The sequence below is a fragment of the Asterias amurensis genome, chromosome 8 (genome assembly GCF_032118995.1).
Source record: "Asterias amurensis chromosome 8, ASM3211899v1".
Classification (NCBI taxonomy): Eukaryota; Metazoa; Echinodermata; class Asteroidea; order Forcipulatida; family Asteriidae; genus Asterias; species Asterias amurensis.
In genome coordinates this window covers 2,034,835-2,154,426 of record NC_092655.1, presented here as the reverse complement: position 1 = coordinate 2,154,426, position 119,592 = coordinate 2,034,835, and the positions used below count along the sequence as shown (strand labels likewise).

Here is a 119,592-nt window from a genome sequence, read left to right as displayed (position 1 = left end):
TTGGAGTGTCGCTTGCCGATAAATATTTTATATGTAGCGATTGGTATTGAGCAGAACTTCGGGAAAGCCAGCATTCGCCAGTATTCTCACCGCGAGTGAATATACTATCGTACTTGGATGTGAGGGACAGGACATCCCCCACCCCTATCAAGACAGAGAGTCACAAAGTAATGCTAAAGGGACATGTACCTTGTAAATATTGTAGAAGCTGATAATATGTGAATAGATTTGTAGGATTTGTAGATTTTTAATAAATTTTACGACCTCGCCACCAACTTCCGGCCGTTTAAAAAAAACTTTTTTTTATATCCGATTTGTAAATATTTGTAAGAGAAGCGTCGCCATAGTTTCTTGTGTGTGTGTGTGTGTGTGTGTCGAGGGGCCCGGTGTAATCCTAAAGGTCTATACTTGGGTGGAGTCCTGAATATATGACAGTTACCGGTAAGCTAATTCTGGTAAGCATAATTCGTTTGTGCTTAGCTACTTTTTAGATTTTCTATATGCATTTGGTTCTTAGTAGTGAGTCATCCCACTACAAGGATGTTCATATCTTTGTTAGATTTTGTTTTACTTCCCATTTCTTTGACTTTAAACGTTTTACCCATTGTGACCTAAAGATAAAACAATTTAAAAATAGAAGGAAATTCCCTTAGGATGAAACGTTGTAAAGTAAGCTCTGCCAAATCGGCAAAGTGTATTGCACGCTCACAAAAAAACCTACTAATACAAGCACCAACTTCAAAATAAACATGGAAAGGGACCAAAATTGGAGCACACAAAAATCAATGGTAGTATTAATAACAACTGATTAATATAAAGGGGGGATTTAGACTTCAACAAAAAAATCATTGAGCTTGTATGATATACAGCATAAAATTATGTTTATATAAAGACATGGATAATTCTTTACTTTGTCAAACTGGTGGGATACAGCTTATTTTTTTTTTGCCTTTTATTTTTCGGTGTAAATGATAACTTAAAATCGGTTCTTTGTTTTCTACTGCATAAGTTGGAAATTTGATGGTGATTTAAAGGAACACGTTGCCTTGGATCGGTCGAGTTGGTCTTTGAAAAACGTTTGTAACCGTTTGTTATAAAATGCATATGGGTAGAAAGATGTTGTAAAAGTAGAATACAATGATCCACACAAACATGCCTCGAAATTGCGTGGTTTTCCTTTTACCTCGTCGACTAACACGTCGGCCATTTATGGGGGTCAAAATTTTGACTCCCATAAATGGCCGACGGTGATAGTTCGCACAGTAGAAAGAAAACCACGCAATTTCGAGGCAAACTTGTGTGGATCATTGTATGCTACTTTTAAAACATCTTTTCAACCATATGCATTATATAAAAAACGGTTAAAAACGCTTTTGTTTTGACCAACTCGTCCGATCCAAGGCAACGTGTTCCTTTAACAAGGAGGAAAAACTCTATGGTGGTTTATAAAGGTCCATATTTATAAAGCTATGAGTACTACAAAATAACCAACCAAATAATTGGTGGGTCTGAACTAAAGAATATTCAAAAATATATTTCTTGCCAAAACGAAATTAGAAAAATAAAAACATAGTCATTACAGCACTCTTTACAATGTGTAACCACAAAATAATGACAGGGAGCAGCCATTTGGTTATGCAAGAAACCAGTATAACATAACTAAATATTTGAATGACAAAAAAAGGAAGTAACACAATAGTATGGTTCTTTGAAGAACTTGTGTGACCTCAAGTTCCAAATGTTAAGGGTTCGTAGAACCACAATATACTTAAATATATTATTTCTGCTTACTCTTAAGAAGTTTTGATAAAGAAGTGACCAGTTTTAAAGCATAGTGGATGTACAACTCTGAGAGGTTTGCAGAAGAACCACAAACTATTTGTTGATCCTATGTATGTATCTGATATTTGTAAAATATTTTATCTCTGAAAGGAACTGTGGTATAGCAACTCAATGATATCATCACCAAATACAAATCACTTGAGCTGCCAAAATGCTATACTTTGAACCACTCTTTCAAGACTAAACTATTTTAATATTTCTAAGTATACCTCTCCAGACGTCAAAGTGTACACATATTAGTGCAAGCAAACCACCTGGCGATGCTAATAAATATTCCGTGAAAAATATATTTTTTATTTTTATCACAGTCCTTGAGGGATTTAAGCAGGTTAACACTGCGATAATAACACAGTGTACCATCCTTATATACATCAACTGGTCAAATGTGGGTCTCGACACGTTCGAGTATTTGGATCTCGGGTTAAAAATGTGACTTTATACAAAAATTGCACCAAAATAGTCTCAGATACAATTTTGTAATAAATACACAACTGTTGTCGTGTACTAGTGCACCTTGGAAGTAGTAGAAATTAAACACTTAAGATTCCAATAAATTTGTAGAAGTCAATTGGCACATTCTTTTTGACACTTTGATGGTACTCATTTTACAATACAATTGCTACAAAATTAAACTGATATTAAAACAAAAATAAAATAATAGTAGTTATCATCAGAATTTGGTGGGAAAATTAAAGTGCATAACAATCATCTGTGTAACGTCAAACAAAAATTCAAATAATTTCATTTGTGGGTTAAATGTTAAGCTCTGATAAATGTAAGTAGCTTTCGTTGAAGACTTAACTAAGCACTATTTGCCTTGGTGACCTTTTCGTTGTCTGTAAGTAGATTTGAGACTGGTTCCCTCAGAGTAGAGATCTAGTAACCCAGTCTCGTTTATTATTAAGTTAACACCTCAATTACCTTTACAAAACTCATTGCATTTAGTATACCTCTCGTTTAGCAAAAGGCTTTCTTGAAACATTATATAAGACTTCTATGGCAATTTCATTTATAAAAAAAAAAAACCACCCACAAATCTAGGGACTCTAAAAATCTGTTCATATATTAATTTGTTGATGCATTTTTTTTCAAAAATATGGAATGCAGCTTTGAGAAAATGAGTTATAGCAACTGGGAAATTGCATCTCACGATTTTTGTTGCACGTGACGTCAAATGAGGCAATTACAACGAGTACAAAACCTGCTGTACAATGAGGCCATGGTGGTGTTGGAAAGGACGGGTGGGGTCAAAAGGTCAAGGGGGTCTACCTTGTGTACTAGCTGGCTACTGTCATGGTGAATATGAGATAAATACTGAATTGAATTAGCGTGATGACTATTAGGAATGTGCCGAAGGATTTGATACCGCCGCTCCCTCGCTTGACGACGTGTAGAGGAACTAAAACCCTGGAGACAAAGAAGGGAAGAAGAAAAAAAAAAAAAGATTTGTAAAGAACTTTTAGCTCTATAAACCAAAATAAAATGTACGTCTTACACGATTTTTCAAGCAAGGTAAGTTTGTCTCTTTATCAAAAAAGAGTAAATTACAAAATTACAATGGTTATGTAGAGTTTTTTCTTTTTTTTTTTAATTTGAGGCATTCAGCTGATCGGAGGAAAAGTTGCATACGTGAATAAAGTGTCTGACGTTAACACTACTCTTGTCCAGAGCTGTGATTTGAGAGAGTTGCAACATGGAGGGACCAGTTTTTCCAAATGTACTCTATTATAGTTTTCTTTTACAGGTAGAGAGTAGCATCAGGAGGTAAGAACTGCTGAAACTGATAAAGACGACCAACTCGCATGGAAGCACTCTTTGCAATACCTGAGATGTACCTCTCCCAACTGGCATTAGTGACAGGCTGAAACTCCATCCCATCTGTGACAACAGTACTCCCTAAGGGGATGTATAGTTGTCCTATACAGGTAGGAGGAAAATAAGCTACCCAGACACCATCACCAGAGACACTAATCTCAGTCCAAACGAGACCCAACAACTCATGAGGGACAAAGCAACCTGGCACCACTTCATCAATGCTGCTTCTACTATTCCGTCTAAGAGCGAAGGATGATGATGATGTCTCCACACCCCTATATTCCCACACGCCTATGTGCCCAACAACTCATGAGGGACAAAGCAACCTGGCACAACTTCATCAAAGCTGCTCCTACTATTCCATCCAAGGATGAAGGAGGAGGAGGATGATGATACAGGTAGAGAGTAGCATCACAAGGTAAGAACTTTCAAGCTCAAATTCACAAGGGGTTATTTCAAAGGATTCTATCCACATAAGTTAAACTCATTCAAAATCTACTGACGAAGAGAATTTGAAATGCTCAAAAACTTATTGTCAAGTTTTTTGAGGTTCCGTGGCTTCAGATATTGTGCAGAGTACTTACCCTTTTATAAAAACAAAAATAAATGCAGATATAACAAGGAACTCCAAAAATGTAACTGCAGGTGACTGTTTTCTGAAATGACAAAAGTGATAATTAAGAAGTTATTATAATGATTATTATTGTTCTATAATTCTGGTAACGAAACCATGCATGTAAACTTGGTTACTTAATGACTGCAAGCCCGAGGAAACCTGTCAACAGGTAGGGTGCCTTATTGCTATGTGAACCAGAAACCCTGGGTTTAACCCCCACTCTTCCATGAAAAGGGTTCTCAGTTCTTGTATGCGTACTACCAGTCAAGGTACATGTGGGCCTACAGTTTGAATGTCCCATGCAAAGGACAATTATGGTTGCGTATCAAGAATGAGACTCAAACCACACCCAGCTGATCAGATACACCACAGCTTGAGTCTGGTAGTCTTTGGATTGATTAAGTTAACAACTTGAGAAAGTATGCGTTCAACGTTTTAAAACCGGGCAACCCCAAAACCATGGATGTCAACTAAAATTGACTTGTGCCCAAATTAATTGCTTTATTTAGGGGGAAAATAAAAAAAGTTGGGGTACTTGATAGAAGATGCAACAAGAAAAGGAAATGAAAATTATATTTATAAGAATCTTGTGCTAGCAAACACATTCCATTATGCTACAGTGCCTGAATTTAAACACTGTGTGTTGAACATGCAAGGGTATGTGCATGGACCAAAAAGGGTCAACAATTTATGCAATTAGGGGTGTGCTCTGCTTTGTGAAGCCGACCAGAAGCAAATTTACCCTGAAACATTCACTGACCGAAACAATTTTCTATAGCTCCTTAAAAACATGCCATTAATTGTGCATAACACTTCAGGGTTAGTTGTGGAGAGAAATTGGGAGGTCAAGGGTTAGCTTTGATTTGAGGTGCATCATGCTCTTGCTCCCTTGGGAGAATACAGCCCTGAGCTGCCTATAAGGCGCATGTGGCTTTTTCATAGTCAATATCAACCTCTACCCTCGTAGGTACCCATTTATACCCCTGGGTAAAGGAGGCAATTATAGTAAATTGAGTGTCACGACTGGGATTCGAACCCACACTCCAGTGACTGCTCCAGAACTTGAATTTGATGCTCTTAACCACTCGGCCATGACACTCTACAAGAGAAATGGTTCAGGTAGTCCTATAAAACAAGACACAGGGTGAAGGGGGCAAGCTGATAGTGCAGGGAAAAACAAATTAACAATTGTGAAGCATTCTCATCTAAACGTGCCAAAAAGCATCAATCATGACTAAGTAGCTCAACAAACCTTAGAAAAGTGGATAATCTGAACAAAGAGTGAGAGACATATGGAAGAAGGCGATGAAAAAACAAGAACAAGATCAACATGTTGTAGAACATGACAGTGGCTTTGTGAAGTTTTTACACAAACAAGTGAAGATGTTAAGGACAATGGATATCCCTGCCATGCAAAAATTACAATGATTATTTCTGTAGCCAATATATTTGAAAAACGCAAAACTCTGTCCTCAGACTATACGTAGAGTTTCTGTAACACATGGTTTAAGGGAATAATATTAATAAAGTACAGTTGTAAAGTGCATCGTCTGTCATAAATGACACTCTTGGCTCCAAATTGTCAAATCTAGAGGGGATGCTTAATATAAATGAACAGACTCTGAGATGCAGCCGTTTTGAAATTGCCATAAATTATGACAAAACAGCATTCATTAAACACAATCAAGTGTTAAAAGGAAGGACCATTTTTTGTATTTGGATAAGTACATTCATTCCAACACGACAGCTTTTGTTATATACATGTAGGCCATATCCAAAATGGCGGCTACAGCTGTTGCTAAGGGTGTTGCTAAGGATGTCCAAAGACGTGAACATTAATTTTCAACGCAAAACCATACTCACTTAAAAATTGTACCGCCGTCTCCATGCTGTACGTGCAAGCTGAGATCATTTTTAATGTTTCTTCCTAGAATGTCTTTTCCATCCACAGATCGTAGTTTTTTATTCACAGCTTGATCAGGGTTAACATGGGGCCTCATCACCCCTTCCCCCTCCTTAATATGAGCTCTAAGGCTCTTAACAGAGTCAACGTTTTGTTGTCCCTCCTGCGGGGGCGCTCTAATCCCATTAAGATGTCCGTGTCGTTTGTGCATCCCACGCATACCATCAATGTCTTCCCCTTGGGCGGCGAAGACCCGTTCCTGGTACGCTGCTCCGTCACCATCCCTGACATCGCTACTGTCGTCCGCCTGGTTCTTGTGGGGGATCTTCTCCAGGGAGTTACCGTCAGCGCCGACCTCCCGCTCACCATTCGCCTTATTGTAGTCCCCCTCCTTCCCGAACTGATCGAAGCGTTCATTGACGGCACCGACGTTGCTGTTGCCGGGGACCGCCACAATACCATTCCCGTGCTCGTTACTGTTCGGCGATCGATGAACTTGATAGTTGCCCTCTGAGATTTCTAACTCGGTCAGCTCTTTGATCTCTTCAGTCATCCAGATTCCATGAAGTTCATCTTAATAAATACAACAATAACAATTATTTTAAAAAGCTATGTTATTATATGGCTTCTGACTGGCACCCTGATATGGCTTCTGACTGAACAAGGATATTGACTAATAGGTAGACCACTAACACAGAGCCGGTAAGTTAATCCCAAGGTCATTGGTTCAAATCCCAGTCCAGTCAATTTTTTATTTGTTTAAACTCAAACTGTGTACCCAGTCAGTTTTCCATGTGGTTTATTGAATTAGTACAAGCTGTTTGCCCCTGCTGTGGTCTCTTCAATGGTTAGTAAAAAGGTACATATAATTTAATAGGGAGTCGCCAACATAGGGCTAGATAGCTCAGTTGCTAGAGCGTTGGCACGTTAATCCACAGGACGTTGGTACAAATCCAGCTCTAGTCAAGTGTTCTTGGTTCAAATATTTAATAAATAGAATAAATATTAAGATTAAACTAATCAGAAATCTATCACAGCAAATTTGACATCTTAAATCATTTCAATAAATAAGTGGATAAAAGCTGGTATCATCTTTGTTTTTTAATTGTTAAGAAGCTGACAAATAAAAACCACCACTATTTGGGAGTAAGACCCCACCCCCAGCTCTTAGAAAACTATAATAACTGGACCTAACTGAATCTGTCAAACAAAAGTTAAACCAAAGAAACTTCACCTTTTGATTCCTGATTCTTGAAGTCCAACCATCCTTGTGGTCTGGCCTCTCTCAATACAAGCTGTGCTGTGTATGGGAATGGTTCCTTGACTCCTCGCTGGAAGAGAACCAGCGTCCACAGGCCAGGCTCTAATGGGCCACAGTTGAGGGTGTTCATGTAGCGCAGGGTATCTGACTAATGGGGGAACAAGAATCAAATAAAGAAGGGAAGAAAAAAAATGAGTAGTCTATTCCATAGTCCATGGTCCATTTTTCCCAAATGGCACTACTCGCTCTTTCTCAGCTCCCTGGGGAGTACACAACCTGAGCCACCATACGCTCAGAAGACTTTTGTAAGACGTAATATCAACCTCTTTTCATACAGGTACTGCCTTTTTTTTACAGCTCAACAGGAGTGTGCGTGCTCAGACCTACGTGCGCAATACGGAGCATGTACACGCACGCTCAGTGGCGCCAAAAAAGGACCGTAACGTCTCCTGCCACCAGCGTATCAAAAGTTTCCCATTATAGTGAACTGTCTTGCTCAAGGACACAAGTGTCATGACCATGACTAAACCACAAGACCAATGACTAAACCATCAGAACTAAAATTAGATGAAGTAAACCACTCAGCCAATAATTCTCAGGCCTGATACTTTACGGAGGCAACAAAGGCAATTGCCTCCAAGCCCCCTGGTCATTGCCTTGGTGCCCTTGTTATGCTGCAGTAGAAATTTACAAAGGGTGTCCTTTACCAATGAGAAAATGCCCTGGTGTCCTAGCCCTTTCATAAAGAAGAATACAGGCTTGAATGTCAATTGTTATTACCACCCTCACCTTCTGTGTTGATGTCTGAGGAGGCTTCCATGATATAATGACCTCCACCAGGCACTTGATCTCCCCCTGAGGGTCCACCAGGCTGGCGTTGAAGTGAAGCTTCTTGCCGTCAGGCTTGGTGGGGAAGGAAGCATAGGAGAAACTATCCGGGGAGCGACCTTCAAAACTGTCGTCTGTAAAAACAAAAAACAAAAAACATAAAATAAAAATAGTTCTGTGTGAACACAATTAATTAATACTGAGGATTTGTTGTCTACTTGATTAGATTTGATTCTTAATTAACTAATTCTTGTCCATTTGATGCTTGATATGACGCATCACCAGAAAAGGTTTGGATACTATGTTCTTTCTTTTTATTTGGCGAGTACTTCATACTCACTTCATGAAATTCTGAGGGCTTAAAATCCTGAGAAACTCATGCCTAGTTTTTAAATGTATTCGCAAACTTTTCACAACCTGACCCCCCTCCCCCCCAAAAAAAAAACCCCAAAACTAAAAACAACATGCCACAAAGTTTCTCCACCTGTTCATATTGCCTTTTCAACTCCCCCCCCCCCCCCCTCCTTCAACTGCCCAGTAAAGTTACGTTGCCAGCAACCTCTTATGCTAGTCATTTCCTGTTTGACCTAGATGGAAAGCTTAGCACTTCCTTTCTTTGTAAATAGCTACGTCAGTAACAGGTTGAAAGAACTAGGGCTCGGTGGATGGAGGGAATGGACAAAGATAACATGAAGATTGGCATAGACCTTGACTTTGTGACCAGCCACAAACAAGCCACAGACGGTCTCAAAGCTCCATGACCGTGTGTGCATTGCCATCTATGCCATTTTGGTTTTCATTCGGTTTTCTTTCTTCTTTGTTACCCCACTCCCCCTCGCTCTCTCTCTATGTTGTTTTGTGTGATACAGGAATGAGATGTGCAAATTTAAAAAATGTCTGAAATGGCCGACTTCCTGTATGTTCTAGACCCGTACCCTCACATGATTTGCATCATCAAAAATACATATCTGTACGCTTTCCACAAATAAAGTTGATAAAAAAAATGTGGGTTTTTTGTTTTGTTTTTTAATCAGGAAAAAACTCTGGAAAGCTAAAGATATGAGATCACATTCAGAAAAAAACCCAGTAGGCCCTACATGGTTTCTAGAGAGGAATCATCTGTTCTAACCACTTAACAATTAAATCTAATTATTTTTGTAAAATCAGCCAAAAATTGGACCTAGTTATCTTTCAGATTTTTTTTCTCGAAAGTCTGAAATAATGAAGGTGCTTGAATATTAGCAGGGAACCAGTGGGTCCTTACCAGGCAATCCTTCCACCTCGTTGCAAGCTGGTGCTCCTAAGATGTTCTCATTGATGTTGATATGTGAGGCCATGAAGAGGGTAGCTGAGCCCGCCTCCTCCACTGGAAGACGGATTCCACCCTTCACCTGGGTCTTCCTGCATGACAAATCAACAATGAGAATGAACTGGTTATGAACTTAATAATACACAATGATTCTTACATTTCTAGCCCCTAATGGTTGAGTAGTGTTCAAAATATCTATCATAGTTCCCCAGTCTACATGTGGCACAGTTGGCTTGTGCGTAAAGCGCTCGCCTCTCACCAAGGTGACCCAGGCTCGATTCCCGGTCGGGGCCATATGGAGTTGAGTTGTGGGTTGGTTCTCTGCTGTGCCATGAGGTTTTCCAGACTATCCGGTTTTTCTCCCTCAGGAAAAAATCGAACACTTTCGAACTTGGCTGTGCTCAGTGGTCATAATGGGTTGATGTGGCTGGCAGCCAGAGGCGCCCTTGCATGCCTGCTTTTCGAACACGTTGTAGCCAAGTCCTTCGCAATTCAGCTCTAACTGCGAGTAAGGACGATTAGCCCCCCAAATTATTATTACATCAACCCATCATTACATGGAATCCATCAAAATCTGCACAAGACTGGATATTATTATTTGTACACATTTCTGCTAATGAAACCAAGAGACTAACACTGTGAAGCCTGGTTCATACTTCCTGCCAGTACAAAGCAAATTTTGACTTCACATGGCTGTTTTCGCAGCTAATGTTTTGCAGGAGTTGAGCCTAAGTCAATTGTTGCGAATTATTCATTGCAAATTTGTGACGTCAACATTTATATCGCATTCTCAGGAAATATGAACCGGGCTTAGACCATGGACCTAATGATATAATGTGAAGATATAATGATGAATAAATCTTAGTTTTAGATGTTGGAGAAAAGAAAAACAGCAAGCAGGTCAGGCCTGAACCCCAATCCACATTTTTATTTATTTAAAGGATGTTTCTTCTTACCCTGATCCTTCTGGTTTGGTCGTCAGATACAGCCCTTTGATGTGTCCACGGCTAAAACACTGAGTTCGACTTTGTGGCACCTGAAGAAACAGAATTATTGTAAACTCCATGAGTCAATAAACAGTAGGACAAGTTCTTTTAAGAACAAGCTATCCAATCTATTGCAAAAACAAAGTATATACAAAATACTACACCACTATATTACAGCTTTGGCTAAATCAGTGCGTCTGGCTTAGTTGAAGAATAGGCAGACATGGGTGATCTAGCCATAGCTATAGACGATGTGACCTCCGACATCACACAAAAACCATTACATGATTCTCGCGCATACCGCCGGGCAAAACCTTGGTGTTTTGGCAGCCAGCTAGAAAGTGTATGCAATCTTACAATGACTACACATCGTTTTGCCTCGCAAACGTATACAGTGTTTTTTCAACAGAGGGCGATTGAATGTAAACATAGGTCACATCGTCTATAGCCAGAAGTCGCAGTTTAGGACATGACCTGAGTCTCAGTTCATACATTTGTTTGCTTTCAAAAACACATAAAAAACCTAAACCATTCATCACACTTTAAGCTGGAGCAGATTGTCTAAACTAACACGGAAAAAACTCTCATAAATCCTCTGTGTACCAAAACAATTACTGATAAATTACAAAATGGCGTCTGGGAAATTGATTCTCATTTTACACTCATAAAAGAAACTAATTACGATTTACTCATTTTTCACACTTTCAGTTGCTAAAGAAGATTTTCCGAATACTCCCCATCTTAATAATGATGCTACAAAGAGAAGGGTGGATCACACTCAAGATGAGGAATACAGTGTGATGTCAGTCTTTGGGGGATTCAGGCGCCTCCATGTACTCTACGACTCCTCGCAGAGAACTCTCACCTACTACACTATCGATCTACGTGTGGATTGGCACTACTAGCGCCTCATACATCAACCTCATGTTATTATTAAAGTTTCTGTACAATTTCTCTCTTTTGCAGAGCTTAAAGGCACTGGACACTATTGGTAATTACTCAAAATAACTACTATCATAAAAACTTTCTTGATTACAAGTAATGGGGAGAGGTTGATGGTATAAAACATTGTGAGAAACAGCTCCCTCTGAAGTGACGTAGTTTTTGAGAGAGAGAAGTAATTTTCCACGAGTTTGATTCTGAGACCTCAGATTTAGAATTTGAGGTCTCGAAATCAAGCATCAGAAAGCACACTTCTAAGACAAGGGTGTTTTTTTCCCTCATTTTTATCTCGCAAGTTCGACGACCGATTGAGCTCAAATTTTCACAGGTTTGTTATTTTATGCATAAGTTGAGATACACCGACTGTGAAGACTAGTCTTTGACAATTACTAATAGTGTCCACTGTCTCTAAAGGCAAGGTATACTTTTGGTAAGTACAGAATACTAACAGAACCTCGGGCTCTGAGTTTGACTTGGTCTATTTGTTTCCCTCCCTAGAGTCAATGGCAATACTTGGTAAAGAGCACGGGAGAGTTGTTGATGTTATAAAACCTCACTAAGGATGACCCCCCTTTGAAGTAATATAGTATCAGAGAAGGAGGTATACTTCACCTAAGAAATTAAACCTGAGAAAGGCTCTGGGCCATGTTTAAACACCCTTTTTAGCGTTAATATCACATGGTTAAACGTGGCTACATGATCTCCTCTCAACCCCCCAACCAATCAGAATGAATAAACTGTACCAAGTTTTTATTTAACGAATAAATAAATAAATTAATTAATATGAGAATAACTTACAAAGGAAGCTCTTAACACTCTTCTCTCTGAAGATTTTAGCTCCACCTATTCAAAGAAAACACCAACAAAAACATTAAGATTTAAGACAAATAGTAAAACAAAAATGAAAAACAAAACATTTCTCAATTAACTTGATTTAAAAAGATAAGCCTTCGGTTTTTGTTAATTTGGGATAAAAGAAACCGATGATTTTACTTGTTCTGGCAATTTGTTCCATAGGTGTGACGCAGCATGAGAGAAAGAGCGATCTCCCCATGAATGATTGAACATGGACTCCATAAGGAGGTTAGAACTGTAAGACCGGAGTTTGCGAGGAGGATCATACGGTTTAAGAAGAGTATGACAAATAAACCCTGAAACCTAACACCTGAACACACGAGGGAATCTTACTCCAAGGAATAGTGCAGCCAAGATTTCTCATGGGGGATGACACCATGTGATTTGAGTCAACAGGCAAAGAGGAATTTATGGTGTTATTTTAAATTGAGACCCCCTAAAACTCAATGCGACAATTTTATCAACAGAGCATATGTATTATCACGTATACAGGTATTTGGAAGGGGGTGGGCGGCACACACGCTTTTCAGGTGGATGGGGGCAGGACCCATGTTTCTTAATGGTGGGGGTCATGTTGTAATTATTTTCTTCAGATGGTCAATATTTAAAGGGGTTCAATTGTTTTGTTTTTGAGAAGATTAGGGAGATGGGGGCACCGAACAAATTTTGAATGGGCACATCAGGCACCCTAGCAGAGAACGATTTCACAAAGAGCTAAGATTGATCTTAACTGCAAATCAATTGTAGTTGCTTAGTAAAGTGTGGTGTCACAATACAAATCACTATGGTAATCCTGACAAATTTGTCTTGCGATGAATTTTATTGCTTTATGTAATTGGCCCCTGGTCCCCAATGGGTATGCTTGTGCTTTTGCCGTCCCTTTAACACATTTGTAATGAACTCCCAGACAGTGAGGTAATATGTGTACATACATGTACGCAAGTACACATCCTTCCGACTGCCACAATTTTCGTGGAATCGCTGGAGGGTAAACTCAACATGAATTTATTCATTAGAAAAATGTATTAAAAAAATCAATGCAAAATGTCACATCAGGGGCTGGGCTGTTGCTGTTTGCAAATGCAGCGTGACAGTTTAACATAAAATTAATTACACATTCTATAATTTGCCCTGGAGTTCCTCCGGATGTATGTTTCTTAAACAGTATTGCAAACAAGCTGAATTCTTGAGAGGTCAAGTCAAAATGTCATAAAAGCCTGTAAGCACAAGAACTCGCTTAGCACAGGATAATATTGCTTAGCAGAACTAGTTTACCAGTCCAAATTTAAAATCATATGCCAGAATACCGCGTTGTCCGTTTTCCCCTTGGTTTTTGTCAATGGTATGTATACTTCAATGGATGTATTGTTTTGTATTAAGTTGACCACTAAGTATAGTGGTCTTTGGTTAGGTATCAAGATTCTAGCCCCCTCCCATTGATCAGCTGTTAGCAGAGGCCTGATACTTCACATAGGCGATTGCCTCCATGCCCCCTGGTCATTGCCTTGGTGCCCTTGAAATGCTCAAGCAGAAGTTTACCATTCCCTCATACAAGTAGGGTGCCCTTTACCAAGGAGTACATTCCTTGGTGCCCTCGCCCTTTCGAAAACGAAGCATACATGCCTGAATTGGCACGGGTGCCTTTGGGTTTTACAGTAGTGATTGAAATAAATATGTAAGATTTGATTAAATTCTGCAAACGGGCTGCAAAGACCAGACTGCATCTTTGAACCTGCATGGTGCACTTTTTCTTTACCTTTACCCAAAACAGAGAAATTGTGTCAAAGAATTGGTTGGTTTGAGGTTTAAAAAGCCAATTTAACCACCAGCTTATTCTATTTGCCACGAAATCGAATGCTACTGAAAAGTGTCATTTGATTTCGTTTTAAGACTAGTCAAATGTACTTTTACGTTATTCGATTTAACAAAATAATCATTCAATTTAACAATTTGAGGTGTGTGTCACGAAAAAGAATGACGATACGCTAAATTGAACAGAGTGCTAAAGGAATTTGACTCGACTCAAAATGAAATTACACGGCCGAATTCTGAATTTGAAACACAGTAACAACTGGAGAGGCAAAACAGTTTTAATTCGAACGCATGAAAATGAAAATGACTGCTCTTTTGCTGAATTTGACCGAGAAAACCTATATTATTATTATAATTATTAGAGTACATTGCCCCGGATAAAGTGACAACTAAATGCAGTTTAAGAGCAGGTAAATGTACACCGGGCTAAATTTGTATGATAAAAATGACACAAATAAAAATAACAAACAGGGAACAAAAACCTCAGCTTTTGGCTGGAAGTGTCAGCTTTTTGCAGATTAAGTTTAAAAATAACAATTGACAAAGGGAGGGGAGATAACAAGATGCCCTATCCAATAGTAGATGCCATAGTGGATGGCATTTAAGGTAAGTCTTGTTGCAGGAGACATTTAATCTTAGATTTCTCATGAGACAACCAAAGCTGTTCCCCACAAGGATCCGTTTTAAGCCTTTTGCTCAGATTAAAGAACACAACGGACTGGAATATAGGAAACCAAACGATAAGAAATTTGTTTGTACAGGGCACACCACAGGGTTCATGGGGGGGGGGGGGGGGAGGGGGTGTTAAAGGGAGATGAAAAATTGCTCTCATCACAGAAAGCTCTTTTCAAATATGAGCAGTAGAATGTGTCCATTTAGGTTGTGGTGGGGTTGGGGTAGGGATTGGTTTGGGGCTTGGGGTGCTTTTAATACACAAGAAATAACATCGAATATAGCTAGAGGAGAAGGGGGTATACGTAGCTTTCATCAGGTGAATTGATTAAACCCAACAAGAAGAGGATAAATGACATGGATCTGGAGCCTTTTAATAACAGACACGTTCATGTTAAGTAAATATGACCAGGCTATGTACACGACTGCTTCACCAGTATGAATTTCTGCTTTTAATCAGCTGGACAGCAACAACTTCCCCCCCCATCCCTTCTCTCTGAATTTGAGATGAGATCTAGGTATCAAATTGATTCACAACGCAAGGTGTATCCACATTCAACTCTGGTGAAATCTATACAAGAAAGATTCTCGCAAATACAATCCACTAATACGGACTGGCCAATCAAAATCCCTCCATCCAATCAATGTTATAATCAGACCGAACTTTACGATTCTTAAAAAAAAATCCGGTCAAATTTCATAAAACTGTCAAGCTGAAAATGTTGGAGATAAAATGACTTCTGGTTAGCACCCTGAACAAAGATATTGACGAAATAGGGAGATCACCAACATTAGGTCTAGATAGCTCAGTTGGTAAAGCACTAGCACATTAATCCGGAGGTCGCTGGTTCACATCCTGCTCTAGTCAATATCTCTTTTATTCATACAAAAAAAATTAATTTGTTTGATTCACCGTCAACAACCCAAGCACTGCGTTTTCATGCGCTCCTCTCAGTGAGATACTTTTTTTAAATTTTGTAGCGCTTTTTTAAATGCCTTGAATCTTTATTCAGTCAATTTTTCTTTGTTAAACCCCAAATCAAATTTTTCTGTTAGGCAAAAACTACTATTTATAACAGCAGCAATTTAATTTATTAAATGAATTTTCTAAGAAACAATTTAAGCAACAAATACTCACGTAATTTTGTTTACGTTTCAATTTTCTAAGCAACAATTTAATGATTCTATATCCCAAGCTAATTATCCACGAAAAAGTCTCCAACATACTCACCACAGAGAAGTCAATCCAGTAGCGCATATCCTTAGCGATGCGGTTCTTGGTGTTGTAGACCGGAGAGCAGCACGGATCCATCGGAAGGACTTGCGGAAAGATCCGTAACTTGAGAAGTTCCTCAACCTCTACCTCTTTGTGGTACAGGGTACCATACTCCGACTCTAAAGCCAGGCTCACTAGCTGCCTGTTGGATTTAGGAATATTAATAATAATAATAATAATAATAATAATAACAATAATAACAGTAAAGACTTGTAATGCGCACATTTCCACCCTTTTGGGTGTCTTCTGGGTGTTCAAGGCGCAGTAAAACAAAACAAAAACGGAAAAAAAACAGACACAACAAAAGTAGTTCTTAAAAACCTGTGACATAAGATAAGTTTTGAAAAGAGATTTGAATTTTGTGGCACAAAGACAAGATGTAAGATTAAGTGGTAGAGAATTCCAGAAGAAAAAGATCTGTCCCCCCTGGTGTGTCGAGACTTGGGTCATTGAGGAGAAGCATGGAACTTGATCGAATTGTCGAACGGAGTGTAAACTTGAGTATTAATTTACTTATGAAGATACGATAGAGGATTTAGTGTATTTACTTTTCCGCAACTGTACTTGGAAAAAACTTAGAACATTTAATTGAATACATACAAGGGTTGACCTACATGTACATATGGTGTGGGCTCTAGTGGACTTTTCAGGCATAATTAGTAACAATTTTTCTGATTTATCCGAGGGCAAGAAAGGGGCAAATTGACTAAATTAGGATGAATGTCATGCCTAAATATGGAGAATTTAATCAAAAATGTAATCAACAATATTTGAGAAATATCTGCAAGTCACAGAGTGCTTTGGTTGAGTATGGATCTTCCAACCTTGCATTTTTTTTTTAATGAAATGTAGTCGTCATGATCAACCCTGGCCTGTGGCTGTACATTGAATCATGATCTCTAACCTAGTTCTTGCATGAGCGTGCATGCTTTCCATAGATTTGAGAGTTCATAATTTCTATGTTCACCCACAGGCATACTTTGATTATGACTAACAGCCCCTTCTATCACATTTTGGGATTTTCCTCAGTTTTTCCATTTCAAAACAAGTGCTTAAAGGGAAGGTACACGTTTGGTAATTACTCAAAACAAATATTAACTTAAAAACTGAATCTGTAACGAGCATTAGAGAGCTGTTGATGGTATAATACATTGTGATAAACGGCTCACTCTGAAGTAGCATAGATTTTGAGAAAGAGGTAATTTCTCAATAAAATAATAAAAACCTTCTAGCTAGAAGTCTTTTATTCCTATCTGAAAGCACTCAAATTCGTCCAACAAGGGAGTTTTTTTCTGTCATCATTTTCTCGCAACTCTGATGACCAATTGAGCTTACAGTTTCACAGGCTTGTTATTTTATGCTCATGTTGGGTTACACCAACTGAGAAGACTGGTCTTTGACAATTACTAAAGGTGAACCTTCCCTTTAAAATCCATTGTGGTTTAAACTGTTCATCTTCGGTAAATTTCATTCAAATTTTCCAATCACAAAAAGTAGTCCAATAAAGATCAAAGACAACATTTTCTTTAACCAAATTTTAATCTATAACATTTTCTTAAATTGAAACAAAATTCTCTCTTGTTTTCAAAGCCTGAAGGCCAACTGGTTTCAACACTCCACACACACTGACGTTTCTATATCGCAGATCAATACGAAAGTAAACGTGACAGTGAATATTAAAGAAAACAAATTTACTCAGTTCTACTAAAATAACAGAAATCCAACAGTGACTCACACCAGACCTACCTAAGAAATCCTTCAGAGATGTACTTCTTGCGGAGATCACTGTAGTACTTTCCAGAACTTAGCTCCAGGGCGTAGAGGCGGACAGGATTGGTTACGGCACCGTCAAACTTCCGGGCAAAGAAGAGATTATGAGCGAGATGTCCGATCGTGTCGATGTCCTCGACTTCAAATGTTCCTGGACCCTGTTTCAATGTGGAAGATTGAGGTTAAGATACGTTGAAGGAAGCACACAATGATAATACATTTCAGTAAATGTCAGTAAATGAAACTGAAGTCGATAAGAATTGTAGAATAAATCAGAAATCTAGAATCAAGACAATGTTATTTAACAGCCCTGAGAATGTGAACATTTTATCAGGCCTGATAATTCATGGAAGCAACAACGAAGGTGATTGCCTCAACATGTGCCCCCTGTTCATTGCCTCGGTGCCCTTTAAATGCTACAGAAGAAATCTAGAATTTCCTCATAGGGTGCCCTTTACCAAGGAGAAAATTCCTGACAAATCTGGAAGAAAAAAAATTAAATATAAGTCGTGTCTGTTTACACTTGAGGTGAGCAAAGAAAAGTTGACACTGTTCTCCCACAAATTTAATAAAGTTTACCCAGTCAGTTTCCTTTGTGGCATATTACTAGTTTCTGTTTTGGTGAAATCCAATCTTTCTCATTGACAATCTCGACAATATTTCCCTCAGAAGCAAAAATGAGAAAATTCAATGAATAATAGTTTCAAAGAACCTATTTTGGGCGTCAATGCTAACAACAAAACTGTCGTGACAATTATAAGAATAATAAAATGGTGTGGATTTATACACAATATAGTTTATAATAACTTATCAGTTTTGGTTTCACACATTACATTTCCTGCTTTAATCAGTGATTTCTGCCTGGTTTCCCTTTCCATTATTAGAGATATTTTGGTTGCGATGTGGAAATAAATATTTTAGGCTACACCATACATTTTGGGTCAAATTGTTTGGTATTTTTACTTATACTATCACTGCACATAAAGTTTTTAAGGCAAAGTATACCTTAAGTTTTTGGAATCACTCTATGTTTTAATCCTACAGTATACAAATGTAGATACAATCAAACTTATCGGTGAAAATTTAAGAATGTGGTCACATTTTTGATAAAGCTTTTTGACCACCATCTTATGATTTGAAGATGATTCAAACATCAGAACTTCATCAGAAGTTCATAGCGAGATATTGAAACATGACACAAACCTTTCCCCTATAGACGGTGCAAGTCTTGTTTTTTGTTTTTTATGCAAGTCGCCTGACACTCAAGGCCTGTGTATTCAAACTTCAGGGACCAAGATGGTCCCAACCATATTAAGTTTATAATGTACCTGATTATGTTTCTTTAAATGCTTTAGTTTCACATAGTTTATTATGATTAAATCTGAATCCTTGTTTTGAAAATAAAATTTAGCCATAAAATATAAAGGGGAAAATAGTTTAACTTATCAACAAATAAACCTAAGTCATCCAACAGCCTCCTCCTTTCTTCACTTTCATCCGCCAGGCGATTATAAATCCCCCTGAAAAAAAGCTCCAAATCAGAAGCAATTGTTGACAGCAATCTTTCCATGACGAACCATATTAAAAATTCTGCCGTGCAGCCATCCATACCAGCATCAACCAGATGAGACAATTATTAGATGAACCAACCACCAACATATTGGTCCACGCCTTTGTTGTATCCAGATTAGATTCCTACAATAGTCTTCTTTACGGTCGGCCAGTTTCCGAGTTCAATAAACTGCAAAATTGTTCCACATCGCCGCTTGATACGGTCTCCAAGAATTAAGGACATTACCCCTACTCTCCTCTGTCTCAACTGGCTACCAATCGTACTGTGTTCAAGCTAATGTTGCTTACTATCAAGTCTCAACATTGACAACACTGACAAACTCCAACACACACACATCCAGCCAGCAACCAACTCACATGCTTCACAAGAACAGCTACGATCTTTCCCCCCCGCCCCCACAAAAAAAAGAAGTGCATCCCTCCAGTCATACACAAGCTCCACCACCACCAGTAGTCTCCTTAAGTCGAGCAGAGTACACTGTTTGAAACGTTGAGACCAAACTGGCTCTTTTCAGAGCCACCACTCCTACAAAAGAGATTTAACCCATGGTTGTACCCGCAAGTGAACTACTAATATTTATATTTGTAGTTACTCTTATTCTCTACACCATGCAAAGCTTCAAACACCATTTAAGTGTCAACATGGCCTAGCTCCTGAACATATCTCCTAACTTTATTGGGGTGTCGTGGCTGAGCGGATATGAGTGCTGAACTCTGTTCAGCAGAGTGTGGGTTCGAGTCCCGGTCGTGACACTTGTGTCCCTGAGCAAGACACTTAACTATAATTGCTTCTCTCTACCCAGGGGTAAAGATGGTTCTTGTGTTTGATTTAGCCGAGTAGCGCATATTTGTTGCACAGGCTGTATACTCCCCAGGGAGCTGAGATGATTAAAGGAATTATATAAATGGCCCAGTGACCAGGGGCAATAATGTTGGAAGCGCTTTGAGACGCCCTTCGGATGTGTTAAGTGCTATATAAAAATCCATTATTATTAAATGTTACTATAAAATCATTTGAAACCAAAATGGCTGCTAAAGTTGTGAAAACTCTCTCAATACACAACTCCGAGTCTAATGTGACAGATCACAAACAAATTTTGGGAGAACCATTTTTCTGAATCAGGAAAATCATCAGAAATCCTTGCCTCAGTTTTCACTTATCATTTCCCCATCCCAGAGACCATTCTCCCTAGCAGGCCCTCATGTGCTGGTTTAACTGGGTCATGCACAAATCTAGAAGGAACCTTCTGTTAGATTCACATGGATTTTACGGTGGGCGGAGGGAGGAGTAAACATACCTGTCCACAAAAGTCAATATCTTCAGTATGGCGGCAGAACCCACGGTCGTCCTTACGAGCAAATGATTTCAAATGATGAAGGTTGTTGTGGATGTAAGTGTCCCTGCACACACACAAAAAAGGAAAAATTTTAAAAGCAGAAGTTGTTAGTCTCGGTTTATTAAAAAATGCAAAATAACAATTAAAGCTTTTGGAAACCTTTTAGTCACAAAACAAATTTCATACAACTAATCGAAATGGGTGCTTTAAATTTGAGTGAAAAGTTCCATAATTTTTAGCAGTACTGATTGTTAGGTTTCACCAATGGACGAAAGATACCTTCGGGATAATGACACATTATTACCCTCTGAAGGCCTACAGGTCGCCAACCTACAGACCGAATTTCCTTAACAACTCTGTTTTAGAGTGGGAGTGAAAAAAACTCTTTCAAAAACCAATGTGGTACTATCCCTTTAATTTCTAATCCAACTTATATCACAATATCGCAAGAACAACTTCTCAGTTGAAATTACGCTTGTCCGCAGTCACAACAAGAAAAATCTACAATAAGGAGCCAACCTTGAAATGTCAACAGTTCTTTCTAAAAACATTGCACAGGAAAAACAAACCCTTCAAGAACAACTTCTACACTCATGTAGTGTTTGGCAAAAGGTTCACTAACACGTAATGCAGCGACAAAGAAAACACAAACAGTGGATTTGAAGAGGGGGAGGGAGGGCATAGGGTGGGGGGGGGGGGTCTGCTTACTTGTACTGAGATATCTTAAGCATGGAAGCCATGAATGATTCATCAGGAATGATGCTTGTCATACAAAAGAACTGAATGCTGTCCATCTTATCACCGCGGTTGTGTCCGACGACTAGCTCGACGAAATCCCTGTAGCATAAAATGTTTTTAGTTTAATAATTGGGAACACACAATATGGTTAAAGGTAGGGTCATAGATTGGAAATACCAAAAAAATTAATGTCCATAAAAAAAATACAATTGGGGACAACCAATATTGTTAAAGATAGGGGTCATAGATTGGTGAATTCTCAAAAAATTAATGTCCATAAAAAAAATGACTTGGTGAGAAGCACTGAATCTGTCTTTAGTAAAGCCCTTTTGGAGAAAGATTTTGTTCTGAATAATATGGTTTGGATAATTTTTCACCTCAAAACAGTTAAATATGAGAATGATTCATACCAATGCAGAGAAGGCAATGAAGAAGTTTTAGGTGTGGGAAAATAGGGAAAACCCACAAAATTGGGGAAGGACTGAAAACCGAACCCACATCCAAATCTTTGGTCTGTGGTTTCAACCAGAAGTGAAAAAGCACGTCAGAAACCACTTAGCCAACCTAAACGCCTGAAGTGACTGGGTGCCTTTTGTGAAAAGGAAAATAAGAGTATCAATCATTATTCAAATTAAACATGGTGTAATGGCCAAGTGGTTTAGAGCATCAAATTCAAATTCTATTACGTCATCATTACACACTTCAGTGACCACATGAGATTGCACCACGTACCAGTAGCTTCAGTGTACTACAATGTTAAGTAATCGGAATGTGGGTTCGAATCCCGTTCATGACACTTATGACCTTGCACAAAATACTTTACTATAATTGCTTCTCTTCACCCAGGGGTATAAATGAGTGCCTGCAAGGGTGTCTCAAAGTAAATCCCTTCGACTATTAGCCTCAAAGAATTTCGGTCATACCTTGAAAAGACGCCCCACTGCGAGGTACTATGCATGTCGGTCCAAGATGGCCGCCTTCCGCGCATGGAGACATTGTAAACATGGCCGCCACATCCGTACCACACGGTGAAATCTGTCGGCTTGTCAGATCGATCGTTCCAATTCCCGTTCTGTCTCATAAAGTTAAAACCTAACAACACAAAAATGAAGAAAAGTACCCTTGAATTCAGAGTGCACTAGAAGGCACTTGATAGGAGAGTGCAGACCTCCGCCACGCGGATTATCAAATGAGGCAAAATCATGGAATTTTCATGAATTGGTGATGAGCCCTGAAATACTCCACAGGTTGGAGCTAATGTTGCCATGTGCATGCTGTGTCTCTCAAAAAACCATAACTAACAAACAGAATCAAGTGATCATTGTCCACTGATTAATCTTTACACAACCAAAGAAATATGGAGAATTCATCCATATCTTTTGAGATATGCTGCGCACAGACGGACAGACAAACAGACAAACAAACACAGACAAACCCTTGATTAATCTCTTTAGCAACTCATTTTAAGGCACCAATATACAAATGTACATCTTACAGCTTCGGTTGAAATATGAAAATCTGCACTTGCACAAGAGACTTACTCCAAAAAAATCTCATTATTTCAAGGCTATTTATACAGGTAGAGAAACATTATCACTTCATTTGTTCGTATGAAGAATATCAGGGTTACATCATCTAAATAGGAAGATCCGTATAAGCCAGCTGATTAGCAAACCTGGCCAATTATAAGTTATCACATAAGCGCGAGTGGATTAAGAAAAAATATAGCGCTTCTGCGTCCCATATCCAACGAGGCTGAAGGTCGAGTTGGATATGGGACGCAGACTCGCTATATTTTCTGTATTTCCACGAGCGCGGCTTGATAACGTATTTATCTTCAAGCAAACTTGGCGCGTGACATCGAACACACAAGACGCATGGTAGTGATATTAGCCGTGCAATATAGGTTTTTATATCACCAGTCCATTCTGTAAATCTGATTAAAGGATTAGCGCGTACTTTAAGATATTGTCACTTACAGCAACAGAACAACCTGTGCATACTTGTAATCATTCAACAAGCCCTCAAATCTTAACAACTCGACTGAAATGGAAAAAGCCAAACTCAAGCAGAGTGGCTGATATTATTTTAGTCCCCCAGAGAAGATATACAAAATTATCTTCAAGTACGCGCTAATCCTCCAATCAGATTGGCAGAATGGAGTGGCGATAAAAACCTATATTGCACGGCTAATATCACTACCATGCGTCTTGTGTGTTCTATGTCACGCGCCAAGTTTTCTTGAAGATAAATACGTTATCACACGCGCGCTCGTGGAAATACAGAAAATATAGCGCGTCTGCATCCCATATCCAACTCGGCCTTCGGCCTCGTTGGATATGGGACGCAGAAGCGCTATATTTTTCCGTATTCCACTTGCGCTTGTGTGATAACTTATAATATCTGGGTGATATGAATGCATATAACTGTATAAATCAATACTCATATAAGATTAATGCCTTGACTTCGATATAAGGGTGACTCTACTGACACTCATAATAATAATAATAATAATAGTCGATATTTATATAGTCTTTATACACCTGACGGGCGTCTCAAAGCAATGAAACATACACTATTTCCTGCAAGGTATGTGGGACTAGGTTTTTGAATTATGAGATCTACTCCTTTTACATAGCACCACGTAATGGTTTACTAGGCGCTGTTGCGCAATATGCCGCCACTCCAGCCAGGAACACCGGGGCGAACCCCTTCTCTTTTCGATAAGTGCACTTGGTTCTTTTACGTGCGTCACACAACACACCAGACCAACTTCTTAATGTCCCATCCGAGGGACGAAGCAATGGCTAAGTGTCTTGCTTAAGGACACAAGTGTCACGGCTGGGGATTTGAACCCACACTCTGCTGGTCAGAATTTTTCAGAGTTTGAATACTGCACAGAGTTAATGGAGGGTTTGGGAGGAAGGCTCGGTGAGGAATTTATTTGTGTGTGGCTAGGTCTAGACTTAATGCATAAGTTTTTTTGCAATTTTCTCCTTTCTTATACTATATTTTGTTATCAACAGATCAAATCAGTGACATACAACTGAGGGTGAGGACATAGTCGGACTCATTTCTATTAAGGAGAATCAGTGCATGTAATTAGCCTTTCGAAGTGAAGGGGACATGACCAAAAAGATAACACCGAGCACAAGATGGGGAACTGAGCCCAAACTCATGTCTCTGCTTCCTATGAAATTCTGTGCTTACAGTTGGGACCTCGAGCTCTATGTATTGTTAGAATGTTAGAATGTACAATGTATGAAATACAAATGGCCGCCATTTCAGTATGCAATTGTTTGTTTGTATAGCATAAGTAGCAATAGTCACTGTCTGCTCTGATCTATTGTTGCAACAAAAGAGTTGCTTGCTAAAATGGCATCCTGTGCACATTTGACATATCAGCTCGAGTTCCCCATCTTGCCCATGATCTTTTGAAGTGACAAAGAAGGTACATGCAGTATGGTTGCTATGAAATAACTGTGACTGTCAGCCATTACAAAACCAAAATGGCTGATAGAAATCCAAAGCCACTCACAGTCACAATCCTTTGTCTTGTACCCCGAATACAAATAAGGCTTTACAATGTATGCATAACACTTAGTAACCCGACTATTGCTCTGGTTGCAGGAGGGTAATCCCCGCTTCTAAATGTCAAAGAATTTAGAGTGGAATTAAAGAAAACAGATGCATCGATTTCCTGATGTCAGGAATGAAAGATTCTTGTAGAAGTGTCAGACTGCTGGCGCTTTACACTTTACACCAGGCAACCTTTAAACTACCCAGAGAATTTGCAGGAAAAGTACAGACGGCCGCACCTTCACATTCATTGTGAATGGTACATTGGTTTCTAACAAGCCTGTAGTCTACTGTAAACATCTGCATTAAATGTAGCAGATTGCCCTTGTCAGTCACAGCAAACCTTAACTTGTTAAACTACTGACAGTGATGTTGGGGTACAGTCGAGGGAAGAATGAATTAGCATAGAAGTTTCCTGCTAAGCTGGAATGTGAGACTTTGGAACGCTAGGTGGAGGCAGACTTACCAAGTCAATTTCCCTTGTTTACATAGATTTTTCATTACCAAGAACAATGGATCTTAACTGGTAACTCTGCTGCCACCAAGCGGATTCGAACCATTGACCTTTGCCTTGCTAGGGCAGATGTCTTAAGAATGTGGGTTCAAATCCCACTTGAATAATATGCCTGTAGACTCAAAAGAGTATAGAGTATACAGTGCTTTTAAAATACACATTGGTGTTAGGGCCTTGTCACACAAGGCCTGCTGCACGACCACTTCAGTAGCACATGAGTAACTTTACGAGCAATGTCTTATAATTACCATCACTAAGAAAAATTTGTACAAGTTGTAATGTGGATGGCTTTTTTCATGGCGATTGCCTGGAAATGGTTGCCTGGAAATTGCCTTGTGTGACATGACCCTAAGAGCCAACCCCCCCCCCCCCCCAACCCCAATAATAAGAATTTCACTGTCACTTCCCAACCAACATCGATCATTCTGTTGTCTCTTTAAAGCATGTAAGCTACACGCTCAACTAGACACTTCTCATCACTAAAATCTCAAGTGACTCTGGCCATGGAACGGATAGCGCTCTCCCCCGCTGACAGAAGAACCCTGCCAATGAGCGGGGAAACAAAATATGTACGGTCTGTGACCGCTATGATCCGTCCAAGGAAATGAAGATGCCATTACCTCGTGCTGATGCCAACATGGCTGCTACATCATCCACATCTCTGATAGGAAGATCTGATCCGCTCAGGTTAATGACGAAATCCCATGCGCCCATCCTAAGCAGCTCTTCAAATCCCTACGGATCAACGGAGCGGAGAAAGAGAGATAAAAAGAAAGAGGTTTAAGTTTATTTCTACCTTCAGCATGGTGTCAACATTCAGTAGATGATCTACACTATGGAGGTTTATTTCTACCTCTATGTGTACAACAACCTCTAAAAAAAAAAGTGCAATAAACTCAACTTATGTTTCCAACTGTAGATTAAAGGAACGTTACAGAATTGGTAAGAAACAAAAATCGTGAAGTTCACAGATTTACATAAAACTAACACGGTCTAATGATGATGATAGTAGAAAACATCCCTTGAAATATTTCTGTCTGAAATGTCATATTTAATGATAAATAAATAATCTCATTTCGCATTTGAAGTTTATCTCTCAGTGAGCTTTGTTTATCATTTTTGTTTTGGCATCGCTGCAGTGCAAAATTTTAAATCGGTTTTTCACTTATCTCTCGTGACCCAGATGGCCAATCGATCTCACACTTCTACAGGTTTGTCAGTTTATGTATAAGGTGGATTACATACACTGCCAGCAAATTTGTTGCTAGCAAAACCAACTCTGTCATGTTCCGTTAATAATGCGCTCTATCACACCCCTAAGGGCCATATCAAAGCACACAATATTTTTTCCTGCAAGGTATGTGGAGCTACGATTTGAGGTAATGTTATAATTATTTCAGCCACTCATCGAGTATGTTATCAAAGTCTTGCAATAAGCAAATATTACCAAACAAACTCCTGCAGGAATCTGTGTAAAGAGATAGTTATGACACTGTGCGGAGAGGTGTTTGTCTGTAAAAGTGCAATGTAATTAGTCACACATTCATGTCACACGTTGTCTGGATGCTGTTGATAATATCATTCGTGTTTAAAGGCGCTGGACACATTTGTTAATAACTTAAAATATATATTAGCATGTGTCATAAAGATATTTGTACTTGGGCAGTTGCAGATTTGTCTTTTGAAAAAAATGAATTACAAGCAATGGCAGCCATTTTGAAAATTGCGTGTTTTTCTCCTTGTATTTTTTTTTCATCTAAGGACAAATCTACAGCAACCCTATAGCCAAATGTCTTGCTCCAAACTGTGTCCCAAAATGCCATGTTTTTACCATCAAAGGTACCCCCTTCCATATTCCCCCATATATCTGCCCCATCTACATTATACAGCCTACCAACTTACAATGTTGTCTTATATGTATACCTTGCTATTTAAAAACAAGAGAAACCGCAATAACACATGGTAACAAAACCTGTATCATAACATGTACACGCTGCTTTCTGTATAAACATCATCCATGCAAGGGTTCAACTCTCCTTGGTTTACTTTTACAATACGAACGCCCTTAATGATAACAAACAATAAACTCCTCCATGTCCACATGATAGCATCAGTCTTCAATGTCACCATCAGGGCCTATTTTCATACTTGCTAAGCACAAAAAACTCTTGCTTAGTAAATATAGGTTACCGGCCAAAATACCATACATTTACCATTGCTGTGACTGGTAGCCTGATCATTTCTTGCTTAGCAAAGAAATCTGCTGAACAGCTTTATGAAATTGGGCTGCCGACACTTCATCAGGGTCTAAGATGAGCAAGACTTTGTTATTCAAGAACGATTCCTTGCTACCTCCTTCCTAAATCCAACCTCCCCCCTACCAGAAACAAATCCATAAAGCCCATCAATCAATTCAACAGAGCTTAGTCTTGGCACAGGCTTTCCTCTAGTTTTCTCTCTCATGATACGAAACAGACTACTCGCTCCAAGACCATGAATCCTACCTAAGACACCACAATGAAACCTTAGACAAAACATCCTCTTAGATATGGAAGGGAAAAATCCCCTGCTGAATTCTCAAGATGTTATTTTTAGCATCAACAACACTCTCGGACTACAAAGCCTACACAAACACTTTCCTTTTTCTCCTAGTCTTTCCCTTTCAATGATCTTGTTTTAACTTTCCACTTTCACACATAAAAACACACTCAGCGCGTATCAGTGTTACACTGAAATAATGTTATTTCAAACCAATGTTGTTTAAAGTGTGGGTATCATTTTAGCCATTGGAACAGTTGATCCCATCCAAGCCGAAGGCTTACAAACTTATGTTCCAACATCCCTTGGTTACCACATCATTATGTTCCAACACACCTATTCATGTATGTTCCAACAACCCTATGTCCCAACACATAATCCAACACCCTTATTTTCCAACACCCCTATATGTTACAACACCCCTATGTTCCAACACCTGTATATTTCAATATCCCTATTCCAACACCTCGTTTCGACTCCTATGTTCCACCACCCATATGTCCCAACACGTAATCCAATACCCTTATTTTCCAACACCCCTATATGTTCCAAAACCCCTATGTTCCAACACTCTTATGTTCCAATAATGTTCCAACACCCTTATGTTCCAATAATGTTCCAACATCCCGATATGTTCCAGCACCCCTATGTTCCAACACCCTTATGTTCCAATAATGTTCCAGCACCCCTATGTCCAAACACCCGTATAATTCCAATATCCCAATATTACAACAACCCTGTGTTCCAACACCCTTATGTTCCAACACCCTATGTTCCACCAACGTATATTCCAATATCCAAATGTTCCAACACCCCTATGTTCTAAAACCCCTATGTTCCAACACTATTCAACACCTCCAAGTTCTGACAGCTCTAGTGCATTTTCCTAATCCTAAACCAAATCCAAATCCCTATCCTAATCTAAATCCAAATCGTAATGGTAATGCTAATTCTAATCCTAACGCAAACTCTAACCCTAACCCTAGTGTGTAGATGACAAGTTTTTCTTTCTTCTTTTCAGGAACACATCTAGGGTTGTCAGGAAAGAGGTGTATCAGAATATAGAGGCAATCACCAGCCTAAATCCCATAGGAACCTTGCAAGGAATTTTAAAAAAAAATTGTAAAAATTTGGTTGATAACGTAGTTAAAGACTTTCCAACTCAAACAAAACAAATCATCAGCGGAGCTATTTGAAAAACGCATCACGGACAAAACAGGCATCTTATTCCAACCCTTGTTGTCTTAAGGACGTTGAAGATGTCAGTAGCCCGGATGATGTGAGTTGTGCTGTCATGGTCCGGTTGAGATCGGCCTACTTTCAAGTAGTCAGGCTTGGGCTTCTACTGCATGTTAAACATCAGTTGTTTGTCTGTTTTTATAGATTTAACAAGGGTTCAAAAACGTCTGATGTTGTACGAATATAGTTTTTTTTTTTTTTTACCACAAGCAGATTTGTTGTTATTCGTTCACTTCCGCTTGATGAGAGAGTTAAAGATATCAACTGTCAAACGTTATGACTTGTCGATTTGATTTTTCCAGCAAGCGTGCATTTATACAAGAATGCATTTATACATTATCTAAGTAGTGTTTTTCTCTTTAAACATTTTGAGAAGTAATTTCTTTTCCAACAAGAACAATAATACTTTTAAAAACAACAACTAGAATGCCTCTTCAAAATACTCCCACTCACTTCAAGATGTTCACAGAACAAATAAAGCAACTTTCTCAGCGCTTTGTCATTTTCAGTACCGAATTGCAGTAAATTAAATTATTTGTGAAACTCATGTGCAGACAAACCATTCTCTCAACGACCTGTAATTTTCTTACAGCAAGTCCTGAGAAGCAATTGATAATCTACTGTCATCAACTTGACAGAAAATCTGAGGGAAAAAAAATGGCAGACATGACAACAAAGCAGTCATGTTACAAACAGCAGCCCCCCCCCCCTTTTCTTCAGCCCCTTCACTAAAGAGCATGCTGTTTAGCAAGGGTCCCTTGATAAATTGTAGCATGGTTGCAAAGTTTTACAAAATGAACCTCGTGTGAAAATGGAAAAAAATGTACTGTTCAAGTCCTCTTACAAAAATCTTGTCAATCTAACCATGATTAAATTTAGCAAGGGATGCCTGTTTACAACCATGTTAAAATTTAGACAGGGTAAATTGCTGGCGTGTGAATAGCACTTTACTCTGCAAAAGTATCTCACCGGTGTTATTCAAGATAATGCATGTGGGACTCATGGCGTTTTACAACATTGCAAACAATTAATCAATGTTGCTCAACAAACAAGGTAAAGTTTGTACAAGCTCCAGTCCATGTAACCGATCTGTTGGTTTCCAACTCAGTAGATTCACCTGACAAGACAGGCCGCCCTAGAGCGTGTTTCAATATTCCCCCAAACCCTTAGAAAACCATCGTTTAGCAACACTTCACCACAAGGAGTACCAACCCTTCCTCATCTCTCAATGATTTATGCATATTCACAGCACCACTCTGCAGAAGAGTAAAGTATATTTACTCGGGGGCCAAACACTAAAAGGAAATTTTCATTTCAACCCCACGAGTTGAGAGGGAGAGAGTGATGGCTTATACTTACAGCTGCTGGCGATTCTTACACACCTGGTGAAAAACAAATCTGCCCAAGACTTTCCAACGTAGATGATTAAACACGCTATTGTCTCCGGGCCACGGGAACGGACGTGAAAACAATGATGAGCTTGCGTCACTTTTGGCAAGTATCATTTTGCCAAGAGCCCATTACTAGCGACGGTGAAAATAGGGTTTTTCGGTGTTGTTTTCATTCCATGTTTGTAGATATCAATTTATGGTATAGAGTAAAAGTCCCCCGGAGCATTGCAGAGATAATCTAAGTGAAAGCTTTGGGGAAACATCTATCTCTGTATCCTACATTTGGGGCATTTCCATCAACGTAACAAAGCATGTAATTACAGCAATGCATGCGTTTACTGGAACCGTAAATTGGGTCAAATACACATGCCCGCCATTTCAGTAAGCAAGCACTGATCAACTGTTGCATCACAAGAGTTGCTTGCTTAAATGGCGTCCAGTGCACAATTAACCAGACTTCCCAAGCTCATGCCTTCGGCACTCTATACTCTGTGTTGGTAACACGCCAATTTGCTTTCAATGTGAAAACTTAATGTAATAACACATTGTATGGGGGTCTGTGAAGGTTCCTTGAAAACTGTTGCATTGTTCTCTTCCAGCGAAAAGCTAAGAGTTTCCCCGCAATACAGTACCGAGTAAGTTGCACAACAAATCCTATAAAGTATTTTCACAGTTAATAAAATAACAACAGAGCCACAGTGAGGTGCCTGCTCGATTTATTTATATAGTTCATTGAACCAGAACCCCTATGCCGTAGTGTCAAATGCGGGCCATAACATCAGACAAGATTCAAGCTGACATACTACTGGGGTATCATGCTGGCTGGTCTACAAATAGTGTCAGATTCTCAGAGATTGCAATATCACCTTTCCTGTCTTGGGAGTGTAATGTTAAATAGGGCAGGGTTGAACCTTGGAACAAGAAAAGCTAGGACTGCATTTCTTTTTTAAGAGACAAACATGAATTTTAGGGTGAGGGGAAAATGTGGTTTAAGGAAAATCTTGATAATCAAACCTTGAACAAAATTGCCCTTTTTTGCTCCTCTTTCTTGTCTGTTCCATTTACAGTAACGTTCAGCCCATTTTGACTCTGTATGTTATGTGCTTTAGAATGGCTTTATGGTTTCTATTGTTTTTATTATTTCAAGCTGATTTTTGGCAGTGTGTGTTTTCAGGAACTTTCAAAAGGAAAAAAAAAATTCAACCCCTCTTTAAATTTGAGATAACACTACACCCTATGTACATTGCACACACAGTGTTGGGGTATTTTTCCATAATATAACTTGTTCATGAATGATTCCTTTATTAGATCATATTTCAAGTATGAAAGTCGAAGAGTGAAAATTTACAGTACAGTGATAAAAGTCACCCAGCGTATTTTAAGCTTTCCAGCATATAAAGCACAGAGGACTGTTTGAGGACTTAAATCAATCAACGCATTAGCTGCGGCTTATACAGAAAGATAATGGTATAAAATAAAGATAACTATCTTTCCCTTAAACTTGTTTATAGTATCCCTTTAACTCTGTCCGATGATGGATTCTATAACTTGGTGTCTCTCCACCTGATCCATTTCCCTGAGGATTCTTCAGCGTGTTCCAGTACAGCTCTCAGACTCGAACACCACGTAAGAGATGTGTACTCCTCTTCTTTATACTTCCCTAGCAAAGAAATCTTTGAAGTGGGTTTTCAAGAAGGCATTAATGTGTGTCTTGTGTCTGCCATCGTCATGGTAATGGTTCATTGCTTTTCCTGCAAAATACTGAGCTGTATTCCCACGACATGCTGAAGAGGGGACGGGATGAACTAGTTTACGTCACGTACGTGGGTTATCAACCCTTGACGTCCCAGCATGGGTTCTGATTTCAGAATTTGGAAGGGGGGGGGGGGGTAGTAGAACAGAGGTTAGACGTCCAAGACTGAGTTCTTATTTCAGACTTTGGGGGGGGGGTTCAGAATGTGGGGTTTATAGACAGAAGTATAATTCAGATTGACATTTCTATTTCAATGGGGTTGCCCCTGTTTTTACTTTGTTGGTTTAATTGTCTGGATACATGTAGCGCTCACCACAATAATCGTACTGTTGTATTAGTGTTTGGGATACGGTGCTGTGATTATTTATTGCTGCATGTGGTACTGGGGTGATGGGGATCAGTGGGTGATACCAAGTAACACATGAAATATTCCACAAAGGGAGTCTGTTGTTTAAACAAGAGTTCCATTTTCTTTTTGAATTGAGGTTAAAAAAAACAAAAAAAGTATGGCTTGCCAACCATTTACAAATCCAACAATCAATAAAAAAAAATGACAATGCGCCAACCCAACGCTTGTTGCATACAGAGTCGTAAAATAAGCTCTCAAGAAAAATGTAGGGCAGGCCGTATGCGCATCTAAAAGCGTACATCAATTGATTTCCAGGACACATGCACGCACACCTACACGCACAGACACCATGTTGTGGGACAGGTATTTGAATGGAAACATCATATTGATATGGTCTATTTAACAGGGTTCCGGTTGTACGTTTTAAGAATACCCAAGGGGTTTATCACCCTATGGTATGCACATTTGCCAGGTTGGAACAGGGGTAAAGCAATCCAAGTGTGAACGGGCCGGTCCTTATTCCCCAGGTTGCCCCCAGGGAATAGAGTAGTGTGAAAAGGGCTTGAGATACGTTAGAGCTGAGACGTTCAACTACAGAACACAAGCAGCAAGATCAGAATAAATATATATGCGCAGATTCAGTCGAGAGGAAAGCATGAAATCACGTCAGTTACCCGTAGCTGCCAATTCAAGTCCGGGAAATTAAGTCCGAACAGCTTGTAATGCTGGCAAGCATGATGTGTTTGGCGTTACTACTCCCCGGGGGGAGGGCAAACCTAAATCCCCCTTCACAGGAAAGTCTCTCCATCTTAATCCATTGTGGGCTAAAATGAGATTCATCGAGGGGATAATCAGCCGGGGCCAATGTGTCACCATTCTTTTGTTAAGACCAACCAGGCCGCAGGGAATATCATTGTAATTTGTAATGCATATTTTTTATCCACGCTCAATGCAAAAGATGCTTTGATTTTAAATTGGAAAGTAATCTCCACCACACTGCAGCTCTAATGGTATTTTGTTTTGCAATGCGAGAAGTTAGGAGTGACGTACTAAGGGCAGTAGATCTTGAAGGAGATTGGTTCAATATTCAAAAGCCCCCCACACGCTGAGCTCAGAATTCTTTTTATTTTTTTTCATTCTTTTTTTACACCTTCCCTACCTTAAGTTTCTCTCTCTCAGTCTACTTGAGGGAATGAGTCAATTGAATTACCAAAAATTCAAAAAGTGCCCCATGTGGTCGATGTAGAAATGTCCTGAAGGGATTTCTTCTCGGAAGAAATGTGTCAAGACATACAGTAATTTGAAATGATGGATTGATTGCGAATACCAGGAAGAACACAAATACAGGTCATTTCCTACTGAAGTACTGGATTATTTTACGATGATGGGCTCTTGAAGAGATGCAAAAATCTCACAGACTCTGGAAGAGCAAGTTTGTTACAGAAATCAAAACCAGCAAATATCACAAAATAAGACCAGCGTCAAGTTGTTATAGGTTTTTTTTTTTTTTTAAAACTGTGTTACTGAGGGTATAGCACTTTTAAAAACAGCAATAAAAGAATTTTTTAAAAGAGTTTGTACGCCTCATTGTCCATGTTTATTTGGTCCTTGTCCCTGACATGCCCGAGGGCTACAAACTAAATATTTTTGACGAGGTAATAATAAAGGGGGAACTAAGAACAATTTGTGAGAGCTGGATTTGAATCTGCAACCTTTGGGTTTACATGCCAGTTAGCTAGCCCCTGACCTAGCTAACCCTCATGTACGCTGGCAGTCTCCCAAACTTGTCAATATTTTGTTCAGAGGTGCCTGCCTGAAGCCGCACAATCGTTAACTGCCGTGTATCCAGGGATCACACCCAAGTTTACGATACAACCTGGGAAGCAGCAGCCAGGGGATCACCTTTAATAGGGGATATGACTTTTTAATGTAAACGGACGATAAGGTAAAAGTCTTTCAAGTTCAACAAAGGGAGTTCAAATAACATACAGATGCCTCACTAGCTAGCGACACAGTTTTAACTGGCCAAAAAATTACGATTCAAAATTTACCTAATTACTAATTTTCCTTTTCTCCTTGAGTTCAAAGAAATACTTACAAGTAAAAAAAAAAAAAAACAGGAAACCCCCCAATAAGTCATGTTACCAAACAAAATTGACCTAATTGGCTAACCAGCAACCAGATCAAATATATCCCGCGCACGACAGAGTTCCAAACCTCAGTTGGCAATTTTGCAAGAATAACTTTCCTGTAATACCGGTGACACTGCCTTGCGTGAATGTTACAGGTAATATTCAGCTGACGTGGCAGACATGAGTGTGATGAATGTGTGTTTTTATCATGTGTTCCAGTAAACACTGTTCTTCTCAATTTACATCAAAACAGATTACAATATAAACGTTCACAGGGCACATATGATATGTGTTCCTTGTACACTACAGGCATGCATGCTTCATTTTCGAAGGGGCAAGGACACCAAGGAATTTTCTCCTTGGTAAAGGGTCTTTATTGGTTACTACTGGGACTTTTCAAGGGCACGAAGACGGGAGGGGGAACATGGAGACAATCGCCATCGTTGCCTCCAGAAAGTATCAGGACTGCACGCTGACATGAATACTTTCTCAACATAGAAAGGGGAAACAGTTCTTGCATTCGTAACATCCCTTTTTAGTGAACCATCGTTATATATTTGGTTTGCGGTAACACCATGTGTGTATCTACTTGCCAGGTAGAAAAAAATACAATGAGAAAAATGAAAAGCTAAATTGATTTATGTTGTTAAAGAAGTAGTGGAGTTACTCCAGTTACGGAATAATGAAAATGTTGAATGTCTGTCGAGTACACAGTAGTTCAACAGAAGAAAACAAGAATGGATTGCCACTAGGAAGGTTGTGGTACTTACTTCAAGTTCAGCTCTGACAATGTCGTAAGAACCCCACGAGGCGACAAACGAACGTTCTTTAGGGATGACACGGATATTCTGAGCAGTGAATCCCAGTCTGTTTGCCTTTTCAATCAGCGCCTGGAAATAATGACAAGACGTTAACAAGAATTTATCCCCTGGGACAAATCTTGAAGATATTCTTTTAAAAGGTGTTATACAGGATTGCAGGAGGCCCAATTTCTTGGCACTGCTTAGCGAGGAATTGTGCGCTTACACCCGGCGATAGAAATGAATGTAGTCATCAAAAATAAATGATTTATTCGAATTGATGAGAACAGTTAAGGGGAAGAGAGCAATCACAGCTGATTCTGACCATACTCGCAACACCTTTTATCCCTGTGCAATAATTGAATTGAATGATTCTAAGTGTTTTTCTGGGATAGTGCTACTTTTTACTGATGTTTTCAAAAGTAAAGTCCTTTTGTTTAAATATTTTTTAATTGTGTAGCCTACATGTGGTTTTAGTGCATATTTTATTTTTGTATTTTTGACCTTTTTAGACTCGCAAATTCAAAGTGAATTTCACTGAACAATGACAATAATAATGTTGAACATTTCTAGCGAGCCATATCTGTCAATGACACTCTTGGTGCAAAAAAAACCAAGAACTCTGTTAATACACAAGATAACCAAAAGCTCAAAGGTTATAGTTTCCGAAATAGATACGTTTTGAGATGAGTTTTTAATTGGGAACAAGTATCTGCTTTTCTGAGTTGTAGTGTATACAAAATAAATAAATAAAAAAACAGATTAAGACTTAGACTAAAAGGACGATGAAGATATTTCGTCAAATCAAACACGCTGCAAGCCGAGGCAATTAAAATTCCACTTTTCAGAGTGTATGCATGAGAGAAATTACCAATGCAACACCCCTCGATTTATTATTCCATCAAATTGTGGCATATCCCTTCATGTCCCCGGAGCCCTAAAGACTTCACAGGGACCTCTATGAATCATGATTTATACATCACAAACCTTGCATCAGCACAATACCTCAATCAGAAAGCTGGTTGCATGATTGCTAAACTTAAGTAACCAGGCCCAATTTCATAGAGCTGCTAAGCACCAAAATTTGCTTAGCATGACATTTCTTCCTTCATAAAAACAGGATTATCGACTAAATTTCAATTTGTTGCATATTGCTTGTTACTGGTATTCAGCTGTTGTTTGCTTATCCTGAAAATCACGTGGAAATTTGGCTGGTTATCCTGTTTTTATCAAGGAAGAAATTTCATGTGTAGCAAATTTGTGTGCTTAGCAGCTCTATGAAATTGGGCCCTGGTCAACGCTTCGGATTGGAGTGACACCATTCAAATGCCTAGCCTGATACTTCACAAAGGCAACGAAGGCGATCGCCTCCATGCCCGTTGGTCATTGCCTTGGTGCCCTTAAAATACGCAATTTTGATCCTCTGAGCGCTTAGAGACTTTCTTTTGGAGGTGTTGGGCGCTATATAAATGCAGTTGTTACTATTATTATTAAAATACTCCAGTCGAAATTTACAATTTTGTCATAGGGTGGACCTTTACCAAGGAGAAAATGCCTTAGTGCCCTCCCCCTTTCAAAAGACGAAGCATACAGGCCTGAAATGCATTCCACATATTTACTAGTGATGGGGCATAGCTTGTGACAGACCTGTTTGCTTCGTTTTTGAAAGGGCAAGGGCACCAAGACACTCTCTCCTTGGTAAAGGGCACCCTACAAAAAAGGTTTTTCAATATTTCTACTGGAGCAATTCAAGGGCATCAAGGCAATGACCAGGGGGCATGAAGGCAATTGCCTTCGTTGCAGCCGTGAAGTATCAGCAAGCCTGACACCATTCAATTGCATCTTTACTAGCATAGGGGCATGCTATAAAGCTTGTGATATGACACATCTAATGTTTGACTGTCATATCTTGTGATATGATATAGGGGCTGTAGTACAAACAGCTAAACCCCCAGACAATTTGACACCATAGGGTGAAAGGACGTGTCTGAACTCAGCAGTATTAACTGTGGCTGTTGGCTGCAGAGGTAACCAGACCATGGTATTTGAACCATAGAAAAATGTAGGACAATTTTTTTTTAGTCAAAGGGCTGACCTACATATACATCAGCTTTGATAGAGTTTGTAAGGTTGTTTTAAAAACGATCTTGCGAATTTTATTATGTCCACAACAAAAGTTAGACTGAAGTACACAGAAAAACCATGCCTGAATAATGTTGAAGAATTAGCGCTTTCAGCAACTCAGTCACGAGCAACTGACATAAAACTAAGACACTTAACACTTATCAGAGCAGAAAATAAATACGCCCAGCTCATGTTGGTGCATAGAGAAAAGAAGAAGATAACATGGCGGCCAGACTGCGGGGCAGTATGTGACGAGAGAGGGCGCTATTATGTGTATATGTAAAACTCTTAGCAAATCAAAGCTGTCGGTTAGGGAAAATGCGATATAGTGGCTCTACGGGTAAGTGAGTGAAATAGACCCCATCAATTGAGACGAAGGTAACCTTGACTATAGGCCTACTGCATGAGAAAGATGAAGACCCTTACCCACGGAACGAGAGAATGTTGGAAGGGAGGGTGGAGCAGTTATGTTACTATAACTCTTTCATTGTCTGTGTTTTCATTTTGCATTTTGAACCTAAAATAACCAGTTTTTTGTAGTGTTTTTTTATAAAAAAATTTATTCTGTAAGTAAAAAAAGAAAACCTGAAATTTTCTGAAATTCAAGCCCTGTTTTGTTCTTGTGTCAAATTCAAAACAAGCTGCATATGTCATGGGGGAATGAACGACCGTCAGTAACTTGGTGGTAAAAACATGGGGGCTAGGCAAGTGCTTTTTGACTTGGCAACGAAGTTGAGTAACACTGCGCTGGCAGTAGATCTGTTTTTAATGGATTCAGCTCTGTGGCAGCTCCCCCCTACTTCAACTAAATTAAGAAACATGCCGGATGTTGCTGCCTTCCCCAGCTCAATATAAATGTAATAACTTCCTCCTGCACCGATTGGTTGAATCAATATTCAATTATGCAAATTACCTCTCTGACATCATCAGCTCGATAGTCAACATGGATGACATAATAGAAGTAGGGTCTGTAAACTGCCTTCAGAAGCTGTCCCTGCAAAATACACAATAAATGTTTGAAGTTAAACATTGGAATGTCAGTGAGCGATAATTTTCAGTGGCAAATCTTAACGTCACCTAATTCAATTTCGCACGGAATTGAAAGATCCTAAGGACAGTCATTCAATTTCACTTAAGCAAGTGTTGTCTTCCGTCATTGTATTAAAGAAAGATAATCATTGAATTTAACAAGCCACTCAAAAAGCATTTAAACTCACTTTAGCTTTTTGCAGCGTGTGTTTGGTCATTCAAATTCGTTTACGTGCAGGCATATGTCGGAATTGTGCAGCTGATTTTACGGTTTGCTGATAAATAACTACCTTGGCAGCTCCTTTAAACTTTAAAGGGTATAAAAATGGTTACATTTCATTGGAATCACTGCCCTGATGTTCGACTAAAAATTTAAGAATCTACGAAGAAAATGTCAAATTAAGAATAAAACCTGTACTGCAAAAAACGGCACATAAAACCATTGTTAATGGCACAATTTGCTCCTATGTAATGTTTAATTGACTTAACTAAATTTTTGCTTTGCTATGGAAACCATTATTTCACACATGACATGAGATAAATTTCGCTTAACAGCGATTAATGTCATGTAATGTTCTTTGTCTGATTTTCCTTTACTGTGTGAGAATTTCCACTCATGTGCCTTGAGCACCATAATTTAGTTAATTTTTGGCGTCTTACAAATACTCTTTATTATTATAAATAGTACCGCCTTTTTCATTAATAAAAATTCACTATTTGATATAGGTGTGGTATAGCATTATGTTTGTCTTCAGAAGTCACAGCGTTGCTCGTCTTTCGTACAAAACATGACACCAAGTCGCAGGTTTTGATGACATGTCCCACAGCGGAAAAATCAATGACCGTGTGGACGCTTGAAAAGGAGCACAACCAAATTGATATGAGGTTCTCGAAATTGTCCGATGTGTATATATACACATCGAAAAAGAAAGAAATATGACAAATCTAATTAAAGGAACACATTGCCTTGGATCAGTCGAGTTGGCCTTTGAAAAGCAATTGTAACCTTTTGTTATCAAATGCATGATTAGAAAGATATTTTTAAAGTAGAATATAATGATCCACACACATATGCCCTGAAATTGCGTGGTTTTTCTTTTACTTTGCGAACTAACATGGTCGGCCATTTATGGGAGTCAAAACTCCCATAAATGGCCGACCGTGTTTGTCGACAAGGTAAAAGGAAAACCACGCAATTTCGAGTGATACTTGTGTGGATCATTATACTCTACTTTTAAAATATCTTTCTAATCATATGCATTTTATAACAAACGGTTAAATACGCTTTTTCAAAGACCAACTAGACTGATCCAAGGCAATGTGTTCCTTTAAATTAAAACAGAAATAGAGAAATTAAGAAATCTATGTTTACATTTGTTTCTGTAGAGCTTGTTTTTTTAAACGTTCATCTTGCAAAATCGCTTGTCGTAAAAATACAACAAAAACAACAATTTGGTAGAAACTTCTAGAATGCAGATTTTGAACGGCTAAAAGAACAAGTTAAACGTTTAATTGAATAATTGCTGTATAAATTAGCATGACTCAAAGTGACATCGAATGATATTTCTGAAGCAGATCAATGAGCAGGATTTCTTTACATAATATGTGGAAAAACAGTGGCTGATTTTTCTTCAAGAGGCTGACTTAACAAAAAATCTGAATTCAGATAAAAGTCTGATATTTCTCGTTCATATTAACTGTTGGTTATTCTGAATGGCACCCTAAGGGAGCGTCTCAAAAGTCGGGCACGTTCCTAGCGCATATGCCCGCAGGATCGCAACATCATGACAAAGTATCCGCGGAACGTTCCAAAAGACCGGTCCTGTGGAATGGACAAAAGCGGTGGGGAACGTTCCTACCGTTCCGACTTTTGAGACGCTCCCTAACTGTCATAAAGGTTGTCATTTCCAGTGATGCATACAGCGAGAGTAAGCTAGCGGTAGTCATTGTGAAATCAACCCACACTGAGGTGAACAACCCCCTTTATACAAAAAAAGTGTACCATAAAAAAATCTGTTCTCAACTTGTTATCAACGAACAAATTTAACCATTTTTTTCCCCGCCAGGCCTGATACCTCACAGAGATGATGAAGGGGACTACCTCCTTGCCCCCTGGTCATTGCCTTGGTGCCCTTGAAATGCTACAGTAGAAATTACAAATTCATCATGGTGCCTTTTACCAAGAAGCGAATGCCTTGGTGCCCTTAAAATGCAACAGTAGAAATTTACAATTTCTTCATAGGGAGTTCTTTACCAAGGAGAAAATGCCCTTGCCCTTTCAAAAAGGAAGCATACAGGCCTGTTTGCTCTTCAGCAAAGCATCAAATTGTTTAATATTTAACAGTTCTGCCCTGGGGTTCTCAGTATTAACAAGGTTTTTGCTCATGAAATGTCAGGGATTGAACTGTCAAAAAGGGAAAGAAAATAAATCTAGATAAGCCGAATTAAGGAACTTAAAGTCAAACAATGATTATTCAACAGATCTTTAAAAAAAAAAAAAATAAATAAATGCTGCCTTAAGGTTTTGGTATTAACAAGTTTTTTGCGCAGGAAAGACAAAAAACTGTCGAAAAGGGAAAGAAAAAAAATAAAGATAAGCCGAATTAACAAACTGAAAGCCGAACAATGGTTATTTAACAGTTATACTAAAATATGCTGCTCTAGGATTCTGGTATTAGCAAGGTTTTTACTCAGGAAATGCAAAGGATTGAACTGTCAAAAAATCCAATAAAATAAAGATGAGCTGAACCAACGAACTGAAAGCCGAACAATGATTACCTCACTCTTTTATTCATTAGCCTGGAACAAACAAACCTTGGACAAATACCCTGTCAATCCATGCAATTTCCGCAAACAGTTCTCCTCTGAACAAATTAATTATTCAAACATCAGCTTTTCAGGTGCAACAGATGTTTGGGAAGTTAGACAAACAATCCACATTGATGAGACAAACTCGTAATTCTGTTGTCTTGGAAAGACAAGAGTTTCTTTTTCGTTTTATTTGTGAGTGGCAGATTCGGGTCAAATTCGTGTTTTGTTTCGAATAGTGCAGCTCTTGCTCTGTTTTTGAAGTCCAAAGTTCAGCTTTTCTGCTCAATGGAAATGTCTTTAACAATCAAAAACGTGAGTTTCAGATCACATGATATGCCCAGGTTGGGAAAACAATCATTGCCCCCCCCCCCCTTAAAAAAAACCTAAAACCAAAAACGCAAAAAAACAATCAACCCAAAATTTAGTAAATCTCTCACGTATCTATATTAAATTATATTATACTATTTAATAAATGATGCGCCTCCGAGAAAGACTCGACTACAGGGTAGAAATTTGAGGCCATTAACCATTCTTGAAACTGTCCGCAAGATGTAAAACTATCATCTGGAGATTAACTAAGCGAAGATGGAATGTATTGGTTTCATGTACTTATTGCGTGTTTATATCAATTCATCGTTCATACATGTCATACCAGGAAGCTCGTACCACAAAGTGACCTATCTTGTGACGGCTGATTTCTTAAACCAAAATAATAAGAACAAATTTGTTTACATGCTGAGCATTGTGCATGGTTTCCACTATCTTCTTCTGACTCAACGGATTTAGCCCAAATTTTGTTATTTCGTATAAAATATTTTTGAATTTCTAAATATTTTAACATGCTGCTGATTTTCATAATTGTGTACAGCGCTTTGAGGCGTTGCATAAGGTTCTTTATAAATGTTCATTTGTTATTGTTATTATAATAAATTGTTTTTCTGTCATTTTTAAATTATCAATTTTTATAAGTCCCCTATTTTAAACACAATTCAGCCTTTGGCTGTGATGTTTGAATATTTTTAATGAACCAATAATAATATTAATATGGTATGATTGGTCACACAAAACTTGCACACTATCTCAGATTTATTTTTGTACACCTCTACCAATGCTATATTACTACTTTTAAAGGCAGTGGACACAATTGGTAAATACTCAAAATAATTATTAGCATAAAACCTTTCTTGGTAACGAGTAATGGGGAGAGGTTGATGGTCTAAACATTGAAGTAATGTAGTTTTCGAGAAAGAAGTTATTTTCCACAAATTTGATTTCGAGACCTCAGAATTTGAGGTCTTGAAATCAAGCATCTGAAAGCACACAACTTCATGTAACAAGGGTTTTTATTTTCTCTCATTACTATCTCCCAACTTCAACAACCGATTAAGCTCAAATTTTGACAGGTTTGTTACTTTATGCATATGTTGAGATACACCAAGTGAGAAGAATGGTCTTTGATAATTACCAATAGCGTCCAGTGTCTTTAAAATTCAATACATGGACACTGACAATAAATGGGAAATGTTGAGAGGGGTTTTTCAAAATAAACCAACCCCTTTCCTAATTGATGTGGTCAGAATAGTTTTTCTTCTGAAAGTGTCCTTTTTCTGAACCTATGACTAATAACAACTGACAGGAAAACAGGAACCATAAAATATTGACACACATTTTGACAGTTTCGACCTGAAGCACCTGTTTCCAGAGGCTATTAAATGAATGAAATGTTTGAACTTTTGGCGTGGTTTTGTCTTGACATTTTCTTACAATTTTGGAATTGCTTGTGCCCTTCAAGCTTCCTTCCTTCCTAACGTCTTCCTACAAACCTCTCAAGGCATAACCCCTACTAGGGAGGAGACACAATCCCTCCCACACTTCCTTGAAAGAAAGAAGCATCCTTGAAAGAAAGTGGCTAGTGCACGATACAAATTTTGAACAATAAATGCATGATCTGGTTATTTCTCACAAAACCATGGATGGGCCTTGCAAAAGACCAGATCTGAAATTATGAAACAATATTTGATGCAGTTTCACATGTTTTTTGTTTTTAAATTCTTTTTATTAAAGACAGAGGACACTATTGGTACTTACTCAAACAAGTTATTAGCGTAAAACCTTTCTTGGTGACAAGTAATGGGGAGAGAATACCATCTAAATCTAGACCATCGAGAATGCCCCGTAGCTAGAGGCAGTTTGAATCCAATATTTTTTAGCAGCGGGTACCGCAGCAATTTCATAGACGTTAAATTTGCAACGTGAATGGCAAAAGATTGATCCAATTTGTCATATGGGCAAATACACAGCGTGCAATCCGTTGTTAATTTCAAGCCATGTAACATCAAACTGATATTGTGGCCGACGTTTATTTACTTTTAATGCCATCCCACCATTTCCAAGAATCACCAGATATTGGCTCGGTTTGTCATATTTGTTCAAAAACTTTCTCCAGATTTTGTGAGCACAATATGCTTTGTGAGTTTTCCATTAGACGACGGTGTCAGGTTTGTGTGTACTTTAATCACATTGAACAATCACAACTGATGACAAATACGATAAGTACGTGGACCATTACAAGGAATGTTGAAAGAGACACACGTTCTCTAATTGCATACGTAGTCAAAGTATAGAACACCAAGTTTGTCAAGATAGAGGAAAGTGCCAGGCACAGCAAGATTTCGTACAGTTTAATTAATCTTAATAATGATTATAAAAAGTGCTCAAAAGAAAACAAAACACAACATGCCTTGAACAGAAATGTCTTAAGAAGCGTCTTGACATGTGAGATGGTGCTAGCTTGTTTGATAAAGAAGGAGATAATGTCTATAAACAAAATTAATTTTTTTTTTTCAAATCTTCAACTGCCAGAAATTGATATGAATGTCATTATTGTAACTAACATTTGTTAGGCTGTCAAATGTCACTCAGTGTATGTATTGATAACAGTAACCTGGTCTACACCAAGTGTTTATGAAGCAATATTCAATGCTTTTATAGCTACTTGGGGAGAAGTCTAACAAATCAGCGGCTGTTTTAATTGGAATTTTGCCAGCGAGTGTAGACCGCTGCTAAAAGGGTTACCACAACTCCCAGTATATCTTCATGTCATACAAAAGTCTACATGTCTCGCATTTCTTACATGACAGCGATTATTTAATGATCTGTGACCAGTTATTAAAAGAAGTCATTAGATGAGCAATGCAAACAAACTGCCTACTATCACAGTGACCCTTTAACCGCTATGACAAGACTACTGAAAGGAAGAAAGCAAGACAGAAGGAGTGGGGGGATGGGATGAGGGCATCATTCAGCGAGCTGGTTATTATTGATCATACAATGTGTCAATGGTTTGGGGGGAACGAACCTCTTCGTTTATTTATGCGCCTTGGTGTCAAGTCAAACTCCCCATAAATCAAGAATCAGGGATTGCGGATGGAATTTTGGTGGTGAAAGATACACAGCTGATGGATGGAAAATTAATATCTGGTGATTACCCTGTCTCAATGTTATTGAATGCTATTACTCAAATTAGTACATCATAGTCTGCACCAACTACATGCTTACTAGTCTGGCAGAAAGAGACAGATTTCTGGTCGTGAAGAGGCCATGATACATGTAAGTGTTCACCAATCCAAAGGGCAAAGCATCTTTGGTAATATATCTAACTCAAGGACACAAGTGCTACACACAGGACTCATACACATATTCTGCTGATCAGAAACACCATGGATAACTGCTTGAAACTGCTTGGGTACGGCATGGGGAGTCAATAATAGAAATTAAAACAGAAATAAAAAAATAAAAAATAACAATTGACCTGTGTCAGGCGATGGGTTTGTATCATTTTCTACAGGGCCAAAAGTGCTTCTTGTCGAGCCGTGTAATGGTTTATATGCCAACTAGTTGTCGTGGCCGAGCTGTTTAGATCACCGAATTCAAACTCTGGTGTTTCTGATCAGCAGAGTGTGGGTTTGAATCCCAAGCCGTGACACTTGTGTCCTTAAGCAAGACACTTAACCATTGCTTCATCCTTCGGATGGAATGTAAAGCCGTTGGTCCCATGTGTTGTCTAACGCATGTAAAATAACCCAGTGCACTTATCGCAAAGAGAAGGGGTTCGCCCCGGTGTTCCTGGCTGTGGCTGCTGTATGCGCCGTAGCACCTTGTAAACCATTAATTAACTAATTAATTGGGTCTCAAAATTCATCACTGCAATAATCTTTCTGAACGTTTGTATATACTCAGCGCCTTGAGTACCTTGTTTGGTAGATACACGTACGTGCGCTATATAAGACTTTGTTTTGTTCGTTCGTTCGTTCGTTCGTTCGTTCGTAGTTCTAGAAATACCTCAACAGATGAGACTTATTTTTATGGATGAGTCTTCAATAAGTAACATAGAAAAATGAACAAAGATGATTGAAGAGAAATTTTGAAGGATGAGATATCTGGGATGGGTGAAGGTTACAGATGTCTTATTAATACATGATAATTATTCCATCTGTGTGTGTTAAGGAATGCCATTACCGGTAGTTTGAGGACTATTTTTTACATACATAAGGAAACTCCATGAAGTATGGCGGTATGGCAGCAATGGCTTCTTCAACGTCTAGGAGGCTGATGGAAAGGGTGATGGGCTGCGTCATATTGTATGGTTGAGTTTGTCTGTGATACATACTTCATTACAAGTCAGGAGTCCACTACAACACAGTACTCCAGAAACATCAAGGATCTCATCCACAGATTGATCACTTGCCAGTAGTGCAAGAAAAGTTTGGTAGAAAAACTGAATCGTCTTCCCCTTCTTTTTGTGATAAGTGTAATTGGGTTCAGTTACTTGCAATACACAGGACTTACATGTAAGACTTTATCTCCTATCCAGAGGACGAAGCAATCATGGTTAAGTATCTCGCTTAAGGACACAAAGTGTCAAGACTGGGACTCAAACCCACACTCCGCTGATCAGAAACACTAGAACTTGAGTCCATGTCATGCGCTACAACGCACAACAAAAATCCCCAAATCATACTCAACTTCCCATTCAAAACTCAACAACGAATGTTCACTTTCTTTCCAAAGCTTCGCTGTAGGCTTTCGTCATAACTGCAAATCCAAGCAATTGAACAGTTCCAGTCCGACCTAAATGATTTCACCCAAGGCAGGTATGGTTACATTCTGACAGGAACTCTTTTGTGATTGAGCGTTCATGACGTCCCATTGTCCAGTCATGTGCCAGTGATCTCTCAAATGAAAAGGCTTTTGATAGTGACTTTCCCCAGGTCGAAACACTTAAATATAGAGAAGCCACAGTTAGGATTACTGGAAGTCTTTTGTTATGGTCCATTCACGAAAATAAAAAGCCCATTGTGTATGTTTTTGACTGATCCTCAACTTGGCTATTAACTTGAGGACCTCCACAGACCATAAAACAACAATGAAGCTATAGTTGAGCTTTTAAAAGGGAATCAAGCACGATTAAATTTTCTTCCATTGTTAAGGCTAGTCGACCTTAAATGCACATGATGCCATTTGAGTAAAGCATGCTAGAGATCAAAAGAAAGCGTGTAATGCTTTTTTTGGAAAGGCCAAGGGCACCTAGGCATTTTGTCCTTGGTGGTAAAGGGCACCCAATGAGGAAATTGTAAATTTCTACTAGAGCACTTCAAGGGCACCAAGGCAATTATCGGGGGCATAGAGGCAATAGCCTTTGTTGCCTCCAGGAAGTATAAGGCCTGAGAAGGTCTCTCATCGACCCATCTTCTGGGGCAACCTGTTCATGCATTTTCCACTGAGGCTTCATCGTTCTACCTCCAAGATGCCAGCTTGATGATGTCAATGCATAAGGTGAAAATACTCATTAAACAACAGAATAGGTAAGGTTCATTTTAATTTGCAACCACATACGGTTGAATTCATTATTAAAAAAATACTAAAACTTACAAAATACATCACAAAAACTTTAAATCATTAAAGTATGTATTTACAAGATAAAGGTACAAAAAGTAAAAGAAAAATATCAAAGAATGACCAGTAAAAATATTACAATATATAGTAAGAGAGATTAACAGCAATATATTTAAAAATACTAGAAAAAAAAGAACATTCTTAAAACATGAACTTAATTTGTATAACAGAATAAAACAGACATGCTGTTATGTAGGGAAAAAACATTCAAATGTATGTGAACATTCTGTGTATAATTCACACTGCATACAGCAAGAATACCAACAGCTTAGGGTTGTGTTTTCGAAATGCGCGAGCCTGTTGGTGTTTTATTCTTAGGAATATCAAGTTACAGTATCTTGCACGCTTCAAGTCCACAGTATAAACACACTCATGAGACTAAGCAAAGAAAAAACCACACCATTAAGATGGGGATCAGTGACAGTGTTAATCAATACTATGACTATAGAATGTCTCTCGAGATGTCATCGGTACCCTGCTCCTAACGCAATTAAGTTGGGTTCACTTTATGTATGGTCCCTTAATATAAGGGGTGCGATAACTGGGGGGGGGGGGAGTTTCTCATTTTCAGTACTGTTATAGAGATTGAGGACAAAATGAAAAGAAGAAGAAGAAAAAAAAATGGTCTCCATGAGGGGAAATCTAAAGACTTTATATCCCACAGGAAATTCTGTAAACAAAGTCTGTGGAAAGACGTTACGGAATTAAAATCAAGTACAAAGGAAGACAAATCACAAGAAGTCTCCACAAAGATGTATTTTTGGTAATGTGTACCACATACACCCTCACATGTTGGAGCGAGGTTTGACCCAAAATATTGTGTGCCCTCAATCACCACCCCCTCCAAGAATTTCTCATAAGCAGTGAAAATGGTGCATATGAAGACACCAACATTTATCTGAGTTTCAAAGGCCAATACTCCACTTCCTTGAAACCAATGTTTTTGAGTACTGGTGCCCATTCATTCATTATCAGTAACGCCATTCACCTCTTGCACATGATGGTTGAGACTTTGCAACCCATTTCCACACCTTTAAAAAAGCCCCTGATCTAAGTTTTCAAATCATCATCCAGCATCCCCCCTCCACACCTTTAAAAAAGCCCCGATCTAAGTTTTCAAATCATCATCCAGCGTCCCCCCCCCCCCCCCACCCCAAAGTTTCTGACCCAGATTTATGTCCTTTGGTGCCTGGGAGAGGGATACCGAAAGGACGATCAGGTACTGATAGAGGAACGTGAGAGTGTGGGAATGTAGACCATGTCTCTCTGATACCCCAATGAGATTGATTGATGCTGTAGCAAACACACAGGGTATCTATGACAGGTGTCACTGTAAAGGCCAAATCACACTGCAGTGATAACGAAAACGATAACGTACACGACGCAAAAAGAACGCATTCTATTGGTTGAATTGCTCCCGGAGAACACGTGCACACTCATTCAATCAATCGAGGGCATGTATTGTTAACGACGCAAAAAGAACGCATTCTATTGGTTGAATTGCTCCCGGAGAACCTGTGCACACTCGTTCAATCAATTGAGGGCGTGTATTGTTAACGTTCTCGTTTTCATTATCACTATCGAGGCCAGTGTGACCGCGCCTTAATGGTCACCCAGGGGTGTGCTACTTATATAGATCAGCAATCAAGGGTCTGCTTTAGGTTTAGAACTGAATCTCCCGAGCTTCAAGGATGGCTGGGGCAAAGCAAAAAGGGATGTAACATGGGTGGAGGAAGCGGAAGGGTGACACGCCCTGTTTTATTTTGCAAAGTGTCTCCCAAGAAGTGGGGACACCTAGACTCTGAAGACGTGACCTGCATTTGTAAGACAGAGCCACGAACTTTGGAGCACCTCCTGAGATGCCCCCTACTGGAGCAAGAATGCAAAACTAAGGACCTTGCAGAGTACAATGATATTGTTAGGAACTGTGTTCAGTTCTGGCTGAAACACAGTATCTAGTGTGTGGACACGATAAGAAGAAGCTGGTATTTTGGGCTTCGGTTGGCAAATGAATCACAAAATCAATAAGGATATACAGACTCGAATTTGGACATGATGTCAAAACCCAAAAGGAGATTCACCTTGTACTTAAAAACAGTTTGAGCGTAAACAAAATTCAATACTGCTGTGAACTTGCAACGCAAACCAAAACCAGTGCCGGCAAATTGAAGACAGCTTGTTGTAAGGCTGGCTGCTTTGAGACCCAATCCCTACCAACCCAGACCAATCTGATAAATGTTGTTAAATGAAGCCTCAGCCTCTGACATTTGTCAAAAGATTTCCCTCCGAAACTCATTTGTGAAGCTTAAAGTGGAGAGAGCCGAGCCCTGCGGCGATAGCAGGCCCCTCACTTAACGGGTTTCTTAGACCGATTCCTCCAGGGCTACAATTATCTTAATAACTCGTTTTGGGAAGCGACCCGCGGACAGTTTTTAAAGAGATATTGACAACTTTAATAAGTATCCCTTCATTTAATTAATCAACCTGATCAGTCAGCGGGATTCAAGTTGGCGGGGCATGCACAATTAAGATCGTTTATTTCAGAGATAAGCATCGGATTGTTTTCAAAACGTTTCAGGCCCTCGGTCCTCAAGTCTTCCAGAAAAACAACTCAAATAAAAACCCAACCTGAGAAAGTAATAACTATGGGTTCTCAATACATTTGAAATAAATCTGTACTATTTAAGATAAAAAAACTCTCAAATATGTAACCTGTACTTTAACTATAATATTGGTTGGTTTAGAACTGGACATCCAAACCAGCTATGGTTAGAACGAGGCCAGGCTATTCAAGAAATCTGGCTGCTGAGTATATACCCACATGAATACTGTGTAATTTTTAAGAGAATACAAAATAGGTAAAACTTCGTCAGGGGACATGATGTTTAAAATATCTATATGTCAAAGCAACAAGACTGTATCTCTGCTTGTGTTGACGCTATGTGCAATTATAAAGACTGACCCACAGTGGTAAAGGCACTTTAAGTCTTTTCAGGCTGTTAAGTCCTATTTTTTTCTGATTTTTCTGAGGGTCCACAAATCAGAAATTAGACGTTAAGTATGAAAAATATCAAGCCTGCAATTTCCAGATTTCTCTTTAATCATGTCATGCTAGTGCATGCCATCCCACAGCGATTTCACGTCCTATTTCCGGTGATGTGCATGTCCCATACAATACAGCCTTATCTCTCAATACATAAGGGGCTTCGATTTGACGCCAGTCGTGTTTAATCACCGAAATTCCATGCACATAATTACGTCTGCACCACCCTCCCTTCCCTTGTACCGTACCTAATCAATGAAGTGACCCTAGAACAGAGATGTGTCGCTGGCAGGCAAATGTCTGATTAAAGCTTTCAATTGTTTGGAATACACCGTGTAGAATGTAACACTAATGGTTATTAAGTTCCCTCAACGAGTGTAATGGCAGTATACCAGGGGTGGATTTCACAAAGAACTTAGGTTAGGGCTAGTCCTAGGAGATATTAAAAAATTAAGGCTAGTCCTTATTACTCGTCCTAACTCGAGATAAGACTAGTCTTAAATCTTTGTGAAATCCACTCCAGAAATTATGTAAAGAGTTAGGAAACAAAACTGTCAGCGGTCCAAGAAAGCTACGAGTAGTAAACCTGCCGTTGCTAGCTATAAAATATTACCCTTTAGTTGGACTGTCCCTACATGAGATTTAAAGGCAATCTGGCACAAAATAAGTATCAGAGGTTACCGAATGATAGATCCAATTATACAATAAAAATAAAACAACTGTGCTGGTTTTTGTTGATCCTTTAGTTTTGTTCTAGTCCCCCTTTTGCTACCAGGTACAAAGCAGTCCAGATAACTGCAATACAAACTCTGTATCAGTCAAACACAACATCCTGATGCACAGCTCATCATTTCCCATTGACAGACTAACTTACATTTCACCGACCTGACGACCTTTGACTTATTGTATTGACTTTCCATATTGTTTTTCTTGTCTTTTTTTTTTTTTTTTTTTTTTTTTTCAACTTTCTGTTTCAAGAGACACAGTGTTGGGTGTCACCTCTACAAATAGAGACAACAGATGGTTTTTAGAAAATTCTTTCTTTGACAAAAATAACCGTGAACGAAATTACTAGTGACCTGTCACTCAAGTTTTAACATGCGGATTGCAAAAGTGTATTAATGTTTGGAAAACTTTGTGGGAGGTTTGGATCAAGTATTTAATCAAATACAAGTAGCTTAGCGCAGGGAGGTTTATTTCCTTCACCCTAGAAGTTTGAGGGTGGAACTTTATGTATAATGCAAAAATGCATGCATTGTGCCTGATGCATAGTGTTCAATTCGTAAAAAATGGAAAAACAAATTAAAATGTTGTTATCAGTATATTAAACACATATTTGTGTTATGGTCAAGTAATACCAAATGTCATGATGGTAGGTCTATTTAAAAAAAAAAGTAAAGTATTGACAATACTTCAGTTGACTTATTTAATATTATTATTATTACTTTTTCTTTTCTTTTTCAATTAAAAAATCGGGAGGGGATGGAGGGGGGGGGATTTGAGAGAACTTACCACTGCATCTGGATTATTGTGAGCCAGTATTAGGAAGCCTATCTTGACAGGAATCAGACTTATTTTGGAATCACCTAGAGCTGCAAAAAAAAAACATAAAAAAGAAACTTCAAATTTATTTAACAGTTTTCCATTCTTATGCAAACAATACAATAAAACTAACTTGTACAAATTTAGTTCAAAAAGTAGTAATGTTATTGAGATACTGCCGAAAACATGGAGCGCAGAAAGAATAATCTGAAAATGTTACACATCTTGAAATAATCTTGAATCTCTCTCTCTAAAACCACATTCCTTGAAAGGGAAATGTTTCTCAAAATTGTATACATTATCGCCCTTGCGGTGCTTCCAACAAAGTATGGTTGAATGTAGGATTTGAAACTTTGCATGGTGGAAATACGATATAGAAAGGTTTGCGGTAACACCATGTAATGACAATCTCTAATGAGTTGGGGTGGTTCTGAAAAGAACCGTTGGGTTAACTCGACGTTTCGTTCAGTATGCTCTGATTGTCTTTCTCCAGTCATTACATGGTGTTACTGCAAACCTTTCTACATGGTTGTATGGTCATTTATTTTGGGAAAAATTACAGTGTACCAAAGGTATACCCTCCCTTTAAAGAGTCTGGCATCAAGAATGGATTGCCTTGCTTATAGCTCTATGCTTAAAGTTACAGCCATTAATGCACCTTGACGGTGTACAATGCCAGTACCTTCAACATTCCCACAGAAAGCCCTTAGTCAGAGACTCTGGCTAAAAACGGGCTCTCAAGTAAATCCTATAGCAATTGAAAAATCTGTTTGGGCCCCAAAGCTCTGTCGTGGGAGGCTTTTAGACAAAAGCCTCTTTTATTAGGTTGTTTGAGAAGGCTTGGTGGAGGATACAAAACTCAATTAGCCCGTCCTTGATTTCTAATAAATGAGAAATTTGTATTACAGTAATGTCATGGTCAATATTTGTGCAGTGTGTAGGATGTCTTAATGAGACTTGGTGGGTAATGGGATACTGGTTTGTTTAATGGCAGCTTGATTCGATCAGGCAATGTTACCATCTGCCTGTGGATTCAGAGGCAGACTTGTGTCTGGTGTGGAGTTAGGACCAAATATTATATAGAGTGCCGAGTTCTGGAACTACGGCTGAGATGTGAAACGGCACTGGACGCCATTTTAGCAAGCAGCTCTTCTGATGCAACAGTAGATCAGTGAAGACAATGACCGAATGTTATCAATGGGTGCATTCGTTTAGCTTCCCTGGGTCGACCCCAGTCTGCCCCGGTACGTTCGAATAGCTTTGACGGGGCTCACCTGGGTCAGTCCCCAGTGCCCTGTTTGTGGAGTGGGTCCCTTGGGGGGTGACCTGAGGTGCATGCCGTCACCATGAGAGGGCGAGTGTGATCGTTCGATTAGCTCTTGTCAGGGGCTCACCCGAGTGAGCACTGCGGGGTCGACCCAGGGAAGCTTAGTGAACGCACCCAATAATATAACAAAACATGTGCTTGCTAAAATGGCGCCATTGGGTTTTTCATGATCCAATAGACCGGCTGGAATGTGAAATGTGCACTGGGGAAACACAGTGCTGTTGATCTGTCAGTGCAAGCAGTTACTCGCATTACACTTTTATCACATATATCCCAAAAGCTGACTGTCAGAATTGTTTAGTGTGTTACTGATGTGTAGCAGGCTTCAACATTAAATCATGAAATGCATTCAAAAACCACATTATCAGGAAAGATTTCTGTCCAAACCTCTTACTTGTCAAATTTGTTGTAATAAAGAAGGTCTGCAAATCCTCTTACAAGTGACACCCTAGAAGGTCATGAGTATCACTTCTTAACTATTAACTAACAGTTTTTCATACAATCTTTGATACGTAGAATTAGTTGTCAGCAAGTCTCCCCACTTCACGAATGAAAAAAAATCATCCCACAGTCACAAACACCGCTCAAACAATGTCTGCCTTGCAGGGAGAAGCTTTAAAGCCATTGGGCCCTTTCGGTACAGACAAAAAAATAAAAGTTCACAGATTTACAAATAATTTACAGGGTTTACAGAGGGTAATGGTGAAAGACTTCTCTTGAAATATTAGTCCATGAAATGCTTTACTTTTTAAGAAAACAGTAAAACAATATAAATTCTCGTTAGCGAGAATTACGGATTTATTTAAAACACATGTCATGACACGGCGAAACGCGCGGAAACAAGAGTGGGTTTTCCCGTTATTTTCTCCAGACTCCGATGACCGATTGAGCCTAAATTTTCACAGGTTTGTTGTTTTATATATTAGTTGTGATACACGAAGTGTGGGACTTGGACAATACTGTTTACCGAAAGTGTCCAACGGCTTTAAAGCGTCTGTATTAGAATGTTGAGTGAAATGCATGACTTGAATTCTTGATCATACATTATGCATGCTATCTAATGGAGTATAACCAAGGTGGCCTACTTAAGTCAAGTCGCCAATCATAGATTGTCTCATCTTGTATTTTTCGAAATTTCAAGTGTGGAAACAAACACAGCAGCTTTTCATTCTTAAGAGATTTGCACTTTAAAAGTTTACGGTCAAAAACTGTTAATGATGACTGATATAATAATAATATAATATTGAAGTATTATATAGCGCACACATCTATCAAAAAGGGTACTCAAGACACTTAGTATACATTTTTACAGAAAGATAGGTTATTGGAGTGATGAATTATGAGACCCAATAATGTAGCACCTTATAAGGGTTTAGCAGCTACAGCCAGGAACACCGGGGTGAACCCCGACTAGTTGTAAAGAGATCTGAACTTCAAAATTTATGGATAAACAACAAAATATTGACCAGTTGTTGTGAGGAGATCTATGTTTTTATGCTACATGTAGTTAACTGTGCTGATTTTGATATATTGGAAATAAGATATTTGACTGCCCTTGCTTGTCCCCAAATTGTACAGTATGGCGCCACCACTGCTGCTAAGAAACAGTTATCCAACCATAACCCTACATGCCTGATACTTCACGGAGGCAGCGAAGGCGATTGCCTCCATGCCCCCTGGTCATTGCCTTGATGCCTTTGAAATGCTCCAGTAGATATTTACAATTTCCTCATAGGGTGCCCTTCACCAGAGTAAGGACAAGAGAAAATGCCTTGGTGCCCTTGCCCTTTCAAAAACTAAGCACACATGCCTAACCCTAGCATGCCTAGCAGCATCTAGACACAGTCAAACACTACAGTGTGACACAACAGACCGAAGCTGATCACTCTACAATATGATGCACTTAATAAAGCAGAAGGAATAACTTTCCTTGAGATACCATCTTTGAAAGATAAGAAAAAGAGATTGGTAATGAATGTATAGTATCAACGTAATTGATCAAGTGTGTGATGTAATCTTCTTAACGTATCTACTCCAGGAATGATGTACACTTAGAGATGTCAAGTTTCAGAAGAGTGGGGGTGGGGGATGAGGGCATGGGAGGGGTTGTTCGTGACGAAAAAACCTAGGGCTTGTGTTGATGACCGCCTTGTAGATGTCAATGCTAGGGAGGGAGCAAGTGTTGTGTATATAGCTACATTGTAGAATAAACCTGTGTAAAGGAGACCAAAACAAATGGAATGTACAGGGGAGATATGATGGGGCACTTCTGATGCTATCGTGTCGGACCTTACTGTCGGGCAGCAGTGAGGGTTTCCTGAGGGCTTATAGAAAGTAGGGCTGCCAGGAAGAGCATGGAGGGAGGGAGGGAGGGAGGTGGAAATGGAAAGGAAAGGAGAAGGATGGAAATCTTGGAATAAAGTCAAACCTGTGGCGGAAAACCAAAGGTAACTGGAGCGAGTGCACAACAGCCTTGTCATGGTTTTTGAGTGACGTCAGAGGTCACATCGTCTATAGCGAGTACAACGGTGTGCCCCTTTCTTGAGTCCCTATGGGTCGGCAGGGCAAAGAAGAGCTAATAAATAGGCTGCATCTTCTGAAGTGGTTGGACAACGGACTGCTGCATGGCCAGGCAACAGGGCGCTGCCGAGCCACCGATCATGCCCGACTGGTTTATCGTATGACAATAATCACTACAATAATCATTACGCTGGGGCTGTGACCATTTGGAGCGAGCGTACATGTAGAGTGAACCAACAGCGATACAGCAGGATTAATGAAAATCAACTTATCTTTCTTTCAACCCCCACATTATTCAACATTTACCCAGTCAGTATCCCTTGTGGTTTATAACTTGATACATAAAGTCGTATCACACTTTATATTGAGCCTGAACTTAATAAATGACAAAAGCAGGTTTATGTCATGCTAGTCACATTCCACTTTCAAAGCCATCCTTACAATAACTTCCCCCTCGGGGGGCTTAGAGAGTGTTGCGTCGTTCAACATCAGAGTTCGGTCGCCTGCCGATGATACAGTGTTGCATCAATCCATCGGTTAATAAACTATGATAGAAGCCACTGCACTCAGATAGTATTGACACCCCCCCCCCCCTACCCCTTCTGAAAACTGAGCTGAATAATATCAATAATTGGCGACTAGATAACTTATTGATTGGGTAACGAAAAGTACAAATTCAGGGCCTTTGAAATTTAGAACACTTCAGGAGTGGCATGCACTTGTTGGGTTTAGAATGCTGAGCCCAATTTTGCAAGGCTGCTTAAGCAGAATATTGCTTACAACCTGTTCCCGAGCAACAATGAGCGGGACACCAGTCACTTCCCTTGATATATTATTCCATGAAATGCTCAACTTTTTCAGAAAACATTAAAACAATTATCAATTCTCTATATGATTTATTTTAAACACATGTCATGACACGCCGAAACGTGCAGAAACAAGGGTGGGTTTTACTGTTATTTTCTCCCGACTCTGATGACCGACTGAGCCTAAACTTTCACAGGTTTGTTATTTTATATATAAGTTGTGATACACGAAGTGTGGGCCTTTGGACAATACTGATGTTGTGCTTTTAGGTCAAAAGCCCTGGAGGTTACTACAAGAGACTGTACAATAAAATTCTAAAAAAGTAACCCAAAAAGGAATTCAGAAATAAAACAATTAGATCAGGCAAATCAAAACAGTGTATCACTTCTTTCGCCCAATGGGAAGGTCCAAGACACAATTGTTTATTGAATTTGACTCAACAATTATTGCGAATTTTCTGTCAGAGAAAGAGAGAGGAGAGATGTGTTTGTAAGAGCCGTCAGGTGCAATACTACTAGTGGTTGTGTATTTTACCTGAAGCCAAAGTGCGTTAGGAGACAATTTTGTTAGTATGGTGTGAGAGTGGAATGGTGCATTGACTTTCAAATTGGATGCATTTTGGTTGGGTATTTTTTCCTAGAACGTGACCCGACTAAAAAATTGGAAGAGTATGACCATATGTTTGGTTTGCGATAACACCATGTGTGTATCTACTTGCCAGGTAGATTTGTTCTTGCTTTATATTCTACTACCACAGAGTAGATTTTCATAATTCAAGAAACTTCTCAGTTCTGGAAAGAACTGTCCTGCTTAATAACTACATGGGTGGAGTGGAAGGGATTGGCCGGGATTACTACTTTAGCTTTTTGGATCGAGGGGACTTCTCATTATGAACTTCACTAATGCCTCAACATATGAACTTGGTCTTTTTTCTTTCTTTTTATTTGGGGGGGGATAGGGTGGGGTCAATTACAAATGGTCTCCACTGTTAAATCTGATTTTGCACCACTTCAAACTTACTCTAAAGGCTCATGAAAGTTTCCGTTGTTCTCAAATTGAAGATGAATGGATGTGTGTTTTGTTTCTGACAGCGCTGCATGATTAATGGTCGTATGAACTTTCTCCCCCTCATATCAATCATTGGCTTTATTATATTAATTGGAATGTCACAACCATGTGTTCCAGACTATCGTGTTTTTTTTTAATAGTAACAACAATAATATACCAAACACTGGGCTACACTGAATACATTTCAAAATATTTGGGGTTGAACAAAAACAAATTACTAGAGCGGGAGTTGAACCAATGACCTCCTGATTAATGTGCAGCAGTCTACCACCCTGAGCTATCTACATGTAGCTTAGCATTTGAGCTCTCCCCATTTTGTCAATATCTTTGTTCGGGACAGTCAAGTGCCACATAACCGCTAACTGTTATGTAGCCAGCGGGCAATTTCACCAAACTCTTCCTAACTTAGGATTTATCTTAGGACTTAGGACGAGTCCCAACCCTGCACTGTAGCATCGGCTGCAGGTATCACACCCTAGTTTACCATACAACATGGGAAGCAGGAGTAAAGGGATAACCTTTTAAGTAATGAGGATGTATTTTTTTCATTTGAGAAATTAAGTAATACATCACAAAGGAAGCTGACAGGGGAAATTTTAAAATGTATTCAATGCAGTGACATCAATCTTAGTTATTGTGGGGATAAAAAGAGAAAACCATCTTAAACACAAAAGATTCTGTACAATGTTTTTCAGCGGGAGAAAGATTATATCAACTGATAACTTATAAAGTAGAGATCCTCTATAGTGTAGATACATTAGGAAAGGTTGGCTGAACAACTGAATAAACAAGAACCGTGGTTCTGACAACTCAACATTCCCTGGTGAATTCCTCTTTTGATAAATTGAAATGTATATATTTGTATCATTAATAAAAGCAAATATCAATAACTTCATCTTCCCGTATTTGAAATCACAAGGGAAATGAGGGTCTTTTAACAAACAAACTTTCCAGTTCTGATTAATGGATGAATCCTCCTCCCTTTTGTCACACATTATCCAAGGACTCTATTCCGCTTTTATCGAATTACAGTCACAATGAAACTCCCCACTATTAATCAAAAAAAAAAAAATCAAAGAGAAACTGATGAGCCCGAGACTCGATCTCCTTAATGCACTGGCTCAATAGTGAATTCCCAGGCTGTGGGAGTCTAAAAAGTCTCCATTGTCCATCGCACATTGTCATCCAAAATTCAATATCTTTTAAAAGAAATTAACGGCAAACAAGTTGTGTTTGTGGTCATGTCTGTTGGTAATTACTCAAAATTAATTACTACCATGTTAATTCAGAGGTAACAGGTTCAAACCCAAAATTATACAAACATTACCACGTCAGTTCCCTTTTGGTTTATTACTTGCTATTTGAGAAAAAATGCAAAATGTGCCATGTGGTGCAAATCCCATATGAAAGTCTCCCCAAACAGAAACAACTCAGAATACCATGCTCAGTTTGTATTTTATGAAGAGGAAAAAAACACAAACTCATTTAGCGCATGTAAAGACAGCTGTTAATGAAACCTGATAAAGAAACTAGTAAGAGAAAACAAATATACAGGTGTAGCTCAAATTGAAAATAGCTTGATGCAAAAAGAAAGAGTAAATAGAACTCCGGAAATGTTTGGGAACTGTATTTGCCCGTTTGAAAGATGATGACGCAACAGTAATTGTTATATAAAAAACAATTAAGCCTGAACAAATGTTTGCCATGAAGAAAAGATAATTAAAAAAATCAGCATGATCAAGGGACATGGTGATGTGTATCGTCGCTAGCCCAGTCCTGGCATTTCAAGTGGGACATGCCCTCCACTGCATGATCTTGGCCTTGGTGGCCTTTAAAACTCTCCCACAGACTTTATAAGATTTTCCAATGGAAGTGCCCTTTGCAAAATGAAAATGGCCTTGCCCTCTCAAAAATGACATCCAGGCCTGCTAGCCAAAGCAATTCTAGAGTAGTGTCTTACCAAATAGACCACCGAGATTTTGCGGTAGCTAAAGGCAGTTTTTATCCTACGTTTTAGCAGCAATACTGCAATGATTTAAAAGATGTTAAATTAGCATCAGGGACAAAGGTTGTGGGTTCGAATCCCACCCAAGTAATATGCCTACGTGATTTGTTTGTTACAAAGCTCAGGAGCAAGCACAAAGTACACAGTGCTAACCAATATCGGTGTATATGGGTAAAAACAAAAAACAAATTAATACGGATTAGTTATTGCGCAACTTTGGCCAGCACCTGAGCAAGAGAGGGTATAGTAAAGGTTTGCGGTAACACCGTAGGTTTTTAAATTTTATTTAAAAAATAAAATAATGCAAGTCGCCAGACACACAAGGCCTGAAGAACACTTCTAGGGGTGGGCTACAACTATTATTTTCCAGAGGCCGTTGCCACCTACTCCTAGGGCTGAAACAGGGCTACTCCCTTTACAGCCCATACGGATGTAGGCTGGGGTATCATCAATCCGAAGCCTGGTCGGTAGAGCAGAAGCACTACTTCCCCAATGTAATGATAATCTCTAATTGAGTTGGGGTGGTTCTGAAAAGAACCGTTGGTTTCAACTCAACGTTTTGATCAGTATGCTCTGATCGTCTTCTGGAGAGAAGAGGAAGAAGAAAAAGGGGGAAAAAAGAAGGGACACGAGGAAGAGGGTGCTCGAGCTGCTACTTCAAAGCCATCCAAGATTATCATCAATCACTTCTTCAATGAATTATTTCTTTCGGACAAAAAAAAAAGTTAGACAAAAGCATTTGCCGTTTCACACTTCTAACCAGACCTGCCTTGTTAATGCAAAAAGTGGTAATGGCTTGATGATGGCATTGGGGAATTATTTTTTGAATACATGAATGTAGCACGCAAATAAAAATGAATTACATCAAAGGTAATCTATCATTACGACATCACTAAGCCTCACTTCATGCATCAAGGATTATGTTTCTGACATTATTATCAGGCTTGTTTTATTATAAAGTTGTAACATTAAAGGCGGTGCACTATTGGTAATTACTCAAAATGATTATTAACATAAAACCTTACTTGGTAACGAGGAATGGGGAGCTGTAAGTTGGTAGTATAAAACATTGTGAGAAGTGGCTCCTTCTGAAGTAGCGTAGTTTTCGAGAAAGAAATAATTTTCCATAAATTTGATTTTGAGACCTCAAATTTAGAATTTAAGGTCTCGAAACAAAGCATCTAACACAACTTCGTGTGACAAGGGTATTTTTTTCTTTCATTATTATCTCGCAACTTCGACGATCGTTTGAGCTCAAATTTTCAAAGGTTTGTTGTTTTATGCATATGTTGAGATACACGAAGTGAGAACACTGGTCTTTGACAATTACCAATAGTGTCCAATGTCTTTAAGTATTCCTGCACTCTGGTGGCATTTCCAAAAGTACAGCCTTCAGTCAGCCAGGGGATAAAAACAGACAACATCGTCACCTTGACTTCCAGACATCATCAAAATTAGCAAATGACGACTCAATTTCATTGTGGTTGCATTATGTTCAAAGAACATGACAGAAATTGGCTTTTGCTAACAAACAGTTGCTGGCAGTGTGAGCACTTTATGTAATCCACCATACATAAACTGACAAAGCTGTAGAAATTTGAGATCGATTGGCACTCTGGGTCACGGCAAAATAGTGAAAACTGATAAAACATTTGCATGACATCAAATAAAATAAAAAGAACAATAAAACGCCCACTGAGTGATAAAACTCCGAACGGGAAATGAGTTTGATTTATTTCACTTCAAATATGACATTTCAGACAGATATATTTTAAGGAAAGTTTTCTACTACTATCATCAATCAACCGTGTAAGTTTTATGTTAAAATGTGTATTTTTATTTGTTTCGAACAGGGTTCGAAGCAATCTTGGTGTATGACACAGGGATGGTTTTAAAGAAGGGTATGGGTTCCTTTTCTGAAATTACAAATAAATATTAATGGTTTTATATTTCTGTTTAATCCAACCAGGTGTAGGTAGTAAGGTTTGCAGTAACACCCTGTAATAGTAATCTCTAAAAAATGAGTTGGGGGTGATTTGTTACCACAAACTTTACTATATCATATTTCCACCATGCAGCGTTTCAAATCCTACTGATGTGACATGTTGACATTTTCTTTAAACCGATCCCTGCTTATCTTTAATGTCAAAGAAAATCAGAGAATCTTGACTACTTTGGATTTGCCCGATGGAGCTGTGTATGTTTTGTATCCAGTTTCCTGTGAATCTGCTTTGATCAGCACTTGAGCATTAGGAAGAGTCAGCGATTCCAACCTCGGCAAAGTACGAGATAAAAATCTGATGAGGAGACGTCTGAGAACATTAAAGTCAGGTTTGTTTTGTTCATAGAGCCCTAGAAGCCGGAGGCAGTGATACTCCTCTTCCTCGCACCCCTTCAGCACTATTCACACGACAGCAAATTAACTGAGGTCCCTTGCTTAATTTTAGCATGGTTGTACAATGTAGCAATGTTCGAGATTTTGCAAGGTAAGCAGAGCCATGAAATGGGGCCCTAAACTGATGCTAATAAAAGAAGCACAGAATCCAGGTCTCAAACATTGTATCAAATTCCACCAACATACATGTACATGACATAATGTGCAAGTCCAAGCTTCATGGTAACTCGCTTGTACTGACTGTACTACTATAAGAGTCTAGCGTACTGATGAAGTGATCGCGTGCGGGTTGGAATGTTTGTCTGACAGCCAGGGTTTTGGAGTAATAGTGACGCCATTAGTTTGGCGTGCTAATTGGCACATGGTCACAGAGACTTCCACCATCTACTACGATTTCACTATGTTTTTTGTTATTTTGGGTCGGCACACATATTGTCCCAACATGATTTCTATTCTGCCTGCTTTTTGGTTACTGGTGTACTTTTTCTTAAGATTTTGTCAGTGTAATTTTCTTATGGTATTTTTACTGTTATGCACCCTCGAACAGGCTGTTCCTGAAGAGCAAAATATAAATTCAATAAATTGTTTAACTATCATGGCAGCCATTTCTCTGCGCGATTGCAACTCCAAGGCTCAGAATTTTACACTGAACCGCAGGGAAGTTATTCTAGCATTTAGGGGCTGTACACTCGTTCACCATTTTAATGTAATTTTGATATGTGTACACTTCTAAATTTTTCGTAATTATCGATGAAAAAATCAGGCCCCAACCGAAAGGTTTTGAAAAACTAAAAACACTTCTGCCATTGAGAGCGCGCGTCAAAGGACAATGCCGCTGACGTCATCTCTGGGAGCTTGCTTTGTTATGCCTCCACGCTGCAACAAAGCGGCTTTACAAATTGGAGCTCCCAGAGATGACGTTTTGAGAGTGATTACGTAACAGGACTTTTCGCAAACCTCTCAGAAAAGCCCTGGATAAGGGCATTCAAAATAATTGTTTTTTTCATAATTGAAATCTTTTTATAGTCATATGACTCGATTTCCCTATTCTTTGTAAACATTTTAAGTGAATTTCAGCAAAGTTTACGACTTGACATATTCGTTCAAGCAGGTCTTTAACAACCAATTTCTTGCTACTCAAAACCACCTGCCTCAAGAACCAATTTCTCGCAACTCAAAGCCACCTCCCTCAAGAACAAACTTCTTGGGGGAGTAAATTCCCTTTTCAAAATCTCTAGTCTGGCCTTCCAATCTTCCCAAATCAATCAACTTAAGTATTCATCTTGCAAAAACGGAGGATTACAGATAGAGAGAGAGAGAAAGAAGAAAGAAAAAAGCCTGAGGATAAGATTTTGGGAAAAGCTCTGCACTAAAGAAACTCTGATGGAGCTGATAAGACAACAGAGGGAGCTTTTAAGTGATACCGAGCTTACTTTAAGGATCAATAAACTGTGAATAATTCCTGAATCGCTATGCAAACTAATGATTATACGCAGTGATAATGTCTGAAACTGCAACCTACACAATAAAATTGCTAAAGTATGTATACTTATTGTTGCATTCATCAACACCACATTCTCTCACATCCTCCCGACTTCTCTGGGGGAAAATCCACATACTGGCTAAACCCACACTCCCTGCCATTCTGGAACAGGGCCCAATTTCATGGCTCTCCTTATGTAACTACCGAGTTCGGCCTTACGGTCACCATACTCAGCTTGTTACTGTGCGAGTACCACATTTCTGCTTAACAAGAGTACCCACATGCATACGCACACACAAACAATTCTGCTAACCCATGAAATAAGCACAGAATTCCCTGCTAAAGAGTGTTTCTCTTCATTCAAGAGTACCTTTTTGACGGATAGCTGCGCAAAATAAGACTCCAGTATCATTATAATTTTATCTAGATGTATGAACTGCGATTTTTCTAGAAACAAACACCTGCTTTCCTGCTTCAATCTTTCAGCGTCTTGACAACTTAAAGTAAACATAACCCAATACTTTCCAATCACCTATACAGCTTCATCATCGTAGCAATCGAACAAAGAAGTCGGATGCGCTGAAAGAAAAGTATGGGTTGTGCTACAGAAGCAGCTGATTACAAGTTTAAAAACACGCAGCAAAGGAAGCAGAGTGACAGCTTGAAACACCAGCAGCATCCGGGGCTTGATTTCACAAAGGGCTAAGACGGATCTTGAGATGCGCATCAATCTTAAGATGCACCCCAATCTTAATTGTTAAGCAAAATGTGATGTCACAATACAAATCACTATGGCAACATTGACCACTCAGTACAAGCCACATACATCAGCCCAAACTTAACACCAAGCCTTTTAAAACAAATTGTACGTATGTGTTCAGTAGGAACTAATTACTCCATTTCTTTGGAATAGTCTTCCTGTGCATATTTTATAGCCAGGCTAGTTCTTTACAGTGTTTTACACTCATTTGTTTGAGGCTGCGTATTTGCTGCGTTTTTCCACCCTGACAAAGACAAAGCGGTGGATTTCTTTGGGAAAAATATTTAAAAGCCAGACTTTCTACCAAAGCCAGAAAAAAATGGCATCCCTGCATACAACAAAACAGAAAAGAAAACAAATGGCTACAAGTCGCCATGACAAAATAGAAAACAACTAGTAGACAGGTCTTTCTCAAACCCAGAGTGCTGAGTGAATCAAACAACACTTTTGTCCTCATCACCTGCATCTAAGGGGTTTCAATTCACAGTTCCCAAGCACCAATCTGCCCATCACTAAAACCCCAAACTCTCATCCCGATAAAATCAACACCATCGCAAAATATTTCCTGACACCCTTTGATCCTTAGGATAAACAGTGGTTTCATTAGCCATGACACTTGGCTGTCTTATCACGGCCACGGGAGTCAGAGATCTAACCTCCTAGGTGTTTTTCGCTGGTCGATGAAAATCAATAGAGATTGCAGAAACACAGTATGGAGACAACCTAAAGATCATGGCTCCTTGCTGAAGATATTGCAATAACTACACTCAAATATGCTCCAAAGTGGAGACTGTTGAGTGTCCCATTATGTTTTAAAGCATGGTTCCCTCCAAAATATTTTTAAACTGTGGGCATTCTGGACCAAACATTTTTAGGTTTGGCCGAAGCATGCTGAATTGAAAAATGGTCCACAGAATTATTTCATTTTGGTGTTGGTTTATCTTGGTTTTAAAAGCCCTACAGAACAATCCGGACCATTCTAAATGGTTTTCTATATTGGTGATTTTTGCTTAGCACAGCAACATTATCCTTAACAGATTATGATTACCAGCCAAATTACCATCTAACATACCAGATATGACTGGTATCCAGCACAATCTTGCTATTATGAAACAGGACCCATATTGCTGAAAAATTTCCAACATTTGTATTCATTGTTGTCGTTGCAGCTTTTTATAAAAAAAAAAAAAAAAAAAAAAAAAAAAAGGCCACTTCAAGGTGTGGGCAACAATTTCTTTGTCCAGAGCCCGTTGCCACCTTCTCCTAGGGCTGAAACAAGGTTACCCCTTGTACAGTCCATACAGATAGGCTCGGGTATCATCAGTCCGAAGCCTGGCCGGTAGAGCAGTAGCTTCATTGGGAAAGCTAGATTAGAAGAAAGAATTGACCCTTCGAGACTCCACTGATGCATCATAATCCCTTAAAACCCAGAGACGTCAATCAACTAACCAATTAATTTAACATCCCTAGTCATGAATACGACAAGTATCCCTGATGCCGATGTAATTCCATCATCAACACTATCCATTCATGCCGCTTGGCTGGAACAATTAACAGTCAATAATTGGAAATACACTGAGCTGCTATTTCTTAACAGATAATTCCAGATAATCGTCATATTTACAGATAACTTGTTTTTCAGCTTTGAGCTGCGTCAAAGCAATCTAATTCTTCTTCGCACCAAAGTGGTTCACAAATCAACCATGCAAGGAACATGATGATATTCCCGCATGCTGTATTATAAGTTAACGCACAAGCGCAAGTGAACATAAAAAAACATAGTGCTTTTGCATTCCATATGCAACTCGGCCATGGGTAACAGACGCGCTTTCATTTTTCGTCTTACGAATTTATCTTCAAACAAACTAGACATGCAGCTTCAACATATTTTGCATATAGCTTGGAACAGCGCAATAGTTAGAGTGTGATAGGGGCCGTGCAATATAGATTTAAACATCTCTTGTTGCTAAAGGTCGACCAATCAGAATCAAGGATTAAATCTTACTTGACGATATTAATGCATATGACGTAGTTAAGGGCTCTTAAAAGACACCAGGGGAACCATTTCATGGAGCCCTATGTGTAGCAAAATATTTTGGCAGGAAAGACTTTCTGCACAAAGAATGCTTTTTATTGAGTAGCAATTTAATAAGCAAATTATGACTTTTGCCCAGAACCTGAACATTTTTGTCTAGCATTTTGCTCTACTAGACAAGGGAAATTGTTCACTGGAACCCCCTAGATAATTAATACCAGTATCAATATAACTAACACAGCGGTTGTTAGTTTTATACAAATTAATAATTTTCCAGTGGAACTTAATCGCTCCAACCTTCCCCTGTCTTACCTTTGTCATGTTCAGTCATGTCTGGCCGATTGCCTGTTTTGGGAAGTGCTCTGAAGCTGAACGGCATCTCTCCAGGCTTCAATGAACGGCCACTCTGAAATGACAAATAAAAAATACTCTTGAAATAAAAAATGGCAATTGAGGTCCACCATCAGATACCAATAGCCGTCATGCATGTCCAAATTCAAGTCAATTCAATTCAAGAGTACATTTAATTCCATACTCTCATAAAAGAATAACAACAGTTACATGTATTACGGAGTAAAGCAAAACATTTCTTTAAGTTAGAGTAAACATGAGTAAATAAATAGAGACCGGGGCGTTTTGGTAAGCATGAGCGTGTAAAAAAACAGCCAGACAGACAAGAAAACAAGACAACCACACAGACAGACAAACAGACAAAAGGAAAGATGAATATAAGTCATGACACAACGAGTTCGTAATAAAAGTGACAAGATGGCAGAACAGTATCAGCAGATGATCGTTGCCCAAGACGAGACCGACAACCATCATGGCGCACTGATTTTGAAGCACACAACAATAAAACCATGAGGTAACACAACCATAAACCCTAGCAATAGTAATATGTACACTACAGCATGATGTACCAGGCCTGTTTGCTTTGTTTTTGAAAGGGCAAGGGCAACGCAGCATCTTCTCCTCGGTAAAGGGCACCCTTTAAGGGATCTGGGTACCTTTTCAAAACGTCCATAGATTTACATTAAACTTACAGGGTTTGAAGATAATGATAGTGGAAAGCTTCCCTTCAAATTTTACTTACTGAGGTGCTGTAGTTTTTGAGAAATGAGTAAAACAATGTTATGAAATTACGTTTGTAAATGATTAAAATAATTTTCGTCTCATGACACGAAAATTATTTTCATGACATTGTTTTACCCATTTTCCCAAAACTACAGCACCTCAGCCTGTAATATTTTCAAGGAAGCTTTCTACTATCATTATCTTCAAACTGTGTAAGTTTAGTGTAAATCTGTGGACATTGTGTTTTTTGTCCTACAAAAGTTACATAGACCCTTTAAAGGAATTCTAAATTGCTACTGGAGCATTACAAGGGCACCAAGGCCATGGAGGTAATCGCCGCCGTTGCCTTTATGAATTATCAGGCCTGGCTTCCATCTTGGATGCTTGATGAATTTTTAACTGGACTCCGTTTCCCAGGATCAATTGCAGTATAGGTTAAAATGGCGCTTGCGCATATGGTCTATTTAAACTCAATCAATTGTCATCAAACCATTAGATGTTAGAGCTTGCGGTACACGTGTGAGAATGTTTTCATAAAATCTTAAAGAATTCACCTTCTTCAACCATCCATGATCAACCAATCCTTATCAATTCATCTAACTGTTGAATACTTGCTTGTGTAGTGTCGGCAACGATAAGACACTACCTATAAAAGGTCAATTTGATATTCCACTGAGTTGAGAGCAATCTTGCTCTATCAAATTCTGTAAAGTTCATCTGTTTTTCAACAACTCTAAAAGTACATTGTATGTCTTTGTTGTATTCTTTTTGTTGTTCTGTTGGGTTCAGATTTTGGGGGATAAAAAAGTGATATCTTTTTCCAAAATCTTTGTACTTGGAAGTAAACAGTGCAAGCCAAAGCTGCTGTATATCTTACCAAATAAATTGTTTGTTGCCATTCATTTTGAGAGGCATTAACAAATGTATACCAACCCTTTAAGAAATAATTTCCTGAAACTTGAGCCTCGGACAAAATAAGAGCAGCTTATTTCACACACCCCAAGTCACACAACTCTTGGGCCCAGTGGATACTAATTTCCAGTAAAAGTTCCAGCAATTAGAAACACTAGAATGAAGTGTTATACTCCTCAAGTTTCCATGTAGTCGGAAAGAAAGGCCTTTTTAGGGTTTGGGTACTTTTTGTAAGACTCAAAATACAAACGTCCTCAGATTTACATTAAACTTACACGGCTGAAAGACAATGATGGTAGAAAGATTCTTTTAGAATATTACTTGCTGAGGTCCCGTACTTTTTTAGAAATGAGTAAAACAACTTCATGAAAACTGTTTCATGAAAACTATTTTAGCATGTACAACACATTTACGCGACTCTATGAAAACATTGCTCTGTGATTTGCACTTCTTTTTTCAAAAACTTGACAACAAACTAAGCTGAAACTTCTACATGTAAATGAGATTACATACATCTTCATTCACAGTGAGTGAGTATTCATGACCTAGCCAAAAACTTTGCCTACAAAAGGTATCAATCCCTTTAAAGCTATGGTGTCTAATGGTTATGATATAATTTTCAGATGGGATCCGATCTGAAATCAAGCAGAAACTAAGCATATTGACGTCTGACGAAAGTATCTAGTTAAAAACAGCCGACGTAGACTGACGCACAATCCTACCTGCTTGTATAACTTCTATCAAACATCCAGTAACAAACAGAGTAAATAAATACTGTGGTGAACACATGTATTTTTCTTAACACCGAAAATGTAAGGAAATGTATTCATATAGTCGTGTGATTTTATAAGTGGACTGAAGTAGTCCTTAAGTATGCAAATTTATTCATACCCTGAAGGATTTCATGAATAATAAAGGATAAAAGATTACATTAAACGGCGACAAAAACCATTGTTTTGTGTCAACAAAGACATGTTTAATAAGTAACAGGTTTTTTTTCTGGCGATTGACACACACTCTAAACCTGTTATTCGTAGGGTTTGAAATTTTGCATGTCGGAAATACGATGTAGTAAAGATTTGCGGTAACACCATGTAATGATAATCTCTAAATTGGTTGGGGTGGTTCTGAAAGGAACTGTTGGTTTCAACTCAACTGTTTCGATCAGTGTGCTCTAAATGTCTTCTGGAGAAAAATAAATCTTTGGCTAATTAGAACGATGGGCTGCAGATAGTTTCCCTCTTCACCTAATCTCAAACCCATTGTACAAGTAATTAATTGAACATCCTGTCTTTAATGATGGTCATCAATTAACATACAAGATCTGCCTTTATTACCACAGGTTCTTATTGAGTATTTCTGCATGCGTCTTAAGGTGAGATTGTCTCTTCTCTGCTAGACCATGGGGTTGATTTCACAAAGAGTTAAGACTAGTCTGATCTCAAGTTAGGCTGAGTTACACGTCTTAACTTAGGACTACCCTTAAGTTTTTAAGATCTCCTAAGACAAGTCCTAAGTTAAGGGTCTTTGTAAAATATTTCTCGAAAACTACGTCACTTCAGAGGGAGCCGTTTCTCACAATGTTTTATACTATCAACCTCTCCCACTTACTCATTACCAAGTAAGGTTTCATGTTAAAAATTATTTTGAGTAATTACCAATAGTGTTCACTGCCTTTAACTCTTCCTTACTTGAGATAAGACTCATCTTAACTCTTTGTGAAATCCACACAGGACCCAATTTCAGCTTAAAAAGCAGCTAAGCACGACAAATTTATGCTTAGTTTCAGATAGGGAAACCAGCCAAAATACCATGTCATGTGTATGACTTGTGACTGGTATCCTACTTATTTTTGCTCAGCAGTCTGCTTAGGCAGCTCTTTGAAATTGGACACAGACAACAACAGCGTGTCTCAATCTACAGAAGAAAAAAAATGCTTCAACGCTTCAATCAGACATTTTGTAATTGTAGCACACAACATCTAAAATTAGCTGCAGAGTTGTACGCTTATCAAACAAGTTCCAATTATCTTGAAATTTATTTCTGCATGACGTACATGTGCGGCTTAATGACGACAAAGGAGTCATAAACCACACGTTAATGTTTTGATCAACATACACGTATGAATACTATAGTACGTATCTCTGAGACTGACGAACCAAATACAGCTCCGCTTTTTAATACAAAGTCAAGTTTCTAAATTTAGTCTTCTATCATATTACACCTGATTGGGCCTGGTTGTTATAATAAGGGAATCAATGTGTGGCGAAGAGGTTTTCAACTAGTGGTTTAAACCCGCCGAGGCCTGGTTCTTGATAATTTTACCGAGACAAAGTCGTAGTAAATTATCAAGAACCAGGCCTCGGCGGGTTTAAAACACTAGTTGAAAACCGATTCAAAACACTTTGATTCCCATTCATAAATACCTTTTTGGTCAAAAAACATCAACAATTTTTGTCGAAAAGTAAAATAAATGCAAAACGTTTAATTGTTAAATGATTTCTTTCAACACAACACCCCTCCACCTATGAAATGGTAAGGCCCTCAGTCGCCCTCGGGCAAACAACTCCTTATAAGGGAATGCTGTGCGCGTCGCGCGTATCGTGTGATGTGGCACAACTGTCCCGGCTGTTTGCTCTCGACCAATAGGAATGAAGAAACTTTCTTATAAGCACAGGTGCAAGCTCGCGTGTCACGCCCATGTTTCAACACTTTTTACTGGTCATAAACAAAGGTTTATACACACCCACTTGACGCGCTCTCCGCCAATAGGAATAGCGAAATTGTCTGAGGTATTTATAAATACAAAGTAAAGTTTCCAAATTTAGTCTTAGCACAAATGTCTTAAAGGAGTAAGGTGTTTTTGTTCTTTATTTTGGACAGTCTCTGCCCTTAATTGATACAGAATGGATAATTTGTCCAAGCAAAATACAGTCAATAAATACAAAAATTCAATAATGTACATGTAATAAAAATACAATTAAAATCTACAAGAAGAACAAAAATTTGATGTGAGATTTATTGAAAGTATGGATAGCATTCCAAATTAAAAACAACTCAAACCGAACGCAGTGATCAGTTTTCTATTTACACTGATTAATCCTCATATTCCATTAAATTTCCTATGAGAATGGCCTTGTGCGACTCTCTCTAGTTGTTACCGGCCATTTTGTAAAGCAAATTGACTGCAAGCACACAATGAATGAAATTAATTGCAGAACTGGCTGTAATGAGCTAACAGGCATCAAGAGCACTGAACATTAGTTCCGCTGGAAATGTGGGATGAGAAAAAGTAAAAACATGGCTCCCTAAGGATTCATGAGTGAATCAACCTGATGCAAGACCGTTACTTCAAAAAGACCATGGAGGAAATTGCCTCTAAGCCCCTTACCGTCAAATTAAAAATGTTCTCATATGGACCTTAAGGACCATCTTGAAGGTAAAGCCGCGATGACAAAAATGGAAAACGCAAAGCTGTGTACGCATGATGCACAGGAGGGCGCCCTACTCAAATGATACAATGTAGTTGCGCCTTACTACATGCGGTTGGGGGGAAGGCTCCCAGTTGGAAACTGTGTACAAAACCAATGGGAGCTGTTGCTAAAAAGTTACAAACAACAGGATCCTTGGTTCAGGAAAGGTAAACTGTTGGAAAACATCTAGCGGTGCATGTACAAAACCAATGTGAGCTGTTGCCAAAAGGTTTGAGTATAAACAAAACAGGGACAATAGGAGGTCCAATACAAGCTTGTGTGTGAGCATCTCTACTATTGATAACCGAGGACTTTAACAAAAGGGATCCGGGAAAAAGTTAACCGGGGACAGTCCTCGGTAGATTTGGTGTACAAAACCAGTGGGACGTCTGAAAAATAAACTATGTCCAAACAATGGGAGAACAAAGACAAGTCCTCGGTCTGCACCATAAACATGCCTGTGTGTGTGTGTGTGTATGCAACATCTTCATTTTTCTCTTTCAATAGACATGTTGTAAACTGTCGATCAAACGGCTTCATCTCTTATCACTCTCACACGTCACTCGCAGATGTTTCAGAACAGACTTCTTGGCATTTACAAGATCTGTCTTCTCTCAACATCTTCTCTCGACGTGACTGGGGTTTATACCTCGGATAGATTACAATCATTGCTTGGCATCCTCATACAGTGTATGTCAAGATCCCACAAGATAGAGCTCTTAGAAATTCTCAGAGGCACTGGTAACATTTTGTGACGTGCAGCACCGAAAGGTCATTGGCTGTAATGAAAAAAGAAACCTTCTAGATGGTTCAACGCCGTTGGAACCACCGGGGTTCTTTCACATTTTTGTCTTCCAGCTTGATGGGATTGTCTAAGAGGAATTGCCAGAATCGTTTTACTTTGAGAGTACCGCTGCCACAAAGAAACCATGACTTTAGAAAACTGAGATAACAAAGACTCTGTTTGACATTTGAAGCACCGGGATTTGTTCTTTCTATTTCGATCTTCAAATCTTGGTTGTGAGACCCCGCCGCTAATTGCAACCATGACCTGAACCGAAGCTGAAATCCTCGTCATCTCCGACTTACCTCCATTGAGCCAAAATAGAATGAAAACAATAGAAGCCTTTCATTGGCACGCAATCCTCTTCATGCAAATAAAGAACAAGACCTAGATTCAAGATTTACACAATAACCTCAGCACAAAGGAAGAACTTGACCTTCTTTCCACCACAAATTGTCCTCTTTATGAAGGTGGCTCAAAGCAATGTTGTGCTGTTTTTTTAGTTTTTTTATGCCCTTTCTTGCCTTAATTATTTCCATGCTTTTCTGGGATTTCTGGAGAGCATACAGGCCTGAGAATGTATTAATAATTATAAAAATTTGGGGGGGCTAATCATCCTTACTCGCAGATAAGAGCTGAATTGCGAAGGACACGGCTACAACGTGTTCGAGAAGCAGGCATGCAAGGGCGCCTTTGGCTGCCAGCCACATCAACCCATTATGTCCACGGAGCACAGCCAAAGATCGAAAGTGTTTGATTTTTTTCCCGAGGGAGGAAAGCCATATGGTATGGAAAACCCTTGTGGCACAGCAGAGAACCAACGCACAACTCAACTCACATATGGCCCCGACCGGGAATCGAACCGGGGTCACCTTGGTGAGAGGCAAGCACTTTACGCACAAGCCAACCATGCCACCCATGTGTGGCATAGATTGGCATAGAGTGGCACGGGGTGATGTGCCACAATCCCAAGTGTCTTTATCATCAGTATACCCCCATTATACCTACTACACTCTGTCTCAGAGGCAAGTTTCCCCCCATTCATAACAAATCTCTGTCTTACCTCAGGCATATCAATGAAGGATGGTGGGATGCATCCACCGCTGGTGTTATAATGATAAGCACAATACGCATCAATAAGCTCCTGTCGACACGCCTTGTCAGGAACCCTGAAAAACACAGAAGAAAAAAACATCAATAGATGTAAAATTTGCATCGGGGGATATAAAATATTCGCTTTGATTTGACCCATCCATTACACACCGATGGTAGCACTGTATACTCAGTTGTACTTTCCAGAGTTCTGTGGAAAAAAAATCACATGCATACATGTATTACTCGGGTGGGATTCGAACCCACAGCCTTTGCAATTCCAGAGCAGTGTCTTTAATAACAACTAGACCACCGAGATTGCCCGGTAGCTAAAGGCAGTTTGAATCCTATGTTTTAGCGGCGGGTACTACACTGATATAATAAACGTTAAATTTGCATCAGCTACAAAGAATATTAATTTTATTGAGGTCTCGATTTCAAGCATCTAAGAGCACCCAACTTGTGCGAAAGGTTTTTTTTTTTTTTTCTTTTTTTCATCAATCTCGCAACTTCAACGACCAATTTTCACAGACTTGTTATTTTATGCGTACATTGAGATACACCAAGTGAGAAGAATGGTCTTTGACAATTACCAAAGGTGTCCATTACCTTTAAGGGATGAAGCCCAATCTTTCGCTGGTCTGTTAATGCATGGTTGATCACACAAAACATCAATACTATACTGTCTGTGAATATTTGATCAGCTCCACCAATCACTTTAACACATTCAAAAGTATAAATATTTATAAACCATATCATACTTCCTTGGGGGGGGGGATGGAAACATTCGATGCACTTTGAAGCTATATTTCACATTGAGGGGAAAATAAGATGAGTACAAAGTGATAAGATGTTTTGAGTGGATTCCTTGCCTCAAGGAAGATGTTTTATCAACGGATCAAAGCTGGAGCAACCTTGGCCTCTACCGAGCCTGGAGTGACTAAGTCATGTAAAAGCCTACAAAACGTTTATTATTCAAACCCTTTATTTGGCAAGGGAATCGTAATCAACAGGCTGATTACCATGGATCTTCCACTATAATTATGGTCAAGGAAGTGGGCATTTAGATACGTGTACGTCAATAATATTTTAAATTTTTTGTTCTTGTTAAATCTTTCGGGAAATGAAACCATAGCAACTAGCACTCAAGACGAAAAGAGACACTTGAGATGACTAGCAATTCAGAAACTAATGACTAGAACTTCAGATGACTAACGACTGGCACTTCAGATGATTAGCAACTAGCAATTCAGACTACTAGCGACTAGAACTTTAGACAACTAACTAGCACTACAGAAGATTAGTGACAAGCACCTAATAGAAACACCTCTGGTGATGACACTTCAGAAAACAAACAATTTAACAGCTGATTTCAGTTATTGCAACCAAAATTAAGGGCAATATGTTTACATAATTTTATTATTACTTTTCAGTGTTTTCTCCTAAATCGCACAACAGATTAAACCCAAATTTCACATATTTTTTATTCTTCATGTAAAATGGTCGATCACCCCTTTTCCAATTATTACAGAGCATGCATCAACAGGTAATTTTCTTTATCTTTGAATGTCGCTTTTACAAAGTCTGTATCAAATCATGTTGACAGGTGCACTTATGAGATAATTGGTTCAGAAAGATTTATGATTTGCAAAGCATGTTACCTGTAAAGGTGTTTACATACTGTAAAGTTGTGCACATTTCAGAGTTGGCGTGTTTGAGTTTCAGGGGTTTCAGCACAGAGCTTTGTCAAGCAGAACAAATTAGGAATCGACATCTTGTATCAGCTTCTAAATAAGATTTTTTTTTTTTTTTTTTTTTTTTAAGACAATCTTCCCAAGTTGTTTATTGTATATTGATGATGTCAACAACAAATTAAGCTGCCACTAAAATTATTTACAGTTTTAAAAAAGTAAAGTTTTGAGTTCCTTTTTTAACTTCTGAGTCTTCTCATTTATTTGCTTGATTGATTTTGTTAAAACAATAATGGAAAAGAAGTCCTATAAACCGTCTATATAATGCAGCCACAGCCTCCGAAAGCTACCCCAACAAATGAGCATTCCGGTTAAAAATTACATTTTTACTGAATAACCCCAAGCGAATCCCCTAGGACAGTTTGCCTTGTTAATGGTCCCCCTTTATGACTCGTAACTCCTCACGACACAACGTTTATTACCAATTCCAATGAATAATTGGCACATTTGAACGTGGGTTCTTTCCAGACAAATGCCACTTTACTTTCTTCATCACCCTACTTTAAATTTAACGGAGGAGAGACAAGTATTCGTCCTCGCCGCTGATGAGAAAAAAAAGTTAAAATTATCACGAAGAACGAGATTCGTTTGAGAGTAAAAGTTGTTTTGCTAGGAATTGTGTTGACATAGGCTATTTTTCCAGAGTGTCACAAGAGGCTCTCCACTCCTGCCTGGTTTAATTGAATGTATTTAAAGGCTCTTTGCCTCAAGAACCACTTGAGGGAAGGTGACGCTGCTGGACTTATCCCTGAGTAATGAGGAGAGTTTTGTACAACTACTGTTCATCACTGATCCACATCTTAGATCACCAACTTGTTTGTCATGCGATCAGGGGTGCAATTTCATGGCTTTGCTTACCACTGACTTCTGCGCTTACTGCGCCATGTACAGCGCATAATTTTACAGACTGTAAGCGAAGAATTTCATGGGAAGCAGAACCGTGAAATTGGGCACTACTTGATGAACATCTCAACATAAAACAAACGCACACCAGATTGAAGTGAAATGCAAGCACTTCTGAGTTGTATCAGCAATTTTCTCCATGGTTGCAAACTTAAATCAAGCATTGTCCATGCCCAAAGAACGGCCAATTCACAATGAGAATGGCTGCATTGCTTTCCTCAGAAATATTGTTTTAATATAAAACAAATCCCTCTGTTGTCATAACATATTTCCCAAGTACAACACGGTAGATTCAGTCCGGGACATCAACTTTTGAAGCTGTGAAAGACGTCCCCATGGTTTCTTATCAAAGCTTTTCTTAACTCTTTCCGGCTCCACCCGTTGCTCTGAAACTAGATTATTAAAGAGATGAGGTGTTCTTTTTAAATACACGCAGGATTAAATTAAACTCCCGCCCAAGAGGAATACCCATAGAGTTTTATCGTATTCTTTACTTGATTACAAATCTAAGAGCACAGTTAGAGGGAATAACGGGATGAATAGCAAATGAGAATAAATACACAGCTTTAAGACGTGGGAGGGAAACCCCAGCGGAGAAAAACCCACGCAATTAGAGGACTGACAGCCCAATCCACATGAACGTGGGATTCCACCAGGAGTCAAATGATGTGAAAGGCAGAGAAAGAATCCACTTCTGCTTAGCAAAACTTTTGGCTAAGCAAGAACCTACTGAGGTACCAATCGCAATTGCTGCAATGGTAACTTTGTAGTGTTCTGGCTGACAACCTTTTTTTTCGCTAAGCAACAGTTTGTTGTGCTCAACAAGTTTTTGTGCTTGCAGGCTTAATGAAATTGGGTCCTGATTCCACTGTATAGTGTGTGATATAAGCTGAGAATGGTGACTGTAAGCGCAGAAATCTGTGGTAAGCAAAGTCATGAGATTGGGCATCGGAACCAGTCACAAAAACTTTACCTGGTAAACTGTTTCGTGAGCGATATTTTTCTTTGCTAAGAACAATATTCTGCTCAACAGCTTTATGAATTTGGGCCCTTGTAGCTCACAAGCTTGGGGGAACCTTACAACAAGGGTGCTTGATTTGTAAATGAGAAGCACTGAGGTTAACCCCTACTCTTCCACGATAAGTGTTCTGGGTTCTGTGCACTACCAATCCTAGTACACAGGGTCTATGGCTTTACGTCCAAATCCGAAGAACAAAGCAATTATGGTTATATAAAGCACCTTGCTCAAGGAATTGGGACTCGAACCCATAATCTGCTGGTCAGAAACAGAAGAGCTGGAGTCTGCTGCTCTAAACAGCTCGGAATCGCTACAAGTGTCTTGCATAAGGACACAAGTGTGGTAACTCACACTCTCACATATCAAGTCCCTTTTCCCCCTCCCCCTTCCTCCTCCATTGAAATCAACTCCATCGTCAGACAGGAAGTCCAACTTAAATGTCAAGTGACTGAGATACCTCAGAGAGACACAGACTGATAGGGGGGGGGGGGGGCAAGTAGGCTTGTCTGGACCAAGGGGTGGTGTTTGCCCAGATTCTGGGGTCTCTTGAGGGCAAGATTTAAGATTTCTATGCATATGGTGATGATATGGAAATTAGTGGTCTCTAGAGGTTGTTCCAATCCAACCCCAAAACCCTCCAAGACCAACTAATCCAAACATGTCACTGCTATTCCATATGTTTATTTCTATAAATCAACACACAGAACTGACATCAGTGTGATGTGACATCATCCTTCAACTCTTAACTGTCTATTCCCCCGCTCAAACATAGCAACATCACTACTGATTGGCCAACAGCTCAACCGAGAATGCACCCTTAACTTTGCACGCATATATTTGACAAACTTGAGCAAGTTTCAGAGCTTTTTCAAGCCTAATAATTTGCAGGAGAAATGGAGACGGTTGCCTCCATGCTCATAGCCATTGCCTTGATGCCCTTTGAGCGATTACTGTAAGACTTTAACTGCCCACACAGAGTTGCCCGAGAGGAACAAAACAGTAGCCTTGCCATAACTGAACGGTTTTCTTAAAAACAAGTTTGTGGTGAACAAAGGTTGTTTGCCAAAGATCTGTATTCAAACTTGGTGTGAACCAACAACATGGAAGCGCTGTGAAAGCCAGTGTTAGAGTGCTCTATAAATGCCCATTATTATTATAATTATTAACTACAACTCAAAAGCAACAAATATTTCACCAAGTCAGTTCTTTGTAAATCAGTTTTAAATTTATATATTCAAGCTCGACAATCTTATGCACTTGCTTAAATAATGTTTGTTGAACATGCAGAGCAACTGGCGAGAATATTTATACTCTTTCAAAACCAGAGTGTAATTCCTTTAAAATCGTAAGTAAGCAAGGTGGTGGAAGAAGCATTTCAGGCTGAGTTATTGATCTGAGCCTCCTCTCTGTCCTTGCAACACCTCCAGGGGCTGTGTAAGATTGGGTCGATGGAGACACCAAGAGAAGGTGGTTTTATTCCGTTGCGTTTCCTTAACGAGCCAACGCCACAGGTGACACTAGCTCTAAATGATCTCAAATCACGTTTGGCTTTGAAACAACATCATTGTAGGGGGAGAAATCGTGGGCAGGTGAGGGGTTTCTCAGATCGATACTGACAGCGAGCTAGGTCTTAAAGGCAGTGGACACTATTGGTAATTACTCAAAATAATTATTAGCATAAAACCTTTCTTGGTGACGAGTAATGGGGAGAGGTTGATAGTGTAAAACATTGTGAGAAACGGCTCCCTCTGAAGTGCCATAGTTTTCGAGAAAGAAGTAATTTTCCATGAATTTGATTTCGAGACCTCAGATTTAGAACTTGAGGTCTCGAAATCAACCATCCAAACGCACACAACTTGGTGTGGCAAGGGTGTTTTTTTTCTTTCATTATTATCTTGCAAGTTCAATGACCGATTGAGCTCAAATTTTCACAGGTTTGTTATTTTATGCATATATTGAGATACACCAACTGTGAAGGCTAGTCTTTGACAATTACCATTAGTGTCCACTGCCTTTAATGGTCTCCTTATGGAAATTGCCAAGGTCACTTGTTTGGAAGAACATCGAAGCAAACAAATAAAACAATAGATTCATAAATAATACATACCTTCCAATGGTACTCCATAAGTAATTTGCTATCTCTATTTGTGGTGGTGGATTTAATGTACACCAACCTCCGTACCTGCAAACAGAATTAAGAGAAGGAAAAAACAAGTTCAGACATCAGAGACCTCTTTAAAACAAAATTGTTCACTAGACCAGCACGGCTATCGCACAAATAATACGTATTTGTGAAGTAGTCTACATGTAATATCGCCTTCTGAGCAGCACAAAGGCGGGAATTCTAAGCAGCGCAAAGGCAAAAAAAGTTACACAGATGAAAATAATACACACAAAATTGAAATAAACTTCATTTTGACTTCTCTGTGTAATAAGAAAAACCCCTATCACGATTAACTCTACGGAGGAAGACATAGGAACTGCAGGTATCCCACATTACAATGTAATTATGAGTGAGCACGAGAGAGAGAAAATACTTAAGTTTCCTGGTGTCACTGTCCCTCCATCAAGATAAAAAAGAAGTTTTCCCTCTAAAACAAGCCTGAGGCTTACACCACAAATCTTTTGATCAGTTTTCTACTGACAGAATAATAAATTTGAAAAATTAGGTACGGGGGATTGGTAATACATTCAATCAATTTCCTTGTTTGTAAAGGGTTGTCATCACATTACATGAGTTTATTGTCAAGTTTGTTTGAACGAGCAAATTATTATTTCACCATGAAATTGCTTTTGCTGACTTCTGACCATTGCCAAGGTTTTTTGTTTATTTTTGCTAAATAAATACCCGAGGCAATTATTTTGATTCATTATTCGATTCTGAAAGCCTGGATCATGTATCAAAGAATAAAAATAGAAAACCAAAGAAGGAGAAAGTTAAAAATGATCCATTGAATGCCATTCAAACTCAAGGCATTTTAGATTTGATTTCTGTTCATGTATTGAATTTGTATTTATATATTTTGGTTCTTTTTTTTCTGTAGGTTTTTCCTCCTGTATTTTCATTAAGTTTTTTTCGCTTCTGCTGATCATTGAGTTTCATTTATGTCCATGTTATGAAAAATGAGTGCTTTCAGGGAAATTGTGTAAACCATCCAGGAAGATGCACTAAAAGTAAAACATACAACAGATTTTACATTTCTTTGTGTACAAAGCCTTTCGCTGCCAGCAGCCCTTGGGAATGTGGGTTTAAACAGATCTGCTACATGCATGCACGTCCACTGTCATGACTGCTAGACCACACGCTCTGCTCCAGAGGTAAAAAGTGTCACGACTGAGACTCAAACCTACACACTACTGATCAGAAACACCAAAGCCCAATTTCATAGAAATGCTAAGCACAAAAATTTGCTTAGCATGAAATTTCTTCCTTGATAAAAACAGGGTTACAAACCAAATTTCCATTTGTTGCATACTGCTTATGGTACTCAGCTGTTGTTTGCTTATCCTGAAAATCATGTGGACATTTGGATGGTAATCCTGTTTTTATCAAGGAAGAGATTTCATGCTAAGCAAATTTTTGTGCTTAGCGGCTCTATGAAATTGGTGCTCAAATCCACTCGGCCACAACACAGCTCAAGCTAGAATGTCCCATTTAGTGTCCTATTTAAACCAAACAGTTGAAACAGTGGTAGACAGGATATGGATCCTTCATACGATACCTTTTGTAGACTAAATGAAGAGAGCAAAACCTCCCCTTTCAATTTGATTGTACTCGAGGCATAAAGCTGAATACCATGAAATATTGTATACAATCACAAACACACACAAAAACAAGCACTGCAAAGTACTTCTGTGCTGTCTACTAATCAGGAGTTTCCCCGATATCCTCACGATCTACTGTGTATTGTCGTGCCGAGAACAAAGAAGTTACCTTCAGGGCGCTAGAGTGCATGACGGTGAATATAACTAAATCATTTTACTACATGTAGTTCTTGCCCGTGCATGTATTGATCTTATCCAAATCTAAACATTTCCCTAGATGGAGAAAGCAGACAAAACAACTGGGCTTGTTTGTCAATTTTACGAGTGAAACTAGTTCAAAACAGAACTAGTGTTACTGCAAGGTTGTACTAAATGTACAATGTATGTATTCTACAGAAGTTTGACATCACAAATGACATTGGGCAGTCAGATTGTCACAAATGACATTGGGCAGTCAGATTGTCACAAATGACATTGGGTAGTAAGATTGTCACAAATGACATTGGGCAGACAGGTTGTCACAAATGACATTGGGCAGTCAGATTGTCACAAATGACATTAGGCAGTCAGGTTGTCACAAATGACATTGGGCAGTCAGGTTGTCACAAATGACATTGGGGACAGTTTGTCATTAAGGACATTCGTGACATTGGGCAGTCAGGTTGGCAGAATGGCATTTTTCAAGGACCCTGGTTCGAATCTCGCCGGGGCACGATGTGGGTTAGGTTTTCAGCCCCTCCTATTGACCCTCTTTTGTTTATATATTTGTTTTGTAAACATTCTCCAACCAACCGTGGACCTTTCCACTAGGCCCACGGTTTGAATGTACATGTACCATCTACTCACACCCTACACAAAGTCCTTTACTTTCCCTTAATGTGACAATTATTGATTGCTATACCCAACAATGTAGTTTTATGAAATATAATAGCATCTGTGTATACATACATGGCTTGCAATATTTCACTTCATTGGTTTACTTAAGATTCGTTGCTGAGTTGACTTTCATTGATTGTGTTTTCATAAATTTTGGTGATAATGTACGCACATGGTGTGAATAGTCATTTTCACACCAATCTCATGATACATTTAATTAGACATTTTATGGCGTGCCGTGGTCGAGGAGTCTAGTTCACCATAACTAAGCTCTTATGTTATGAGCAACAGACTACAGAGTGTGGGTTTGAATCCTGGTCATGACAATTGCGTCCTTGAGCAAGGCACCTAACCATAATGGCTTCACAAACATTTGGAAAGGTTGTGCATTCTGCTCTACCAGTCAAGCTCCTGATGGATGATACCAATTCAAAACCAGCGCTTTCAAAGAGTCGTTCAAACTGTCAGACATCCCTCAAGATAAAACCTGTACAGACTAGTGTCCACTCTTTTTAAAGGCACTGTACACGTTTGGTAATTGTCAAGGACCAGTGTTCTCACTTGGTGTATCCCATCATGAGCATAAAATAACAATCCTGTGAAAATTTGGGCTCATTTGGTCATTGAAGTTGCGAGAAAATGATGACAGAAAAAACACCCTTGTTGGACGAATTTGTGTGCTTTCAGATAGGAATAAAAGACTTCTAGCTAGAAGTCTTATAATATTTTAGTGAGAAACTACCTCTTTCTCAAAAACGACGTTACTCCAGAGGGATTCGTTTCCCACAATGATTTATACTATCAACAGCTCTCCAATGCTTGTAACCAAGTCAGTTTTTAAGTTAATATTTGTTTTGAGTAATTACCAAACATGTACCTTCCCTTTAATATACAGCTGAGCTACTCAACCTCACCACCGACCCCCCAACCCCCACCCACCCCTAAAGCAAAATGCACGTCCACAGGGAGTAATCGTTTTAACACAACTTTTCCTAACCCCGTTGCAAGGTTCTTCGTGTCAGCGTTCAATTTCCTGGCAGCAGTGTCCCAGCTTCTACATCCCACTGCCTAACAACGTGGGAAACATTATTGCAAGGTTTATTTTTACATCAACTTCTTCACCTTCTGGAGATTAATAGTGGCTATAGTTGATGTCATAAACACATGACCTTTCAAGTTTCTGTACAGTACTTAAGCGGGCACTAGTCTTTGAAAATAGTGCCCGGTTACAGCGCCCTCTCATGACTTAAACAGTGAGCAGCAACTACAAAACTTCCTTTCTTTTCCAGATTTCTGTTCTTTAAGACCGAGTTGTGTTATAAAACACATATTGACTGGCATAACTGCCAGTCAATATGTGTATATTAGCACAAGACTTATCCTTGTGGATCTCCACAAACCATCAAATTATCAAGCAAGGTCATTCTGCTACATTTTCATTTTATCCGTCTAAATCATTCCCTTCAATGGAATTGTAAATTTGCCTTTCTTCCTCCAATTAATACCCTCTTCTCTTTGATTAGCTGTAGTGATTAAGGCCTCTACCCAAATTGAATTGTAGCTGCCCGATGAAATTTATCCAGCTCGAGGATTCCGTCACAGCTAAATTTCCCCAATTCAATTTCAGACAATAATCCTTAGTTTGGATTGACTTCTTGAATTTCCCCTCTCTCTCTTTCTCATAATTTGATTAAAACATTTTGTGACTGCATCCAGAGAGCGCAGATAAATCGTGCTGTTATTGGATGGAATGTTTGCGTTTCGGTGTTTTCAAGACTTCTGGCTGGAGGCAGCGTGGACTGTTGGTGATGTGTGTACACAAGACCAAAGTCACGGTGTGAGAGGATTCTAGCGTCCACTCCGAGTGTATGAATGAGAATATTAAGACAAAGTGTTCAAGTTGTTGTTGGGGGGGGGGGAGGAGGAGGGGTGTATTTCATCTCAGACTACCAAAAACAAAGGAACAAAGAGCTCCATAAGTAAGGGGGTCTAAAGAAGAAAATAAAATTAGCTGTTGCAAACAAACTGGTATAAATGCTAACCATAGATACTGGCCTGGCAATTTGACCCCAGCAGAGTCTTCCTCACAGGCTAGAGGATAAATCATGACAAAGCTTGACGATTAATACTGTATGGTTTGATCTTTCAAGACTCCAGCAAGCCTTGGGGATTCTCAGTGACAATACTCTAAGTAAACTTAATAAGTTTTTACTCTATTGTATTTCTTTTTGTCAAAGTTATTTGTTTTAAAGTAAATGACAACAGAGGCTGCAGTCAGAGATGCGTTGGTACCAGATGTGAAAATACCAAGATGTTTTTTGCTACATTTTAAGCAAGTTGGGATGTGAATTAATGATTGTATCTGTCATTATAATATTGCCTATTGAATACATCAGTATTAGCTGACCCAAAACTATTTAGGATCTTTCTTTGGGTTTGACATGTTTGATGGTTTTCAAACTGAAAGGAAAAAAGATATCAACAAGTCTTCTACATGTACTCTGTCATGACACTCCCAGCATTTCAGATGCACCATGAAATCCACTTACACGACCTTTAGTTTCACAATTCATTATTTATGGTTTCACAATTCATTATTTATGGTTGATTCTACAATCAGCAACCCCCCCCCCCATTTACAGTTTCTTTTAGCACATTTCACAGATTGTTAAGCCGCTTGACATGAAGCAAGCTACACTTTGGGCAAGCTTGATCAAGCATACATTATTAACTGCTGCATGGTCAAATCAGTTTCTATACATTGCCGTAGAGTTAGGGAGAACTCAAGCATGCAGGGTCCGTTTTGAGGAAATTAAAATTCTCATCGGGAAAGTGTGGTAAAGAAAACTACACCTACATGTACTTTCCCCCCAAGACCCAAAATGTCCTGTTTTTAGAGACAAGAATTATTTTGAAAGGACTTACTTTACTGAGCTTGGTTAATTTACCAAACATTTGCACGGATATTTTTCTTACAGGCTTTATACATGTATTGTGCTGAACATGTTTATTACTCCAATTTAGGTAAGGTGGAGGAAATTGTTCAAGATTTGAAGTGCCAGCTAGAACAAGTCCTAAACCACTGAATGAGAAGTTTTCATGACAGAGGCATGATGTTTTCCATGAGGCAATGAATTCACGCCCCTCCAATGTAATTGCCTTGGTGCCCCGATAAATGCCTCTTGGAGGTGCCCTTTACAAACTAAAGCAACCCTCATGCCCCTGCCCTTTTAAGAATGAAGCATCAGACATGGGGTACTCTCTTTGGTCTGAGGCCAGCGCGTCAACCCGGAGGTCGCACGTCCAAATCTTGCTCAACTCTTTTTCTTTTGTACAATTCAAAGTTGAAGACATAATTCCTGAAAATATTTTGTTATTTACAATAGAGGCAGGCCTGACGCTTTCCTTCAGGAAAGGGGTGTGAACTGCCCCTCAAAACTTGTTTCCTTCAAATGTTTCTGCTATCGTAAGGGGCGATTTTATTCAATGACAGTATGCAAATTTGGACAGAGATCAAATCCCTTCATAATTGCCAGATAAAAAAAATTAAATTTCATGAGAGACCGAGATCAGTGGAGAAGACACTGACCCTTAATCAAGTTTTCGATTTGTTATTGAATACACAATTCTACCAAAAGTTCAAATTTGTTTTTCTGATATATGCAGGATATAATATACAAATATTGACTGCTTCGAGCACAAAGGATTTAAAGCTACGACTACCGAAATGATCCTCAACGCATTTTTTTCCCCTGAAGTTTACCCGAGGGAAAATCGACCGCCCCGAAGGATGCAGAGTGTTAAGCAACACATGAGGAAAAGCAGTCAATACTTATTTTATAACAACCTATAAATATATTCTTGGTGCCCTTGCTTGCCCTTTAAAAACGAAGCATACAGGTCTGATCATGTGACGCGCTGCGGCGCTCTAAACCAATCAAAAGACAGAATCCTTGCAAGGGGTGCATTATGATCTCAGATATTCATGTAAAATAAAAACCACCAAAACAATACCAGTTTTTGATTTTGCTTTCAATGTTTTTCCTTGATGATTTGACGATACTCGATAGCTGGTGACATCCCATACATTGTATATTGTGACCCACCCTCGTAAAGAAAATACTTACATGACAAGTTTTCCACTTTCTCTTCCAAATCCAAAAAGTTCAAAGTCCTTAAAATTTCAATTTCAAATTATCACTTTTAAATTATGAATATCCAGCAATGAAACCACAAGATTTTATATAGATTCTTAAACAAATAAGAGCACACCCACACACAGTGACAGTGTGTTGCTGTTTTCCCAAATCTAACTTCAGCTGAACCTTTCACAGGCCGTTTTTTATTGAGTTGTTTTAAAGGCAGTGGAAACTATTGGTAATGACTCAAAATAATTATAAGCATAAAACCTTACTTGGTGACAAGTTATGGGCAGAGGTTGATAGTATAAAACATTGTGAGAAACAGCTCCCTTTAAAGTGACATAGTTTTCGAGAAAGAAGTAACTTTCCAAGGCAAACCTTGATGTACATTTGTATGTACATTGTATTAAAAAAAAATTGAAAGATTTTCTTTCAACGAGTAATAGAAGTGCTAACAAAACTACCACCATGCCAATACTAAACCTAATTTTACTTCAACGGGATGACAACTTTCTCTTTCACAAACTGAAACATGAGACAAGGACTCACAATGTGCTAGGATTCATTTTTTGATGAGTTGCCAACTTTCCAAACATGATTTGTATAATTGTGACATCACCTGTCACCACTTTGCTTAGCAATAGCAGTTAAGATACACAGTTTTTAAAAGGTAATGTAAATCTCAGCTCTTGGTAAAATCAACTACCAGGTACTTAAGCTTAGCTGCTTAGCAGTTGCACTGGTAATGTATCATTGAATACAAATACTACTGCTACCAATCAATTAAGCTACCAAAACCAACAGCCGTCGATTTCACAGTTAGGACTCGTCTTATCTCGAGTTAGGATGAGTAACTCATCCTAACTTAGGATTAATCTACAGGTCTGCATGCTACAGTGCAGGGTTGGGACTCGTCCTAAGTCCTAAGATTAATCATAAGTTAGGAAGAGTTTTGTGAAATCGACGGCAGGTACCACTGTTCTTCATTGAAAAAATATGTTTTGTTAAAAAGGGCAGATTTTTACAATTATGCAGACATATTTTTTTTGGGGATGAATAAACATAAAGGTAGCTAGACTTTGTAAACAACAGAATAAAGGTCTATTACAAATTCGAAGAATAACAACATAAAAAAGAATACCATTAAGAATGCCTAGCCTACCTAATAAAAACTTAATGGAACTTCAACTCAACTCGTAACAAAACACATCATAAAGTGATTTACAATGATGATGCCCGAGTTGTAAGAAACAACTCTGCGAACGTCTACCCACTCTTGACGTCAGAACAAAATAAAAGCCATTTACGCAAGAGACAATTTGACATTGTAGACCCGGTCCATAGGACCCAATTTAACAAAGGATCAGACAGTTGTCCTCAATATGAATCTTAATTGCGTGATTTTTTGACTTGGGGATTTCTGAGATCAAGTCTTGAAGATTCTGATTAAAGGTGTGGGTAAAAACATGATTTTGTAATACATGTAGGTCGCAAGTATACTCAATTAATTTGTTTATATGTGAGTGTAACCAGCTCAATTAGAGTATGAATTTCAATCACCATTCCTCATTTTTCTTCTGAATTATATTTGCTAATGCTTTTATTATTATTTTTATTCGGCATATTCTTGAAAATTTTGTTTTAAAAAATCTTCATAGTTGCGTTTCACCCATTTGTACACCATTGTGGTATTCAGCACCTTATACTAAGCACTCCCTCCCCAAGTTCTGTTACAAAAATTCCATGCAGGCATATTACTTGTGTTGGATTCGAACCCACAACCTTTGCAGTCTAGAAAAGATGTCATACTACTAGACCACCTACATTGTACCACACATCTATGTATTTACCAGGTTTGACAAGGACTCCACATGCAAACAAGGATTCAAGTTACCGTTCAGGCAAAGTTAACAGTCCCGTTAAACAACCCCCTGAAAAGTCTAAGGCCGTATCCAAATTGGCGTTTACTGTGCCACTGCTGTTGCTAAAGACGTCCTATGCATTTGTACCTCAACGCATGACGACCCAAAAATCTAGTTGTAGCCCTACATGTAGCTGTGGCCTCCAATTCTGACGTAGCCTAAAAATGCTATGGTGTCTACAAAAACTAATCATTAAGTATCCCTTTAAAAGACAGTAAAACCCCAATCAGACAAAGAGTCGATGTTTAAGGCCATTCCATGATCAGTCAATTGTGAAACTTTCCAATTACTCGACCTTCAAGACAATTAGGTTTAAAGATGGCGTGTATTCCCGGTAGATTTACAGCCGCAATTAGAAAGAGCACTTTCAAATCCGCCATCACTGACTTCAAGGCGAAGTAATAAAAATAATACATGTTTAGCGTTCCCGCCAACTTCCTTTTGGGGCTGCATTTCTTTTTTTCTTTTTACCAGTTAAAAATTAACTTTAAAAATCATAATATGTCAACTGACAGTGATACACTCAGTGTACATCAGAACAGAAAATAAAATAATTGCAAGTCAGAACAAACTGTTTCAGTTACATTTATTCTTGTGAAAGTGAGCTACAGAGGTTTCGACTGAAACTATTAAAAAAAAATTTTAAAAGGCAGTAACAAGCAATAGCATGGTTGTTAAGTGTCTCGTCTAACATGTTTATGTCACATTATTGTGTTGAACACTCTGTGGAAATTGGTTTTTGAAAATTCTAAAAAGGATGTTAGTTTGCCATCTTGAGAAGAAAAAGAAAAAAAAAAGAAAAAAACCAAGCCACTCCCGCTTCCCCTTTTTCAGGAACCTTGATGTAAACATTTCTTTTTATACTCGGCCTAATGGAAGTGCACTCCAAAAATATTTTCAACGAAATCAAGATTACTGTACAACACCCAATTAAAAGATAAATCACCAACTAGATTGCCTCCATGCCCCCTGGTCATTGTCTTGGTGCCCTTGAAAGGCTTCGGTAGAATATTACAATTTCCTTGTTTTGCCCTTTACCAAGGAGAAAATGCCTTGGTGCCCTTGCCCTTAGAAACGAAACATACATGCCTGCTCTAATCTGGTACATTTACACATGAACATGTACGTACACATGTGAAATGTCAATGTTTTAATGAGAAATCAGCTGGCTAGACATAAACCTCTACAGAGACTACTAGAATAGACCTTAATTTCCAAACCGTGATTGGCTTTTTAAATTGAGTCTTAATTTGACCGGCCGGTCTAATCCATGCAGCGCTTTTCAAATTCAATGCAGGGATTAATAGCACCGCAATCTATCCGGATGCGGAGACCTTTCAGTTGATGAGATTTGAGAGGGAGAGAGACTTAGGCAAACTGAGGTGGGAATGGAAACCACAGTCGAGTATGTTCAACATCTCCATCAACAATAATTCCACTGTTAATTTCCACACAAAAATGGGACTCTTTCAAAATATTGGTTCAAGGTTTACATTGTATGTTGTATTTTGTTTACTTTTGCTGTTAATGTTAAAGTTTTTTTTTAGCGTATTTGTAATATGAGGAATGGTCTTGAGTGTGAATAAATAATTTCCATCGTAAAAAAAAAAAAAAAGTATGTTCAACTTGTAGTCGGTGTAGTTTTATTTCAAGAGAAAAGGTCACTTTAATTTTATTATTACAAATTCCAAATGGAAAGTGAATCAAGTGGGCCTCCAGTCAAAGTCACTGACTCTGACTCTGGAAGCCAAGTCGGATTTAGATTATAACGAAAGTTCCTCAGCTGCCATCTTGGTCCAATTTGCTACCCATAGCTGACATTTATTTATTTGCAACGTCTATTAGATTGTAAATTAACTCCAGAAACAACTTATGTAGGAGTCGCCAAAATGCGTGGTTGAAATCAAACGACTCCCTTGAGAAGCATTAGAAGAAATGTCAGTTGGTATTAATGCAAAAAACCAATCCAATCCAACATCCAGGAAGTATGACGTACACAATGTAGGTTTAGTTAATAAAGATGCAGATTGTGGTCAGATTAAAAGAACAAAGTTTGTACCGAAGTACATTCTTTCAAAAAAGAATGACGTATCAACCAAAGAAAGACTAAGTATCTCAAAAGTGGCAGATGACTTTTCATATAAAAAGGGGGAAATATTCTTTCAATTTGAAGCTCCCTCCCGACCGACAAGAAATCAAACAAAATTGCTGTCTATTCACAGGCCCAATGAGGAAATTGCAAATTTCTACAGTAGCATTTTAAGGGCACCAATGCAATGACGGGGGGCAATGAGGCAATCGCCTCCGCGTTGCCTCCATAAAGTACATTGTATCAAGCCACCATTCACACAAACCTTTGTCAAATTTCACAAACATTGAGAACATTTTGCCAGGATTGTTTTTTAAGGCCCTGTCTAAATCAAGCCGCTTTGGCTACAGCTATGGCTATTCTTGGCTTTGATGATAACATTGAAGAATAGGATTCTACTGTGTTCTAGCCAGAGCCACTGCCATAGCTAGGAATTCAAAAACCAACTTTAGAATCCTTCACAACTGACGCTGAGATAAGAACTGAAGGACTAAGACACAAGTCCTTGGTCAGTTACAGTAACAGGTACCAGCTATTAATGACACATTTGACTCATGGCCTTACTGTCATCAATCAACTTTCAATATTACCAATTTGCCTCAAGGATAAGTCCATTAACTTTGCACTTGCAAACAATAAGAAGAATTGGTTAAGGAGTCGAAACTTTGAAGAGTGGTTTTGAGTTTATGTATACAACACTTATATTTTGACCAACAGCAATCAACTTTCAATATTAGTATTACCAATTTGCCAAAAGAGTTTTGTCCTCAAACTTTGCACTTGCGAACAAATAAAGAATTTGTCAAGCAGTCAAAACTTTGAATAGTGGTTTTAAGGCTACTGCATATGAAACCTTTATTTCTAAAAAGAGGAAACCAGCTATTCGATTGAAAAGTTGTCTGTCTGAAAAAGTGCGCAGCAGTTAATTATCAAAACAAATTATCAATTGATTTTTTGCAAAAAGATAAAGTACTTGGGTGTTACATCAGGGTGCTCCCCAGGAAAACCAGCAAAATGAAGAAGCACATAAAAAAAGAAGCAGAAATGGGATTCAGGACTTTAAAGACACTGGACACTATTGGTAATTGTAAAAGACCAGTCTTCTCACTGGTGTATCTCAACATAGGCATCAAATAACAAACCTGTGAAAATTTGAGCTTAATGGGTCATCTAAGTTGCACCCTTTTTCACACAAAGTTGTGTGCTTTTAGATGGTTGATTACGATACGTCAAATTCCAAATCTGAGGTCTCAAAATCAAACTCGTGGAAAAATTGCTTCTTCCTCGAAAACTATGTCACTTCAGAGGGAGCCGTTTTCTCACAATGTTTTATATTATCAACCCCTCCCCATTACTCATTACCAAGTATAAGGTTTTATGTTAATAAATATTTTAAGTAATTACCAATAGTGTCCACTGCCTTTAAAATGCACTTGTTGTGTCCTTGGTTATAAGCAGAACCTCTTTATGACATGCTCTTTATAAACAGGGCTGACTGTGGTAAGAGTAATAACTCAAAAGGCATTTAGCATTCGAAAAGGACTCTACTAATGTCCAAATAACAGACCATTAAATATTTTTTGCAATAAAAAGAACCGTTGAAACTGTTGCTATACAGAGCTAAATCTACAAAAGCACTCACAGGCACTTTGATAAAGGTTTCATTAAACTGTTTATTATTATTGCTATTATAGTTAAGTCAAGGCAACCATGGGTTGACCTTACCCTTACCAGTGCGTAAAAAGAAAACATCAATACACAGGGATGTACAATGTGAGCTAACCTGAACCTTGACAAAGGTTATAAGATGGTTAGAACCCACTCCGGAGATCCTTGTTAACCCAGCAGGGGTAACCCATTGAGTGGGGTATCCCCCGTGTCTTTGGAGCTTGTTAACTCGCGCAGTTCATGCTGTAACAATCAAGCTGTTGTACTCTTAAACTTAATTCATCTGTTATTTGTCGACAAATTAATTTTTTTGAAAAATTGAAAACGTATGGCAGACTGGATAAGTGCCACCACTCCTTCAAAAGAGATTTTACTCATGGTTGTACCCGCAAGTTTACTATTTACACTTATATATTATAGTTACTCTTAAATGCAAACTGTAGTTATCGAAAAGGAAAACTGAAAACAACAGCTTCTCCACTCCATATTTCAAAAGAAATAAGATGCTTTTCAACACTGAACTAGCCAGCTGAATTACTTTGCATACATTTTGACTGGAATTACACGGAGGCCATAGACTCGTGGACATGTCATTGAATGTCTGACCCGGTAATGGCGTTCCGACTCTCCCCGCGATTCCTGCGATATTCTCCTAACTGCTGTGGCAACTACGGTCCCATTTAATGGGGAGTAGAATATGGCAACCAGCGTTGGACCGGTAACGACTTGTCTACAAGGCTACACAGGCCATGGCCTCCGTTACCCCCTGGTCTTTCCCTTAGAAATGGTGCCCCTTCAAAAGTTTCCAATTAACTTTTAAATTTTCCAATGGAAGTGCCCTTTGCAAAATGAAAAGGGCCTTGCCCTTTCGAAGATGAAATGTCAGGCCTGAACCACTGTTAAAGGAGAACGTTACCAGCGCAAACATTACAGCAGTGGTCGCTACTAGATACTTGTACCTCCATAAGGGATGTTCGCCTACCCACTTATCAGCTGCTAACCTTAATTAAATGGATCTTCCTACCGAGCATGTCAAGTCCTCTCGTATTAGCAATTAAGAGTACTCAACAACCACAAGATAGAAACTGAAAGCTGTCGATCAAGGACTGTAATTTCAAATCGGTAGTGTTAGGCACGTATGTACAACAGTCACAGGTTGGTTAGGTGTCAAAATCGTTGAAGCAGGACTTTCAGAGAGAAGTGACATGCTCTGATGTTTAATGCTTTATGATTACATGTAGTCCCCACATGATGTTGCAAAGTGTAAAGTCGGCGGCCATCTTTATGGGCAGTGATATTAAAAAGAAACTAAACACACAACTTTGGTGTTCTCATATTTTACAGGGTTTTGGGATGTTTTTAAGGGAAATATATTTAGAATGGAAATCAAAGGGTGTATGTATAATTAATCGGTTTTAAAATAGTTGTTTAAACACAGTTTGATGGTGAAGCCTGGTTCTTGATGTATAGTTGCGTTTTTTCTGGTCATTCTTGCTGGTACAACTACGTGCACAACTCTATTGGAAGGACTAGCGTTAGTTTGTTCTCATTATTGCAAACAGTGATCTGCTTATTATTTTCCTAAAGATGGGCACAACGCACTGTTTGAGTCATCCAGTGCATGAGTGAAGATAAAGTGGCCAGCGAAGGAGCTCAAATCCAGGCTGGGACATTCACAGACATGGATGCCCTAGAAATTGCTGGATGGACAACATCCCAGTCGACCATCACGTACATCGACTCAAGAACTTTATCCAGAACCAGGATAATATCCAGGACTGGGAGACAAGAAATGCAATCAAGCAAGGCCGACATGACTATATGCATCAAACTCTCCACCTCCCGGGGAATAAGAAACGCCAAACCATGCACTAGTAGTCATACAATGTAGTTTTAAAAACCAATGTCTTCATTTACACTGTTTGTTTTTCTTGTTCCACACTTGGGAATGCAAGGCAGCAACCGTTGTTGAAGTGCAAGGACCTTCTGAACTGCCATGTCAGCATGGGAGCACAGGGCTATGTTATTTTGAAGTCAACTGTTGGAGTCAACTGTTATTAAAGGCAGTGGACACTATTGGTAATTACTCAAAATAATTATTAGCATAAAACCTTACTTGGTAACGATTAATGGGGAGCTGTTGATTGTATAAACATTGTAAGAAACAGCTCCCTCTGAAGTAACGTAGTTTTCGAGAAAGAAGTAGTTTTCCACGAATCCGATTTCGAGACCTCAAAATCAAGCGTCAGAAAGCACACAACTTCGTGTGACTTCTACCTCCATGGTGTGACAAGGGTGTTTCTTCTTTCATTATTATCTTACAACTTTGACGACCAATTGAGCTCACATTTTCACAGGTTTGTTATTTTATGCATATGTTGAGATACACCATGTGAGAAGACTGGTCTTTGACAATTACCAATAATGTCCACTGTCTTTAAAGGCATCTTGTACCGTAAGAAAACATTTACATTACACAGAGCTTACCACCAACCAAACAATTAACATGCCTTGAACTTTGCTCCTGAAGGGGCACAGCGATTTCTCTCTGGTAAGGGGCACTTTTAGGAAAATGTAGGTTTGTATTGGAACTTTGCAAAGGGCACCACAGCAACAGCTCTGAGCACCAAGGCAATTGCTGCGGGTCCATGAAAGTAATCGTTTCCAATAGAATGCAAATTGTTTTTCAGCTAAGAATCAAACACAAAATTGTAAATTTTTGTTATTTTTACCTGCAGCACCCTGCGTTTTCAGCATTCTCCAGGTTTGGCTTGTGTCAAAATTCTGCACCATATGTAGGCCTAATAAAGCTACGTAATTTCATTACCTTCACTGCAACCTTTGAAATACATGCTGCTTAATTTTTTAAGCACGCAACTTCATAAGCATCATGTTACTGTATGCACATACAAGTATATTTGTTCACAAAAAGTGCAGTGAAATTGGATCTGGACAAGTTGGGAGTCTGCTCCGGTGAAAAAGTGCAAAATTGTACCAGATACAAATATTGAATCACTAGCATTTCTGGCAGTAAAATTGTGTAAAGTTCCTGCAAAGTTCTTCATACTATTTCAGGGCAAAGTGGAGGCAACCTTTCCCCCTGGCCACTTACTGTGCACTTTGAAACACTGCAATAGATCTACATGTATATTTCACTAATTCTAAGCAATCTTTACTAAGGAAAAACTGCCTTGCCATTAATAACACCATTTACGAACGCAAATTATCTACTCTGCGATAGTAGAGAAGTCTATCAAATTTCGAAAAATCTTCTCCAAGGTGGTAGAATAACTATAAAGTTAGACAAGTTCTCAGAAGAACATAATCTACTGAGCAAGTAGATACACACATGGTGTTGCCACAAACGCACTAAGTAATACATTGATACCTCATCAAGCAATGCCTCAAATCCCATATTTATGAAACTGTAAGTTGCAAAAGGTGTATTGCAGATCCTATAAGCCTCTCTTAATATTTATGCATGACGTCATAATTCTTACCCAAAATGAGGCTATGGGCACATGTCCGCCATCACTTGCAATGGCTGCGCCCGTGGCCTCGTTTTGGGTTAGCATTGTGACGTACCTCATGCATAAATATTAAGAGAGGCCTATACTGTACTTTGAAAAAAAACCATGATAAACATGGAGCTACAGACAAAAAAATTTCCACGCCATTGTAACCACACTAAACAGTGCCTTTAAAACACCACACACTCAGCAAGCAATGGCTAACCATTCAACCATTTATAGCAGACCACTGGAGACCAGTCCTGCCCTCATCACAGCATAGGGGGCAGAGAACAGCTCAACCCTGTAATAACTGTTTGTAATTGGAAACTTGATGTCCTCAGCATGGAGGTCACACAGGGCCACAACAATTTATAGGTCAAACTGGGCCTCTGGGGATTGAAGTCTCACAAGCAGAGACCAGATACACTGGTCTATGTACAGAGAACTGGTTCTCAGCATAGTAGAGGAAGGTATACCGTATTTTCCTGCAGATAAGACTCGTTCTACCTGACTCGTCTTATCTGACTTTTTAGAACAACAACAAATTGGTGGTCTTATCTTTCGATGCGCCTTGTCTGCTGACGATTGATTTTTTTTTAATGATCACTGCAGGAAATACAAAATACCTTCTTTTCCAGTTCAAATCAACGGTCTTTGTGTGAAGAATCCTGACTCAATAATTCGGTCAAACAAGGCTATTCAGACTTTGAGACTGTATTTTTGTTTGAGCAATGCCGCAATCCCCCAGACCATCATTCCATTCCAACAATGGAGTCAATTTACCTAGATTCCAAAAGGCAACAAAATTACTTCCTTGTGTCAATGTACCGACACCGGGCGCGCTTGGTGTTTTTCTTTTGTGTGCGGTTAAACATGCGCCTTATGCAGCGGTGCGCCTTGTCCGTTGACGTTTGATTTTTTTCGGGGTCATTTTAGGGTCCTGTGTCTTGTCTGTCCAGTAGGCCTGGGCGAATTATTCGAATATCGGGTTAATGGCGAATAGGTTTTCCTATCCGTAACCGCGAATGCCTTTTTTTTTCTTAACCGGATATCCGCATAGGGCGCGAATAGCTATTTATAAACCGGATAGTTCTGTAATTACAACCAAATAACCGGATATTCTTTAATATCCGAATATCCGCGGACGTCGGGCGACAACTGACATGAATGTTTTGTCTGAATCCTAATGAAACTTCTATTAAGACAGCATAAAACAGCATAAATTAAGTATTTAACTATGCTCACCTCCGTGAAGAGTTAAAACAAAGACATTTCTGACGTAATTTGTTCAAAGATTACAAAAGTTTTCCTTCACGTAGAGCCATCCACGATCAAAAGAAAAAGCAAATCGCCATCTTTAAATTAGATCCGGTCATTTTTATGAATGAACCGAGTGACACTGTCTAAAACTAATATCAATCCGCCCAGAAGATCTCATTCACAAACGAACAGCGCCCTCTAGCGACAAAAAATCCGGTTAATTTCGGATAGTTGGCCAGCGGTATCCGAATAACAAAATTTCACTATTCGCCCAGCACTACTGTCGAGCGTCTTATCCGCAGGAAAATACGGTACTCTTCCTGTTTAGTTATCATGATTTTTTTAAAGCAAGTTTAGAGGCCTTTTAGAATTTTCCCAATACCTTTGGTCTTTGAACCATTTGGTTGTTATAATCCTAAAAAGATTATGTAAATGTAGGTCCTACAAAAAACTACAATTAAAAAAAAAAGGTAGACATTTATGAATAATTAAGTATTTCAATTTGCCCATAAATACATGTAATATGTTAAAATGTGCTTACTTGCTTGTTTGTTTACTATCAGGGATGTCCCCATTCACAAGCTAACATATCGGCCAGGGGCTTTTGGAAGGGGGGAGGGGGACCCAAGTTCAAATGCATAAAAAAACATCAAGAATGCCCAAGATAAACACCAAGTAACACACATTCGGTGGACCTAATTGTTTCAATTCAGCAAGCATGCTTTTAAGAGCAAAACATACACGTCTAGAAAGCCCCATACTTATGCCCCCCAAAAAGCGAAGACCCCTGACCCGTGAATGATTTCTTATATTCCACAGCGAACTATAGGCCCCTGGATGTACGTGCTAGTTGTTGATACTCAACACCATTAAAATTACACTCCATACAATGTATTAAAGCGTTCAATGTGCATAATTTATGTTCATTCTAAATATTTTGCCATATCAAATTGCAGAGAAAACCACTCACTGTATCATTTAGCTCAAGGACAAATAGCAACTCGGGAACCAGAGCTTGTCCATGAATTCATAATTTACTGGTTTCCAAAACCATTAATACATAATGGAAATATTAGAATGCCGTTAGGGAATGCATTGTGAGGTACAGAAAACTGGTTGATCATGGGCAGACTTGTGCCATGTTTTAATAATTTGGGGGGCTAATCATCCTTACTCGCAGCTAGAGCTGCATTGCGAAGGACGCGGCTACAACGTGTTCCAGAAGCAGGCATGCAAGGGCACATTCAGCTGCCAGCCATTATGACCATGGAGCACAGCCAAGATCGAAAGTGTTTGATTTTTTCCTGAGGGAGGAAAACCAACGCACAACTCAACTCACATACATGTATGGCCCCGACCTGGAATCGAACCGGGGTCACCTTGGTGAGAGGCGAGCGCTTTATGCACAAGCCAACCGTGCCACCCGTTTAAGATAGGATCATAGAAATTGTTTGACTTTATGCTAATTTATATATGTAAAATTATCAAAAAAAATATAAAAACAGTCATACTGGGAAAGTGTCTACTTGCTGGGGAAAAAAACTGCACAAACTGTTACAATATTTTCACCTGAACGTTCAATCCTAGGTCTACATTTAGTGAGGTGACAGCGAGTACCAACATTATCTCTTGCTGTACAGCATTCGTAACGAACACCTACCTTCAGAAATGATTCATGCATGAATCATCTCTCAGGTTCAAATGTTTTGGGCTTGAAAATTATCCCCAAAACCACATCACTTTGAAGGGATTCCTTTATCAAAATGTTTTGTATACTATCAAAAATTGCAGTGCAAGTAGGCCCAAGTGTTGAGGGTCATTAATTTTTGGAGTGTTAAAGTATGACCTTAACTTCTTTTTTTAAGTATATAATATAATTCAAACAACAGCCTTTTAACTTTATAAAAAAAAATTGAAAAAGGGATAACACATGCGGCTGTGAGCCTCTACTCCGAACTGAGTGAAATGAAGTGTAAATGATTTGAAAATTGCAATAAAGGCAAGTGGTGTGCATCGTGCAGATTGTATATAATCCACAACTGTCTGTGCACTGAGAGTATAAAGTAATGGGAACCTGGAGTTCATGGTCATGGCAGCAGGAAGTTGTACACCTTCCTGTGGGTTAGTACCCCATCTACTTACAGGCCAACTTCCTGTAAGAATCAATAGTCTGTATAGTAGGCCCTAGTAAATATTATTAAACTTCCCTATGAAAGGTTAACAATTACTGGACACTATACACAGCGGTGGTGTGTGTGCTATGATCAGTCTCCTGTACCAAATTTCACAGACAGAAAGCAGCTAAGCGCAACAAAAATAAGCTCACTAGAATAAGATTACGGATACCAGCCAAACTACATATACCATGTCACAAGTGAGTCACTGGTATCCTGCTCATTTCTGCTAAGCATTCTGCAATGTTTCTAGCAATATTTCTGTTTTTAAAAAAGCAGCTCTATGAAACTGGCCCCTGATCTGGGGACGTTTTAAAGGGGCCCAGCCTAGTAAAAATAAACCAAGGAGACTTATTCATAATATATACCTGGGACAGTTTATCCATTCTGATTGGCCAAGAGGGGATCACCTGGCCATATTTAGGCAATGAAATAACCCACGACGCCCACAGCGATTGTGGTGCCAAGTGCTTTTGCGCACATGGTGCCTTTTGCAAAGTTCAAAAACAAATTTACATTTTTCACATTAGAAGCGGCCCTTTATAATAGAGGAAAATTGCTGTGCACCTTCAGGAACATATCAAGACCTGCAATAGGTTATAAACACAGTAGGAAGAAGTGTTTAAACATGACCTGACTTTATTGAGTCAAAAGCATCCAATCAGATGATGGAATGGAGTGCGTTAATTTCACAGTCCCTATTTAAATTAGTAGGTTACATTGGCTTGCCAAATTTTGAAGCATGCATGCTGTAAAGGAGATTTTTGCCTCGCATGAATTCCAGGCTCAATGGCCCTTAAGTAAACATGTAATGTCGTGCCTTACATTGTCTGTGGTCTATACAAGAAAACATTGCTATGTCCCTCCCTTCACATACACCCAGCCCCAACCACTGAAAAATAAGCCCCAGTTTATTCTTTTGTGGTGTTCATATTACATAACAAATCAAACATCACATACACTTTCATTACCATTCGTAAAAGCCTCTTAGGATGACGACAACGAGCTAGCTTCTATCGGCAAATATTGATCAGGGTTTCCCAGGGAGAGGAGAGAAAGGACAAGGGCTAAAAAAAGATCGGTTGGGTGTCTGGAAACCCAAGTTTGACGTCACAGGGATTAATCAAACAATGGTGTAGGAATTCTGGAACGATCAAACAAAAAGATTTACACGTCTACCATTCTGCCATACTCAACTATGTAGATTGGGGGGGGGGGGGCCAGGAACTTATGGGGGGGGGGCTCTGCTTTTAAAACTTTCTCAGTGAAAAGCCAGAGGGGCCAGTTAGTTTGTTCTAGCTCCATGGTTCTAGTGATCATACCAGTCACATCACTGTAGGTTCTGAAAAACCACAAAGCATTTCCCTTATTAGGATTTGAAACTTTGCATGTAATCAAGTGAGGATTGCGGTGACAGTGGACACTATGTAGTGTATAATTCTCTAGAGTGTCTTGGTAGTTCTTAGAAGAACCAAGTGGCCTAACAAGCATCCTCCTGCTCTGTAATTGGTTAATGGAAGTCCATTATCACAATATCAGGCCTCGTAATAACATACTGCACCCACAGCAATTGCCGTTGTACCCTATGCTTTTGCTGTGGTGCCCAATGAAAAGTTCCCATTACAAATGTAAAGTTTTCCTCAAAGAAGGGAAAATTACCGTGTCCCTTCAAGAACGAAACTCAAGGCCTACAATGCAACCGTTTCATATCATCCGACTTAACGGAAAATAGAATTAACGCAATCAACATAAACTATTTCCAGCGCAACAAGATCAATATGATTACTTCACGTGTTGGAAAATTGCATTGATCTGCATACAGAAGGTACACATTTCTATGGCTTACAGATAACACATGTATGACAATGGTGCGAGATAACCTTGACTGCACAATAGCATGGCTATCCATCTGGTTATAAATGTAAAGGATCAACTCGGAGAGCAATCTATCTGAAGTGTGACTTGTGGTGGCCAACAACGGAGCAATCAAATGCAAAAGAGCAATCCAATTGAAAACACACACTTGACATTTATTATCATTGTTTCTTGCTTCAAAAGTGCAGGCCTGCCTACAATAAGGCCATAGTCATTGGTGAGAATTATTACTAACAAAAAAAGTCTGAAACTTGGATACAAATTCAAAGGTATGTTGAAACGATGTCATTTCTACCATTTGGTAACCCCTGGAGTTATAGATTCCAAAGAGCTTTTGGGAACAGTATTCAAAGCACTAGAGAAGTAGACCAATGGGCAGGATTGCTTTATTTGTGGAAAAAGATTTTGTCTGATTTTCTTCACCAGGCCGACATTAAAATGCTGAATTCAGCCAAAAATCTGAACAATCTCATCCCTGTATATATTGGTGTGTTGCTTGCTGGCATGGTGGCCAAGTGGTGCAGAGCATCAGACTTAACGCTGATGACAGAATCATGTGTGTGGGTTCGAATCCCAGTCATGACCTTTGTGTCTGTGAGCAAGGCACAATCATAATTACTTCTCGTAAATGGAACACATAAGGGCTCAGACCACATTTGGTAGGACTTGGATTAACCCCTTGGTGCTTTGAAAACCAGCTTGGGTTGTATGCTCTCAGAGAGTTGAGAAAGTATGAATTAGGATTGGTCTAACTACTAAATACTGTGCCTGATGAACATTGTAAAGTGCCTACAGTCTACTAGGACATGTGTCCAAAGAAGGCAAGACTTTCAGATGATTAAGGCTCAGAAAGTTTAAAAGGAAGTCAACATTAATTCGTTTCCTTTAATTCACCTTACAAAAGTTTAGGGATAGGCCTAATAGCCTAAACCACAAGGGAAACTGAAAGTTTAGGGAAGTAAAACATACAGTGAGAGTTTCCCTTTACATTATCTCTGTATTGAAATTAATACAAGTAAACAAAAAGTGTGAACATTCCAAAGGTTTACTCCCACCTCAACATCTAACCCTGACCCCTTTTCATGCCCCCCTCAAAACTAAATAATTGACTTCCCTAGCCAGAGAGTTGAGGACAGGTCAGCATTGATTCAATGTCTAGACCTTGTGAGGCAGCATCATAAAAGCCAGAGCTAGCTAAGGCTGTTAATCCCCCACCCTCAGTGTGATAAACCATTGAGGGGTCATAAGAGAGGAACGCAATGTATTTATGGCAGTGTTTAGTTGGGACTTGGTGTGACAGGAAGGGGGTCCCTTCATGGGGAAAGTTTGACGAGAATAAGATACTCTGCGGTAGTAGAATTAAGACAGTTCTATAGACAACAAACTCTACCTGGCAAGTAGATCCCACAAGGTGACACCACACAAACCAAATAACCTCACCATGCAATGCCTCAAATCCCATAAACAAGATACGCCATACATACTGTACATGTTACAAAAGCGACAAGCTGATTTCAAGAACATGATGAACGCAAGTTATGGCATTTCATATAGAACCCACACCAGGGGTTCAATTTGGGGTAATAATCCACAAGCCCTCAGGGCTTGGTAGTCTTAAATATGGGGATCAAAGAGTTTACTGAACCAGCCGTCCATTTCACCCAACTCTTCCTAACTTAGGATTTATCTTAGGACTTAGGACGAGTTCAGTTCGGTATCTGAAGACGTTCAGGACGCATGAACCTGTCCTAAGTTACGACGGATTACTCGAGATAGGATTAATCATTGGGTTTCGTGAAATCGGCAGCAGAATATTTGTACCAGACCAGAATTGCAATGAGAACCCCAAAATGACAACTCAGTATAACCATGAAGCTCAGCGTGGTTTTTACAATTTGATTTTAAGTTGAAAACAACAAATAAGACTTCAATCTCATGGTATTTCTACATTAAATGTATTTATGGGTAAGTTTTCTTCAACACTCGACAGAAGGTATTTAATAAGGCCTCAGACTGAAAAGTCCCAATGTTTGAACAAAAAACCAAGACTGCAAGATTTGTTTTCTGAGATGGTTTGGGTTACGGGGTCAACAACAGTGAAGTAAAACAATAATATGGTATAAAATATACATTGATACCTCACCATGCAATGCCTCAAATCCTATCATAATATAAAATGGTTGAAAAAAGTTCCTTTTCCCTATTTTACAATGAATCAATTCATAAAGTTTAGGATTTACTCATTACTCATTTTGAAAGTTAAAATTGTCCAAACTGTATTGGTGCTGGTGATTCCAAATAACTGAGGTTAAACCTCATTTTTGTCATGTTGTTCTAGGAATATGACGCCAATGTCCAATCTTCTAGGAACTGTTGATCATGATGATACAAACTTTTGAAATAAAAAACAGAGAATTTTAGAATGAATTTCATCCAATGTCACATGTACAGGTACGTACCACCTGTAATGCAAAGGCTGTCAGGACACTTTGTACCTTTGCCACTTCATACCCTGGACACTTCGTACCTTTGCAAGGTAGGAAATGACTTTGGACACTTCATACCTTGGACACTTCCTACTTTCTTACAAGACACTTCCTACCTCGTACTAAATCGGGATTTCTGTATCGTTTATGATTATTTTGTGCTTTGTGATGATTATGAAATCAAAGCAAATTCAATCAATTATTATTTTGATGGGACAAATGAGCTATTTTGACGATTGCGTGATTCTGTGACTCTAAAAAAATCATGTGGTATGAAGATCTGCTTCCTTGGCGGACATTAAAAACATTAATTTCACATTTATAATTTTGTAGCCTCAACAAACGTTAGCTTATTTAAAAAGGAATACACATTTTAATGAATCTACGAAGTGACTCAGCCGATGGTCACTAACCCCGCGTACCATGGGCGGCGCCCATGGTACGAAGTGACCAATTTGATTACGGTATGAAGTGTCCCAAAGGAACGAAGTATCCAGGTTACGAAGTGGCAAAGGTACGAATTGTCCGACATCCTTTCAAAGAACAGAAAAACTTACCCGTGCTGTAGGACTTGACTTGGCTTCGGACAGTTGACCCCAAAAATCTCTTCTTCTGTCATCTTGTTGATATGTAGCTGAGCAACTTGTTTGTTTGACGTCTTGTCATCATGGACGATGTAAACTACCTCATCCATCTCCTTCTTCAATGTTTCCTCCTCCTGTCTCCATAAATACGTGGACAACGAACTGTCTTTGACACATCGTACATTTATGAAGAACATTTTCCGCTTGCCCGGTACAGGATCGCACGCACAAAGGTCCACAGTAATTTTAAACAGACAAGCTTGGTGTCCAAGACAGTAGAGGATTGGATCGCAACCGGTTTCGGTGAGAGGGGACTGGGCTATCGGTGGATTTACTAAGTTTTTAAAAGCGTCTGCTTGCTTTGGTTCGTCACTGTTGCGTGGTTGCCGTAAAAGCGATATGGTTTCTTTTTCTGGGGAGAGTAATTTCTTGAACTTGTCTCGGACCGAGTAGACGGAACCGCCTGATCCCCATCCAAAGGGTTTGACGAGTTGAGACTGGACTGCGTCAAAACGATACGAGATCTCCCCGATAAAGGTGTCCTTGGGGCATGCAAAGAACGCTCGCTGGTTTTCTGTCCATTTGTATCGCGTCTCTTCCGAGTTTCTTGTTAGTACATGATCGTAGCGAACCCTTGGCTGTTCTGGGGGGACTCTTCGTCCCGGGTGGGGTACATTTGGATTTCTTGGGGGGGCCATCTTAGGTGGTTGCGCCACCGCCTGATGAGCACCTTTATTATCAACCTTCATGGGTTCTTGGTTTTTTCCCATTAATGCAGGAAGAATACCTCGTCTGTTGATGTGTGGAAAGCGTGGTCGAGGATCATAGCTCCCCGCCCCACCAGCAAGACAAATAAGTATACACGGCCAGACGAACAAACATATCCATGCTTTCCGCCGGTCCCAGTGCTGTGACTTTCTGGTCACAACAAAGTTACTGTCATCACGATCCATGATAGAAAAGCGTCTGCTCATTGACATCATGTCCCTCTCTTCTTATGCGAGAACGAACAATTCCTAAAGTCATCAGATTATTCGCTTATCAGAGGGAAAACCAAACTGAACTTCGTCCAACAAATTTCACTCCATAACTGACTACGAGAACGAGCAATTCATTTGAGTCAACACCGAGTAACGAGTGATTATCCACTGCTTGAATAAAACAGAGCTGTTTTGTCAACACAATCACATGTTTGCCTTGAAGTAGAATGGTAAACACACAAAAAAAGAGTCAGCCAAACGGAAGAATTGAACTGTGCTGTGGTGTATTTGACTGAGTTCAAATGACTACCGTAGCGTGACTAAGACGAGAACATGAAACGTGAAGTCAGTGTTGCTTTAGGAGGACACCATGCAGTGACAAATAGTATAAACACACATGATCATGTTGTTCGTCCAGTGCATGTACTGGAACTGCAAGCAAGAAATCGTTTACAATCACTCCGACACATTTTCTGCTTACCGTATCCCCCCGACACTTTTCCGCCGTTGGAGGCTCGCGACCTTTCCCGCAAGAGGACGGTGTGTGCTGACGGTGGTGAAGCTGACACACTGTGGTTTCACTACATAAACGAGTCACCACTCAGCATAGAAAGTTTATTCGGTGACCATTTTTGTTCTCTCGGCTGTACACCAATTCCTAATGAACACTTCCGCTGATCATGCAATTTTAGCATTCTGTTTTCTTCGCTCTCAGTCTCACTGTCACTGAACAAAGTAACAACATGGTTAAAACTCAAATGGCTTTTCTGTGGTTTGCAACACCGATTATCTCTTTTACAGCAATGTTACCTGTGAGCTAAAAGGGCATTGTTTATTCATCACAACTCGTACGTCCAGACACCGTTTGAGCAATGAATGCTCAGCACATAAAAGACATGAAAAAAAACTGCCGTCTTGTGATGCACGACGGGCTCCCATGGTGTTTTTACGACGTCCCCCATCCAGAGTTTAAGATTGGTTCACCATTTATCGACAACAGAGGGCGATGTTTACAACCGCCGTTAATTTTTCATTCTTTCAAGGAGGCTTTATTTTGACACTTTTTACAGTGAAGGTGTTGTGCCAGAGACCAACATTGGTTTGGTTTATGGCAAATCGCGACCCCTCCATCCCTATAATCAGCAAATTGTGAGGAGGCTTTGAAAGTATAACTGGTTAATCATTTTTTTATGAAAAAGTACCCCCAAAAAACAGTTCAAAACAAAGTTGCAGATGTACAGAACTGAGCACTTGAGCTCCCCCCCAATCCACCTTCATTTCCTTTGACTGAAAATTGGAAATGTGAACGTCCCCAAAAATAAAAATAAAAATTCTGGAACTGGGATAACAATATGTGTGCAACACTTTTGAAATGTCCCCCACATTGCAGCAGAAAGCATCTAATGTTGAATTTGTTTATCAAGTAAGAGCATAACTGCTGAAAAATATCAACTTGATGACAATTAATAAATGTGTCTCTTATATTTAAAAGATACCTCTGCTGTACACCACAAAATAACCACCATTTGAAAACATCCGTTGATAAAGCACAATATATATTTATGTTATTTTAATCAACATTAATTTTATGACTAACAAATCATACATGTAAATTCTACCAATCAAAATATAACAACTAACATTATAAAAATACTGGTGTTGGTGAAGCCATGGAACTATTCCATAGCCCTGATGCAGTCATTAAATGACTACGTGTACAAAATATATATATGTGAAGCTGCCAAAAATATATCTTGATGATAAAATGATCCCTTGTTTTTGTAAGGCTAAAGCACCATAACTTATACAAGTTTTATTTATTTATAGGGTTTTTTTTGTGGCGGGGGGGGGGGGGGGGTTCAATCCTAAAAGACACTGGACACTATTGGTATTTATCAAAGACTACCTTCTCACTTGGTGTATCTCAACACATGCATAAAATAACAAACCTGTGTAAATTTGAACTCAATCAGTCGATGAAGTTTTAAAATAATAATGAAAGAAAAAACACCTTTGTGCCTTCCGATGCTTGATTTTGAGACCTCAAAATCTAAATATTAGGTCTCGAAATCAAATTTGGGAAAATTACTTCTTTCTTGAAAACTGCGTCACTTCAGGGGGAGCTGTTTCTCACAATGTTTTATACTACCAACCTCTCCCCATTACTCGTCACCAAGTAAGATTTTATGCTCATAATTATTTTGAGTAATTACCAATAGTGTCCACTGCCTATAACTACATTTATATATGATTAAAAACAATTGGTTCCAAAACCCACAGGTACATGAATACTTTGCATTTCAGGACACACTGTCTCTGTTGCAAGATGATATTTTGGTCTTTGGAAATAAAAAATTAGGATAGTTTTATTGAGTGCAAGGGCTTACCTATAAATGCACACAAAACAGTGTAGGGTCTAAATAGACTTTTCAGACCTTACAATAAACATTTTTCGGTAGGATGAATATCAAGGGCCTTTCTCAAAGCTCCTCTTGGGCTCCGGCTCAGGCTCCGCGTGCTGATATCCGTGCAATACGCGCCGCTCAAAAATGCAGGTTAAATGCAAGCTGCGTAAACACAGCACACGGAGCCTAAGCCTGAGCCGTAGCCCAAGCCGAGCTTTGAGAAAGGCCCCAAGCCTGTTGTAAATTTTTATAAAATAGTGGTCTACGTATTAACTTGTGAAATTTTACGCAATTTAATTTTGATATGTTTGTGTATCCTATGAAATATACAAATGAAGAAAAGAAACGTGACGTAATATAAAGCGGTGGCTTGATAACGCTATGCAAAAGCGTTTCAAGTAAAGATAAATGCAATTCTTCTTCTTCTTCTTCTTCCTATACGAGTACAAGCCTAACGTGTGAGTAATATCGTTCTATGAAGTGCAAAAGTAAGCAGGCCACGGGAACATGTCGGTAAAAAAGCTCACAGAATACGTGAAATAAGGTGTATTTATACAGATGCAGGTAGGCTGCTAGTGCAAGTAAAAGAAAACTGCAGCTTAAGGGAGCCATAGGCTGGACAGCCGGCTCCGGAACTGGTCCAGTGATGGAGCCGTCACAACAACTAAGATACATTGCTTTGATAAAACATAATGAATTTTAAATATATAATTATGTACAGTACACCTGCTTAAATGCATCCTTGCAACAAGGTATATTTAATTTTTTTAACTTGGCAAAGTTTATGAATTTGTACAATACAGAAAATAGTACTCAAGAAGTTAATTCGCAAGGCACAAATAGGTTTTAAACAAAGGCCCAATTTTACTTTTAGGAGCTGTCATAAGGTTGTCTATAGACCGTGCAAGTGTCGGGAGATTTCAAACTTCCTGGACAAAGTTGGTCCGACCATATTGAGTTGTACGCATAGGCTATTCAGGTAGTTTATGGCTTCAAAAACAACATCATATTCTTTGGGAAGTTAACTTTTGTCATGTAACAAATGAAAGTAAATTTAATTTTAACAAGTCCACAAATAAAACCTGAAAAAAAAAATGATCTCCGTTTTTAGTTACTTTTAAACAGTTAAGAATGTTACGTCATTATAAAATTCATGTAAGGGTAGCACACATTTGGGCATGATTCCTGATAAATAAGCATTTTTGTCCTCGACCCTAGCAGGGTCTTTCCTTAGTGCTTATTGCTTTGAGTTATTTCAAAGAAAAATAGGTTTTTCATCCAACTTTTATCTCATTTTCGATCAAGAGAGACTTGCACAGTCTATATCTAAAACTGCACTTAAAGGCACTGGACACGTTTGGTATTTGTCAAAGACCAGTATTCTCACTTGGTGTATCCAAACATAATAATATGCGTAAAATAACGAACCGGTGAAAATTTGGGCTCAATTGGTCATCCAAATTGCAAAAGAATAAAGAATGAAAGAAAAAAAAACTCAGTTGCATTACTTTATAGGCTTTCAGATGCACAACGCTTATACTATCAACTGCTCTGCATTGCTCATTACTAAGTAAGTTTTTATGTTCATAATTATTTTGAGTAATTACCAATAGTGTCCAGTGCCTTTAAATGGTTCATAACAGAATGTTCACAAACATGTAAAGCAAAAGTATCTTCTTTGGTTGAAACTGGTTCCTGGAAACCAATCAACAAAAACATGAACTTCAGAGTCCGGACTACACTTGCGTCAAAATATCACCAGCGCGAACTCTCTTCACCCATTCCAGTCTAGAGCCGTGAAGTGTGAACTTGGACCAGAGGAAAATCTGGACGATCGAACACAGCAATGGGATGTACACCAGACAGTTGAAGCACCCTACGCGCACCATCTCCGTCTCGGAGGCACTGAGGGCGCCGATTGCACGGATGTTACCGGAGTTGGACTGGAAAATGTCATGACCTGAAAGTAATCAAATTAAATTTTTTGATTTAAGGGGATGGTAGAGAAGGGTCAAAATCCCAACTCCCACAAAAGTATTTTTTATAACAAATAGTAAATCACAAGGAAAACTGACTGGGTAAATTCTAACAAGTTTTGAGTTGAAAGTTTTTTTTTTTATAGGAGCAGGATTTGAACCCACAACCTCCAGATGACATGCCAGTGCCCTACCAACTAAAGCTATTTAACCCCATGTTGGCGGGCTCTCTAACAAAGTTACCAACAAAATAAAGAGACTGCTAACATAGGGCTAGATAGCTCAGTTAGTAGACCGTAAGACCCAGCATGTTAGGGCGTTGGTTCAAATCCCACTATGGGAAAACCTTTCTTTCTCTAACCCCAAATAACCAGTATTTTTGATCAAGGGTTTTTAGGCACCTAGAGTCAGAGGCACACAAAGTCATTCTCTGGAAACCATCTCACAGACACAGGATACCAGAAAAATAAAAAATGTCTTACACCAGGGTGCTGCAAAAAGACCCCGGTGTAGAATCAACAGACGAACTAGCCACCCTCATGCCAGACAGATTTACTTGGAAAAGCCATACTCGAGCCCCCCTGTGGACGACCGAGTGAGTGATAGTTTTTAACTGACCTGTTTGAATGGCAAGAAGTGTTGTCCCAAGTAGAGGAGCTATAGTCTGTCCCGGTTTGGACAGTAGAGAAGCCGTACCAAACACCAGTGCAGACACAGCTTGCTTACGGCGGTGAAGGACACAGTCTTCGTCAACGAGATCGCTGATCACTAGGTTGAGAAGCTTACAGGTGCCTTCGGTGAACACACGGTTACTGCAATGGGTGGGTCCAATGGGAGATGCAAAACATGAATTTTGAGACATTGCAAGATGAGGTTTCAATGTGTATTTTTGTATGCGGTAACTTTGGTGAACACACGATTACTGTGATGGGTGGATCAGAGTTGGGTCCACCGGGACATGTAAAAAAATGAGTGTAAAATATGGGATTTGAGGCATTACAAGGTGAGGTACCAATTAGTATTTTGTTTGCGGTCGAACCATGTGTTTATCTACTTGCTGTTCTTTAGAGAACTTGTCTTGCTATAAATTCTACTGCCGCGGACTAGATTTTGCAGAATTCAGGAGACTTCTCTTCCGATTGTAAAGCCTGAATGAATGCGATTATTTGAAGCGATTAAATACTGAGAAAGTTGGAAGAATCATTTGATTGTCACTCATTCATTCCGCCTTACCAATAAACAGTCCAAAAGCTGGGCCGATTTAATTGTTCCAGAGGTCCAGAGTGTTGAAGCTCATTATGCATTCAATTTTACATAAAAACATTATGACTGTACTGTGTGTAAGAATGAACTTTTGCAGCTGGAAAAGATATTCATCACAAATAATAAATTAAGGCCCGGTCCACTGCAGCGATTCCGAAAACGATAACGACAACGACACAAAGAGAACGCATTCTATTGGTCAAATTGCTCCACGCAGAATTTGCACATGCTCATTCAACCAATGGACTGCGTTCTCGTTGCGTCGTTATCGTTATCGTTCTCGTTATCGCTGCAGTGTGACCGGGCCTTAACTCACCTAGCTATGAATGCACACAGCGCCTTGAGTACCTTGTTTGGTAGATACTTGCGCTATATAAGACTTCAATATTATTACATTATAAAGTATCTCACCTAGCTATGAAGGCACACAGCAACCACAGGTTGTTTGGTCCAGCAAACAACATAAACCCACTCAGCATACACTTGCAATAAAACAACCATCGGATGACTGTATAAACGCCATATGTACGACACAATGACAGAAAGTACAGGTTGTTGATATGAGGGATGACGAACGAAGTACCGATGAGCAGTGAACCCATGGCCGGGGTAAGCACGCCCCCGAGGAGTCTTTCCAAAAACAGCGGGAAAAAATTGCTGTTAAAATGACAATTGAACACCTGTACAGGGAGATAAAATAGAATCATGTATAATTGAGAGGTAAGGAATATCACAGATTGGTTTTTATAACTGTTTGAACTTGTACAGTCTGGGCCAAATTTGATAACAATAACTAGTTCTTATATAGTGCATAATAACCGCATCAATCATCTTTATTAGTGCCCTTGTCATTGGGTCAATAACCTTCCTTTCATCCTCTTAGCTCACTTGGGAGTAAACAACCCGAGCTGCCGTGAGCTCAGAAGGCTTTTTCAAACACAATATCAACCTCTACCCTCACAGGTATCCATTTATACCCCTGGGTGGAGAGAAGCAGTTATAGTAAAGGAACTTGCTCAAGGACACACATAATATAAACACGATTCGAACCCACACTCTGATGACTTAGCCACCAGAACTTGAACTCGGTGCTCTCAATCGCTCAACCACAACACCCTAAATTTCATGAAGCTTGTAAGCACAATAACTTGCCAAGCAGAAACTTATTGTCAGCTAAAATACCATAAAGTTTTAATTTCTTGACAATAGAAAACACTGAAAATGTTCAATTGCCCATAATATGTGACAAAAGTCCAAACAGTCAGTTCAGCATGGTCCATAATTTTTTTTTATTGCTTTAAAAATGTTTGCAAAGTGCGTACTAATATGTCATGAAAATTGGCTCTGAATTTCCATTTTATGTGTAATGAATTAACCAGGCTTTTACACTTACTTGAACTAAATTGAGAACGGCAAACCAATGAAAATTTGAATGTTTTCTAAGTTGTTTCACATAATGTTTGATGGTTATTTGCTCTTCTGTGACACTTTCTGCTGCTGTTGGAACACTATTAATAAAACAAGAAACAACAAACGTGATTAATACTGTGTGGTTCAGCATGGGTTTTTTCAAGAGGTCATAGACTTCCAATGGAGGAATGTTGATCATGAATTTTAGCAATAGACCATTATGCTGCCATCATATTGGTCATGATCTCTGTATCCCATAGCAATAATGAATGCCAATATTTATTGACAAAAAGGAGCCAGACCATTGGCCTTTCCAGCAGTTTGGTTACAGTGAGCGGCAAATGAGAAAATAAAGATGGCTGTGCCTTGATAAAAGGCTATTGACCTTTTCATTGTTGATAAACAAACTGCCTTGGATGTCATGAACAGTTGAATGTTCGCAAAACTTTCAATCATGTTAACAGATGTTGTGACAAAAGTACCAAACTTGGGTTTTGTTGTTAAAAGTATGATTGTGCCTTCACTACACCTATGAGTTGGAATCATCACACCATCACTTTCAGCATCTTAGAATCTACCAAGAGTTTATTGTACGGCTATATGAGTAACAAGGCTTCTAAGTTTAATGATTGATTCATTGATGATTATTACTTTTGTCAATAGTATCATCTTACCTAACGACTGATGCTAAACTATCATCCTTCTTATGCAGGCGTCGATATTCACGACTCAGGTAACGAGAAACGAAGAAAAATCCCAGGGCCGAGAACGTAGCTAGGACGAAGCAGAAGGCTTGAAAGGCCTGCAAGTTGTCTCGGTCCCACACAGCGTAAGACAGAAACACTGACAGAGAACCCAGGGCGCCAAACATTGAACTGTAGCCATTTAGTTTAGTTCTGTATGACGGGAATAAAAAACATTTTAATCTTCAGTAAATTGTTATTTTTGTATGTGAGCATCTTATATAGACCCTTTACAAAATAATCCAGGGCTTCAGCTTTGGACTCGGCTTCAGGCTCTGTGCTCTGGTCTGAAGACCTAAGCGCATTCCCAGAGCACACTCAAATGTCAAAACGACTGCGAGCACCAAGCTAGCCTGAGCCACATCCGGAGCCAAAGCCGTGGTTTCGCAAAGGGCCATAAAATCATACTCGAATTCCATCTCACTTAAATACTGCTAAATTCTAAGAGAAGATTTATCTTGTTTGTATTGAATGATAAGTAATGTATAATACTCAACAGAGTTACAGGATATTTATAAGACTAAAAAGTCAACATTTGAACAAAAACACATGGCCCCCCGACTTGTCCAGCCGTGAGTTTAATGCTAAAATCACTGGTCTTAGGCCTGCGGTCCAGTGTAAGTTTCAAGCCCTGCCCTCTAGCACTCAACTCATTTCATAATTAGTCACCTTACATGTTCAAAAAGAAGGAAAAAACACTTTTGTCATTTTTCACTGTAAACTTGTATTACATGAAACACATATGTACCAACTATTGAGCAAATTACACTAAGTGAGAGAATTTTTCAAGAAAGAACTGTCCCCGACCTGTCTTTTGCCAATAGGGCTAGATCGGCCAGCAGTGCTGTATGATGTAAATCCACTGCCGTCAGGAACCCATCATAGAGACACAGGACAACAGCAAACTGTAACCCAGGAAACGACCACACAAACCAGAACAGCATGAATGAGATGGCCATCAGGGGTCCGTTGACGGTCAGTGCCCAGAGACGTCTCGCTACCAACTCAGGCTCACTACCGAACTTACTAGTCACTCTGGTGGAGGAAAACATTTTAATAGATATTTTATTGTCTACACCATTCAACAATCTCTTTTTAGAAGATGTGGTGGCTCTGAGAAAAGTCTGGGGGTTTATCCTCTATGGTTTGATGAGTGTGCTTCGTCATTTATCAGGAATTGAGAAAAAGAAGTTGTTGCAAACTGTTTTCAATCTAAAGGACCTATGGTACAAATGCAAAGAAAGAACTGGTGGTCCAACAACTAATGACTGTAGTGTTAGACCACCTTGGCTATCTTTCTCTTGAGTTGTTGTCGTCCTAGAAAGGACCCAACAACTAATATTTGTGAACCCCCTCTTTTCATAAAAAATGTAAAACATGTTAGGCAACATTTTTCTCATTCACAGTGAAATATTTGGTGAAATCAATGACAAGGATGCATTTGTGTTTCATTACTTACTTTTCACTATTGAGCAATGACTTGTCACTCAGCCAGCCAAACAGAGGGTCGTTGAAGGAATTCCAGAGGAGAAAAATTGTCTGAGGGAAGAGAAGACTGAAGATTAACAAATTATTTCAATTGTAGCCCACATCTTGAAGTGGCCTTCAGGCCTTGTGTGTCCGGCATCTTGCATAAAAATTAAAAATAAACCAGCCAATTCTCAGGATATCAAACACAGGAAATTCCTGGGGTCACAAAGGCTACGCCTAATTATTCTACCCATTAAACCGTAAGTAGTAAATAATAACCTTCGTTGCCTAGCTAAAGTACCACTGCTGAGGCTAGCCCTGGGTAGAACGTCAGTCAGTGCCACTGCAAAGGAGGAGTCCACACTGGGCTATACTCTCAGCCGTTCATTTCATCAAACTCTTCCTAACTTAGGATTAATCTTAGGACTTGGGACGAGTTAAGTTTCATATCCATTAGGCATATGACGCATTGAACCCATCCTAAATTAGGACGGGTAACTCATCCTAACTCGAGATAGGATCAATCCTAGCGTTTCATGAAATCGGCTGCAGGCCTGATACAATACTAACCTCCCCAATCCAGAATGATGTCTTGTCAATGTGGTAGACAGAGACAAAGACATCCACGTGATACAGCAGAAACACATTATGAAGAATGGAGAGAAACAATGCCATGGATCCATAGCACATGCCGATCATGACCTCTGGTGACCTTCCCATGGTGAATGCTGGGTCAGAATCTCACTACCTTAAAAGAAGAAACTTAGCTGCCAGCTGCTATTTAGTGTTGTCATGGCAATAGTGAAGATGGAATCTGTACAAAAAGAATAAAGTACTTAACTGGATCTGGAACTGTGGATGAGGTTTGTTTCGCTTTTGAACAAACCTCAGTCATGCCTCGGAAAAGTTTCCGTATGGCGCCACCACTTTTTCATTCGAAATAAAATAATATAGTATCTAATTTACTAGTTGCGATAATCGTAACCCTCCTCCCGACGGCCGCCCAGGCCGGAGGGTTACGAGACTCGTTCGAGCGTAAACGGTTGATCTGGTCCAACACGTACAATTTGGACAGCTAGTCACCAGATTTGCCCCATTTTTACCACTTTTAAAAATCATGACACAAATTCTGAGGGTACTACCTTAATCCGCAATGTCTAATGCAGCCTGCCATAATACTCAAAACACCATTGAGGAAATATTTCGAAGAAAAATGGACAAAAACTTACCAGAATCGGAGCGAATTCACAGGTTCAAATGTCGAACCTGCGTGGGGCGGAGCTTCGGCTGTATGTGTGGGATGTGTGGTTCAAAAGGTCGTGGCAGTGCGTGGGGTGCGTTGTGTAGCCCGGCAACTGTGCACATAATATGTGCGGTCCGAGGCTATTCCCGCTTGCGGACTCACATCACTACACGGGCGGACGGGATGTTATACTCATCAGCAACAACACAGTACACGTGTATGTACATTACATGGTGTACAGTACTGTGGTGCATATCATGTACATGTACAGTGCATTGTCCTATTTTATATACGGGCCCTGATGACATGTCTTTTGATTTCCTTTTTTTTTTTCATCAATTATTTATTCGTTTGTCCAGTTCCATTTGTAATCTTTTTGGATTTTATATAGTGTCTTTTTTTATTTAAGAAAGTGTTGTGAATACACCATGAACAGACCGATTGCGATACCAATGTTTACGTATGATCACGTGACCTACATGCCTTTCGATTTCATAATTGTTTTTATCATTTGTATTTTCATTAATATTTCTGCTTCGTTTGTCCAGTTCAATTTGTTCTTTTTGTAATTTATATAGTGCCCCTTTTTTATATAATATTTTTTAAAGAAAGTGTTGTGAACTGCCTGTTTGTTTATTTCTAATCGAGGCCTACTTTTGTAAATGTAAAGCGCCGTGAGCACGTGAGTAATAATAATACAATGTAAAAAGTACATCGGAAGAATAAATAAGGAATAGTAAACTTGCGGCAAGAACCGTAAGCCGACGCCATGGTTTCGAAATAAGGACCTCTAAGTTTCTGTGCTCGCTTTACTTTTAAAAAAGCTTCCTCGCTCTATGTCTATAGATATGAAAATGACCCGCTAAAACAATTGTATTATACAATCTTGTATTTTAAACTTATCTGTGTATATTTATGACATTTTTAAAGTCTGTGCTTGATCTCCGACAAGCTTATTTTTTTCTTGAGTGATTTCGTTTGACCATCCCAGGTACATGTATTGGGGTTGTGATCGAGTGCGTTGTAGAAGCTCTGTTTATTTAGGGCATTTAAAATATCGTTAAACGTCTACCAACCTAAGGTTGTTTTAATCAGTTTGGAGCCACTATAAACAACTAAATTTACATGCAATGATATGCAAGCAAGTATGTAGCAAAACGAAATCACAGCTATTGTTCCAGTCACTGCAGCATGGTTACCGAAAATTAAAATGGAAGCGGCATATGACAAGTTAAAAAAACAGTATCCCTTGACCCCTACTATCCTTTAAAAAAATAATATTAATGTGTGCATAACACCGTTGAATAAATATATAGAATTCTGGCTTCCTTCCCTCCTTAGTTTTTGAAATAATCTTCCAATAGGGAATGTGCGACCGGCCTTACGGATAATGTATTTTTGTCGCAAATAACAGGATACGCGATGTTGTCCAAAACCCTGGCCGTGGTGTAAAAACAATTCCGCCCGCTTATTGTTAGTTGTACAACGAAGATAATTAATACTGGTAGGACACTTATTTCGCGCACAGTCCCCTGTGCTCAAGGCGCTTTACAAAATAGGCCTAAATTATAAATAGTGAACCAATAATATAGACCAATTGCGCGCAACGTCACGTGACCTGTAAGAAAGTGTAATTTCTTAAAATCACTGAAGAATATTCAGGGCTTTGTAACATGCGACCTTACCGCGGTGGCTGAACAGTAATGGGTAAACACATTTTTCCACCAAACTAGGAAATGTTCACACGGTGTCAAGTGTTACCCTCATTGTAAAGAATTTGCTGCCAATACTTTCAATAAAATTCCTCTCCCGAAAAAGCTGCCAATCCCTTTATTTTAATCCTCATTTTTATTTTTTTTTTTAGAAGGGATAGCTTTCATCTAGAGTCGGACAACTTCGCTCACGGCACAGCCCGACTTCAGCTGTGCACAGCGCAAAATCTACGGCGCGTGAGCTTGCTCAAACATCAGTAGCTCACGTAGTTTATAATCTCAAAAGAAACCTATTTTTTAATAGAATACTGGAAATATAGAACAGCAAGTGTGATTTAAATTTATGTTACAACATTCAACTTTACAAAAAGGGTTTCGTTTTTAGCTAGACAAAGTTATATACGGCCGATTTCTTGTCCATTGGTACGAGTCTTCCCATCCTCCCATGTCTTTGCTGTGTATCTGTCCTTTTCTTTGGGTACTGTAGGTCACGTGATCATACGTAAACATTGGTATCGCAATCGGTCTGTTCATGGTGTATTCACAACACTTTCTTAAATAAAAAAAGACACTATATAAAATCCAAAAAGATCACAAATGGAACTGGACAAACGAATAAATAATTGATGAAAATACAGATGAAAAAAAAAAAGGAAATCAAAAGACATGTCATCAGGGCCCGTATATAAAATAGGACAATGCACTGTACATGTACATGATATGCACCACAGTACTGTACACCATGTATATGTACAATACACGTGTAACATCCCGTCCGCCCGTGTAGTGATGTGAGTCCGCAAGCGGGAATAGCCTCAGACCGCACATATGTGCACAGTTGCCGGCTACACAATGCACCCCACGCACTGCCACGACCTTTTGAACCACACATCCCACACATACAGCCGAAGCTCCGCCCCACGCAGGTTCGACATTTGAACCTGTGAATTCGCTCCGATTCTGGTAAGTTTTTGTCCATTTTTCTTCGAAATATTTCCTCAATGGTGTTTTGAGTATTATGGCAGGCTGCATTAGACATTGCGAATTAAGGTAGTACCCTCAGAATTTGTGTCATGATTTTTAAAAGTGGTAAAAATGGGGCAAATCTGGTGACTAGCTGTCCAAATTGTACGTGTTGGACCAGATCAACCGTTTACGCTCGAACGAGTCTCGTAACCCTCCGGCCTGGGCGGCCGTCGGGAGGAGGGTTACGATTATCGCAACTACTAATTTACCTGATTGATATATCCCTTTTTGTAAAAATTAGTGAAAAAGTGGTGGCGCCATGCGGAAAGTTATCCCATGCCTCAACACAACAGGACTAGAGTGTGTGTCAATAGTTTAACCTGGCCATGTCATGTATTGTATTTGTAATTGTAACTGACACTAACTGAGTAAGTATGTCGAATCATTCAATCAATCAAGCATTAGCAATGGATGGTTTAAATTATAGTATGTCACTCGTCAGTCTGTCTGCAATATGGAGGAAGAAAGAAAAAATTATTCCTCCATGCTGCAATAAATCTTATGAGGTCTCTAGCTAGCCTAGAAGCTAGGCTAGGCTACGTAATTGACTCTAGTCATACGTAGTCGTAACCCTCACCCTGATCCTCCATCTTCCCGAAAATGATCAACAAACAAATCGTAACCCTCCTGTCCTGCCGGCCCTCTATCTATCCTTCCCGATCTGTGTGTAAATAAAAAATCATAAAGAAAAACTATCTGCAGTTGCACTCACCTTTTGCTCACAACAATCTGTCAAACGTATTCAATCCATGCTTAAGCAGAAAACCGCAAACTAACCCTGAAAGTGAAACGAAGAGTCTAAAAATTCACACTTTACTTACAACAATGTATTGCTCCACACAAAACATTAATTACATATCCCAACTTGTCCTAACCGTAGTTGGGACTGGGTGCTCCAGTTGTGGATCAAGAGATGTCAACAACTAGTCTTGATAGAAGACCTTCTCGGGTTGATTTGTCACAGTTTATCCCATCAGAGGGCGCTATCATCCACGAAACGATCTTACAGCACGCGTAGCTCAACGAACGTGAGAGCGGTTCGTGAGTGATAGCGCCCTTCACGTTGGATAAATTGTGACAAGTCAACACTAAAGGGTCTTTCACCAAGACTAGTTTGGATCCTCACTATAGTTGGGCTGACCCAACTGGAACACTCAGGTTGGGACTACAGTTGGGCCTTTGGGGACAAACGAGCTTCTTCGGAACAAGACTACTGGGGTGGAGGTTGGAAAGTCAACACGTCAACACCATGAACGTGTGTTTATCGCCCC

The 119,592-nt window shown here is 39.1% G+C and overlaps 2 protein-coding genes across 2 annotated transcripts; both read right to left on the bottom strand.

The window, feature by feature from the left end:
* Positions 1 to 1,366: 1,366 nt before the first annotated feature.
* On the bottom strand, positions 1,367 to 106,027 carry LOC139940810 (uncharacterized). The gene is made up of 21 exons (XM_071937194.1): positions 104,067 to 106,027; positions 79,848 to 79,922; positions 74,040 to 74,145; positions 67,046 to 67,139; positions 52,304 to 52,383; positions 38,867 to 38,947; positions 35,800 to 35,919; positions 26,248 to 26,362; positions 22,458 to 22,626; positions 21,505 to 21,633; positions 20,758 to 20,860; positions 17,864 to 18,045; positions 16,073 to 16,259; positions 12,301 to 12,345; positions 10,531 to 10,610; positions 9,530 to 9,666; positions 8,227 to 8,399; positions 7,411 to 7,585; positions 6,137 to 6,749; positions 4,242 to 4,313; positions 1,367 to 3,249 (listed from the first exon to the last, which is right to left on the bottom strand). Exons 1-21 carry the CDS (start codon positions 105,074 to 105,076, stop codon positions 3,120 to 3,122), a joined length of 3,876 nt encoding a protein of 1,291 aa, XP_071793295.1. The 5' UTR covers positions 105,077 to 106,027; the 3' UTR covers positions 1,367 to 3,119.
* An 891-nt stretch (positions 106,028 to 106,918) lies between these two features.
* On the bottom strand, positions 106,919 to 119,226 carry LOC139940975 (transmembrane protein 180-like). Its single transcript, XM_071937382.1, has 9 exons — positions 119,034 to 119,226; positions 114,911 to 115,154; positions 114,330 to 114,409; positions 113,678 to 113,905; positions 112,802 to 113,023; positions 112,111 to 112,225; positions 111,129 to 111,397; positions 110,073 to 110,266; positions 106,919 to 109,438 (listed from the first exon to the last, which is right to left on the bottom strand). Exons 2-9 carry the CDS (start codon positions 115,058 to 115,060, stop codon positions 109,215 to 109,217), a joined length of 1,482 nt encoding a protein of 493 aa, XP_071793483.1. The 5' UTR covers positions 115,061 to 115,154; positions 119,034 to 119,226; the 3' UTR covers positions 106,919 to 109,214.
* Positions 119,227 to 119,592: the final 366 nt, after the last annotated feature.

Excerpts from the sequence above, each read along its gene's own strand:
- LOC139940810 (XM_071937194.1), bottom strand. The coding sequence starts at position 105,076 with ATGATGTCAATGAGCAGACGCTTTTCTATCATGGATCGTGATGACAGT. Across the intron at positions 74,146-79,847 it reads TTATGGAGTACCATTGGAAG|GGTTCCTGACAAGGCGTGTC; the intron begins GTATGTATTATT and ends TGTGTTTTTCAG. Across the intron at positions 7,586-8,226 it reads CTCAGACATCAACACAGAAG|TCAGATACCCTGCGCTACAT; the intron begins GTGAGGGTGGTA and ends TTCCCCCATTAG.
- LOC139940975 (XM_071937382.1), bottom strand. The coding sequence starts at position 115,060 with ATGGGAAGGTCACCAGAGGTCATGATCGGCATGTGCTATGGATCCATG. Across the intron at positions 113,024-113,677 it reads GCCCTATTGGCAAAAGACAG|AACTAAACTAAATGGCTACA; the intron begins GTCGGGGACAGT and ends CCCGTCATACAG. Across the intron at positions 111,398-112,110 it reads CCGTTCTCAATTTAGTTCAA|GTGTTCAATTGTCATTTTAA; the intron begins GTAAGTGTAAAA and ends CTCCCTGTACAG.